Genomic DNA, 144,179 nt, shown 5'->3' with positions numbered 1-144,179 from the left:
GTAATGGAAGAAATTGTATCACTGATGTGGAGAAAGTGGCCATGGTAGTTACTAAGGGCAGGGAGAGGGAAGAAGAGATGTGATGTGGAGGCATTTTTGGGACTTGGAGTTGTCCTAAATAATATTGCAGGAACAGATGCTGAACATTATATACCCTGACGTAACCCACTGAATGGACTGGGGGAGAGTGTAAACTGCAATGCAAACTATAATGCAAAACTATAATCCATGTGGTGCAGCAGTGCTCCAAAATGTATTCACCAAATGTATTCACCAAAATTTACTCACCAAATGAACGTGCCTCATAGATGAAAGAGGTTGTTGATATGGGAGGAGTGAGGTGGGGGTATATGGGAACCTCATATTTGTTAATGTAACATTTTTTGTGATCTATGTATCTTCAAAAAATACAATTAAGAAATACGATGGGGTGGGGGTGGGGATTGGGGTATATGGGAACCTCTTATGTTTTTTAATGTAACGCTTTGTGTAATCTATTAACTTTAAGAAAGATAATTAAAAAACAAAATAAAATAAAATAAAATAAAGGAGGTAAAGAGATTTGGCAACCAAAACAGAAGAAGATGGCCTTTTATTGATTATGGGGTTAGGAGAAATGCTATAAAAGTTATTTTGGGATAGTAGGAAACTGAAATGTATTATATGATAACGTTGAATAAATGTTAAATTCTTGTGTGCTTTAAAAAAACATTAACAATCAAAATGTCTTGGGACTCCATTCCCTTATCTCACTTTCACCTTCCTCACATTAAAATTTTTCCTCTTCAACCCTTGCTAGGGCTCAAGGAAAATGCCTGAAGTCTTCTTGACCAAGGGCTGCAACAGAGGCTGTACCAGCTCTTCTTTCTGGGACCAGACTTAGTTGTGACAATCACTCATATACCCAATTGATGACTGACCACTCCCATCACTGCAGCAAGTGAGACATCTCCCCGGCCTCAACAAACTTGCTACTCTTGGGCTCAGACACTGCTCTCTCCCTGCCACAAATGAAAACTTTTCCTCTGATACATCAAAGCTGGACACATTGAACATTGGCTGTGAATGCAAGGTTGGCTAAGTAGGAGAAAAAGTCCTTTCTACCCAAATTGCAGAAATTCACATTGTGAATGGTGCTGGTGATGGAAATGGAAAGCACTTTGAGTCAAGGTGAGATTATATATTAGACAGTACAAGAAAGCACAGGTCAATGAGACTTCCAGGAAAATGATGGATTAGAGAGACACAGGACTCATTTCCCTCCCAGAAAAATGTCTAGAAGACAGGCAGAAATGGCTTGGGGAGAATGTTCTAGCATTTAAGTCACCAAGGGAATGAATAGACTACTCTGAAGAAAAAGGGACATAAGAAGAGAATCTTAACAGAAAAACTGTGGGTAGAAGCTACAGCTACAGCTGCCAGCACCCTATCCCCTATCCTCTTAGCAGACAGCTTTGAATTCTCTGGCTTTTTGCCAGTGGCTATGGATAGAGAAGCCTGCAGGGATTCACCTTCCCAGGAAATGAGAGGGGGGGGGGGATGAAGCCTAAAGCTGATTCAGCTTTTGGCCAATACATTTGGTCTGCTGTGTCCCACAAGCACTTCCAGGTCAGGATGGGCCACATTATTGTTTGTCTTGGGAGCCAACATGGAACTAAAGAGATATGACCTTCTCAATCACCCTCTCTACTTCTTGGCACTGGTTGTTGAGGATGCAGGGGAGAGTGTAATTATTTCCTGCAGCAAACTAGGCTGTGAAACCCTGATGGAAGTTCAAGGAAGACCTTGAGTGCAGATGGTTGAAGACAACTGTCATCATCAAGTCTGGCTGAGGAGCCTTGTAAGTCACATAGTACCTACAGGAATTTGTTGAATATGTAGGAAGATGAAAGTGACTGTGACATTCAGAACATAGACTGCTGTAACACACAATGAGACATTTAATCATGAGCTGTGCTAGGTTAGACATGCTTATGATTGGTGAGGAAGATAGATTCATGAGTTATGATTCATTGTTAATTCGGCATCAAGGCTAGAAACAGGGGAATATATATACAGGGAGAAAACTAATAAAGGGAGCTTCTTCTTTGAGCATACAACTGCAGGGTATGTGTGTTCTTTCTTCATGTGTCTGAGTCTTGCTGGACAAGACTCTTCCCACCTTTGAACCCCAACAAGTGGCATCCAAACAGGGACCACACAGCAATGAGGACAAGGAGGGACACTGACTGGTCATACATTTTTGGTAAGGGAAGCAGGACAATTCACATCCATGACTCATTGTAATTATGAGAGCACAGTTATCTAAGGAACAGTAAAAATGTGTTAAGGTTTTGCAGCAGCTACTCAAAGCTGCTGGAGCTAAGATAGCACAGGAACAACTTGTGTCTTTTTTCCAGTGTCTTTTTTATTATTGTCCTTGTTTTCCCAATGATGGGAGCCTGGATTTGTGAGACTGGAAAAAGATGGGTGAGAAATTGAACTATCATCATGAAGCAGGAGGACAGATTACTGTTGAGCATTTACACCTCTGGGGCTTAATTAAGTCTGTCCTTGAATCAGGACAATTAGACTCCAACCCTGAACTCTATGAGCCTTCTTTAGTGCCGTCAGCCCCTGAGACCTCTGCTAAAGAAGCACTTCCCAAAACTTATGTACTTGAGCAAGATGTCTCCAAGTATGATCATAATTTTGTTCCCCAAATTCAAAAGTGTATAAAAGAAACCTTAAAGTAGGGGGATATATCAGCCAGTTTGTATCCTGTGATATTAAATCCTCAACAACACCCTGCCCATGAGCCCCTCCCTTATAATGTATTTAAAGAATTAAAAAGGAGTTTGAAAGACCACAGAATGCACTCCCCCTATACAGAGGGACGCCTCAGAGCCTTGGCAAATGTTCATGTTATGATACCAGTATTTGGAAAATGTTAGTCCACACTCTCACTACACCAGCTCAGTACAGCATTTGGTTAACTGAATATCACAATCGAGCTGAACAACAGTACAATCATAATCCTAATTACCAGATTCCTGTTACTCTTGAAGTTCTACTTGGTACAAGCCAATTTGGCATTCCTCAGGCTCAGGCTCAAGCAGATCAGAGGTTGTTTACTTAATGTTCTGAAATCACTCAGAAAGCATGGAAAGCTGTGCCAGAAGGTAAATGCCCTCAGAAATCCTTTGCCTGCATTAGATAGGGTACCCATGAATCTTATATAAATTTTATAAATTGGCTTAAGAAGGCCATTGATTGACAGATAGACAATACTCAGGCTGCTGAGACATTACATATACAGCTAGCTTACAAGAATGCTAATGCTGATTGTCAACAGGTTCTGTTACCTTTCAAATCCACCACAGTTGCCATAAGAGATTATCTGAAGGCTTGTCAAAATGTGGGTACTGGGAAACGGACTTTGGCCCAGTGGTTAGGGCGTCCGTCTACCATATGGGAGGTCCGCGGTTCAAACCCCGGGCCTCCTTGACCCGTGTGGAGCTGGCCATGCGCAGTGTGCTGATGCGCGCAAGGAGTGCCGTGCCACGCAAGGGTGTCCCCCACGTGGGGGAGCCCCACGCGCAAGGAGTGCACCCGTGAGGAAAGCCGCCCAGCGTGAAAAGAAAGTGCAGCCTGCCCAGGAATGGCGCCGCCCACACTTCCCGTACAGCTGACGACAACAGAAGCGGACAAAGAATCAATACGCAGCAAATAGACACCAAGAACAGACAACCAGACAACCAGGGGAGGGGGGGGAATTAAATAAATAAATAAATCTTAAAAAAAAAAAAAATGTGGGTACTGAGGTCCATAAAGCAAAAGTTCTTGCTGCTCTTATTAATGCCAATGTCATTTGATGTAAATGTAGAAAAAGGGGACATGTTTGGAGGAATTGTGTTGTTAAAATTTCTTCTTCCTCTGGTTGCTTTCCCAAAGTCTGTCCCAAATGTAAGAAGGGAAAGCATTGGGCTAACCAATGCAAATGCCAATTTAACAGTCAAGGGCGACCCCTACCAGGAAAGGCCCAGAGGAGCAGGGGTTCCGGTGTTTGGGGAAATGCCCAATGTTCAATCTCTGACCTTAAAGCAAGTACCCAAGGAAGTGCTGGACTTGACCTTTGCTCCACCTAAGAAATAATTTTAAAAGGACAAAATAAGATTGAGTTGATTCCTACAGGTGTCTGAGGCCCTCTACCCAGAAATACCTTTGGTCTTTCGTAGGATGATCCAGTGCTACTCTTAATGGGCTCATTGATCACCCTGGTGTTATTGATAATGATTATTCAGGAGAGATAAAATCATGCTTAGTTCCAAAGTATTTCAAATTGTTCCAAAGGGGCAGCATATCACACAACTTTTGCTACTTACCATGCCTCCTATCAAATCAGACTCTAAATATGCTAACAATATCCATAAATGGAATAATTTCCTGGGTTAGTTGTCATGGGAGCTGATGTATCAGTTACTTCAGAGTCCTTTTGGCTGTCTGCCTGGCCTAAAGAATCCTGCTCCTTTTCTTTGCAAGAAATCGTAGGTTAAGCAGCTACGCAGCATGGTTCTATGCTGTTATAGGTAACTGACCCAGAGGGACAGCAAGGACATTTTCAAACTTTTGTCGTACCCTATCCCTATTAATTTTGGGGGAAGAGACTTACTATCCCAATGGAATGCCGAAATCACCATTCCACATTTTCAATAATGGTCACTGAGTGTTTAATTCCTTTACCTCTTACATGGATCTCTAACAAACCTATATGGGTTGATCAGTGGCCTTTATCAGAGGAGAAACATTATCATGCACATGAACTGGTGAAAGAACAATTAGCCCTTGTTTGTCTAGAGGTGTCCCACAGTCCCTGGAACACTCTTATTTTTGTTATTCCAAAGAAGTCTGGAAAATGGAGACTTATTCATGATCTTAGACAAATTAACAAAATTATTCAACCCATGGGAGACTTACTACCAGGTCTCCCTAACACAGCCTTGAGCTGTGAAAATTGGCCTCTAATTATTGCTGACTTGAAAGATTGTTTCTTTACTATTCCCTTAGCTGTGCAAGATCACCCTCAGTTTGCTTTTTCCTTGCCAGCTATTAACAGTGCTTCCCCCATGCACATGCAAAGATCTCAATGGACTGTGCTTCCTCAAGGTATGGTCAGTAGTACTGCCATTTGTCAGTACCTACTTCATCAAATTTTTTAGCCTGTTCATGAAAAATATCCAGAAGCTATTCTCTATCATTATATGGATGATATTTTACTTGCGACTGATAGCAGAAAAGAGCTTATAAGCCCTTCTACATGAAGTATTTCACGTTATCCAAGTTAATTGTTTACTTATTGCTCAAGAAAAAATTCAGAGATTTGAACCATGTCAGTGTTTAAGCTATATTTTAGCAAACAGAAAAGTGCTGCCATCAGACTTTAACTTAACTTTCCTTCTGAACTTACTTTAAATGATTTACAACAACTTTTTGAAGTCATAAACTGGATAAGACCCATATTAGGTATTCTGACTTATCAACTGCAACATCTGTTTAACACCCTTAAAGGAGACACAAATCTGACTTCCAAACATATGCTAACTGCTGAGCCAAGACTGAATTGGACTTAGTGTCAAAAGCCATCTCACGAAGGTATTTACATTGTCTTAACCCTGATTTCCCAATACATTTTTTTCTTTTTTTAATTTTATTTTTAATTAACTTTCTTCAAAGCTGATGGATCACACAAAATGTTAAATTAAAAACCATAGGAGATTCCCATAAACCCCAATCTCCAACCCCCATTGCCATCAATTTCTAATTGTATATTTTTGAAGATATATAGATCATAAAAATGTTATATTACAAAATATAAGAGGTTCCCATAATCTCTCCCACCCCCACCCCATTCCTCCCACATCAACAACCTCTTTCATCATTGTGGCACATTCATTGCATCTGGTGAATACATTTTGGAGCACTGTTGCACCACATGGATTATAGTTTACATTGTAGTTTACACTCTCCCCCAGTCCATTCAGTGGGTTATGGAAGGATATATAATGTCCAGCCTCTGTCCCTGCAATATTATTTAAGACAACTCCAAGTCCTGAAAATGCCCCCACATCACATTTCTTCTTCTCTCTCCCTGCCCTTAGCAACTACCATGGCCGCTTTCTCCATATCAATGGTACAATTTCTTCCATTAGTAGTCATACTAGCTCTATAGTAGAATATCAGTAAGCCCATTCTAATCCATATTTTATTCCTCCATCCTGTGGGCCCTGGGATGGTGATGTCCACTCCACCTCTAGATCAAGAGGTGGATTAGATCCCACTTGGATGATGGATGCAATTCTCCTGCATGCAGTTGTAGGCACTCTCAGGGCCCTGGTATGGTGGTTGACCATCTTCATCTTCCTGTTAGCTGACCTGGGTAAGTCCAAAGAACTAGAGAGTAGGTTTGCAACTCTGCTGAGGCTCAGGGCCCAACTGGCACATAGACAGTCCAGAGATTCAAGTCTCCTGAGTATACACCAATCCCAGCACCAACCACAGGTTCAGTAAAAGTGACAGAAGAGGCATGTGTGGAAAGGTCACATCTGAGTCCAACTCCATCACACTCAGGAACACAAATTCCAAAGTAGGGCCCACTGACATGGAACTGAACTCTGGAGCCATCTACCATGATCATAGAACCTGTGTGTCTTTGTAGCCCTCAGGAGAACCAGTACCTGGGGTTGTATCTACTTTGGCTATCTCTGGAATCCTGCTGAGGTGTGCATTAGTGTGACCCCTCTGATGACCTCCTGACTCTTTTGATGACACTTAGCCATATAAACTCATTTGCCTTTGCCATTTCCCCCTTTTATTCAAGGTCAAAAAGCAGTTTTTAACACATGATCCTACATCTAGGCTGAGATATTCTGGTGGTCTGAGTTGACACTTTTATTCAAGGTCTTTCTAGTTGCATCACCAGTTAGTGTTTGGTATTAATCCCACAGTGCCAAAGATATTCATCCCTGAGAGTCATGTCCCATGCTGGGGGGGAGGTAATGCATTTATATGCTGAGTTTGGCTTAGAGAGTGGTGACATTTGAGCAATATGGAGGCTATCAGGAGGTAACTCTCAGGCACCCTGCAGCTCTAGACCTAGTTCATATTTCAGGCACAAAGGCTCATAAGCATAGTCATCAGTATCAAGGGCTCATCGTTGGACCATCCTTCTTTGTTGGCCTTTGTCATTGCTCTTGGGGGATTATTGCTGTTCCATTGGAGAATGTGACAGAGCTCCCCTGGCTAGTAACTCAGCACTCCCTCAGTTGTTGTTTGTAACTGTAACTTCTATGAGAGTACCTAGCATATATCTCAACATTTTTATGTGCCATTTATACAAGCCCTGGAGAACTCCCTCCCAACCATGTGCACCCATCAATAACACCCCACACCAGCATTCCTCCCCTGCCATAGTTGAACCTCTCTGTGGTCCAAAACTTCTTCAAAAATGAAGCCAAATATATTGCCAAATTCAATTAATAGGAAAATAAAATAGTGGTGATAGGTTTAAAGATTAGAAATAGAATACATACCAATTTAGAAAAACTAAAATAAAGTAAAAATAAATTGGGGTATTAAAAAATGAAAAATATTATAAAACTCTGTTTTTGACCTTTTACCTTTTATCACTGTAATAGGTGTTGCCTTGTATGTGCAGTGGCAAGGCAACTTCTTTCATTACTTCCTCAGTGTCTACTTCCTTTTATTTTTTCTAATTGTCAGGTATGTTGTTGAAACTGTCATGTTGGGAAAACTCTTTAGAAAATATAATAAGGGAGGATTATTTGTTTAAGGTTCTTAAGGGGGTTATCTGGCACAGGGGCAGGCTTCTAGCTAGTGTGTGAGTGCTCATTTTGTCATAATGTGTTATGTCATTGGGAGAAGACCCATACAATGTATGTGAAGGTGTACCCACATCCTGGAGAGGCCTGATGCTCTCAATCAGAAGGTATTGTGTCTCTTGAGATAATTTGTGGCTCCCAATGAGTTACTGGCAGTCTAATATGTCAAGCCCTTAGCATTGTTGCAAGTATCTATGAATTTGGTCCTTTGAGGAGTGAAGATTGATTGTCAACTGTGGGCCCTGAGGGAAGGGGGAGAGAGGTATAGAATAGATGGAAGCAGGGTAACTAGAGGGCAGTGGAAGTGTTCCACAAGATCATGCAATGATGGATACAAGACATGTTAAATTATACCAAAAATGTATAAAAATCTATAGGCTAAAATGTAAACCATAATGTAAAAGATAAGGTAACTAAAAATTTAGAAAATTTTACAGTTGCTGAGACTAGCTCAATAATAGGTTGGCTCAAATGAAAGGCAACACAGAACTTATGAAATAAAAGGACAGAAAGAGAGATACAAGAGAGGAAATAAAGATGGGATCAGGGGATTCACAGCTTCTGAAACTGAGAACCTTGACCCTAGTTTCCACATTGCATTTATTCAGAACTAACAAACAGCTGCAACATCTATAATAGGTAACTGCAACATCTATAATAGGGAACAGGTGCAACATCTACTATTAAGTAACCTGTCATACCAAGTTCAAATGCAATTTAAACTATTTTCCCACATTTCCCCCTTTTAGTTTTTGCTAAATAATGAATACACCTCAGGTGGTTTCTTGTTGCATTAATGCCCGGAGGGTTTGTAGCATGTATCTGAGGACTACACACAAAACAGACAGGAAAAATAATTAATATACTTCCTAGAAGACCCCCTCCCCAACCCTTAATCTCCAATAAATGTTCTGCTAGATAAAATGCTTTTCTAGTATTTTGAAACATCTTGCTCATGGCTAGGAAGCACTGAAGCATCAGCTGATACCAGAGTCTTGATTAAAAATAACAAGTGCAGGTCATCCTTTCCCAGGGTGGAACTTCAACTGGCCTAACCAGAGACTGCCCTTGTATTGAGCTCATAATCAATGAACTTGATACTATAGATGCCACCTTTCAAACACTGTGTCAATTCCTGAGAAAGTGGCCAGCGTTCCCAAGAAGGACCACAATACTCCCCAGAATGTACCCTATATGTTCTTATTAAAACATGCCCAATGTGCCCACTCTTCTAGTTCTCATCACTGCTCCTGAAATTTGAAATGAAAAATGCTGACCCATAAGGCATTGGTTGACTGATTAACAAAGCTTTCTGCATGATATTTTCACTTTTAGGTTGGAACAATACTTATTAAATTTTTTTCTCAATATATTCAATCCCAGGATTGTTCAAACTTAAAACAAGAGATTTACATATACATTCAACAAGGTACATTTATATATCACTTACAATTCATCAAATCATTTATTTAAGTATATAATATGTTACATTATTAAAGTTCTGATTATTATTCAAGCATTTTATACATAATCCATAACTGTTGTATATTATACAACAACAAACAGTAAGACTTCCAACTAGCAGACATTTAATAAATAAACTTTTATTTCTCATGGGCTTAAGATTCCCAACCAGCAAGGATATATAGGCCAGTACTCAATCAAAAAATGACCTCATTTTCCCCAATTTGTATCATTTGAGGCATAGGCAATGATAAATTATCGTTATTCCCCCATTTTGGGCTGTGGGACAACTGGAAGTTTATTTCATAATTTCAATGCCTTTGTTAGTCCTGCTCTTAGCATCTTCACTGGACCTGAGGCCACAATTCAGTGTTGAATTTAATTTTAGTCCATTGCTGTGAGGACTCATTTTCCGTGCAGAAAATAATAGCTGGCCTGTTACAAGAGTCCCAATGCCCACAGCAGTGAAATCACACCTTGCCCCTTCCAAGAACAGGAGGGGGCTGATGTCATAGTCATTGAAGTGAACATTAAGGGACTCATGGGTGATATCCACAAGCTGTTGGTGAATAACAGGCAGCCAGAACAGCTGGGCTAGGCACCACAAGGTCTGGTACTCATGATGTTCGCCTTTCCAGTGGAGCCACTCTGCTTCTCCTTGGGTCTCAATTATATGGCTCTGGATCTTCATGAAGGCATCTGCCTCACGAGAGGGATGTTACAGGAGTTGGCAGGGACATGACAAACAGTTACCTGTCACTGCCGGCAGGCATCCCAGATGTTCTTCCACAGATCTCTCTCTCATAGAGGGTGGTTCACAACAGTCCATTGTTTCTGTTTTGCTTTTAATATTTGCTATCCACCCCTGCATAGGGATGGCAGTCTTCAGAGTGGCCAGACACTATTGGGTTAAGCCTCTCACTTTCGGCAGGGCTTCCTATACCGCACACAATTGCTTTTTTATATTGTACTTTTTGCCCCCTCTCACAATTGTGACTAAAACCCAAGGAGTACTTGATTAGAATGGTGCCTTTGCTATAAACCCTACCCAGAGCCAATGTTAGTAATGACCACATCCAATTCACAGCCTAACTCAATGTTCTCCTCCCCTCTTTTTTATTTTATTTTGTTTTTTAAAGGAGGACCTGCTGGAGGTCCTACTACTCCCTTGAAGGACCTTTCCCAGTTAACACATCTAAATGAGGGATGAATGATTTTTAGTATTCCAACAATATTACAAACTCCATTAACATGAAAAACATTGTAATTTATCAATTACAGCAAAAAAGTATACTTTTGTCTTACCCAATCAAACAACATTTAAGAATTTAATGGAGCAGCAGGGACTTTGTAGTCTGTCCCAATTGTTTGCCTATTTTAGGCTCTTAAGATACTATTGTCTCTGATGTTACTCTTAATTTTGGAAAAAAAAAGGATTACTGGTTAACATAATGTCATCAGTAGGGTTTCAGCCACAGATTTCTTCTTTGCAGCCAGATTCTTTGCCACCAGGCCAGGGAAGATGGTTGGACTATGAACACAGCCTTGGGGAAGCACTGCGGAAGTTCATTGTTGACTTTTCTACAGGTAGGAAAATGTGGGCCGGTTTTCAGGCTCTGATTTGGAGAAAGCAGGTTTGAACATTATGTTCCTTTAAAAGTGATGACATTTCTTTTTAGAAAACCAAGGAAATGATAAGTTTAAAATACCAGAAGCTATTTTTTTTTTTAAAGATTTATTTTATTTATTTAATTTCCCCCCCTCCCCTGGTTGTCTGTTCTTGGTGTCTATTTGCTGCGTCTTGTTTCTTTGTCCGCTTCTGTTGTCGTCAGCGGCACGGGAAGTGTGGGCGGTGCCATTCCTGGGCAGGCTGCTCTTTCTTTTCACGCTGGGCGGCTTTTCCTCATGGGCGCACTCCTTGCGCGTGGGGCTCCCCCACGCGGGGGACACCCTTGCGTGGCACGGCACTCCTTGCGCGCATCAGCGCTGCACATGGCCAGCTCCACACGGGTCAAGGAGGCCCGGGGTTTGAACCGCGGACCTCCCATATGGTAGATGGACACCCTAACCACTGGGCCAAAGTCCGTTTCCCACCAGAAGCTATTTTGATAAAACAAACTTTCTTTGTATATTGATTATAAAGAGAAAAACTATTAACTGCTACTAAAACAGACTAATGACTTGAGAAACTTTGTCACAAAGACAGAAAAAGAAGAAAATTTTAACTTTGCATACTAAAATGATTTTGGAAACTTTTCCAATCAAACTTTTATAACATACAATTACCCTTAACACGAAACAAACCTGTTAAAATAATAATTCAATTTGGTTAAATGCCACTAAGAACAGTCTTTTAGAAATAAGTTGGCAGGGGAGACTAGTTGCCAACATGTTTTCCTGTTATAAAATTACTTTTTGTTTATCAATTCAGGTTTTGTTTAATAATGACTTCTTGGAATTAGCCATTTTGACACTTTAATTCAAACAATGTTTCCACAAACTTCTTACAATTATTTATAACCAGGCTATAATTATATTTTAAGACAAATTTCACCTTCACAGAACACATTCCCTTACTTAAAGTTACCACAATACCTTCTAAAACTTGCCACATGTATTCAGGTTCCATCCTACATATGTTCATTCTGATTTTATGAAAATCAACCATCTTATTTTAGGACAAAACACACTTTTTTGAACAAACTTATTAAATTTCAGTCAGCACTTCCACAAACATTTTAATTTTAGGCAAGACCTATACTATATGAAGAGACTTACAATTTTTTATTATTGTAGAGATTGTATTAACATTTAAACTTATGTATTAATATAAGCTCTTATTTAATTTTTGGTCATTTGAATAGAGCTCTTTCAGAAATTTTTATTTATTAACTTATATTACCATCTGGAGGTATCAAAATATACACTGACATTGAACAAATAGAAAAACACATAACAATTACATCACACCAACAGAAACATAAAGTTTACAATTTGACTTATAATTCTTTTTTTTTTTTTTTTTTGGTATAGTCGTTTTTAAGCTCCCCATGATTTTTCATCTTAGATTTTACTGCTTTTAAGATTTCTTCTGGAATCCATGTTGTGTGCTTCTGAAGAATGAACTGTCTTCACACTGGGTCCCCCAGCTGATCCAATCTAGGTATAAGCTTCCAGTCATGAAAATATGTGGATTATGAACACAGGACTGAATATGGAAAGAGAAATTGTTAGAAGTGTAAAATGATAAGGAATAATTATTGAAATGTTGATAATGGCTTTTCCATATGCAAATGGACCCTAAACTGAAGGAAACTTTCCATAGTGTTACTTAAGCTGGCTTGTTATACCTAATATTGGAAAAGGTGGGACCATCCCCATCCCATGCCAGATAATGGGGTGCTTTGCCTAATTGTAATAACAGTATTAAAATTATGTTTATTCACCTTCCTTCTCATTGCTTCATGAATAGAACAGGTCTTATCCATACTGCAATTCTGACCTGCATACCCCTTAGAGGACCAGACAGTTACAATTCCATAGGAACCATTAATTAGCAGTACATTACTAGACCCTTGACAATTTTCCCAATGAAGGGGCTCACTTTGTAGGTTCTCTTAAGAATGATATCTACATATGAGTTTGTGTGAAGAATTAAGGCCTGTATTATTTTAATGTTCAATTTAAAACTCAGTCCCTGATATAAGATGTAATTGAACTCTTGAAACATTCCTATGTTTAGGGGTGACTGACAACCATGCTTGATATGTTAACTTTAGACACCCATCAGCAGGGCCAACACATAAAGGTAGCATGGTGAATCCTAGGGTCCTATTAAAATTAGTGCCCTCCTCTTGTAGATGTAATGACAAGAAGGAATCTTCTGGCCCAGGGACCCAGGAAGAATCACTAAAATAAATCAGAGGAGGGGTTTCCATCCAAGATACAGGATGAAGTAAAGGGGGATTAGGAACATATGCCCAATAAATATAATTAGTTTCAGCAGTTGCTACAGGCAAAGCATTTAGTATTGCTATTATTATGGCTAACACAGCTCCCAGCAAGTTGGGAGCATTAAGTGGCAACTCCTCCTTTTCCAACCATTGTTTGGCTTCTTGACTCAGATCTTTAATTTTCCCCAAAGTGGAAGAGGAAGCTGCTCTAGTCTTTGGAGTGGTAACCAGCCATGCAGTTTTCAGCATCAGTCTCTCCATCTGCATGACCTGAGGTTCTGGGTCCCACAGGACCTTTTACCATCTTTTGGTGTTCATGATATGGTTTTATTCAATGAGCTGGCACCCACACAGCATGCTTTCCATCTCTTGGAGAAGTTAACAGCTTCCCCATTGACCATTCATTGGTTAGTGGATCATTCCACCAAATTAAAGATTTTTCAGACAAAGTTTGGGTTTAAGTTTTAGAAATATTTTGGAAATGCCTTTCAGCTGCTGTCCCTTCCAGGGTGGTTCTACAGTTAAGAAAATTGAGTGAATAATGCTCTATGTAACTGCACCTGTGGTATCTCCCTCTCTCCCCCTTTTTGTTTTTGTATCATGAGTTTAAGGGTTTGATTTGTTTTCTCAACAATAGCTTGCCCTTGGGGGATATAAGGAAGTCCTGTAATATGTGAAATACTCCAAGTATCAAGAAATCTTGTAAGGGAGACACTGGTATAAGCAGGAGCATTATCTGTTTTAGAGATTGAAGTAGTCCCATTACAGCAAAGCAAGCTAACAAATGCTGTCTTACATATTAAGCAGTTTCTCCAGTCTGAGCTATAGCCCAAATGAATCCTGAACAAGTACCTACAGAGACATGAACATAACATAATTTTCCAAAGGAGGAGATATGAGTTATATCTATTTGCCACAGTGAGTTAATAGTCAAATTATGGGGATTTATTCCAAGTTCCAATTGCTTTTGATTATTAAGAATTTGACAGAATGGACAAGTTCAAACAATGTCCTTAGCTTGAGTCCATGTTAAAGGAAAATGAGTTCTGAGGCCAGCTGCATTCAAATGAGTTAAATTATGGAAGTGAATAGCTTCTTATAAAACAAAGTGATTTATCAGCAGCATCATTGTCTCACACCAATGGTCCAGGTAAATTTGAATGTGATCAAATGTGAGTGATAAAAAATGGACTTTTTCTGTTCCTAATTACCTGTTGAAGCCTATAAAAAAGTTTATAAAGAAACTGGTTTCAATGGGGTTTGATAAGAGCTGTGTCAGTCAGTTGAGTAACCTGGACAACATACTCTGAATCTGAAAGAATGTTTATGGACTCTGGTATATCCTGCAAAGCAGTAAGCACTGCTATTAATTCAGACGGCAGAGCTGAAAATCCAGGTGTAGGAATTTTCCTAGTTTTATATCCAGTATATGCAACTGCACGATTTACAGACCCACCAGAAAAATATGTACGGGCAGGAAGTATTGTTTAAGACTTAATTATATTAGGTAAAATCCACTGAATGCATTTAATGAATTGCAATATATGATTTTTAAGGTAGTGATTATCTATGTATCCAATATAATCAGCAAAAGCTATCTGCCATTGTAAATGATTTTGTAGACAAGCCTCAACTTCCTTGCATAAAAATGGAAGAATAATATGAGAAAGGTCCTGTCCATGAAGGGCATGAGAGCAATGACGGCCTTTAAGTATAATCTGGGCCATAAGGTCCACATAAGGAGATAACATCTTAACACTATTAAGTAAAAATATCCATTCTACAATATGATTTTGTTGCATAAGAACTCCCATGGGAGGGTGTAAGGAAGGCAAAATAAACAATTGCAGCAGCTGTTCTGGATTCATTCAACTTGGGCACTTTGATTTTTTTTTTCTGTCAGTTTTAATTCTGTTCTGCTTCATATTCTCAAGTGGGTTTATTTACCCCATACCCCCAAAAAATCACTTAATCCATATGTTCAACTTGTTGCCTCTTTGTTCATAAAGGGATGGAATCATTGCATGCAGGTAAGTGGAAAGGAACCTTCATCATTACGCATTCCTTTCACCACCTCCCAGTTCGTTCGAAGCTTTGCTACAGCCTTCTCACAACTTTCAAATAGCTTAAATGATGTCTATGGAAATGTTAAGTTCTCTCTTCCTGCTGATAAATTCCTCCGAACACCTACATACCTTGCCCTTTCTCTCCCTACCATTATTTCCCATTAGCCCCTTCTTCACATTCTTACTGTTTTTGTCAATGGATCTGGAAAAACCAGTAAGGCTTCTCTTACCTGGAAAATGCCTGAAGGCTGCAATCATTTACTTTGCAGGGATATTCATCCACTCAAAAGACTGAACTTGCAGCAGTCATTGCATCCTTACAATATTTTTTTTCACAGCCTCTGAATATTTTTAGCAACTGCTTATACTATGTGGTTCACACTATTTGGAATCGCACTTATTAAACCTTCAGATGACTAAGTTTTACACTGCTTTTTCTTATCCTCCAATCTCTTTTAGATGCTCAAATCCATCCTGTTTATATTACTCACATTACTGGTGTTCCTCATAATCCACAAGACAAGCTATTGTAGAATGTTCACACCATCTTTTAAAAAGATATATTAAAAATCAAAGAAAAGGGGGGAATATGGATCTCCCCCCATGGGATCAGTTACAAAAAGTCTTACATGTGTTAAAGTTTTGAACCATGATGCTCATTCCCATTCTGCCAGTGAAAGGCATTTTTCTAACTCCTCACATCCTCATTCACATCTGCTGGGTTGGTGTAAGGATCCTAACTTGGACCCTGAATGGCAGAGACCCATCTCACTCATTACCTGGGGGCAGGGATATGCTTGTGTTTCTACTTCTACAGGAATTCAGTGGTTACCAGCCTAGAACATGGACCTCTCCAAGAAGGGTCTCCAACCTCCCACGTTCAAACTGAAGATGACCACAACCCCAGATGAGTTGGGCTTTCTCTGCTTGTGAAAACTTTTGAAAAATTGTGAGTCACTTTCTTAGCACCTTAATGGCTGCAATAATTTCCATAGTAGCCATTGCAGCATTGGTCGCCACTACTGTTGCCTTAGCTACTTCAGTTCAAACTGCCAAAGACTTAAACTCTTTTATGGACAATGTGACAAATGAACTGTCAATTCAAACAAATATAGATAGCAAAATTATGTCTAGATTAGGTGCCTTAGAAGCTGCTGTTATGTGGATAGTGTTGTAGAATTTGAGAGAGGTTCAGTTATTTGCGTATAGAGAGGCCAGGACTCAAGAATGATTTTGAAAAGGAAAAATGGTTTACTGATGGCCGGCCAGACTTGGGAGCTTTCTGTTTTAATCCCGAGCCTCGAACAAGACTTTTGAGTTTTTTTAATACAGAGAGGAAAGGTTAAATGGTCCCTTTGTTTCAGTTCTCAATAGGCTTGAATTAGCATATATATCTTCCACATCTTAGGTAAGCTTTTAGCATGGACTTCATACATTCTAGATAAGCTTTTAGCATATTTTGTTTTCATTTCCCTTGAATACTTAAAGTTTATAGACCTTGCTTTGTTAAACTGTTTCCTGGGCCTGGAGTCATTGCCATGGTCACCAAGGGCAGAACTGCAGCCTCTTACCATCTCACACCCACAAGTCAGACAGCTTAGGTCATCTCTGAAGAGACAAAGAGCCTCCCACCCATAGCCCACATCATTTCCCCCCATTGTCAAAGTTTAACTTGCTAAGCTTTAGCATAATTATTGTTGGAGCTATGAGGTGGGTGGCTGTTTGTTGTTTTGACTGATTATTTATCAGTCTTTAGTGCAGCATCCAGGACTGTTTTTAGAAGTTTAGAAGTTTTTATTCTGGACAGCAGAATCCTGGAGCAGGGGCCCACTGCAGTCATCTTGGGGCCACCAGCACTCACGTGGATTTCCAGTCAGGTTCCAGATCCATCTATTAATTTTATTTTACCCTTAAAGAGTTTACACCTTTAATCTAAAAGGGGTGCTGAAAGGAGATAATCTCTTTTTTGTAACTGCTTCCTGCTGGCCATGGGCTCTAGTCATTGCCTAACGAGGTATAAAACTCTTATTTTATTTTAACTGGAGGAAGATGGATCTGGCATTTTGTATGAAGTTGGATGAAGTTTTCATATGGTTAATAAGATGTTCACTCTGAAAGAAACAAACTTAATTAAAATTTTGGAATACCCATTTTTAAAAGAGGACATTGGATTACAGAGGTAGACAAGGTTAGGTTCTTATAAAGATGGCACTCCTTTTAAAAAGCTGGTGGGAACAGTATACATATACTTTTTCTAAGTTATTTATCTTTAGAGAGAAATTGCAATACATACTTAGCTTTGTTTGAAGACACATTTCAAGCTGTTTAATGATTGGCACTCATGTGCTCTGTCAGATGCTCCTGATGAAATAGCACCCCTTGGGCAATTGGTTTCACTCAGAATTAGTACAACAAGTTGGAAATTTTCTTAGTTTTTAGCTGTGGGAGTGACCAGAACTACAGAATAAAAGTTTTTTACATTTTGGTTATAATTGTAAAATTTCTAGTAATTTTGACTTGTTCAATAGGTGACTCATTATTAGCAAGCAAGCCTCATTTTTGCTACACAGTAGAGTAGAATACAGTAAGTTGACTAAGCTTGACTGAGACCACCACCTTATTCTATAGACATGTTTATTAACTGTTTAGGAAAATGAATTTACTAGGAATTTAACATGTCTAATACACTTCTGCACTTGATCCAAAATAGAAAAGATAACGTAATAATTATTAGGCATATATTTAGTACAGGATAAGAGTACAGCACTTAATATTAATTAATGTATTACTTAATGCAAAGGATTTAGAGTTGTAATTAATAGTTTTAAGTTTCAGGTTTGTAATACTTTACATGTTATCTCTCCATGAGAGCAGGTCATAATGCCAATTGTGTTTAAGTTTTACTTACAGTATCCTGGTATCGTGGCTCCACTTAGCATGCTCTTCATGCAGTGAGCAAGTTGCAGCATCATTAACCCTAGAGAGATTTTTCAGTATTCTACTAGCCTGGTGCATAGTGCTCTCTGGAACTATGGAACTCTGCCAGTCTGGAGGCAATATCCATTGTACACTTGGCTGTACCGAGTCATCACTGGCTGCTGTAAGAGCTTGAAACTGCAATATAGTTTCCATTGACCTCAGGAGCAGAACCAGAGGCTGATATAGCAAATATATTTAATGGAGGGGTCAGTGACCAGCCTAGCCAATAACTCACATGGAGAGGCAACCTGCAATGCATTCAATGCCTGGTTTGAATGCACAAAAGAGTTTGACAATGTTAAAGTTTATTCCTTGTTTTTATATATATTTTAAACAATTTAATGCAACACATATATTAAATGACTGTTTACTTACATAATTTTACTATGAAGATAACAGTAGGTACTTTAGTAATAGAGGGAAAAATTATTTTTCATTGTTAAAATGAAAACAGAAGATTCCCAATAGAATCAAGATAGCTTTTTATTACCATTTTCTTAAATATGTACCTTTCAGTGGCCTTCAGACAGGTTTTATTATCATGAAGTTATTTTTTGCAACCAATACCAATCTAAGTTTTTAGTTAACAATGACTTCTAGAACTAGAACTATTTAAATGTTTTCAGTTTGGAAGATGTTTTACAAACTCTTTATAATTGACTATACCCACATTGACTAGCCACTTCATGTTTAAATAAACTTATTAAATTACAATTATCAACCAAAGAAATTTGCTCCATTTATTTAAGAGAGCATATCTACAATCTTTTTCCTTTAGCCTAATTTCACCAATGTGAACTTACAATTTCCATTACTTTAAAGATTTCGTACATATAATGTTAATTTAGTTTATAAATTAACTATGGGAGATTACACTCAAGTTAAATAAAATTGAAACCATTATAGTTTATGCAAGGAATGTTCTCTTTTTTCTTTTCAGGAAGCTAAAAGCTTCTTTTCTTTGTTTAAGTTATGAAAATGAATAATTTAAAAGCATACTGACTACCAGGTTTTAAAACACATTACACAATTACTTAATTTGTTTAATTATAACCCAGGAAAGATCTTTCTATAGTTTTTATGGATTTTTTCTTTACTTACTGAAATTTGTTAATAGAGCCACTAATTACCTTTATTTTGTTGGAAAGAAATCTTCTGGAAGATAAAAGGCTCACCAGATTGTGGAGAAGAAAAGAATTTATTCTCAATCTTGCAAGAAGGGGTGCAGAACCAGATATGGCTGGTGCCCCGAACAAAGAAAAATGACACAATTTATACCCTCAAGCCTAGCACGCAAGCTCTTCCTCTGTTTCTCTATAGATTGGATACTTCAGAAGTTAGAGCTTATCTGAGATCTAACTTTTCCACACAAAAGTTTGTGATTTAAATGTTTCCTCTATCACATTCCAACCATTTTGGTTTTTACCTGCTCCCCTTTGTCAAATAAGGAATGGAATTTAGTGCTGAATTGGTATTGACATAGCTCTTTCTTGGGCATCCTTTTATTGCCTATAGTGATGTGGGCTATGGGTAGGAGGCTCTTTGTCTCCTCAGAGATAACCTAAACTATTTCTGACTTGTGAGTGTGGGATGATAAAAGGCTGCAGTCCCATGGCAAGGACTCCAGTCCCAGGAAACAGTTTAACAATGCAAGTTATATAAATTTTAAGTATTCAGGGGAAATGCAAACCAAATATGCTAAAAGCTTATCTAGAATGCCTGGGGTCCTTGCTAAAAGTTTAATCTAAGACGTGGAAGATATATATGCTAATTCAAGCCTATTGAGAACTGAAACAAAAGGACCATTTGGCCTTTCCTCTCTGTATAAAAAGGACTCAAAAATCTTGTTCAGGGCTGGGGATTGAAACAGAAAACTCCCGAGTCCCGAGTCCCGCCAGCCATCAATAAACCATTTTTCCTTCTCAAAATCATTCCTGAGTCCCAGCCTCTCTATATGCAAATAATTGAACCTCTCTCAAATTCTACATTTTTGGCAACTCTGGTGGGACAGCAAATGAAGGACAGAGAAGGTAGCATTTTGCTGTCCCTTCCAAATCCCTGAGGAAGCCAGGAGGACTCGGGTGAGCCCAAAATCTGGGTGCCCCTGGATTAAATTAAATCCAGAAAAGATGTGGGCTCCACCAGAATCTTCCTGACAAAAATCGAGGGCTATGGAAGGTCTGAAGAGAAAGATTCTGGGAATGAAAAAGAACTCTGAACATGGAAGAAGGTAAGACTCCACGGGTGAGCACAGTCTGGAAAGCCCTAGCTCTAATTGCTAGGAAGGGGAGGCTGATCACCTCCTGAGAGAACCCTAGTAGCCCCAGAAAAGAGGGGGGAAGCCATTCTCTCTAGGCCTGGGAAAAGGAGAAAAAAACGGGGAAAAGCCCTGGTGTTTTAGGTTTGTCTCACTGCACGTTAAAAGCTGGTACTGGTCTCACATCCACTGAAGGAGTGGAGTCTTGATTTTAATAGGAAGGGCTATTTATAGGTTCGAGTCCTAATGTCCTGGAGAAAAACCGGGAAAAAGCCCTGGTGTTTTGGGTTTGTCTAACTGCATGTTAGAATCTGGTACTAATCTTATAATCCACTAAAGGAGTGGAGGCTTGATTTTAATAGGAAGGTCTGTTTATAGGTTCGAGTCCTAACGCCCTGGAAATTGGTCTGGATTTTTAAAAAAACAAAACTTGGTTACAGGAAAATGGATCGGCTTTTCTAGTGGAGCTTGGTCTGGGTGTAAAGTTAAACAGTGAAAAAAGTCTAGCTGAAATCTTTTGTTATGGTGCTAAATTGTGAATGAATTCGCTTTATACCAAATGTTAAGTATTCTGAGGTTTGTGATGGCTGTGGGGGCAGCCATGCTGAAAATATATATATAGAACTTGTGGGTCAGATTAGTGACCTTTGTGCTTCTGTGTCAGCTCAATGCTAGTGTTGGAGTTGTGTGGTTATGTAAAGTAGAATTCTGTTGAGCTGGAGCCCTCCCTTGCCATTGGCAATGGGGTGAAATGATTATGGGGCAAAACTGAGGAGTCTGGATGTTTCCGGAGTCCAGATGTTTGTGCATGCTCTGCTGTCTGGTCTCTGGTCTGCCCCTTTGCCAGGGCTTGGAGGCCATCTGTGTCCGTGCCATGCACCCAAGTTTGTTGGGGCTGCCCCAGTCAGAGTGGCTTGGTCCCCAGGAGAGTTGCTGAATTTGAGTAGGTTCTGTCTGCCCATTTTGGATGAAAGCTGGAAAGGGGGGAGGGGCTTGCCCCTTTCCAGTGAGTCCACACCTTCTATTCATAAGCCACATTCCTGTTTGATTATTGTGCACCTGACTACCTGGAAGGGGGGGAGTGAAGGAGGTGAAAAGCAGAATCAGAATAAATGCAGTAAAGTTCCCTCCATAGGGTGTCAAAGCCAAAATACCTTTGCATTCTGCCCAGGTTCTTAGAAGGTATTGTAGTAACTTTAAGTAAGAGAATGTGTTCTGTGAAAGTAAAATTTGTCTTAAAGGTATAAATAATTATAAAAGTTTAACAAAGCATTGTTTAAATTAAGGTATCTAAATGGCTAATTGCAGAAAGTCATTACTAAACAAAAACTGAATTGATAATAATAATAAAAAGTAATTTTATAACAAGAAAATTTGTCGGCAGTCAGCCTTGCCTGCCAACTTGATTCCAAAAAACTGTTTCTGGTATTACATGCTACTAAGTATTTAAAGTGAAGAAAAGTTCATTATTTTTACAAGCTTGTTTAGTATTAATGGCAATTATATGTTGTAAGAAGTTTGCCTGGTAACTTAGTATGTGGGATATATGGAATGTGTTTTTATTATTAAGGAAACAGAAGATGATTTTGTCCTAAGATAAAATGACTGATTATTGGAAAGAGTAGAGTGTGGGACAAAACCTGAATGAATACTAAAAGTGCAGAAGGTTTGTGGGAGGAAAATTTTATGATTAAAATTGAGTAAGATCAGTATACAAAGAAAATCTGTTTTATCAAAATAGCTTCTTGTGCTTTAACCTCATCATTTCCTCAGTGTTTGAAGAAAGGGTCTTATATCTTTTAAAAGAACATTATGTTCCAGAAATGAAATCCTGAAAAGTAGCTTTTTATTTCAAACTAACTGCAAGAGATTTATTCTTTTACCTTAAAAGGAAAATTAAAGTAATGGTTAAGATCATTTAGTATGTTATAAGTTGAATAAAGTGTTTAAAGGTATTATAAAATTAACAGGTTTTTAAAAAATTAATAAACTGTAACTAAGTTAAAATCATTTATAAATACATTTACATTATAAAACAGTGGAAAGATAATAACTGAAATTATAGCTGAGTGAATTTAGCCTGAAACTATTAAGTGTAAATTCTAAACTAACCTTTCCTTTGTTTATGGTTACTTCAAGCCTAACCTCACCCCTTGCCTTTGCCTGTTTTTTTTCATATTAGCTTCTGCCCCTACAGGCCAGAGAAGAGCTGGGATATCACTGTCTCCTGTCCTGGTATTAGTAACCCTCTCTCTCATGAATTCAAGTGTAAACTAAATAAATTGCTGCCTGATGGAATAAGGTTAAATGACCACTGGAGTTTTATTATCTCCAAAATCAAAAAGGGGGGTGGTGGAGGAGAAGCCTCCTGCCTTGGCGGTCAGTGTTCCTAAGAGTGGCAATTCATGAGAGAAACCAGTCTGTCTCCCTAGGGCTTCAAATAGCCTCGGTAAATATATATAAGATTAATCTTGTTGCTTATCCAAAATCCGCTAAATTCAAAGTAAAATATAAAGTTCTGAAACAAAAAAATAGTGATAAAGCATTGAGAACATTTTAGTTACAGTCCATTAATTAAGAAAGAAAATTCTTGTGTAAAACTGCATGGTCATAGTGTAAAACTGCACAGTCATAGTGCAAATTAAGAAAAGTTTCAGGAGTCTTTGAAGTGTTTTGCAGTCACACTTGTTTTGTAAAAATTAGAAGTTTTAAAGTAACTAAAGTTATGTTTTTGTGTCAAACTATTCATATCTGCCTATTTGATCAAATTGTTGAGGTTAAATATGCAGTTATATAAGTAATATATATTTCTGGACCCCAAATTAAGCTAAACAGTATATAAAATAATGCAAATTATAAGTAACATCAATGAGTTGTGTTTCTGTGTCTAACTCTTTGTGTCTGCCCATTTGCTCAGTGTATGTCTTCATACATCAGGATATTAATATCAAATTAACAAATGAAAATTCTTAAAAGAGCTCTATTCAAATTGTTAAAAAATTAAATATGCAGTTATATATGCAAATAAATATTCTTAAAACCCAAATTAAACTAAGCAGGATGAAAAAGTCATATAGAAATCTGATTGTAGAAACAATTGGGAAAAGCCATCCTCTTTGCAAGAGCTTTAAAGGCAAGACTAGGTGTGGCAGATTAAATTTATCTACTAGGCTAGGGAATTAAGAATCAGTTAAATTTATCTACTAGGCTAGGGAATTAAGAATCAGTTTGCCCGGTAATTTCCCAGTTTAAACCTTTTGTCAGCCATAAAATGTAAAACAAACAAAGATTAGGTTAGTTTTCACATAAAAAAAAGTTGATTGGTGTAACCTGGTGGCCTGCTGCCTCAGTCTCCCACTCCCAGGTTGGACAGCAGTGGAGGAGACCAGCTTAGGCCAGTCCTATGGGCAGTGAAAGGATGCCCAAGAAGGAGCTAGGTTGGTGCCATTTCAGCACTAAATTCTATTCCTTATTTAACAAAGGGGAGCAGGTAAAAACTAAAATAGTTAGAATGTGATAGTGGAAGCAGTTAAATCATAAACTTTTGCATGGGAAAGTTAGATCTTAGAAAAGCTCTAACTTCTGAAGTATCCAATCTATAGAGAAACAGAGGAAGAGCTTGCGTGCTAGGCTTAAAGGTATAAATTGTGTCATTTTTCTTTGTTCGCATCTGGCTCTGCAGCCCTTCTTGCAAGATTGAGAATAAATTATTTTCTTCTCTACAACCTGGTGAGCCTTATTTTCTTCCAGAAGATTTCTTTCCAACAAAATAAAGGTAATTAGTGGCTCCATTAACAAATTTCAGTAAGTAAAGAAAAGTCCGTAAAAACTATGGAGAGATCTTTCCTGGGTTATGATTAAACAAATTAAGTAATTGTGTAATGTGTTTTAAAACCTGGTAGTCAGTATGCTTTTAAATTTTTCATTTTCATAACTTAAACAAAGAAGTTTTTAGCTTCCTGTAAGGAAAAAAAAGAACATTCCTTGCATAAACTATAATGGTTTCAATTTTATTTAACTTGAGTGTAATCTCCCATAGTTAATTTATAAACTAAATTAACATTATATGTATGAAATCTTTAAAGTAATGGAAATTGTAAGTTCACATTGGTGAAATTAGGCTAAAGGAAAAAGATTGTAGATATGCTCTCTTAAATAAATGGAGTACATTTCTTTGGTTGGTAATTGTAATTTAATAAGTTTATTGAAACATGAGATGGCTAGTCAATGTGGGTGTAGTCAGTTATAAAGAGTTTGTAAAAACATCTTCCAAACTGAAAACATTTAAATAGTTCTACTTCTAGAAGTCATTGTTAACTAAAAACTTAGATTGGTATTGGTAGCAAAAATAACTTCGAGATAATTAAACCTGTCTGAAGGCCATCGCAAGGTACATATTTACGTAAATGGTAATAAAAAATTGTCTTGATTCTATTGGAAATATTCTGTTTTCATTTTAACAATGAAAAATCTTTTTTTTTCCTCTATTACTGAAGTAAAGTACGTACTGTTATCTTCATGGTAAAATTGTGTAAGTAAACAGTCATTTGATATATGATGTGTTACATTAAATTGTTTAAAATATATATATAAAAACAAGGAATAAACTTTAACATTATCAAACTCTTGTGCATTCAAACCAGGCCTTGTATACATTGCATTTTGCCTCTCCATGTGAGTTATTGGCTAGGCTGGTCACTGACCCCTCCATTAAAATATTTGCTAAATCAGCCTCTGGTTCTGCTCCTAAAGTCGATGGAAGCTACAATGCAGTTTCAAGCTCCTGCAGCAGCCAATGATGACTCAGTACAAATGGACATCACCTCCAGACTGGCACTGTTCCATAGTGCCAGAGAGCACTATGCACCAGGCTAGTAGAATACTGGAAAATCTGTGTAGGATCAACGATGCTGCCACTTGCTCACTGCATGAAGAACATGCTAAGTGGAGCCATGATACCAGGATACTGTAAGTAAAACTTAAACACAGTTGGCATTATGGCCTGCTCTCATGGAGAGATAACATGTAAAGTATTACAAACCTGAAACTTAAACTAATACTTGCAACTCTGAACCCTTATGCATTAATACATTAGTTAATGTTAAGTTCTGTACTCTTATCCTGTACTAAATATATGCCTAATAATTATAACGTTATCTTTTCTATTTTGGATCAAGTGCGAGAGTATATTGGACATGTTAAATTCCTAGTAAATTCATTTTCTAAACAGTTAATAAACATTTCTATATTATAAGGTGGCAGTCTCAGCCAGGCTCAGTCAACTTACTATATTCTGCTGTACTCTACTGTGTAGCAAAGGCGAGGCTTGCTTGCTGATGGTGAGTTACCAATTGAAGTCAAAATTGTTAGAAATTGTACAATTATAAAACCCAGGTGTAAAAAACCTTTATTCTGTAGTTCTGATCCCTCCCACAGCTTGAAAACTTAAGAGAATTTCCAACTTAGTGTTCTAATCCTGAATGAATCCAGTTGCCCAGGGAGTGCCAGTTCACCAGGAGCATCCGATGGAGCGAATGAGTGCCAATCATTGAACAGCTTGGAATGTGTCTTCAGACAAAGCTAAGTGTCTGTTGCAATTTCTCTTTAAAGATAAATAACTTAAAAAAGAATATATACTGTTCCAACCAGCTTTTAAGGAGTGCCATCTTTATAGGCACCTAACCTTGTCTACCTCTGTAATCCAATGTCCTCTTTTAAAAATGGGTATTCCAAAATTTTAATTAAGTTTGTTTCTTTCAGAGTGAACATCTTATTAACCATATGAAAATTTCATCCAACTTCATACAGAATGCCAGATCCATCTTCCTCCAGTTAAAATAAGAAGTTTACACCTTGTTAGGCAATGACTACAACCCATGGCCAGCAGAAAGCAGTTCCAGAAAAGAAATCATCTCCCTTCAGCATCCCTTTTAGATTAAAGGTGTAAATTCCTTAAGGGTAAAACAAAATTAATAGATGGATCTGGAACCTGACTGGAAATCCACGTGAGCGCCAGTGGCCCCAGGATGTCTGCAGGGGGCCCCTGCCCCAGGATTCTGCTGTCCAAAATAAAAACTTCTAAACTTCTAAAAACAGTCCTGGATGCTACACTAAAGATTGATGGATCAACCTCATAGCTGCAACAATAATTATGCCAAAGTTTAGCAAGTTAAACTTTGGCAAAAGGGGGAAATGATGTGGGCTATGGGTGGGAGGCTCTTTGTCTCTTCAGAGATAACCTAAACTATTTGTGACTTGTGAGTGTGGGATGATAAAAGGCTGCAGTCCCATGACAAAGACTCCAGTCCCAGGAAACAGTTTAACAAAGCAAGGTCTATAAACTTTAAGTATTCAAGAGAAATGCAAACCAAGTATGCTAAAAGCTTATCTAGAATGCCTGGGGTCCATGCTAAAAGCTAACCTAAGATGTGGAAGATATATATGCTAATTCAAGCCTATTGAGAACTGAAACAAAAGGACCATTTGGCCTTTCCTCTCTGTATAAAAAGGACTCAAAAATCTTGTTCAGGGCTGGGGATTGAAACAGAAAGCTCCCGAGTCCCGAGTCCCGCCAGCCATCAATAAACCATTTTTCCTTCTCAAAATCATTCCTGAGTCCTGGCCTATCTATACACAAATAATTGAACCTCTCTCAAATTCTACAACAATAGGACTGGCTTAAGCTGGTTTCCTTTGTTGCTGTTTAACCCAGGAGTGGGAGACTGAGGCAGTGGCCTGCCAGGTTACATTAATCAATATTTTCTTTCTTTATGTGAAAACTAAACTAATTTTTGTTTTTTACATTTTATGGCTGACAAAAGGTTTAAACTGGGAAATTACAGGGGAAACTGATTCTTAATTCCTTAGCCTAGTAGATAGGTTTAATCTGCCACACCTAGTCTTGCCTTCAAAGCTCTTGCAAAGAGGAGGTCCTTTCCCAATAGTTTTTATAATCAGATTTTTATATGACCTTTTCATCCTGCTTAGTCAAATTTGGGCTCCAAGAATATTTATTCACATATGTAACTGTATATTTAATTTTTAATAATTTGAATAGAGCTTTTTTAGGAATTTCCTCTTGTTAATTTGATATTATTATCCTGATGTATGAAGACATACATTGAGCAAATGGGCAGACACAAAGAGTTAGACACAGAAACACAACTCATTGATGTTACTTATAATTTGCATTACTTTATATACTGTTTAGCTTAATTTGGGTTTCAGAAATATATATCACTTTATAACTGCATATTTAACCTCAACAATTTGATCAAATAGGCAGACATGAATAGTTTGACACAAAAACATAAGTTTAGTTACTTTAAACTTCTAATTTTTACAAAACAAGTGTGACTGCAAAACATTCAAAGACTCCTGAAACTTTTCTTAATTTGCACTATGACTGTGCAGTTTTACACTATGACCATGCAGTTTTACACAAGAATTTTCTTTCTTAATTAATGGACTGTAACCAAAATGTTCTCATTGCTTTAGCACAAATTTTTGTTTCAGAACTTTATATTTTACTTTGAATTTAGCAGAATTTTGGATAAGCAACAAGATTAATTTTATGTATATTTACTGAGGCTAATTGAAGCCCTAGGGAGACAGACTGGTTTCTCTCATGAATTGCCACTCTTAGGAACACTGACAGTCAAGGCAGGAGACTTCTCCCCCACTCCCTTTTTTTCCCCCCCCCCAGTTTTTGGAGATAATAAAACTCCAGTGGTCGTTTAACCTTATTCCATCAGGCAGCAATTTATTTAGTTTATGCTTGAATTCATGAGAGAAGGGGTTACTAATACCAGGACAAGAGACAGTGATGTCCCAGCTCTTCTCTGAACTGTAGGGGCAGAAGCTATTATGAAATAACCATAGGCAAAGGCAAGGGGTGAGGTTAGGCTTGAAGTAACCATAAGCAAAGAAAAGGTTACCTGAGAATTTACACTTAAACAATAGTTTCAGGCTAAGTTCACCCAGTAATTTCAGTTATTATCTTTCCACTGTTTTATAATATAAATGCATTTATAAATTATCTTCACTCAATTACAGTTTTTATTAATATTTTTAACCTTAAGGTGAATTGGATACCTTTATTAATTAAGCTAAAAGAATTTTATTGATAACAATTCTTTGAAGTCTTGCCTTTTCTTAGTAATTGAGCAAATTCTGATCTGCAAGTAATGCATTTAATTCACCAGCAAGAGAGTACTGACATTTAAAGATTTATTTTAAACTACTTTTTTACGGTGAATTCTTAGGTACCAGCAACTGACAAAAGCCAAACATAGATTTTAAAGTGGCGTTTCATTCCTTTTTTTTTTTTTTTTTTGTCTTCCTCTGTAGTTTCACAACCCTGAATTTCCCAGCCAGACCATTGAAAAGGCTATCAATTGATTAGCGGTCTATTGTTTCAAGCCATAGCCTCTTTTTTTAGTTCTACAGTTTTTTAGTTTTTACAGTTCTAAAACATTCCAAAGTATTTCTACAGTCTTACAGAGAGAGAGATTTTGGCCTTGACACCCTAGGGAGGGAATTTTACTGCATTTATTCTGATTCTGCTTTTCACCGCCTTCACTTCCCTCCCTTCCAGGCCGTCAGGTGCACAACAATCAAATAGGAATGTGGCTTGTGAATAGAAGGTGTGGACTCACTGGAAAGGGGCAAGCCACTCTCCCCTTTCCAGCTTTCAGCCAAAATGGGCAGAAAGAACCTACTCAAATTCAGCAACTCTCCCAGGGAACAAGCCACCCTGACTGGGGCAGCCCCAACAAACTTGGGTATGTAGTACTGTTGTAGAATTTGAGAGAGGCTCAATTATTTGTGTATAGAGAGGCCAGGACTCAGGAATGATTTTGAGAAGGAAAAATGGTTTATTGACAGCCGGCCGGACTTGGGAGCTTCTGTTTGAATCCCAAGCCCTGAACAAGATTTTCAAACATCTTTTATACAGAGAAGAAAGGCCAAATGGTCCCTTTGTTTCAGTTTTCAATAGGCTTCAATTAGCATATATATATTCCACATCTTAGGTAAGCTTTTAGCATGGACGCCAGATATTCTAGATAAGCTTTTAGCATATTTACTTTTTGCATTTCCCCTAAATACTTAAAGTTCATAGCCCTTGCATTGTTAAACTGTTTCCCGGGACTGGAGCCTTTTGCCATTGTTCCTAAGGGCAGGACTGCAGCCTCTTACCGTTCCACACCCACAGCCTTCAGCTTAGGTTATCTCTGAAGAGACAAAGAGCCTTCCACCCATAGCCCACATCATTCCCCCCCTTTTGCCAAAGTTTAACTTGCTAAGCTTTGGCATAATTATTGTTGGAGCTATGAGGTGGATGGCTGTTTGTTGTTTTGATTGATTATTTATTAGTCTTTAGTACAGCATCCAGGACTGTTTTTAGAAGTTTAGAACTTTTCATTCTAGACAGCAGAATCTTGGGCAGGGGCCTCCTGCAGTTATTCTGCTGCCACTGGCACTCACGTGGATTTCCAGTCAGGTTCCAGATCCATCTATTACTTTTATTTTACTCTTAAAGAGTTTACACCTTTAATTTAAAAGGGGTGCTGAAGGGAGACGATCTCTTTTTTGTAACTGCTTCCTGCTGGCCATGGGCTGTAGTCATTGCCTAATAAGGTGTAAAACTCTTAATTTATTCTAACTGGAGGAAGATGGATCTGGCATTCTGTACGAAGTTGGATGAAGTTTTTATATGGTTAATAAGATGTTCACTCTGAAAGAAACAAACTTAATTAAAAATTTGGAATACCCGTTTTTAAAAGAGGACACATTGGATTACAGAGGTAGACAAGGTTAGATGCCTATAAAGATGGCACTCCTTAAAAGCTGGTGGGAACAGCATATATATTCTTTTTTAAGTTATCCATCTTTAGAGATAAATTTCAACAGACACTTAGCTTTGTCTGAAGGCACATTCCAAGCTCTTCAATGATTGACACTCATTCACTCTGTCAGATGCTCCTGGTGAACTGACACTCCTTGGGCAACTGGCTTCACTCAGGATTAGAACACTAATTTGGAAATACTCTTAGTTTTCACCTGTGGGAGTGATCAGAACTACAGAATAAAGATTTTTACACCTTGGTTTTCATTGTACAATTTCTAGCAATTTTGACTTGTTCAATAGGTGACTCACCATCAGCAAGCAAGCCTCACTTTTGCTACACAGCAGAGTACAGCAGAATATAGAAGTTGACTGAGACTGGCTGAGACTGCCACCTTATTCTATAGACATGTTATTAACTGTTTAGAAAATGATTTTACCAGGAATTTAACATGTCTAATATACTTCTGCACTTGATCCAAAATAGAAAAGATAACATTACAATTATTAGGCATATATTTAGTACAGGATAAAAGTACAGCATTTAATATTAACTAATGTATTACTTAATGCATAAGGATTCAGAGTTGCAATTATTAGTTTTGAGTTTCAGGTTTGTAATACCTTACATGTTATCTCTCCATGAGAGCAGGCCATAATGCCAATTGTGTTTAAGTTTTACTTACAGTATCCTGGTATCATGGCTCCACTTAGCATGTTCTTCAACGCAGTGAGCAAGTTGCAGCATCCTTCATCTTAGAGAGATTTCCAGTATTCTACTAGCCTTGTGCATAGTGCTCTCTGGCACTATGGAATAGTGCCAGTCTGGAGGTGATATTCATTGTACACTTGGTTGTACCGAGTCATTATTGGCGGCTGCAGGAGCTTGAAACTGCAACGTAGGTTCCATTGACTTCAGGAGCAGAACCAGAGGCTGATATAGCAAATATTTTAATTGAGGGGTCAGTGACTAGCCTAGCCAATAACTCACATGGAGAGGCCACCTGTAATGTATACAAGGCCTGGTTCGAATGCACAAGAGTTTGACAATGTTAAAGTTTATTCCTTGTTTTTATATATATTTTAAACAACTTAATGCAACACATATATTAAATGACTGTTTACTTACACAATTTTACTATGAAGATAACAGTAGGTACTTTAGTAATAAAGGAAAAATATTATTTTTCATTGTTAGAATGAAACAAGAATATTTCCAATAGAATCAAGACAACTTTTTATTACTATTTACTTATATGTGTACTTTGCAGTGGCCTTCAGACAGGTTTATTATCATGAAGTTATTTCTGCTACCAATACCAATCTAAGATTTTTAGTTAACAATGACTTCTAAAACTAGAACTATTTAAACATTTTCAGTTTGGAAGATGTTTTACAAACTCTTTATAATTGACTATAACCACATTGACTAGCCACCTCATGTTTAAATAAACTTACTAAATTACAATTACCAATGAAAGAAATTCACTCTTTATTTAAGAGAGCATATCTACAATCTTTTTCTTTTAGCCTAATTTCACTAATGTGAACTTACAATTTTCATTACTCTAAAGATTTCATACATAATGTTAATTTAGTTTATAAATTAACTATGGGAGATTACACTCAAGTTAAATAAAATTGAAACCATAATAGTTTATGCAAGGAATGTTCTCTTTTTTCCTTACAGGAAGCTAAAAACTTCTTTTCTTTAAGTTATGAAAATTATTAATTTAAAAGCATACTGACTACTAGGTTTTAAAACACATTACATAATTATTTAATTTTTTTAAAATCATAACCCAGGAAAGATCTTTCCATAGTTTTTGTGGACTTTCCTTTACTTACTGAAATTTGTTAATAGAGCCACTAATTACCTTTATTTTGTTGGAAAGAAATCTTCTGGAAGAAAATAAGGCTCACCAGATTGAGGAGAAGAAAATAATTTATTCTCAATCTTGCAAGAAGGGGCGCAGAGCCAGATATGGCTGGTGTCCCAAACAAAGAAAAATGACACAATTTATACTCCTAAGCCTAGCATGCAAGCTCTTCCTGTTTTTCCATAGATTGGATACTTCAGAAGTTACAGCTTATCTGAGATTTAACTTTCCCAAGCAAAAGTTTGATTTAACTGCTTCCTCTATCACATTCCAACCATTTTAGTTTTTACCTGCTCCCCTTTGTCAAATAAGGAATAGAATTTAGTGCTGAAATGGCATCGACTTAGTCCTTCTTGGGCATCCTTCTACTGCCCATAGGACTGGCCTAAACTGGTCTCCTCCACTGCTGTCCAACCCGGGAGTGGGAGACTGAGGCAGCAGGCCACCAGGTTACACCAATCAATAATTTTTTTTTACGTGAAAATTAACCTAATCTTTGTTTTTTTTTTGCATTTTATGGCTGACAAAAGGTTTAAACTGGGAACTTATGGGGCAAACTGATTCTTAATTCCCTAGCCCTAGTAGATAGGTTTAATCTGCCACACCTAGTCTTGCCTTTAAAGCTCTTGCAAAGAGGAGGCCCTTTCTCAATTGTTTCTATAATCAAATTTCTATGACTTTTTTATCCTGCTTAGTTTAATTTGGGCTTTAAGAATATTTATTTACATATATAACTGCATATTTAATTAACAATTTGAATAGAGCTCTTTTAAGAATTTTCATTTGTTAATTTGATATTATTATCCTGATGTATGAAGACATACACTGAGCAAACGGGCAGACACAAAGAGTTAGACACAGAAACAAAACTCATTGATATTATTTATAATTTGCATTATTTTATATACTGTTTAGCTTAATTAATTAGGGGTCCAGAAATACATATTACTTATATAACTGCATATTTAACCTTAACAATTTGAGCAAATAGGCAGATATAGTTTGAGACAAAAACATAACTTTAATTACTTTAAACTTCTAATCTTTACAAAACAAGTGTGACTGCAAACATTTCAAAGACTCTTGAAACTCTTTTTAATTTGCACTGTGACCATGCAGTTTACCACAAGAATTTTCCTTCTTACTTAATGGACTGTAATAACCAAAATGTTCTCAATGCCTTAGCACCTTTTTGTTTTAGAACTTTATATTTTACCTTGAAATTAGCAGAATTTTGGATAAGCAACAAGATTAATTTTATATATATTTATTGAGGCTATTTGAAGCCTCAGGGAGACAGACTGCTTTCTCTCATGAATTGCCACTCTTAGGAACACTGACTGTCAAGGCAGGAGACTTCTCTCCCTCCATCCCCCTTTTGATTTTGGAGATAAAACTCCAGTGGTCATTTAACCTTATTCCATCAGGCAGCCATTTATTTAGGTTACACTTGAATTCATGAGAGAAAGGGTTACTAATACCAGGAGAGGAGACAGTGATGTCCCAGCTCTTCTCTGGCCTATAGAGGCAGAAGCTATTATGAAATAACCATAGGCAAAGGCAAGGGGTGAGGTTAGACTTGAAGTAACCATAAACTAAGGAAAGGTAAAGTTTAGAGTTTACACTTAATAATTTCAAGCTAAATTCACCCAGCTATAATTTCAGTTATTACCTTTCCACTGTTTTATAACATAAATGCATTTATAAATGATTTTAACTTAGTTACAGTTTTTATTAATTTTTTTTAAAAACCTATTAATTTTATAACACCTTTAAATACCTTTCATTCGACTTATAACATATTAAATGAACTTAACCATTACTTTAATTTTTCTTTTAAAGTAAAAGAATAAATCTCTTGCAGTTAGTTTGAAATAAAAAGCTACTTTTCAGGATTTGATTTCTAGAACATAAATTTTCTTTTAAAAGAGGTAAGACTCTTCTTTAAACACTGACGAAATGATGAGGTTAAAGCACAAGAAGCTATTTTGTAAAGATTTTCTTTGTATATTGATCTTACTCAATTTTAATTATAAAAATTTTCCTTCCACAAACCTTCTACACTTTCAGTATTCATTCAGGTTCTGTCCCACACTCTACTCTTTCCAATAATCAATCATTTTATCTTAGGACAAAATTATCTTCTGTTTCCTTAACAATAAAAATACACTCCATATATCCCACATACTAAGTTACCAGGCAAACTTCTTACAACATATAATTGCCATTAATACTAAACAAGTTTGTTAAAATAATGAACTTTTCTTCACTTTAAATACTTAGCAGCATGTAATACCAGAAACAGTTTTTTTGGAAGCAAGTTGGTAGGGGAGATTGGCTGCCGAATAAGTTTGTTATAAAATTGCCTTTTATTATTATTATCATCAATTCAGTTTTTGTTAAATAATGACCTTCTGCAATTAGCCATTTAAATACCTTAATTTAAACAATGCTTTGTAAAACTTTTGTAATTATTTATACCCTTAAGACAAATTTTACCTTCACAGAACACATTCTCTTACTTAAAGTTACTACAATACCTTCTAAGAACCTGGGCAGAATGCAAAGGTATTTTGGCTTTGACACCCTAGGGAGGGAACTTCACTGCATTTTATTCTGATTCTGCTTTTTACCCCCTTCACTTCCCCCCCTTCCAGGCAGTCGGGTGCACAACAAACAGGAATGCGGCTTATGAATAGAAGGGTGGACTCACTGGAAAGGGTCAAGCCACTCCCCCCTTTCCAGCTTTCAGCCAAAATGGGCAGACAGAACCTACTCAAATTTGGCAACTCTCCCAGGAACCCAGCCACCCTGACTGGAACATTCCCAACAAACTTGGGTGCTTGGCACGGACACAGATGGCCTCCAAGCCCCGGCAAAGGGCCAGACCAGAGACAAGACAGCAGAGCATGCACAAACATCTAGACTCCGCAAACATCCAGACTCCTCAACTTTTGCCCCAGAATCATTTCACCCCCTTGCCAATGGCAAGGGAGGGCTCCAGTTCAGCTGTAATTCTACTTTACATAAGGACACAACTCCAACACTAGCATTGAGCTGACACAGACAGAAGCACAAAGGTCACTAATTTGACCCACAAGTTTATATATTTATTTTCACTATGGCTGCCCCCACAGCCATCACAAACCTCAGAACACTTAATATTTGGTATAAAGCGAATTCATTCACAAATTAGCACCATAACAAAAGATTTCAACTAGACTTTTCCACTGTTTAAACTTTACACCCAGACCAAGCTCCACCAGAAAAGCCGATCCATTTTCCTGTAACCAAGTTTTGTTTTCCTTAATCTAGACCAATTTCCAGGACATTAGGACTTGAACCTATAAATAGCTCTTCCTATTAAAATCGAGACTACACTCCTTTAGTGGATATAAGACCAGTACCAGATTCTAACATGCAGTTAGACAAACCCAAAACACCAGGGCTTTTTCCCGGTTTTTCTCCTTTTCCCAAGCCTAGAGAGAATGGCTTCCCCCCAGCCTTTTGGGGCTACTAGGGTTCTCTCGGGAGGTGATCAGCCTCCCCTTCCTAGCAATTAAAGCTAGGGCTTTCCAGACTGTGCTCACCCAGGGAGTCTTACCTTCTTCCAAGTTCAGAGTTCTTTTTCGTTCCCAGAATCTTTCTCTTCAGACCTTCCATTGCCCTCGATTTTTGTCAGGAAGATTCTGGTGGAGCCCACATCTTTTCTGGATTAAATTTAATCCAGGGGCGCCCAGTTTTGGGGTTCACCTGAGTCCTCCCAGCTTCCTCGGGGATTTGGAAGGGGCAGCAAAATGCTACCGTCTCTGGCCTTCCTTTGTTATCCCACCAGAGTCGCCAAAAATGTTGTAGAATTTGAGAGAGGCTCAATTATTTGTGTATAGAGAGGCCAGGACTCAGGAATGATTTTGAGAAGGAAAAATGGTTTATTGATGGCCGGCCAGACTCGGGAACTTCTGTTTGAATCCCGAGCCCCGAACAAGATTTTCAAACGTCTTTTATACAGAGAGGAAAGGCCAAATGGTCCCTTTGTTTCAGTTCTCAATAGGCTTCAATTAGCATATATATCTTCCACATCTTAGGTAAGCTTTTAGCATGGACTCCAGATATTCTAGATAAGCTTTTAGCATATTTACTTTTTGCATTTCCCCTAAATACTTAAAGTTTATAGCCCTTGCATTGTTAAACTGTTTCCCGGGACTGGAGCCTGTTGCCATTGTTCCTAAGGACAGGACTGCAGCCTCTTACCATTCCATACCCACAGCCTTCAGCTTAGGTTATCTCTGAAGAGACAAAGAGCCTTCCACCCATAGCCCACATCAGTACGAACACAGATGGTCTCCAAGCCCTGGCAAAGGGGCAGACCAGAGACAAGACAGCAGAGCATGCACAAACATCTAGACTCCACAAACATCCAGACTCCTCAGTTTTGCCCCATAATCATTTCACCCCATTGCCAATGGCAAGGGAGGATTCCAGCTCAGTTAAATTTCACTACTTTACATAACCATACAACCCAAACACTAGCATTGAGCTGACACAGACAGAAGCACAAAGGTCACTAATCTGACCCACAAGTTCTATATATTTTTTTTCAGCATGGCTGCCCCCACAGCCATCACAAACCTTAGAACACTTAACATTTGGTATAAAGTGAATTCATTCACAATTTAGCACCATAAAAAAAGATTTCAGCTAGACCTTTTTCACTGTTTAACTTTACACCTAGACCAAGCTTCACTAGAAAAGCTGATCCACTTTTCTGTAACCAAGTTTTTAAAAAAATCCAGACCAATTTCCAGGACATTAGGACTTGAACCTATAAACAACCCTTCCTATTATATCCTTTAGTGGATATAAGACCAGTACCAGATTCTAACATGCAGTTAGACAAACCCAAAACACCAGGGCTTTTTCCTGGTTTTTCTCCTTTTTCCAGACCTAGAGAGAATGGCTTCCCCCCAATTTTCTGGGGCTACTAGGGTTCTCTTGGGAGGTGATCAGCCTTCCTTTCCTAGCTATTAAAGCTAGAGCTTTCCAGACTGTGCTCACCTGGGGAGTCTTACCTTCTTCCATGTTTGGAGTTCTTTTTTGTTCCCAGAATCCTTCTCTTCAGACCTTCCATTGCCCTCAATTTTTGTCGGGAAGATTCTGGTGGAGCCCACATCTTTTCTGGATTAAATTTAATCCAGGGGCACCCAGATTTGGGGTTCACCTGAGTCCTCCTGGCTTCCTGGGGGATTTTGAAGGGGCAGCAAAATGCTACCATCTCTGGCCTTCATTTGCAGTTCCTTTGTGGTCACCAAAAATGTTGTAGAATTTGAGAGAGGTTCAGTTATTTGTGTATAGAGAGGCCAGGACTCAAGAATGATTTTGAAAAGGAAAAATGGTTTATTGATGGCTGGCCAGACTTGGGAGCTTTCTGTTTCAATCCCAAGCCTCGAACAAGACTTTCGAGTTTTTTTAATACAGAGAGGAAAGGTTAAATGGTCCCTTTGTTTCAGTTCTCAATAGGCTTGAATTAGCATATATATCTTCCACATCTTAGGTAAGCTTTTAGCATGGACTTCATACATTCTAGATAAGCTTTTAGCATACTTGGTTTGCATTTCCCTTGAATACTTAAAGTTTATAGACCTTGCATTGTTAAACTGGTTCCTGGGACTGGAGTCATTGCTATGGTTACCTAGGGCAGGACTGCAGCCTCTTACCGTCTCATACCTACAAGTCAGACAGCTTAGGTCATCTCTGAAGAGACAAAGAGCCTCCCACCCATAGCCCACATCAATAGGACAACACCAAGAAGCTTTAACTGTGTGAGTTAAGTTGTCATGTGATTATAACTTTTCTCATATTTGTGTAACCCTCCTTTTGCAAGATTTATGGAATGAAATCTGGCAGACTGTCCAGCATAACCTTAATACTGCTTTCTCCCATAATGTGTTGCAAATAGCATCTGACAGCATAAAAAAAGATCATCATGACCAAGTGGAACTTATTCCTAGAATGCAAGGTTATGGTTCAAAATTTAAAAATTAATTAATATAATACACTACATTAACAAATTGAAGGAAAAAAAACACATGATCACCTCAATCAATGCATAAAACACATTAGACAAAATCCAGCATCCTTTCTTAATAAAAACCCTTTGAAAGATAGGAATAGAAGGAAAATTCCTCAATATGATAAAAAGCATATATGAAAAAATCACAGCCAACATCATACTCAATGGGGAAAGTTGAAAGCTTTCCCTCTAAGATTAGGACCAACGCAAGGATGCCCACTGCTACCATTGTTATTCAACATTGTACTAGAAGTTGTAGCAAAAAGAATTAGACAAGAAAAAAGAAAGGCATCCAAATAGGAAAAGAGGAAGTAACACTCTCATTGTTTGCAGATGACATGTTCCTACATTTAGAAAATTCTGAAATGTCTACAACAAAGATACTTGAGGTAATAAATGAATTCAGCAGAGGGGCAGGATAACAGATCTCCCAAAAAATCCATGATGTTTCTCTACACTAGTATTGAACAATCTGAGGAGGAAATCAGGGGGGAAAATTCCACTTATAACAGCAATAAAAAGACTCTAATACCTAGGAATCAATTTAAACAAGGAATTATAAGACCTATATGCAGAAAACTACAAAACAATACTAAAAGAAATCAGTGAAGATCTAAACAAATGGAAAGACATTCCATGTTCATGGATTGGAAGACTAAAAAGTGTGAAGATGTCAATCCTACCAAAAGAGATTTATAAGAACCAGCAATATGGCAGCGGAGTAAGGAGCTCCTAGAGTCAACTCCCGCTACAGGGCAGTTAGCAAACAACCAGAGCTCTCTGGAGCTAGCTGAAGCACCTGTTTGGTGGCTCCAGGAGACCAGAAGAGCATCCTGCATCTTGTAACATCCTTGAAAGAGTGGAAGGAGGAGAATGCCCATCTGCAGAGAAGACTAGTAAGTAGAGCTCTCCACACTCTGGAGGCCAGTGCCCATCCTCCACTGGAAGCACAAGCTGCCTCAGGAGCTGTTCTGCACTGGAATTGAAAGTTCCACTTTCCCAAATGGGGGAGGAAGAGATGGTTGGGCACCAATTTCAGCTACTGATAAGTAAATTCAGTGGGCTACAGTATAATCCTAAGAACAGCTAAAGTTTGAACCTGTCCAAGTCAGAAAGAGGTCAGGAGCTGCCATCTTAACTCTGCACCTGGCACAAGGGGAAGCAGGGTGGACTGAAAACAGTGCTGGTGGGGACTGGCTTCTTTCCATCCAGATCAGATTGCAGCTCTGGCCTAGGCTCCAGTGCCACCTCCAGCAGGGATGAAGCTGTGGGAACCTGCACCACTCTCTCCAGGAAATTACTGGCCAAGCCACAGAGGCTGGTGATTATCCTACTCTGACAGCATGAGCCACCCGAGGAGCTAATTGGTGGCTGGAATTGGAAGATCCATTTCCCAGACAGGGGAAGAGGAGATGATTGGCTGCCAATTTCAGCTACTGATTGGTAGACTTGCCTGGCTAAGATATAACCCTGGGAACAGCTGGGGTGTAAACCAGCCCAACTCAGGAAAAGATCAGTAGCTACCATTTTGACTCCATCCCCAGCCTGAGGGGAAGCCAGGTTGACTGAAATTCTCAGTATCTGCAGGAAGCAGTTTCTTTCATGCAGATCAGCCTGTAGCCCTAGCCTAGGCTTCAGCCCCACCCCTGGAATGGAAGAGGCTAAGGAAACCTGCAGCAGCCTATACAGGTAACTTTGGCTGGCATGGACTGAAAATCAGAAGTCTACCAGGCAACTGCAGTCATCTTGAACCTGCACTGCATAGATTGCTGCCCACATCTGCAGCTCCATCCCCACCCCAGGCAGGGGAAAAGGAATGTGAAGCTTCATCAGTCTCTCTGGGCAACTACATTCTAGGCCAGCACTTGGATTATTCCACACAACTGTGACTGTCCCTACCCCTGGCAAAGGAGAAAGTTGGGAGAAGCGTCATTGGTCCCTGGTGCAATGAGGGCAGCTTGAGTTTCCACAGCTTACAGCACCAATTACATGCTTGGCTTCTACTGCACAACCAGCAAGGGAGAAAGGATAGGAAGCCCTAAACTAAAGAGAAAAACTCCACCCAGAAAAAATACTCTAGTAAGCCAGATGTGAAGACACCAACAAAAAATTACAATCCACATCAAGAAACAGGAAGCTATGGCCCAGTTAAAGGAACAAGCAAAGCTTCCAGATGATGTAAAGGAGTTGCAGCAACTAATCATAGATGTTCAAACAAATCTCCTTAATAAATTCAATGAGATGGCCAAAGATATTAAGGATATTAAGAAGACATTGGGGAGGCGGACTTGGCCCAATGGATAGAATGTCCGCCTACCACATGGGAGGTCTGTGATTCAAATCCCGGGCCTCCTTGACCCATGTGGAGCTGGCCCATGTGCAGTGCTGATGCGCGCTAGGAGTTCCATGTCACACAGGGGTGTCCCCCATGTAGGGGAGCCCCACGTGCAAGGAGTGCGCCCTGTAAGGAGAGCCACCCAGTGCGAAAGAAAGTGCAGTCTGCCCAAGAATGGTACCACACACAGGGAGAGCTGACACAACAAGATGACGCATAAAAAGAAACACAGATTCCTGGTGCTGCTGATAACGATAGAAGCAGTCACAGAAGAACACATAGCGAATGGACACAGAGAGCAGACAACTGGAGGGAGGGGAGAGAAAGAAATAAAATAAATAAATCTTAAAAAAAAAAAAAGAGAGAAGACTTTGGATGAGCACAAAGAAGAATTTGAAAGCACACAAAGAAAAATAGCAAATCTTATGGGAATGAAAGATGCAATAAATGAAATTTAAAAAAACATTGGAATCATATAATAGCAGATTTGAGGAGGCAGAAGAAAGGATTGGTGAGCATGAAGAAATGGCCACTGAAAGTGAACATACAAAAGAACAGATGAAGAAAAGAATGGAAAAAATGAACAGGGTCTCAGGGAACCTAATGACAGCAAAAGACATGCAAACATGTATGTCATGGGTGTCCCAGAAGGAGAAGAGAAAGGAAAAGGGGAAGAAGGAATATTTGAAGAAATAATGGTAGAAAATTTCCCAACCCTAGTGAAGGACATAAATATCCCTGTCCAAGAAGCACGACACACTCCTATCTGAAAAAATCCAAATAGACCAACTCCAAGACACATACTCATCAGAATATCAAATGCCAAAGAAAAGAGAGAATTCTGAGAGCAGGAAGAGAAAAGCAATGCATAATATATAAGGGATACACAATAAGATTAAGTGCTGATTTCTCACCAGAAACTATGGAGGCAAGAAGACAGTGGTCTGATATATTTAAGATATTAAAAGAGAAAAGCTTCCAGCCAAGAATCTTTTATCCAGCAAAACTGTCTTTCAAAAATGAGGGTTAAGTTAGAATATTCACAGATAAACAGAAACTGAGAGAATTTCTAAGCAAGAGACCAGATTTTCAGGAAATACTAAAGGGTATGCTAGAGCCTAAAAAGAAAAGACTGGAGAGAGGGGCCTGGAAGGGTCTAGAAATGAAGATTATATCAATAAAAGTAACTAAAAGTGTCAAAAGAGTGGTGAAAATAAAATATGACAGATAAAATTCAAAGAGTCATGAATAAACTTAACCAATGATGTAAAGCACTTGTATTCAGAAAACTGCAACTCAATATTAAATCAAAAAGCCCTAAATAACTGGAAGAACATTCCATTTTCATGGATTGGAAGACTAAATATCATTAAGATGTCAATTCTACTCAAACTGATATACAAATTTAATACAATCCTGATAAAAATTCCACCAGCATTAAAGAAAAAATTGAAAACACAATCATTACATTTATTTGGAGGGTTAAGAAGACCTAAATAGCCAGAAACATCATAGAAAGAAAATGTGAACCCTCATCTCCAGACTTTAAATCATAATACCTACCTATAGTGGTAAAAACAGCATGGTACTGGCCTAAAGACAGATACAATAGACCAATGGAACCAAATTTATGGTTCAGAAACAGACCCTCACAGGTAAGGTCAAGTGATTTTTGACTAGCCTGTCAAACACACAGCTCAGACAGAAGAATCCATTCAATAAATGGTGCTGAAAGAATTGGATATGCATAGCTGAAAGAAGGAAAGAGGACTCCTATCTCACACCTTATCCAAAAATTAACTCAAAATGGATTTTAAAAAACTAAAAATAAAAGCAAGAACCATAAAACTTCTAGAAGAAATTATTGGAAAATATCTTCAAGACCTAGTGGTAGGTGGTGGATTCTTAAAGGTGGTAGGTGGTGAATTCTTAAAGTCCTCAGAGGGGGACTGAGTGGACTGCTGATGTTTAATGTATGTATAAGTTTTAATTAACTTTACTCTAAAAGTGTGGACATGTATAGAGTGGATGGTAACACACAGTGAGTAAAAGCTAGTTTATAAATGGGGATGTGACTGAAAATGGTAGTCTAGTTAGTAAAAGCCAATTGACAGAATGCTAGAGAATAATCTAAGAACTGGATAGCATAGTAAACCAAGAGGTGGATGAGAATTATGATTGATGGTACAGATGCAAGAGTGTCCTTTGTTAGCTAGAGCAAATGTATATCACGACGGCAGGGTGTTGGGAATGTGGAGAAGCATGGGGAAAAATACAGCTGGAGTGACCTATGGACTGTGGTTAGTTGTAATAATTTAATATTCTTGCATCTATGTGAAATATGTACTGTGTTGATACTGAGGCAGTATGGAAAATGTGAGCCAAATGTACGCTATGGACATGGTAACAATCAGATTATATTATCTGTAGCAAATGACACACCGCATTGTGGTGTTGATGGAGGGGTGTTGTTTGGGAATTCTGCACATGTGCATGATTGTTTTATAAGTTTGCAACTTCTGTCATAAAAAATATATTTAAAAAATAATAATAGTGTGGGTTGGAGGAAAAACACACCAAATGTAAGATAAGGACTATGATTAGTAGTAAGATTTTGACAATATTCTGTCATAATTTATAACAAACATCTCATGACAATGCAAGGTGTTGGTGGAAGGTTCATGTATTGGATCCCTGTATGATGTTATGCATGTTTGCTTTGTAAGTTCACAACTTTTACTATACACTTAATTGTTTATGTATGTTCATATATAAATGATATAAAGATAATAATAATAGGATGGTTGGTGGAAAAATATTCTGTTTAGTAGTAATATTTTGACATGCTCTTTAATCATTAGTTAAAAAGATTTAACAACAATGCAAGTTATTGGTGGTAGGGTGAGTTATAAGAGTCCTGTATGATGTTATATATGTTTGTTTTGTAAGTTCACAACTATTATTATACCCTTATTGTTTATGCATGTTCATGTATGACTGATATACTTCAATAAATAAAATAAATAAATAAAGGGATTTATAGATTCAATGCAATACCAATCAAAATTCCAACTGTCTACTTTACAGAAATAGAAAAGGCAATTACCAAATTCATTTAGAAGGGAAAGTCCACCCAAATAGCCAAAAGCATTCTAAAGAGCAACATGGGAGGAATTTCACTGTCTAACTTTGAAACATTCAAAGCTACAGTGGTCAAAACAACATGATATTGGCTTAAAGATACATACACCAATGAGTAGGACTTGAGAGTCCAGAAATAAACCTTCACTTCTATGGCTAACTGGTTTTTGACAAAACCACCAAGTCCAAGTTGACAGGACAAAATCGTCCCATCAACAAATGGTGCAGGAAGAATTGGATATCCTTAACCAAAAAATGAAAGAAGACTCCTATCTTACTCCCTATAAAATAATTGACTCAAAATGGATCAAAGACTAAATGTAAAAGCCAGGACCATAAAACTAATAGAAGAAAATGTAGGGAGACATCTTAAAGATGTTGTGGTAGGTTGTGGTTTCTTGGACATTACACCTGAAGCACAGGAACAAAAGAAAAAATAGATAAATGGGATCTCCTCAAAATTAAATACTTTTGCACCTCACAGGACTATATCATAAGGGTGAAAATGCAGCTGACTCAACAGGAGAAAATACTTGGAAATCATATGTCTGATAAAGGTTTAAAATCCATAATATATAAAGAGATGTTACAACCCAACAATAAAAGACAACAACCAGATTTAAAATAGGGCAAAAGACTTGAATAGACATTTGCCTGAAGAAGAAATACAAATGGCGAAAAAAAAGAAAAAAGAAAATATTTTCAATGTCACTAGCAATTAGGGAAATGCAAATCAAAATTACAAATGTGATTTCATTTCACACCTATCAGAATGGCCACTATTAAAAAGGCAGAGATCTACTAATGTTGGCAAGGATGTGGAGAGAGAGGAAAATTTATTCACTGTTGGGAATGTAGAATGGTATAGCCACTGTGGAGGTCCTAAAGAAGTTGAATATAGATTTGCCACATCACCTGGCAATACCACTACTGGGTATAAACCCAGAAGAACTGAGAGCAGTGACACAAATAGACATCTGCACACACTGATGTTCATAGTGGTGTTATTCATGACTGTCAAAAGTCAGTAAAACACCATGTGAAATATGAATATGGGTAAAATTGAATATATAAAACCATTTTCCTTTGAACGTGAACAAATGTATGTTAATACTATGAAATGTTAATATCAGAAAAAAAACACATTATGCTAAATGTAGGAAACCAAACATAAAGTACTACATATTATATGATTTCATTTATATAAAATGTAAATATAAATCAATTTATAAAGATGATGTTAGACTAGTGGTTATGTAGGACTGGGGAAGGACTTCTAAGGGCTGTGGAGTTTTTATTTTTGGAGTAATGAAATTGTTCTAAAATTTTTTGTGTTGATGAATTCACAGCATTGTAATTATACTAAAGTCATAAACTATATACTTTGGATAGATAGTGTGATATGTGAATATATCTCAATAACTGATTAAATAAATAAATAATTGTACAAGAATAGCCAGAAATTACAGTGATGGAAAGCAAGGGAAACAGTTTGAAAGGAAGAAATTTTTTGGTCTGTTTTTTGTTTATTATTATTATTGAAATAATAAAAATGCTCTAATAATGATTGAAGTGATGAATGCACAAATATGTTATAATACCAAATACCACTGATTGATTGATTGTTCACTTTAGATGAATTGTATGTTTTCATTAATATGTATCAGTGAAATTGATTTACTTGAAAAAAAGAAAGGAAAAGACAGAAGAAAGAGTCTTGGATGAGAGTATAGAAGGCAAGACTGGTAGAAAGGTCAACAAAAGAGTAAAAAGGCAGACAAAAATAAGATATGACATATGAAAGCCAAAGAATAAAATGGTGATAGTAAACAATGCATTTATAGTAATATCATTGAATGTGAATTGATTGAACTCCCAATCAAATGATATAGGCTAACAAAATGGATGAAAAAAATGTGAGCCATCCATATGCTGCTTACAAGACACTCATTTTAGACACAGGGATACAAATCAGCTGAAAGTGAAAGGTTGGAAAAAGATACTCCACACAAACAGTAGCCAAAAAAAGAGCAGGAGTAGCTGTGCTAATACTGTACAAAATAGACTTTAAATGCAAAAAAATTAAAAGATACAGAAAGTCATTATATATTAATAAAATGGACAATCCACCAGGGGGAAATAATAGTCATAAAATATATGCACATAACCACGGTGTCCCAAAATACATGAAGCCAACTCTGGCAAAACTGAAGGGGGAAACAGACATCTCTACAATAATAGTGGGAGACTTTGACACACCCCTTACATCATTAGATAGAACAACTAGACAGAAGATCAACAAGGAAAGAAATTGCCCAATTTGATAAGTGAGCTAGACAAAACAGACATATAGAGAATGTTGTACCCCAAATCGGTAGTTAATACATTCTTCTCAAGTGCTCATGGATCTTTCTTCAGGACAGAACACATGTTAGGTCACAATTTTTTTAAACACAATAAGTTTAAAAAAGTTGAAATTATACAAAGCACCTTCTCAGATTTTAATGGAATGAAACTGGAATTCAATAATTATTGAGAGAGGGGGATATTCACCAATTTGTGGAGACTAAACAACATACTCTGAAACAATCAATGGACCAAAGAAGAAATTTTAAGAGAAAATAGTAAATATATTGAGATGAATGAAAATGAGAACAAGATTTATCAAAATTTCCAGGATACAGTGAAGGTAGTCTTCAGAGGGAAATTTATAGACCTACATGCCTATATTAAAAAAGATGAAATAGCTAAAATCAAAGATCTAACTAAACAACTGGAGAAACAAGAGAAAGAACAGAAAATCAATTCCAAAACAAGCTGAAGGAAAAAAAAACAACAAAAATTAGAGCAAAAATAAATGAAATTGAAAACAAGAAACAATAGAGAAAATCAACAAAACCAAAAGCTGGTTCTTTGAGAAGATCAATAAAATTGGCAAACCCTTAACTAGCCTAATAAAAAAAATAGAAGATGCAAATAAATAAAATCAGAAATGAATGGGGGAAAGTTATGACTGACCCCATAGAAATCAAAAAGATAATAAGAGGATATTATGAGAAACTGTATGCCAACAAACTAAACAATCTAGATGAAATATGCAAATTCCTAGAAATACACACAAAAAAACTTACATTGACTCTACAAGAAATACAAGAGCTCAAAGAAAGTACAGAGCCACAGGTATCTCTGTGTATAAGGGAGTTTACAAGGCCCCCTCCTAAAGGCTGTTCATGGATTCAGAGCTTTGAAAATTGCTGTCTCTAAAGCCTGACTCACTGTACTAGTGCCATTGTTTACCAGGGTGGGTTATACCTTGGATTCAGATGACAAATTAGAAATACAAACAAAACGGCTCTACCTTCAGATCCTAACTTGCGAAAGGGTTGGAATGTTGGGATTATCCCTCTGCCAATAAATCAACTGCTACTTGAATCTAAATATAAAATGGGAGTACAGGGAATTGAATTGTATCTGCAAAATAGTGCAGAACTGAGGGATGAATTTCAAGGAAGTTCCTTCAAGTGAGGGTGACCCAGTTTCATCCCATACCATAACCTGCCTGGGAATAGAGTAGAGATTACCCAGCCCTGGTTCTTCCCAGTGCAGCGAAGAAGGCCGTAAAGGAAATGTCTGAAGGCATATAGTAATTCACATGCACCCTCTGACTAATTAGGAAGCGCAGAAGACAGGGACAATACCCAATTCTTTGGGGACTGGAAATGGGTGTCTCATGGCTGCTTTCCCCCTTGCTCCCTTTTCTACTCATAACAAAGATCTTGGATGTGGAAAGAGGTGAGCAATATTCTAATTCTAATAAATTTGCTCCTGGACAAAACTATTTCCCAGCCCACACCTTTTTCCAGGAGGAACTGTGGGGCACTTATCCAGGCTTCACCCAGCAGCCACACCAGAATCATCAAAGATGATACACATCTCAGTAAAAGGCTAGAGAAGCAACTTCTGTACTGACATCATTCCACAGCGACACATAAAGACTGATCAGGGTAAAAGTGTGGTAGGGAAAACAAAAAACTCATTGTGTCTAGATTTACAATCTTCTCTCAGCTCCCCAGTCTAGACAAAGCAATTCACCATCATCAATTTAGTACCATGACCCTTTTTTTACCCTCACTAAGATAAAGATCAGGAACAGTATGGGCAGATCTTGGCAAGAAAAACAGTCAAGTGTAGAAAATGGACCACCCTCTCCAGGTAGCTGGAAACACTGAATTTATATGTCTTGTGAATGTCTAATCATGAAGAAGGCCAGAATTGGAAGGGAGTGGTTCAGGCAACAAAAAGAGATTAGGGATGGGATGACAGAAATGAGAAGAAAATCCTTCTAAACTAGAAAACTGACTGCTCCTGGAATTATAAATCCTAGTAAATAAGAGTGGACAGGCAATGGATATCTTTGAATTCAATAGATTTTCAATTAATGTAGAAAACAAGTCTCCTTTCTTTGAGAATCTGAAAAGTCAAAAAAAAAACAAAAAAAAAATGGTAATCTATTGACAAAAAAGTAAGAATGCATTTGAAAAATGGATTCAAACAAAAATGAACCTAGCCGTTGGCCCATAATTTATGAAGCTTGTCTTATATTTAGTGTGAATGTTATAACATATAAATGACTGAAACTTTTTCATGAGGTGGATGTGATGGGAAAAAAAGACCCTGTAAAGGAATCCAATGTCTAGTACTGAAAATGGAAAGGAAGAATCTAAGAAAGCAATGGCTCTCACACTGAAAACAAAAGGTTTACTTGAATGTAAACACAAAATGCTGAGTTTAGTAATAGCTTACATCTATGAGGTGAATGAGTCCCAAGTACTTCTATACAGAAACAGCAGAATTTAATGGAACTATTTCAATAAATGTTAATGAGGCAGAAATAAATAGGGACCTGAGAAGGAGAGACAGAAAACCCCAAGCACCAATTCTCAAAACACAAACATCCATAAAGCAGCTGCATTATTGGAATGCAACTTGTAACATTTTTTTAACTTTTTTATTGAAATATATCATTCATACATAAACATACATAAACAATAAATATATAATAGTTGTGAACTTAAAAAACATATAACATCATACAAATATATATAACATCTCACCCTACTACCAATAACTTGCATTGTTTTTAAATCTTTTTAACTAATGATTAAATAACATTGTCAAAATATTACTACTAAACAAAGTATTTTCCCTTAATCAATCCGATTATTACTATCTTTATATCACTTATATATGAGCATACATAAACAAATAAATGTATAGCAAAAGTTGTGAACTTACTTGTAACATTTTCACACAGCAGAAAGAAGGAAAAATAGGAAGCACCCCACCACCCACCTGCTTGCATAAATACCGCAGTCAGTAAACATGCAGCAAAGCTCATAGACAATGGCCCAGAGGCCAATCACCACTGGTCAGTACACCCTACAGAGATCATGGAAAGCAACCAAAAGCCAAATAACATGCCCTAGAAACCAAACCACCCAATAAGGTTCTCCCGCTTTATCTTAAATACACCAATCAGCACAGACCCTAACTGCTTATGATAACCAATAAAACCAGAAAGTCCTAGAGAGAAGGCATGCCTCTTCCTTAAGCATACCCACACTCATGTCCTTGAGAGTATTCTTTCCCCTTATTAAATTTTTTTTAAGATTTATTTATTTCTCTCCCCTCCCCCCCGACCCTGGTTGTCTGTTCTCTGTGTCTATTTGCTGCGTCTTCTTCTTTTGTCTGCTTCTGTTGTTGTCAGCAGCACAGGAATCTATGTCTCTTTTTGTTGCGTCATCTTGTTGTGTCAACTCTCCGTGTGGGTGGCACCGTTCTTAGGCAAGCTAAACTTTCTTTCGCGCTGGGCGGCTCTTCTAATGGGGTGCACTCCTTACGCTTGGAGCTCCCCTACATGGGGGATACCCCTGCGTGGCACAGCACCCCTTGCGTGCATCAGCACTGTGCAAGGGCCAGCTCCACACAGGTCAAGGAGGCCCAGGGTTTGAACCGCAGACCTCCCATGTGGTAGACGGACGCCTAACTGCTGGGCCAAGTCCATTTCCCTCCCCTTATTAAATTATTTTCTAACTTTCTTATAACTCTGGTGTGTCTCTGAACCCTTTCTTACGATGTGACCAGGTACCTGGAAATTGACTCTGGCAACATTTCCACCATTGAAAAAATGACCCATTAAGTGAGAGCTGCAGCAGAAGTGAAAGCTGAAGATGTGGTTAACTTGTCATGTGAGGATAAACACAGGAGACAAATATCTTTTTGTAGATATGTACTTTGGGGAAAGTCAGGAACTTGCAAATATATATTCTTAAATTATAAATAGTCAAGGTACTAGTGAGGTTGTCCAACCAAAGTTTACCATTGACTAAAAGTTAGCTGGAGAATTTTAAGAACTGTTTTTCCTTGCTTAATGTGAATTTAATCGCAGGAAGAATATCAACTAATTTCATTGCCTCATACGTATTTTTTTTTAATTTTCCTATATTGAAAGGCTGAAGAGACTCAGGTGGACAAGATTATGCAGAATAAACATTCAACAAAGACAACGGGTATCTATATTCAGTGAAAAAGAAGCAGGCCCTGGGAAGAGAGGAACCCTAAGCCCAGAGAGAAGCAAGGTCTAGGAAGAGAGGAACCCAGGAAGCCTGAATCCTGGCAGACATCAGCAGTCATCGTGCCCTAACATGTGGAAACAGACTTTAGTAAGAGAAGGAACCTATGCTTTATGGCCTGGTATCTTTAAGCTCCTACCCCAAATAAATACCCTTCATAAAAGCCAACAGGCTTCTGGTATTTTGTATCACCACCCCTTTGGCTGACTATTACACTTGCAAATACCTTGATTTTGGACTTTCACCCTCCAAAACTGAGACAATAAATTCCTATTCTTTAAACCAACCAGTCTGCAGTATTTGTTATAGCAGCCCTGGAAAACTGCCATAGCACATAAAGACACTGAAAGAGAAATGAGTTTCTAGGTTAAAAGCATGTAAGGACTAACTCCTCTTTGGGGTCATGCAGCAGGCTTCATTAATAAACTGGGTTTGTTCCACCATTAAGAAAATCCCCACAGAACTGAGGAGTAATAATGAGAACTCACTGCTGGTATATTGGTAGGAAAGCAGGAAAGAGAAAGGGAAGGAATGGAGGAAGGGAGAGAGGGAGGAAAGAGAAAGATAAAACAAATTTGCATAATGCCAAGTAAAATAAATTTAAGTAATAAATTTATTTTAATAACTTCATAGATATTTTAGTCATATATTTTAGATACATTAAAGTCTAAATGAAATAAAACCCACTGAAAAATGGAGAACATAAAATTCACAGAAAATGAAATATTAATGCAAGCTGAAACATCTGAAAAGGTACTCATCCCTTTCATAAAAAAGAAAAATGCAAATTAAAATTACACAGAAATAACATTTCTCATTTATTAAATTGACATAAATTCGAAAGTTTAACAATATACCACTGGGGAAGCTGGAGATAAACCAGCACACTCTTACCTTGCTGGTGAGTGTGCAGAATGCTTTGTCATATAAGGAGTGCAATTTTGTCATAGCTACCATAAATATATATGCATTTTCTCTTTGACCCTGTAGTCCTACTTCTGGGACTTTATCTGATAGATATTCCTGCACATGTACAAGATGACTTTTGTCAAAATTATTCAGTGCAGCATTGTGTGTAATAGAAAATATTAGATACTATCCAAATATTAATCAGCAGGGACTGATGGAATATATTGCAAAACAAAGAAGCTCTTTATGTCTAGATTCGGAATGAGGCCCAGGAAATACTAATAAAAGTAATATGAAGAACTGAGAATATAATATGATAATATATTACCTATAGATGTAAGAAAGAGATGGGAGTCAGAGGCTAATAAATACATCCATGCTTAAATTAATATCACAGGAATATTGGAAAGATACTAAGAAATTAATAAAAGTTGTGACCAATATGGAGTTGGGGTGGGATGGAGATTGGATGGAATACATAGGAATAGAGATGGAAATGAGGTTTTTCAAAATATTAATTACTAACTTGTATGAATGAATAAAATAAAGTCTAAAAGAGTCTCTTAAATTCTTCAGTTAGGGCTTACTGTAGTTTAAGAGGTAAAATATAGGCTATAAGGAATGAAATTATTCAAGTCCTTTCATCTTTAAGTGAAAAGATGAATGAATTTTAAAGAAGTTATAAATCTTTATATCAAATGCAAAAGTTTGGGCCCTCTTTGCACTTGTGCATAATCTGATTTTGATCAGATTATCAAAAGATCCCTTAATCCAAAACAAGAGTAGTCACCAATTTGAGGATAAAACTATCTAGACTTATTCTTTCTGAATATCATGGTCCTGTATGACTTGGTAATTATGAATGTGAGTTCTGGAATCAAAAGACCTGTAATTGCCATTCAATTTCACTGCTTCCAGTTGTTCATCCCTGAGCAATTCACCCAAATCTTCTGAGCCTTGTTTTTACTGTGGCAAAAGAAAATATTTCAGATGCTTTTTGCAAAGTGCTTAGCAAAATGTCAGGCACGTAATAAGTGCTCAAAAATATTGCCCTTTGTAATTAATGAACTCAACAGTAGCTGCTATGATTACTTAACTACATTTGTACAGTGTTAGCTTATGCATTGAGTTTTGATACGTGGAGATTGAGGTGCCTGAGGGACACTTAAGGAGAGGTAACCAGCAGAGAGCTGGATTTAAAGGCCTGGGATGCTAGAAAAAGCTTTCAAGTGTTCTGTGTTAAGGTTTTCTTTTGGCTATACTCACTCCCTTGATATTCTCATCTAGTTTCATGGCTCTTAAAACCATCTAGATGTAGATAACTTCCAAATACATATGTCCTCTCCCTTAAATTCAGTCTCTAAATACCTTGTCAAAAAATATTCTTGGATGTTTTATAGGCATCTCAAAATTAACATGTCTGAAAACAAACTTCTGATCTCCTCCTCTTCACCTGACTTACCTACAGCCTTCCATGTCTTAATTAATAGTAATTCCATTTCTGTCATCCCTGATTCTTCTCCTCTTCCAGCCCACATCCAATCCATTCACCAATGCCACTATGTCTACTTCAAAATATATGCATAATTCAATTATTGTTTTATTACCTCCATTCCTACTTCTCTGGCCCAACTCATTAATATCGCTCTCACTAAAATTATTTTGACAGTCTCCTTCCTGGGTTCTATGCCTCCACCCTTCCCTTAGAGGAGTAGAATGAATTTGCAGTGCAACAACCAGAGTGATCCTTTAAGAAAAGAAATCCGGCCAGTTTATTTACCTGCTCAGGATCTCAAAGGCTTCCATCTCATCTGGAATACACCAAAAGCCATTTTAATAGCCATGACCTGGAACTCCACCCCTTTATTTCTTTAACATTATTTGAAATTTTTCTTCCCTTGATGTGTTACTTCTCAACCTCGCTAATCTCCTTCTTGTTCCTCCAACATATACTCAAAACAGCCCTATTTTCTATCTGGAATTCCCTTCTGATATCTGCCTCACTTTTTCACTTCTTTCGAATTTTTGCTCAAGTGACATTTTCTCATTTAGTTGTTTCCAAGCAAACCTAAATTGCACCCTGTGATTTTTAATATCATGTGGCAACCTGGCTAGGTAATGGCATCCTGTTGTTTGATTAAGCAAACTCTTGAGGATATTTCATAGATGGATATGCATCTTTACAGTCAGTTGATTGCATCTATTGCTGATTGTATCCACAATCAACACAGGAGAGTACCCTCTGCAAAGAGAGAAGTCTCCTCAACCAATCATTTGGAGGTCTTAAAGCCAGAACTAAGGATTTTCAGAAGTCAGAAAGAAGAATTTCTATCTCTACTTCTCCTGAGAAATTCAACTTCACCTTCATCAGAGTTTCCAACTTGCATCCTACCCCTCAGAAATCAGACTTGCCTATCCCCACGGCTACATGAGTCATTTCCTATAATATATCTATTAACTAATATTTACATAGATAATGATGATGATGATGATGATGATGATGATGTGTGTATTTCCTGCTAGTTCTCCTTCTCTGGAGAACCCTGACTGATACACATCTCCCATACTTTCCCTATCTTCCTTTCCTGCTTTTTTGTGTACAAATGTTTCACCACTTTCCATACTATTTACTTAGTTTGTTTTATATATTAGTATATTAATTTATATATTCTTGGATACCCTCTTCTTTAATAAAAGCTCTGCATGTTAACCAAAGGGATGCTGAAACAAAATACCAGAAATATTTAGGCTTTTATAAAGGGTATTTACTTGGGGGTAGAAGCTTATAATTACCAGGCCATAAAGCATAAAGCATACAATCACCAAAGTATGTTGCCATGTGGTAGAGCAAGATGGTTGCTGATGTCTGCAAACGTTCAGGTTTCCTCTTCCGCTTGCTTAAGCTCCATGGTTCCAGCTTCTTCCAATATCTTGTCTCTCTCCTGGGGCTCATTTCTCTCCAGGCTCAGCTGCTCTGCTCTCTCCACAAGGCCAGCTATGAACTAACCAGCAAACAGCTCGTCTCCCTTCTCGGGGCCTCTCCCATGTCTAAGGGAGCCTTCTCTCTTTCCTCATTTATCTTCTTCTCTGTGTATTTACTTCCTGGGGTTCCAGCATCAAAACTGCAATTTTCTTTTCTGCCATGTGTTTTCTCTGTGAGTTCCCCCCTTCCAAGGGGGCAGGGACTCTGCATCCTACTGATGTGACCCAATCAAAGCCATAATCATAATTTAATCAAGTAAAAGTGAAACATCTGAACTTAATACAATTTAATATGCCCAGAGGAACAGACATATTTACAAACAATCCAATATCTATTTTTGAAATTCACAAACATTATCAAACTTCTACAGGTTCTATGAGACTGGATATTTTTGTCTGCATTTTATTTCTTCTCTCACCCACCATTACTTTATTCCTAGTGCCTAGAACAGTGCCTGGTACATAGTAGGTTCTCAGTAAATATTTGTGGTTTTTTTCATTTATATTTTTTATTGCTTTAAGTAATTTCTCTTAAATCACTCCCTCTCCCTTGGAATTTGCAATAAATCTCCCTGGGGTAGGTTAAGAGACTTTGAAATCCACAACCAGATGATCCCTCTAAGTCACTATTTATCTCATGTCCCAGGAGCAAAAGGCTCTTGTAGCATGCGCACCTCAGAGAGACCACCTCAACTAAATAGAGAACATTCTGAGAAGTAGATAGTGGGGAGAGTAGTATTCATAGTTATTTTTCCAGAGATCCTCGCTAGGATGACTTTGTAAGATGCTAATCAAATCCAAGTAGAAATTCTGGCCACTCCCTTTAAATTCCCTGACTAGCCAGAATTTTCATTGCTTCTCCTCTTCTTCAACTCTGTACACTCAATATAAACTAGTTTGGAAAGAGAAGTGATAAAGCAGGGGGGTACATAGACAGTGCTCTCTTAGGCCTAGCAGTGGAAACAGTCTTAGGGCTAGTTTGCTACAGACACTTAGTGATACTGATCCTATCTACAGACTGAATGAAGACATGTCCCAAGAGCCCTCCCAGTGTCTGCACCTTTCCTTCTAACCCATGTTATCATCAGGCAGGCCTGGCATACAACACCTTCCTAGCTTAGTCCCATAGCTCTCACAGGGGTCTCACCACTGAACTTTTCACGCTTGTCCTAAAGCATTGTTTCCTCTTGCTGGAAATGAAGACCTTGAGGTTTAACTTAATAAGATAGAGAAGTGCTACCTTAAACAAAAGCACTGGGAAAAGAAAGCCTTAAATAAGACTAAGATCCATTTATTTTCTCTTTTCCTTCTTTCTCTCCTATCTCCTTTTGTATTATCTTACAAATATAAACCACTGTCTTTTAGTCCCACTCCCTACTTTAAATCATGATCCCTTCTATTCTTACTCCCAAGATTGAGTTATTATTGCCCCAAGGAAGGAAGGAGATTCCAGCCTAGAACACGAAGGTCATTGATCTGCTTTGAAGTTCAAACTTGGCTCTTTAGACCCCTAGCAGAACAAAGGTCTTTAGAAGGATTTCTCAATAATAAATTCTTTCTTTAACACAAGAGAGAGGGAGAGAGAGAAAAAATGTTAATGACTTAATTGAATTTTACCCCTTAGCCAAGGTAGGGAAGACTGAGAGTCACAAAGAGAGAATTTAAAGCTCATCCCTTTAAACTGGGAGATGATGAGAAGGGAAATAGATAGCAGAAGTAGGGTGCAGGAAGTAACTTTGTATATTCTGATGCCATTTTTCCAGGGCCTAAATCTTCCAGGGAAGAGAGGTGTGGAGGATGGAGAAAGACATTTATGACTTTGGGAAAAAACGTCTCAAATATGCCCCTTATCCCAGCGCTGGGTTAATGCCCAGGGCACAGAGCCTAGGACAGGTGTTGGGAGGTGGGATCGGAGAGGAGGGGTCTAGAGATAAGGAAGTTAGCTGCAAATAAGACTGAGGAGATTGTCAGAGGAGACCCTGCCTTAGGGGTGAAGTAGTTCGGAAGCTGTGGGCTAGAAAGGAGGACCCAACCATTTTAAGCGACAAAATGGGAGTCAAAGCCAGACTTCAGGTTTTCCAAAGAACCAGCAGGCCCAGAGTGGGACCTTGAAAGGAGGAAAAATCTCAGTGTCCTGTCCAAGCTAAGAGAGAAGTGAGCAGGAGATCACCAGCCAAGAAAGCCAGCTGTGTGAGACACTACTGTTTGTGGATAGTTCTGGTTTCTGGGCTTCTAGGTTCTAGACTTACGTCATATAAAAGAATTTAGGGGCATGCCATACAGTAGGCAAGGTAGTAAAGAGCTCATTAAGAAACAAGAAAAATTTCATAGCCAAGTGGTCTGTCAGCCATGTTGTCTGCCAGGCCACCCACCATCCCACTTTCACTATAGTAACCTTCCTCAACTCCCTCCTCAGAGAGTTTATACCCTTATTCTTCAGGGACGTGCTGAAGGGTGGTGGTCAATCCTCTGTAGTTACTTCCTGCTGGATAGGGGGAGTAGGACCTACCTGACAAGGTGTAAAATCCTCTGGCTATTCTATTGTGGTTGAGGGAAAATGGGCCTGACTTCCTGGTTGGAAATGGATGAAATTCCCACATGGCTAATATGGTGCTGATTCTGTAAGAAATAAACTTAATCGGAATTTTGAAGATACACGGTCCTATTAAAAGGATAAAGAAGATGGTGGTAGGTGGGCCCAAAAAGGGGGTCAGTCATGACATAGTGAACTATGAGAGTGAGAAAGGTCAAGTGTCTTCAGAGGCTGCATCCTCCCAAAGTTGATGGGAAACAGCATTCTCCTTTTATGCAGTTGGTTAACTCTAGGGAGAGATTGTGGTAGTACCTGCTGGGTTTGGGTACAAACTGCTAAACCCAGTTCCCATGGTAGTTGTATGCCTAAGGCAGCTAGGAGAGGTATGAAGAGAGGCACTGCCCTGGACATGAAGTCACAAAGACAGTATAGGCAACAAGACAAACAAATGGCAAGAAAAATAAAGGCAGTACTTAAGAGAGCCATTCTTTTGGCACCTTCATTAACTACTTAGAAGATGAATTAAATTTACATGTTCAATATCCCTCTGCATATGATCTAGAATAGAAGAGATATCATATTCATCAGGTATATAGGTACAGTACTTAATACTACTTAATGAACTAATTAATGCATAAGTTTCTCTTTAAACTGCAATTAATAGATCTAAGTTCCAGGTTTGCCATACCATACATGTTATCTTTCCATAAGAGCAGGCCATAAGGCCAACTGTGTTGGTTTAGGTTCTATTCACATTACTCTGGTAATTATTGTTCCACTTGGTATGCCCTTCATACAACCAGCATGTTGCAGCACCATTGATCCTAAAGAGGGACTAAGAAGGTAAGGCTCCAGTGATTCACCAGCCTAGTGCATAGTGCCTTTCAGATCTATGAAACAGAGCCAGTCTGGAGAATATGTCCATTGTACATCCAGCCATTTGAGCCATTGCTGGCTACTACAGGAGCCTGAAACTTCAATATACTCTCCATCCTCTTCAGGAGCATGTTCAGAGATGTAGTAGATATTTTTATTGTTTTAGGGGTCAGTGGCAAACCTAGCCCATAACACAAATGGAGAAGAACCATGCAGTGTACTGAAGGCTTGGTTTGAATGCACAGGAGAGTTTGATGATACAGAAGTCTATCCCTTTTAATTTTTATATACTTTCTAAATACTTCCAATGAAATGGGTAACATATCAAATGACTTAACTTTTTTAGTACTTTGCTTTTTACTTCTACACCTTTACCACAATGACATTAAGTAACAGGTATTTTACTTTAGCAGTATAGAAAAAACTACTTTCTCCATTATTTTATGAAAATCTAAAATTCCGAAAGGAATCTTTCTTTACCATAACTTTAATATGCAAACTGAAATGGCCACTGACAGTTTTCCCAGCTAGGAGGCTAGTTTTTGTTATTAATATCAATTTAGGTTTCTAATTAATAATGGCTTCCTGGAATTAGCCATTTAAGTACTTCACATTAGACAATGCTTTTATAAACTTATTATAATTAACCATAACCACATAGAATAGTTACTTTACCTTTAAATAAGCTCATTAAATTACACTTGGCAACCAATGAAATTTACCTTTATCTTAGTTTCATTAAACATGAACTTACAATTTTCATCAACTTAAAAATTTAATACATACAGTGATGAAAGATATAATGTCTAAAATTGTTTTTTTATTATTTAAATTTAAAATTTTTATTTTATTTTATGTATTATTTTTAAAACAATATTATTTCATTCTCTTATTATTTTTATTTGGTTATTTTCTTGACTTCACCTTTTGAGAGGTTTTGGATCACAGAAGATGTGATCACAGGGTATTGTCATGGTGAGGTGAGTAGACATGCACACAATAACTGAAAGAATATTAATTCCCATTTTGGGTGCTTTGCTACATTCTCTAATGGGACAGTGAGAATCCCGTGAGCACAGAGGAGGTACCTAATGAAGGAGGACAGACCGTTGTGCTGGGCCCTTGGTATTGATGACTGTACTTATGAACTTTTTTTTTTTAATTAAAACTTAGCCTAGTATTATATTTTGCATAAGAGTTAGCTCCTGAGGGCCTCCTTGTTGCTCAAATATGGCCAAATATATGATGAGCAGGTTGAACTGTAAAATTAGAATTCTGTATTTTAAGTCCTTTTGATATATTTTTACCTTAGTTTCTTAATAAAAATTAACACAAAAAATAAAATCAATAATTAAGGCAAAAAAAGATTAACTATAGGAAAAAATTAAATACAATTTATTTGTACATCTAAGTGTAATGGAAGTGAAAATCCCCCCTGCCACATTTGTAGTTTGCAATCCAACCCCAATTGCCTGGATTTCTCATGGAGTTCCTGATGGAGCCGTCATCTGGGTCTATTTTGCCAGGCTAGCCTCTCCAACCCTGAAACCTGACATACTATCCCACCCATAACTCACTTATTCACTCATTCTCTCATTCATTCATTCCTCTTTCTTGCAAACATTACAATAAATGGGTGCAGCTGAGGCATGGCAAGAAGAGTCAACTTGCAGATGGAAGCGCTGGTTCCAGGCCCCAGAACCACTAAATACTACCAGCTCTGTGACTGTGGTCAACTCTTTAACCTCCCTGAGTGTATTTCCTTATCTGTAAAGTGTGGATAACATAACTGTCCTCAAACTACTGGCATTTGTATTTAATAAATATGTAAGATAATGGCACATTTCAAAGTGCTTCATAAATTTAAGGTAATAAACTTATGGATACAAAGAAATAACATCAATTGATTACTCACCATATCCTACCAAAGGGTGCAAATCTAAACAAGAAACATTCCTACCTCTGGTTCAACTGGTTTGCCTTCTTGGTCCTGCTCTAGCTTGTCAGAATCTATTAATTTCATGCTGGGAAAGAAGATTTAGACTGAAGAAAATCATAAGGTATGGCTCCAGTCTCTTATCCTAAAATGAGTAACTTGTTTGTCTGCAATTCCCTGATCTGTGAAGACAGCATGTACATGAAAGATTATGTTTTCATTTACCAGGCAGACAAAAACATAACACATACACAGGAGGATGGAAATAAAGCTTGCAGTGAGTTTGTGCCTTTCCAAACTCCCATCTTGGACTCTGTTATGATCTAAAGTGCAAAGCAAAATCTTTAGAGATTGCCTTATATAATGTTTTTAATATTGTTTATATGTCAACCTGTATATTAATCAGCCAAGGGGTACTGATGCAAAGTACCAGAAATTAGTTAGCTTTTATAAAGGCATTTATTGGGGGTAAAAGCTAACAGTTACAAGGTCCTAAAGAGTCCAACTCAAGGTTGCTTTCTCACCAAAGTCAGTTGCCAGGTGTTGAAATAAGATGGTTGCTGATCTCTGTGAGGGTTTGGGTCCCCTTTCTAGCTTTATCTCTCATGGCTTCCTATATCAGTCTCAGCTGTGTTCCCAAAATCAGCTGTGAGCTATCAGGTAAAAGATCCATCTCTCCTGGAAGATTTAGCTGTTTGAAACTTCTTCCTGTCACATGGCAGGAAGGATTAAAATGACAAAATTCTCTCCTCTAGCATTCATGAAGCTCTCTTTCTTCCTCTTGAGTGAGTGTCCATTTATATCAGCCCACCAAAGGGCAGAGACTCTCCACAGTCATGCCTTACTGATGTGGTTCAATCAAAGCCCTAAACTTAATTTAATCAAAGATCTATCAGCTGAATCAAATGCATCAAAGGGGATCATACCCAGAGGAACAGATAAATTTACTAACATAATCTCTTTTTTGGGGATTCGTAAGTAACCTTAAACTGCCACAACCAGCTTGTTTACTTCATTAATCTCAGTCTATATCTATCCAGTGAAGACATGCAGTAATCAACCAAATAATGAACATCTGGAAAATTACTGATGAAGAGTGTGGAATTAGCCACACAGGCTGCTAACATTAGGCAAAGTGGTTGGAAAAAACTTTATCTCTCTACCTCATTTTGCCAAAAAAGTACATGTCTATATAATTATTATTACATGAATTTTAAATTAAGCATGCAGATAGGCTTCCCATAGACCCAAAAGTGTTTGGTCATGGGAAAAGGGAATTCTAAGGAAGTAATGAGTTAGTGTTTACCTTACACTACTCACACACATTGTTTTTAAGGATTTTACTCCCTTACTCTAAATATTTATCTATAAAACCAGAAAAACAGGGTTAAAAAAATCTATTTGGTTTCCATCCCCAAGGTGAAATCAAGTTCAAAGATACTACTTTTCTTAAGTAAAAAAAAAAAAGGAAAACCCTGAGACTTTTCAGAAGGAGGAGATAATTAAGCTCCTTCTCTCTATAAAATATGCAAACTAATTACAAGCAATTATCTGAAGTCAAGGTACAAGCACCTGCAGGCCTGCTTTCACTGGAGCTCATGTCATAAGATGGCACAGTTCTTGGGGCTCCATTATGGAACAAAGTCAGGGTGAGAGTGTAAGGAGACTTGAGACTGGGTTAATATTAGAGGTCTACTCAAATATGAAAGGTCAGCTCAGGAGGCAAGAATGTAGCCTTACTTGTAAAAAGTCTTTTAAATTTCTTTAATTCTTACTCCAAATGGTATCCATCTGAGTTAAGTACTACTGTGCAGTTTAAACAAATATATTCTTACAAAATGGTAACTTAGATACTGAAGTGGGCACAAAATGACTAATAGGGCCTGGTGCATGATACGTAACCAAAGATAGAAGTAACTAAAAATATTGAGCCTCTTCTATGTATTTTGCATTGGGTACAGACATTCATTCATTCATTCAATGAAAAAAATATATCTTAATTTCTGGTGGCTCTTTATATGTTAAAGAAATTAAAACTTCTTCTAGCATATGACAAGCAATTTTTTCTCAATTTGTGTTTTTGTTGTCATTATTTTTGTGTTTTGTGTTTTTTTTTTTGACATACTAGAACCAGAGACTGAACCCAAGACCTTGTATGCAGGAGGCCGGCACTCAACACTGAGCCACATCGGCTCACCTGAGTTGGCTCCCTCATATGTCTGCTTGTTGTTTGCTTGTTTTGTTTCGCTCATTGTCTGCCTGTTGTTTTCGCTCATTATCTGCTTGTCTGTCTTGGGAGGCACCAGGAACTGAACCTGGGACTGTTTGTGTGGGAGGCAGGTGCTCAACTTCTTGAGCCACATCTGCTCCCTGCTCCTTTGTTTTTGCTCATTGTCTGGCCATTGTTTGCTCATTGTCTGCTTGTTGTTTTTGCTTGTTGTCTGCTCATTGTCTGCTTTTTTTTGCTTGTTTTTTTCTTTAGGATGAACTGGGAACCAAACCTGAGACCTCCCATGTGGGAGGCAGACACTTAACTGCTTAAGCCACATCTGTTCCCATGTCATTTGTCTTTTGAATTTACTTACGGATGTTATTTTTGCTGTGTAGGAAACTTTATTTTGATTTTTATAATGTTTTGGTTCTTTAACATGGTCCAATTTATCGATTGGTAGAATTTTTGATTCATAGTTAAAAAGAGTATCTCCAAGACTATGAAAAAATTTTTGCTTTCTTCCAGCAGCATTTTGGTTTTATTTTTACATTTATATCATTCCACCATTTGGAGTTTATCTTTCTGTACAGTGATGAGGTATGGATCTAACCTCTACGAGCTGGGATTTACATCTGCCCTATGCTCTGTGGCTATACCTAAAGACGAGTAGTAACCTGAAAAAAATATATATCCAAACTCTAAAAAGCATACCTAACCTACTCAAAATTATTTGAGTAGGCACAGTCACAACTTTCCCCAAAGTTCTTTTTTGTTTTCAAAGAATATTCCTTTATTTAGCTTAGCCAGAGTAGACATAAATTTGCTAATGAAATTATTACTTATCAAACACTGCACACATTAACCCCTGAAATTTAATATATATATGATATTATTTACCGTAAAGACTATTGAACTGGTAGAATACTGGTGACACACTCAAATTTGATATCTCAGATATCTGTTGTAACTTTTACATTGCTAGGAAGTAGGTGATCCAATCTGGATAAGACAGAAAAGATCCTGGGTGAATCCAGGTAAGAATTCTCAGTTGCTTGATTTCAGATGAAACAGTTGTATTCCCATAGTGAGATTTAGAAATTGACTTATTTTTTCTAGGTGCATAGATATTATTGAGAAATGACAATAAATCTTTTGAATGCTTTTTCCCATACAAGATTTCTAACTCTCAACGTGACAAGCATTCCAAAAAATCAATTATATATACAGTAAATTTCAAGATAATTTTAAAAATTAGAAAAGTATTCTTTTATTTTATTAAAAAATAATAAAGCATGGGATTAATTTATATGTGTTATATATTTCAGACTTTTAGGTTGGGTTTGTATGATGTCTTTTCCATGAACATGTTTGCAAAACTCCAGCTTTACCTTGAACAGAAGGCTAGTTATCTATTACATTCCACTAACTCAAAACCAATAAGTCTGAAAACCAACAACAAAGATTAAAATTTTGGGAAAAGAATACTAAGTGATGTTATCTTTAAACTATGTCAGTCAAAAAATTCTGGTGCCACATTTGTAATTATCCAATACCAATCAAGGTTTTTGACAAGCTGTTTTGGAACTCCTCCAGCCTGTTCTAAAGGACAGGAGCCCAAATGACTGAGGGTATAAAAGAGGTCTATAAAGAAGGGACTGAGCAACTGTTCCAGGCATTCTTCCTTCATGTAAAATGTAGGCATGTAACGGTGTCCTTGAGAAATACTTCACTCTCTGTCAGAAGACCTGTTCTTAGTTCTAAGTTGGATCCTTCCTAGCTGTGAGATTTGGACAAACTACTTCTTTCCCCTGGGCTTTAGTCACTTACATCAACTCTAGCGAGAGGAGTTTGGATCCTTCTTTCTTTGATGTTTTTAATCTTAGTAAGTTATTTATGTTCTGCAGTGGTCCAGCCAGGACTTGAAACCAGGGATATGCCCCCTATTTTGTTGATATCTAGGTACGGTGATAACAGTATGTCCGAACCAGCGGGGGCAGATTCCAGGGGCCTGTGGGAAGAAGTGGGGGCAGGGGACGAGAAAGAATGGAGGCAAGACAGGATTCTGATCAAGCCTCGTTTATTGGGGGTAAAACACGGGGATATATAGAGAGGGAAGGGAACATGTACATAGGTGATAGGCTGGTTTTGCGGGTGGCAGATGTCCAAGGAGGGGATTAGCTGAAAGTTCGTGCCAGGTCTGCAGAGTTTCGTGCCTTGCACATGCGTATAGCTGTGGTCACCTGAGTTGCAGCGGGAAGGGGAGAACAAAGAAGCAGGGAGGAAGAAGAATAAGGAAATGACAGGGCAGATTTGTGAACTCCGCCATGTTGTGAGATCCACCATGTTGTGAGATCCGCCATGTTGTGAGAGACTGTAAATAGGTCTCACAGCGGGTGGCTCCCTACAGGTCCCCCTTTTCTGTTTAATATATTATGAATTGAAGAGAGGAACAGCCAGCGATGGCTCATGATAGAGCAGGGCTTATTTTCAGTAGTGGCATGCGGCTGAAAGGTGCTCCCGTGCTGAAAGGGGGGCTGTGCCTGTCTTAGGTCGGGGCTGCACCCGGTAAGCGATTCGTCTTACCCGGTATGCGATCAATCTTACCTGTCATTGGGAATCATGGCAGCAAAAGGCCACGTCCCTGTCTTAGGTTGACTGATGGGTCAGCCCAGTTGCCCATCATTGGCTAACCAGTCCAGCACCTCAGCAACAGATGGCTTGCAATTACAGCAAGCTATAACCGGGAGCCCTCATAGACCGCGTATGACAAGCATGATGTACTGAGATTGGTGGGTGTGGCCACACCCGCCCCGGTCTTGTCAATCCAGGGTGCCCATTGCTCATTCAAGCCGCTGGATCTTTGCCGAAGCCGTTCAGTGATATATATTAAACAGAGAAGGTTAAGCCATGGTAAGGGAGGTGGTGACTGTAAAGGGAAAACAGGCAAAGAAATGTTATTAGGGTACAGAATAGCAAATGAGACAACATAAGAAATTTGCATTTTCAAAGGTTGGTTGTTCATTCTTTGACATTCTTCGGTCCGGATAGGTGGGTACTGACGAACAGCGGCAAGATACATCACATGGGCCGAGATTTGCTTCATCCTTTCTTGGAGAAATTTAAGGAGGCAAGGCGAAAATGCACAGATTAATATGAGAGTGATTAGGGGGCTGAGGAGGGGACCTAGCCACGTTGAGAGAGGGGAAATGAGCCAGGCAGATGAGGAAGTTGATTGGGAGGGCATTATTCCTTCCCGCAATTCTCACAATTTCTTAACATTTTGCTCAACAATACCAGATTCATTCACGTAGTAGCAGCATTCCTCCTGAAGGAAAAGGCAGGTTCCCTCTTTTTCAGCTGTGAGTAAATCAAGGGCCCTGCGGTTTTGTAAGGCTACCTGGGTGAGGGATGTTAGTTGCCACTGCAGAGAGTCAAGAGACTGCGCACTGGATTCTAGGCTAATTTGTCGTTGTTGTTTAAAGTATTGCAAGTGATGAGGCCATGACCAAGAGCACCACCTGCTGTGGCAGCTGCAGCGACTGAACCTGTGAGGCTAATTTTTTATCAATATAGAGAGGAAGGCGGCTCTCTTTGACACAGATGAGGATAGTAAAATTTTTAGTTTGCCTTCTCCATAGTATGTTAGTTGCGGGGTAGTGGCTACTAGGATGCAAGGCCTCATTTTTATAGAATAGAATAGAGCATTTTTGGGTTATAGTTAATTTTCCAACCACAAACATATAAGGATCTCTTACACCTGCCTGAAGATGACAAATTTGATTTAAATGCAGATATTGACCATTCTTACTATTATTCCCAATCCATTCTATAGTAGGAGCTATTCCTAGAAAAACTTTCCATATAGCCTACATACAAAGTTATTAAGCAAACCTTTTATAACATAATACCATGAACACTAAACAAGCTTGTTAAAATAATGAACTTTTCTATAAATACTTAGTAGCATGCAATATCAGAAACAGCCTCCTAAAAGCAAGTTGTCAAGGGAGGCTGGCTGCAGCCAAATTTCCCTGTTATAAAATTACCTTTTATTATTATTATCATTATTAATTCAGGTTTGTTTAAACACTTTAATTTAAACAATGCTTTATAAAACTTCTTATAATTATTTATAACCATATAGACTATAATTATATCATTTTAAGACAAATTTTACCTTTATAGAACACATTTCTTTACTTACAGTTACCACAATACTTTCTATAACTTGCCACAATCATTTAAGTTCCAAGAGTTTATGAAAATTAGCCATCCTACTTTAGGACAAAACACCTTTTTGCAAAGACTTATTAAATTTCAGTTAGCATTTTCACAAACTTTTAACTTTTTTAATATTCATTTAAGTTTTACATCCTTCATATTATCCTGTGAAGAAAAATAAGTTATTCATTTCAATCTAGGCAAGAACCATTTTTTATGAAAAGGCATAGTAATTTTTTAATCAAGACTTACAATTTTTATCATTGTAGATATCTTATTAACATTTAAACTTATGTATTAATATAATAAACTTAAGTATTAATATAAGCACTTATTTAACTTTTGGCCATTCAAATAGAGCTCTTTTTTTTACTAATTTATATTACCATCCGGAGGTATCACAATATACAGTGACATTGAATGAACAGACAGACAAACACAAAACAATTACAACACATTAACAGAAACATACAATTTATTTACAATCGACTCATAATTCTTTACTTTCTTGGTATAGCTGCTTTTAAATCCTCTGTTATATAGCACATCTTAGATTGTACCTTTCAAGATTTCTTCTGGAATTCATGTTGCCTGTAATATGCAAGCTTGTGCTTGGACACATTTTTATTAGTTGTCAGCAATTAGTTAAAATAACTTGAGCAGCAGTTAGGCAGACCATTAGCACACATTTTTGGATTTTTTTAATTACTGTAAGACTATACTGAGACTTGAAGTTCTGGAGATAATTATTGATTTAAAACTGAAAATTTCTTTTAGACCTTGATAAAAATTTGGTACTAATTTTATTACCTTGGTTAAGTAAGCCCAATTAGAATTAGCATGGAAACAAAACAAAACACAAATGTTGCCATGTTTTTCTCTCTTTCCAGTGGCTTAACTATATTAGAGGGAGCCGGAAGAGTTGTGAAAGGATTTGGAAGAGTTGTGAAAGGATTTCAGGGCCTGTGGCTGGCCCTGCCTCCCATTTCCCTGATGGGGAGGGAGAGGGTGACCCTGCATGTTGGTTTGGGACTGACAGCAACCTTTTTACTGCGGCTGTAAAAGCTTTTGCCAAGCATTGTTGATAGGCAGGGCTAATTTCAGAACAAAGCCTGATGTAACCAGACAAGTTCTCCTTCTTTCTATAAGGTCTGTGGCTTGATAAGCCGCATTTGCATTTACAAAGGCAATTTGCTTTACATATCGCCAAACAGTCTTCCTGCAGCCGCACACAATCTGCCTACAAAATCTGAAAAAGGCTCCTCCAGCCCGTTTAATATTGGTGAGGGAGGAGGCAGGGCGTTCTTTTGTGGGCAACCTTTTCCAAGCCTTAAGGGCAGCAGTTTGAATTTGAGCAAATAGGCCAGGGTCATACCTACATTGATTTGTATTATCTCTATAATCATTTGACCCTGTAAGCATATCAATACTCCACCCATTGCCGGCCTGAGCATTACGCCTGGCTGTATCCGCACAGAACTCAGCGTACTCGGATTTCCATAATAGGTACTCTCCCACACTGAGAGCAGAGCGAGCAAGAGTACGCCAGTCATGAGGTGTGAGCCAGGCATCGGCAATGTGCTCCAAGATGGTAATAGTATATGGAGCAGTGGGCCCATAGGTGGAGGCAGCGGTTTTAAGCTCTTTTAAAGATTTAAAGGGGAAAGTGAAATGCACATGAAGTACCTTCACCTCACCATCTGTCTCATTGTTTTGCCCCTTGGTTTGCCTCTCGGTGACCGGTTATGCAAAAAAAAAGGAGGGGTTTTTTAATCACCGCAGGGGATGCATGCCTGGGTGGCCTTGGTAAGCAGGCGCAGGTGGGTGGGAAGTCGATAAAAGGATTGTGGTTAACTGCCTTTCTGCATTTATGGTGTTATAATTCTTTTAGCTGCTGTAGCTCCTTTATGAGTTGTAAATGCTCCCTTCCTGTGGAAACTAGGGATAAACTTCTTTTAGGAAGGCAAAGAATTTAGAGAGTTCTTTAACATTTACCTTTACTCCTCTCATCCTAAACGGGGCCTGCAGGCTGGACTGGAAAAGGGAACTATCACTAGAGGATGCCTGCCCCATTATAGCCGATCACTCACCGAGACAGTCTTCAGAAGATAGGCAGTCTTTTGAAGGTCTCCACCACCCAAGCTAATGGCTTGGGTCTCTTCCACCCAAGCTGATGGCTTGGGTCTCTTCTGCCCAAGCTGATGGCTTGGGTCTCTTCAGCCCCAGCTGATGGCTTGGGGTACCTGGCCAGGCTTTTCAGCATCGGCTAGAACTTCATCCCCGGGCCCCGTCAACGTCGGGTGCCACTTGTCCGAACCGGCGGGGGCAGATTCCAGGGGCCTGTGGGAAGAAGTGGGGGCAGGGGATGAGAAAGAATGGAGGCAAGACAGGATTCTGATCAAGACTCGTTTATTGGGGGTAAAACACGGGGATATATAGAGAGGGAAGGGAATGTGTACATAGGTGATAGGCTGGTTTTGCGGGTGGCAGATGTCCAAGGAGGGGATTGGCTGAAAGTTCATGCCGGGTCTGCAGAGTTTCGCGCCTTGCGCATGCGTATTGCTGTGGTCACCTGAGTTGCAGCGGGAAGGGGAGAACAAAGAAGCAGGGAGGAAGAAGAATAAGGAAATGACAGGGCAGATTTGTGAACTCCGCCATGTTGTGAGATCCGCCATGTTGTGAGATCCGCCATGTTGTGAGAGACTGTAAATAGGTCTCACAGCGGGTGGTTCCCTACAACAGTAGAAGAATAAACATTTGCCACACACCAGACACTGTTCTAAGAAAGCACATTTCATGTATTAATATATTTAGCCTTCACAATAACCATATGAAGGCAATACTACTGTTATTCTCATTTTATGGATGATGAAGCTGAGATACAGAAAGGCTGATTGCCCAAGGTATACGTCTAATAAATGATAAAGTCCAGAATAAATCCTGCTTCATGCTCTTAACCATTAGGCTACACTGCCTCTCCCAAATTGCCTCTAGTATAAAACTGATAAGAGCTCTTAAGCAATAAACAAAAATTATTCCTTTCAAAACTTGTATGTCACATGCCTTATTTCTGCTTCAACCCCTCCCTCTTCATTCCCTCTGTACCCCTGTTCTTCAGACCAAGCCATTCTCTGAAACAGGCCTCTTAGCTTGAGTAGCATCAGATTTGCCTCTAGCATGTCTCCCTGCTCCTGTAATGGAGGAAGAAGCTCCACTTCTCAACTTACCACCTGGGAAGCTATGATAAGTTCTGGTCACTGCGGCATCCCACTCAGCCAGCACAGTAAGCACACAACATCATACTGTGAAGTATCTCAGTATCCAAAAGAGACAAGGATTGAGGGAATTTAGGAAACTGGAACAGTATGGCGGGTCTCTCTTAAGGAAGCTGTTTGCTCCCTTTGTCTCACATTTCAGTTCCATCTCCTCTCTGTTGGAGGCCTATAGTTCTCATTTATTCTCCATTTACTCATTCATTTCTCTCATTCTTGATAAACATCAAGAGGACTAAAAGAAATAAATAACTATGTCAGAAAATTTCAGGTAAGTCATAAAAAATTAAAAATGGTAATAGAGTAGAAAGTGACGGTGGGTATTTAGTTAAGATTACCAGTGAAGCTGGAATTATAAGGCCTGAAAATTGGGGGTGGAAGACTCTTTAAGGAAAAGAGAATGAATTTATATGATTACAAAATTAAATATGTTTGAATATGTAGAATGAGAAAAGAAATCACAATGAATTAAAATTTCCAAAAGATGGCAAGTATCACAAACAGCACCAAATTCTGAACAAATAGCATATTTGTATAACATTCTGATACACTTCTATTATAGAGAACTTTTCTGGCTGAATATTCTTTGATTACCTCTGACAGGATGATGGTTTTATACTCTTTTTCTACAGAGAGAGTAGGAAGATATTTTACCAGGGTACATTTGGGAGGACTTTTAGGGTGAGGAGCAAGTATTTGGGAAGATCAGAGCTGGCACCAAGAGATGAATATATTCTATAGCAACCAACATTTAAAAGTGTGTGGTAGCTCTCTAAGCCAAACTCAGCATGTAAATGATCACCCTCCCCCCAGCATGGGACATGACTCCTGTGGATGAGCCTCCCTGGAATGGAAGGATGATAGCCAAGCACCAGCTGGTGATGCAATTACAAATAGACCTTGAATAAAAGGGGGAAATGATAAAGACAAATGAGTTTATATGGCTAAGAGACTTCAAAATGAGTAAGGAGGTCATCAGAGAGGTCGTGTTTATGCAAATCTCAAGCAAGATCTCAGGGACAGCCAAAGTAGATACAACCCCACGTAGTGGTGCTCTTGAGGGCTATGGACACACTCAGGCCTTACAATCATGACAGATGGCTCTAGAGTTTGGTGCCTTGCCAGTGGGCCCTACTTTGTAATTTGTGCTCCTGAGTGTGATGGAGCTGGACTTAGATGTGACCTCTCTACACATGCCTCTTCTGTTAATTTTACTGAACCTGTGGTTGGCGCTACGGTTGGTGTATGCTCAGGAGACTTGAATCTCTGGGCTGTGTATGTGCCAGCTGGGCCCTGAACCTCAAAAGAGTTGCAAAGCTTACTCTCTGGTTCACTGGACTTACCTAGATCAGCTAACAGGGAGGTGATATGGTCAACAACCCCACCAGGGAATTGAGAGAGCTGCAAGCATGAGAATTCCATCCATCAGCCATGTGGGATCTAAGTCTCCTTTTGATTTAGAGGTGGAATGGACATTGCCATCTCAGGGTCCTCAGGATGGAGGAATAAAATATGGGTTAGAGTAGATTTACTGGTATTCCACTACAGAGTTATTGTGATTCTAGCAACAGAAGAAATTATGTCATTGATATGGAGACAGTGGCCATGGGAGTTGCTGAAGGCAGGGAGAAGGAAAAAGAGGTGTGATATTGGGGTATTTTCAGAATGTGGCATTGTCCTGAACAATATTGCAGGGACAGATGCAAGACATTATATATCCTGTCATAACCCCATGAATGGACTTGGAGAGAGTGTAAAGTACAATATAAACTATAATCCATGCTGTATAGCAATGTTCCAAAATGTACTCATCAAATGCAATGACTATACCACACTAATGAAAGAAGTTGTCAATGTAGGAGGAATGGGCAGTGTGGGGAGTGGGGCACATGGGAACTTCTTATATTTTTTATTGTAACTTTTTTGTGTGATTTATGTATCTTTTTTAAAAAAATTTTAAAGACAATACAAAAAACAAAGCATGTGGTAAAAGAGGAATTATATGAAAGTACTATGAACCTTTAAATATATCCTATTAAATCCAAGCTAAATGTATCTCCAACTCAACATCCCCTAAGCCAGATTCCAAAAGTAATCATAGACTTTCAAAGGCCACCCAACATAAGGGGAAGTATAATAGAGGGAGGAGTGAAAGAAAAAAGAGAGTGGTCATAAGCAATTGTATTTACAACTTTGCAAAAACATCTGATCATGTGAGTACAATACTGGCATCCTGCGCAGGACTTGAAAGAAGCTAATGCAAGTAAGGGCGATTCACAGTATATCTATTTCTTAAGACTCTTGGGGGATGTATATAATTAGAGGGCTGAATGATGAGAAAGGAGTAAATTATGTAAAATATGGACAGAGGTGCAAGGCAGGAACAAATTTGAGATGTTTAAGGCATTGAAATAAAGCCATTGTATCTAGAACATAATTTTCACTAGCAGTTCCACCTTTCTAAGGCACCCTATCTAAAAATTCAGGAGCATACAAGTGTTAGGGAATTCAGTGTAAAACTTCTGCTGAAGAAACATGTATAACTATGATGAGTTTAAAGGAGAGTCCAAGATCATCTAAGAGTCCACAAAGAACATTAAGATCATCTAATATTCCATATGCTCACTGGATTTCTAAAGAATGCCTCCTGGCACCCCAGAGATTGGGGGCAGAGAGTTTATATAGAAGCTGAGCAAGCACTATTCAAGCTTCCAGTCTAGCCTCACCTCTCTATTTTCCATGTATCTGTTTCATATCATGGGATCCTCATAAAGATTTGTTTGAACCAAGGGTCCCATTGCTGGGAATAGTTGAAAACCCTTTGAGCCCCAACCCTATCATTTGATCTGGGAGAAAACTGAATCCCAGAGAGGGAAAATGGCTTTCCCAAAGCCATAAATAGTGGCAGAGTTAGTAAAATAATTCCAACTTCATATGTCCCTTTCCAGGGCTCTTTCCAGTATGCCATATTATGCCACATTATGCCCACCCCTCCAATAAATGTTTTTTCATATATTTGATATTCTTTAAAGTAACAGGATCATTGGAAAATGATTTTGATAAATGTATATTTTCAACACATCTTAGGAGACAAGATAGAGATCTATAGAACTTTCCCAGAGTAATACATTATCCATCTGCCCCAGGGAAAACTACTCTAGAGTAGAATGGGAAAATCTCTGGGTCTTAGTTAGCCAGTGACTCATTTGTTTACTCAGTATACAGGTTGTTGTGGGTTTGAGAAATATGGAAAATGCCCTCAAACCTTCATGGTCTAGTGGAAGAAAGAGACAACAATAAAAACAGCAAATGCAAATAAGGAAATGTTGATTCAATTAGTCTGAACTGGTGTTCCAGAGTCTGCATATTTCAAAAGCTCTCCAGTTTATTCTGTTGAAGGACCAGGTTGTTAGAGTTTTGCAAATCCTCATGCCCTGTGGCTCACTCATCTCTCACTTCTGAGTTAGTCCATTTATTGCATTACATGAGTCCTTTAGGTAACAATAATTCTTCTTTCATTCAGCCCCTACTTGTTAAGAATGAAAATATATGTAAAGGGCAGCATAAATTAATTCCTTGCTATGCCTTTAAATTTCCTAATAGGAAAGCAGTAACTATCTTCTTTCAATGAACAAAAATGCAATACTTTCTTTAGAGTCAGAAGTTTCATGGTTCCATCTCCTCACAATGTTAGCCAAAACCTCCCCTATTTATGAAGTCACAAATTCCACAAGATGAGAGAATAAGCCTTACTCCACCTGCTGGATCTGTATTCTCATTTGGGCCTCAGCCCTTGACCTTTGTGCAGATTTAATAAGCTCACTAAATGTCAGAACTTACTTCACATGTCTCCTGGCTTCTGCAATATCAACTTCATCAACAAGAATTTATTGCAAACATGTTATGGGTTCCACTCCAAACCATATGTGTGTGGACTATTAAGATAAGGACTATTAAGATAAATAAGGATCTGCTTTCTAAAAATGTTTGAATAAATGTGCTGAGGGAAGTAAGAGATGAACAATAGAAGAATTAGCCCTGATAAACATTTATCAAACATCTACTATAGCAAAGGCCTGGGAAAGTCATCAAGAACAAAATCTTAACTGGGAGGTTGGAAGCCTTGAAGGAAAAGCATGAGACTTGTTGTCAGAAAGCTTGTGTTTGTGTGTTTATGGTAACAGAATGTGTGGATTTATACAGGTGTCTTCACTAAGAGTATAGAATATTTGAGAAACCTAAAGGGAATGAGCCTGGGAGAGCCTAGATTTCAAGCCCCTCATTTAGCAGATGAAACTCAGAGAGAATGAAGAGAGTAATGATGCTAAACCGTATGATTTGGTTAATTACTTTTATTTGGATTTGCACTGTTATCATTTACCTGGAGTTACACATAGAGTATATCACAGATCCAGACCTTACCCAAGGGTTCTAAGTCAGTGACTTTTAAATAAAAGTACTTCCTGAACATAAGAATATTTAGTCATAGAGCCAAATAAATCTAGGTTCAAATGTCAATTCCATAATGGAGCAGAAGAACCATGTGTAGGAAAATTATGAATGGGTTTAACTCTCATACATTGGGAATATGGGTTATCATATATTCCAAGGTTAGGCCCACCAATGGAATGCCAATTTCCTGGTTTTGTCTTTTCTGCCTACAGCGCCTAGATGTCTTGAGCCCTCGGGAGCACCCCTGCTTGGATGGTAGGGTGGTAGCCGATTAACATGGAAGTAAGTGAGAGGTTAGGAAATGGTGACATTATACCTGAAGACTAGTCCTTCAAGAAGTTGGCAAGTGGTAAGGAAGGGAAAGGAAAATGGCTTAAGAATATAGAATGAAACTTTTTCCAAAAGTCTTGAGATTGCATGAAGATAAAGAAAAAAGAACCCAAGGTCAGAGTGATTCTGAGAATGTTCTATTGGAAGCTGGACAGATGCTAGAAAACTGAATATGTTCTAGACAATATTTTTCCACTTGCTATCCATCCCTATGTGGAAGAAGCCCCTGAACTTGAGGCCCTCTGGAAGATAGATTAAGCTAGAGCAAAAAACAGAAGGCAGCGACCTAATCTAGTGACATGTTCCCAGTGTTAGCTTTGCAGGCCAAATCATTCATTTAAGAAAGTCTGTTCTGGGGCCTTTTGTTTATTCAAAACTTAGCTTAAGGTCCATCTCCACAATAAATGCCTTGAATTCCCAAAGAGAATTTTGTACACTTTTTTCTGTGATCATATAACATCCTATATGTGCTTCTCCCACTTGTTAAACCAAGATATCTGAGAATTAGTATTTTCTTTTATCCTTTTTGGTATTCCCAAGTACACAGTTTATAGAAGAAGATTGGTAAATATTTGTTAAATAAGTAAACATATGAATATTAAATCAACACAATTCTCCCTTCAAGCTTTTAAAAAGAATCTCTGAAAAGCATATTCCATCACTACTGAGGGAATTATCTTCACCAGTTTGGAATTAATATGGCTAATGAGGGAACAAAATAAGGACTCTTATAGCCTAATAAAGTTAGTGACAAATCCTATTCTACCCAAACACACCTGTCCTGAATATTTAACACAATCCATACCAAATAACTATGATGAAGTTAGGAGAGCACCTTGGATTTAAATTCCAGGTAAGGGATCAAATCTCCTATCAGTCCCTTGCTAAATAAGTGACCCAGAACAAGTTACTTAACCTCTCGGGACCTTCCATTTCCTCATCTGTGGTATGGGAACAAAAAATACCTGTCACACCTCATCCTTCAAGACACAGTTCAGGTCTTACCCCCTCTGAACAGCATTCCCTGACCATTTCTCCCTGAAAATGTATGAGACTTCCAGGACAATGGCAGACTAAAAAGACACAGGAGTCTCTTCTCTCCCAGAAAAATAGCTAATGGACAGGCAGAAGTGGTCTGGAAAATTTTTTTCTAAGGTTTAGGACACCCAGGAAAGTCTGGACACTGCCCAGAGGAGAGAGGAACAAAGGAAAAGAATTGTAATGGCAAAACTCTTCCCTCCCCAAGTCCCTAGGAGTGAGTCTGAAACCCATTACTGGATCCAGGGCCCAGATTTTAGCTGCTAACAGAGACAATCCTAAAGAATCAGAACAGGTTGATTCTAGAATTAAAGAACAGTAGTAACACATAGCCTCGCACCAATAAATGCTACAAAAGAGAGAGAAATAGAGCATCTGAGTAAACTCACCACCCTAATTAAATGCCTAGACATCAGCAAAAAATTACAAGCCATACTAAGAAAATGGAAGAAATGGCCCAGAAGAGATGCAGGATTTGAGACAACTAATCAGTGAGATGCACACAAATTACCAAAACCAAATTAATGAACTGAAAGACTATACAGCTAAAGAGTAAAGGACATCAAGAAGACCCTGAAGATGCTTCCCTCATTTCCTTCTTGGAGTTTTATTGTTATTGCCTTTATATTTATGTCCTTGATCCATTTTGAACTAATTTTTGTATAAGGTGTGAGATAGGGGTCCTTCTTTCTCTCTTTTGGATACAAATATCCAGTTCTCCTACCACCATTTGTTGACTAGACTGTTCTGGCTCAGTGGAGTGGGTTTAAGAACCTTACCAAAAATCACATTACTGTCAATGTAATGGTCAATTTCTGAGTTCTCAGTTTGGTTCTGTTGGTCAATCTGTCCATCCTTATGCCAGTACCATTCTATTTTTTGCCACTGTAGCTAAGTAATATGCTTTAAAGTCTGGAAGTGATAGTCCTCCAACTTTGTTCTTTTTTAAGACATTTTTGGCTATTCGGGGCCCCAAGGCCTTCCAAATAAATTTGATTATTGGTTTTCCAATTTCTGCAAAAAGAAACCGTTGGGATTTTTATTGTGATTGCATTGAATCTGTAAATCAGTTTGAGTAGAATTGACATCTTACAATATTTAGTCTTCCAGTCCCTGTATATGGAATCTCCTTCCATTTATTTAATTCTACCTCAGTTTCTTTTAGCAATGTTTTGTAGCTTTCTGAATACAGGTCCTTTTTGTCCTTGATAAGTTTATTCCTATATATTTTATCATTTTCATTGCCATTATAAATGGATTCTTTTCTGATTTCCGCCTCAGACTGCATATGAGTAGTGTATAGAAATGGTATTGATTTTTGCATATTAACCTTGTATCCTGCCATTTTGCTGAACTCATCCATTAATTCTAGGAGCTTTGTTGTGGATTACTATGCAGCAGTAAGAAAAAATGAAGTCAAGAAACATATGAAAACATGGATGAACCTGGAGGGCATTATGTTGAGTAAAGCAAGCCAGATATGAAAGGACAAATATTACATGATTGCCCTATTATGAACTAAATTTATTAGGTGAAAAATAAATATATTATGTGAAATATGACTATGAGTAAAACTGCCTATGTAAGACTATTTTTCTTTGAAGCCGAACAAATGTAGGTTAATACTATAAAATGTTAATATCAGACAAAAAATTTTATTTGAAGGAAAGCAAACATAGAGTAAATACATATTATATTATTCCATTTATATAAAATGTAAATATAAATCAATGTATAAAGATGAAATTCTATTAGTGGTTATGTGGGGCTGGGAAAGGAATACTAAGGGATGTGGAGATTTTCTTTTTGGAGCAATGAAATTGTTCTAAAATTTTTTGTGGTGATGAATGCAGAACATTGTGATTATACTAAAAGCCGTTGATTACACACTTTGGATAGATCGTATTGGATATGAATGTATTTTCATAAAGCTGATTAATAAACAAATAACTGCAAAAATAACCAAAAATAGCAGCTGTGTATAGTTTGTTTTTTGTTTATTATTATTAGCAGCTACTGAAATAATGAAAATGCTCCAATAATGATTGAAGTGATGAATGTACAACTATGTGATTATACCAAAGGCCATTGGTTGTATACTTTGGATGAATTGTATGCTTTATCAATATGTATCAATAAAATTTATTCTTTTTTTTAAAACCTACCTTTCTATTGTGAAGAAGAAATAAAATAACACCTGTGAAGTAAATATCCAAATAATACGAACTCCATAAATATTAGCTGAATTTATTTGTCATCTTAAGTGTTTAGTCCAGGATATATCCAGGATATAAAATTAAAAGAGGGTGCTGAAATAATGGCAGGAGGCCAGTTTAAAATCTTCCTCAATGTCTTTGAATTCTTTGTCTCTTTGAAGACCTTAAAGATTCCAGATAAGATAGAATATCATGCTCTCCCACTTTTTACATTGTGATTTTTTTTAAATCACTGTGATGAAAGTAACATGTACTGGTAAAATTTTCCAACAGTAAAATATTAATAAGACAGAAAGTGAAAAGTAAAAGGTGTCCCTCTAAAGACACTCAAGACCTACTCATAGTTTATTTTATATTCTTCCAAAATTATTGTGTATTTCTGGAGTCATCTTGATTAACATACTGTAGGAAATGTTGCTCAGGAGATATCTTCCTACATACTGAACAGATAATCCTTCTTTATTTCCTTAAGATCTGCTCTGGTTCAAGAACGCATGCAGTGTCAAGAGAAACGGACTCACAAGCATCCCATCAGTGCCTACTAGAAACTCAGCAACATTCCAAGCCCTGGAGAAGGGTATAGTCATTAGAAAAAGAACCTGTCAGCACAGTGTAAATTCTGGACAGTAATCCCGAAGAAGGTAATAGAAATCAAAAACTTTAGAAAGGTAAAAATTCACCCTTTTTTGACTTTGTCATTATTAATATTTTAGTGAGATAAACAATGGTGAAAATTCTCAAAGGCAATTTGATAAAGTGTGTCAAGAACTTTAAAAACAGTCACACCCTTTGACTCAGCATTATTCACTCAAGGCATTTCTCCCACAGAAGTAATGGAGACAAATACTTACCTAAAATGACTTTCCTTACTGCATTATTAATGAAGGAAACATTTTGGGAATCATCTAACCAATAGTAGGGACTTTGCTAAATAAAGGATGGTACTTCCCTACTGTGGAAAATTATGAAGCTATTTAAAATTGTACTTTTCAAAGAATAATTTATAAGAGGAAGTTAAGGGGAAAGACATTAGGTGGATAAAGGCAGGATAAAAACAACACATATGATTTAATTTGCCTACTTTTATTAAAAGATATAAGTGTGTGTACATATTTATGTTTGTCTGTTAGTGTTAGTGTATACATATATGCACATACATAAATACATGCATATATATGTATATATACCTAAAACGAAATTGACATCTCCATTTTCCATGTGATGGAATTAAAGGAAATTTAAATTTTCTTCTTCTTTATATTTTCTACAGTCATAGGGATATACACAGAGGAGTAAAGGACCCTACCTTCAAACAGAGTTAGATACCTGGTAGAAGAGATACAGTTTACACATAAATTAACAGAAATATGAAAGAGAGTATGAGAACCATGACATCTGCTGTCACAGTCTATTTTTCTAGTAATAATTCCACATATTTTCCTTTGAGGACCTACCTGAATGTGATTCCAAAGAGCTAACCTCATCAGGGGACTTATGGTTCTTTGGGCTTAGTTATGAGCAAAGTCCACAATCCAGCTGGCTAACAAGCATCTCTTCCTCTGTCCACAGAATGAGAGTCAATTTGGGTCCCCTTTTTTTAATTGGTGAAGAGGTGTTCTTTCTGTGCACTTGAACTTCAAACCTCTAGCAATCACCAAGAAATAAATACATCTGGGAGTAAAGCCAAAAGGGAGGAGAACATGGAGTTGAGTATTCAGAAAGAGAAACAAGGATCAACTCTTGAAACAATATTTTTGCCCCTTAGATCCAGCCATGCAAGACATTTGTAGTCCTGGACTTTGCAATTGAATAAAGACAATGAATTCTCTTTTTACTTCATTATGTGAGCCAGTAAATTCCAACTTTTCTTGAAACAGATTGATTTGAGTATTGTCTTTCCACTCACGGAGTTGTTACTGAAATATCTAGCATCTCCCAAGTGTATGGCACCAGTTATTGACTCATGGGAAGAAGAGGTCACTTCCAGCTTAAGTGGCTGGATAAAGCTTTCCAGAGAAGAAGCCATTTGAGCTGGCTCTTTAAGGAGTAAAAGGGAGGGCAAGCATAAGAACTAGAAGCAAGCTGGGTTTTCAGGAGTAGTAAAGTATAAGATAGTTCATCCATAAGATACTTTTACTGAAGCAGAGAGTTTGTGTTGGGGAGAAGTAAGAAATAGAATAGGGCAAATAATGGATTAAGGAATTATCCTATGAACAATTAAAGTTCAATTAATTGAAAGTTTTTAATAAAGGCTGTGACCAGTTGATTTCAGAAAAAATAATTTAATTAGAGAGTTTTACTTAATAAAAGTGTAAAATGGAAATTTCTCGTTGGCACAATCACAATATCTCCTTCACCTCTCTCTTCCCCTACCAATCTCTTCCCAAGGAAATCCACAGCTAATTTCCCGGCCTTCAGTCTTCTACTCTCTGATTTCTCCTCCACACTTTTTCTTAGATGGACCTTTTAAAAATATATCTAATTTGACACTTAAAAAGTCATAATCTTCCCTGATATACATGCTGTAACATGGACGATTCTCAAAATAATTATGCTTAGTGAAAGAAGTATGACCACAGAAAGAGAGAGATATGAGATAGTGGGTGTGAGAGATATTATGATTTCAGCTTTTATATTTAGGTCATATGTCTATTCTGAGTTGGTTTTTGTATATGATATGACATAAGGGTCCAATTTCATTCTTTTTATTTTTTTGCTGTTAATTCTTCCTTGACTGGTGAAATTCACCAGTGAAGCCATTTGGTCCTGGACTTTTCTTTGTTAGGAGACTTTAGACTACTGATTCAATCTCTTCATTTGTTCTTTGTCTTCTGAGCTTTTCCATTTCTTCTGTGTCAATTTAGATAATTCATGTGTTTTTAGAAAGTCATCCCTTTTACCTAGGATATCAAATTTTCTGGTCTATGCCCTTATTATCTCTTGATTCCACTTTTTCCAGATCTCTAAGCTGTTTTTATACCTCATTATTCTAAATTCCCTGAAAGTTTCACTCTGTACTTCCAGCCTAAGTGAACATACTTCTCTATTGCAACTTTTCTGTAAGTTTGAATTAAAAAAAAAAAAGTTGAGTAATAATGTGAACCAAGTTATTTTGTTCCTAAATGACTGAAAACTAAAGACTTCAAATCCTTCTGGAAATAAAATAATTCCTATTTTTTTAAACCAAGAGATGTTACCATTTATCAACCAAACTCACCCAATTACCTACAATGATTCTTTTAAACTTAATTAGCTCTTTCACACATCCTACAATTCTTTTAAATTTAATTAGCTCTTTTACACATACACCTTCATATTCCATTTCATCAGAACATGAATCTTGTCACCCTTAATTTTTATAAAAATTATATTATTTAGTAACTACAAGATGTATAGTATGTATCTTAAATAGTAAATTTTTTAATATATTTATTTATTTTTAGAAATATATAGATCACACAAAATGTTACATTAAAAAATATAGGAGGGAAGCAGACTTGGCCCAATGGATAGGGTATCCGCCTACCACATGGGAGGTCTGTAGTTCAAACCCCAGGCCTCCTTGACCTGTGTGGAGCTGGTCCATATGCAGTGCTGATGTGTGCAAGGAGTGCTATGCCACACAGGGGTGTCCCCACGTAGGGGAGCCCCAAGCTCAAGGAGTGCACCCCATAAGGGGAGCCGCCTAGTGTGAAAGGAAGTGCAGCCTGCCCCAGAATGGTGCCACACACACACAGAGCTGACACAACAAGATGACACAACAAAAAAAGAAACACAGATTGCCGGTGCCGCTGATAAGGATAGAAGCGGTCACAGAACACACAAGCAAATGGACACAGAGAGCAAACAACTGGGGGGGGGGGTGGAGAAGGGGAGAGAAATAAATAAAATAAACAAATAAATCTTAAAAAAAAAATATATATATATATATATGTAGGAGATTCCCAAATGCCCTATTCTCCACACCCCCCACTTCCCACATCAACAACTTCTTTCATTAGTGTGGTACATTCGTTGCAATTGATGAATACATTTTGGAGCACTCCTACAGGGCATGGATTACAGTTTATGTTGTAGTTTACATGCTCTCCAAACCCATTCAGTGGGTTATGGCAGAATATATAATGGCCTGAATCTGTCCCTGCAATATCTATCAAGACAACTCCAAGTCCTGAAAATGTCCACATATCATACCTCTTTTTCCCTCTCCCTGCCTTCAGCAACTCCTGTGGCCACTGTCTTCACATCAATGACATCATTTCTTCCATTGCTAGCGTCGCAATAATTCTATAGTAGAATACCAGTAAATCACTCTAATCCGTATTTTATTCCTCCATCCTGAGTACCCTGGGATGGAGATGCCTACTCCACCTCTCAATTGAGTGTGGATAGGACTTTCATGCCCGCAGCTGTAGACTCTCTTGGTTCCTTGGTGTGGTGGTTGTCCATCTTCACCCCCCTGTCAGCTGACCTGGGTGAGTCCAACGAACTGGAGATTAGGTGCTGCAACACCGCTGAGGCTCAGGGCCCAGCTGGCACATGGACAGCCCAGAGAATCAAGTCTCCTGGGCATACACCAACCCCAGCACCAACCACGAGTTCAGTAAAAGTGACAGAAGAGGCATGTGTAGAGAAGTCACATCTGAGTCCAACTCCATCACTCTCAAAGGCACAAATTCCAAAGTAGGGACCATTGGCAAGGCACTGAACTCCAGAGCCATCTGGAATGACCGTAGGACCTGGGTGTCTCTGTGGCCCTCAGGAGTACCACTACATGAGGTTGTATCTACTTTGGCTGTCTTGAAAACCTGCTAACTAGTAAATTTTAATGCTATGCTCAAGGTTAATGTAATAGGAGATGGAAATAAGATAAAAAAAATTCTACAATTAAAAATAAAAAATTAATTCTAAAAATTTCCAAAATCCTCCACAGTCTCCCCTACTAACACACCATATGACTCACTATAATAGATTGCTACCTTCAGACTCAAAAACCTATCTAGATCTTGCCTCTGGGAGAGTCGACTACAAGACAGTCAGTTTAATTTTCCTTCTTCACTCTGAAACACATACACATACACCCACACATATACACACAGAGACTTAGGAGAAGTACCATCCAGATCTTGAGAAGCACAAATGTTAGTCTTCTCTTTATCTGAAGAGACACGGAGAAAATAGATACTTATTCTCTAAAAAGGCCACAGAAATAACAAAGAAAGGGGAGAAGGAAGAACAGAGGGAGAAGGAGGAAAAGAGAGAAATAGGGCTAAAGAAGAATGAACAGATAGGCAGAAAAGGAGGGAAGGAAAGGGAGAGAAGTAGAAGATAAGGAAAAAGATCAAGACATCAATTGTGGGAAGAAGGTGTTATTTGTTTCAATAAATCACCTAGTTAAAATAATATTTGTCCACAAATTTGAACCAATGCATCTGAACAGTGTGAAGGAAGGGTGATAAAGACCTCTAAAATGTGTCTTCTGTGACCTGGAGGCCAAATAATATTACAGTATGCTCATAAAGCTGGGGAATATGGACCAAGGACTGCATGAAGCCACAGTAAACCATCGTCACTGAGCAGGAGGCAAAATGGCCATGAAATTTGAAAGTAAAAGTGCATTTACCAGCCACTTGATGCATGACCCCAGAGCATGCATTTATTTATTCAAATCTTAAAGAATCTAAAGAGGGAGATTTCAAGAGGCCACTTCCATCTCCATCACTTCTAAGCTGTCTAACTCCTGGCACAACATTGCATCCCTCTGAGTCTGATTTCCCCTCTCTGGCAAATGAAATTCATAACACATATCACACACCACTCTTGTGAGAATTAAGAAGCAAGTAAAAATGATGGATGCCTGGCAAATGCTTGACAAATATCTCTTCTTTTTGCTTTTTCTCTCTACAAATGGAGTACCTGGAAGACAAAGGTCACCAGCAAGGTTGAGTTGAAACTAGGTTCCATCTTCCTGGCCATTCATGAGTTTATTCACTTATTTAACAACTTTTTTTTAAACAATTTTACATGACTTTTATTTAATAAAACCACATATTTACAATTCAAAAAGTCCTAGGTTTGATATACTTTACTAAATAAAATTAAAGGTTAACTGTACAAGCAATTAGAACATGATATGTAGCAAGTATTACCAGGATTCTTCTATTAGCAAACTATTTAAAATAGTCAAAAACTGAGCAGTTAAAAAGTTCCTTTTAAAGTGAGTGTTATATTGGGCTTCAAATTTCAGGGAGTTCTGGATCACAGAGTGTTTCAACAATGGCAATGGAGGGATACTGGTATGGGATACCAATGACAGGTGATATATGGCTGACAGGGAGCTGTACAGAACATATGTCCAGGGTGCATGGTAATGTTTGGATATACTCATAGTGGCAACAATTAAAAACCACAGCAGGGGAGGTACTGGGTTCCTGGCCAGTGGTGCTCTGTTGTGGTCCCTAGGGGAGCAGCGACAGTCTCCCAGGTACAGCGGCGGGGACCGGGAGGGAGTGAGGGTTCAACAGTGAGCCCCTGATGCTAATGACTATGCTTGTGAGCTGATAAGCCTAAAATAAGAACAAGGCCTAGAGCAACATTGTGCCTGGGAATTTCCTCCTGTCAGCCTTCATGTTACTCAAATGTGGCCAGTCTCGAAGCCAAACTCAGCATGTAAATGCAATGCCTTCCCCCTAGCGTGGGACATGACACCCGGGGATGAGCCTCCCTGGCACCGAGGGACCACTATCAACTACCAACTGATGATGCAACTGGAAAATGACCTTATACGGAAGGTTCAATGTGGATCAGCAGAATATCCCTGTCTACATAAAATAACATGACTTTAAAATGCTGTTTGACCTAAAGTAAGCGGGAAATGGAAAAGAGAAATGAGTTTATATGGCTACGAGTTTCTAAAAAAGAGTCTGGAGGCTGGCAGAAGGACTGCCCTCATGCACAACTGAGCAGAGTCAGAGAGACAGATAAAGCAGATACAACCCCCAGATATCGGTTCCTTCGAGGGCTAAAGAGACCCATGGGAATTATGGTCATGGCCGATGGGGTTAACTACCAGGTCAGATGGCCCCTTTTTGGAACTGGTGTTTATGTGTGATGAATCTGGACTCAGATGGGATCTTCCTTCATAAGACTTTCATGCTAATGTGCTGGAGGTGCAGTTAATGTTGGGGTTTAAGATATATTTAGGGGATTTGAATCTCTGGACTGACAATGTGATAGCCAGGTCCTGAGCCTCAACAGACTCCAGCACCTACAATATGATGTATTGGACTTACCACACTCAGCTAAGATGGAGTTGAAGAAGGACAACCACCACACCATGGAGCCTAGAGTGATTACAACTGAAAGTGGGAGGATTGCATCCAACATCCATGTGGAATCTGAGCCTCCTCTTGACATAGAGGTGCAATGGACACAACCAATCCGATGTCCACATAGAAGAGGTGGCATTGGATTGGGAAAAGTGGACATGGTGGCTGATGGGTATGGGGAAAGGCAGGAAGAGATGAGAGGTGGAGGCATCTTTGGGACATGGAGCTGCCCTGGATGGTGCTTCAGAGGCAATCACCGGACATTGTAAATCCTCACAGGGCCCACTGGATGGAATGGAGGAGAGTATGGGCCATGATGTGGACCATTGACTATGAGGTGCAGAGGTGCCCAAAGATGTACTTACCAAATCCAATGGATGTGTCATGATGATGGGAACAAGTGTTGCTGGGGGGGGGGGGGGGGGAGAGGTGGGGTGGGGGGGTGGGGTTGAATGGGACCTCACATATATATTTTTAATGTAATATTATTACAAAATCAATTAAAAAAAATAAATAAATAAAGTGAGTGTTGTTTCTACAGGGGATTCCAGGGACTGGTGGAAGACACAGCTCTCTGCCATCAAGGGCAAGCTGCACAAAGGTCCCCAATCTGAAGTCCTCGGTTCTGAAAAATCAGTGGCATGTGACGTGGGGAACGCAGGTTTCCACCTGTCTCCGCTTACGTGACCCCAGGGACAAGAGCAGCCTGGCTGTGCTCTCCAGCAGCCCCATGGAAAGGTCACAGGCCCCAGGCAGGCACCCCGCAGGGGACACGTCACCCTGACTAGCCCTCTTGCGGGCCCTGAGGCCATGGAACCCTTTTTCTGAACTAAAGCCTGGTAAGTATTCCAGCTTGGCCCAGGATCCTGTTTCAAAAGTCAACGCATAAATGGTGCTAGCGAAGAAATGTAAGTCAAACTGCTTGACTAAAAACGTTAAGAGCTGGGTTTTGGATGCGTGTAAAATCCCGCCAATCATCCTGAACGGCACAGAGCCCCTTGCTGCGTCACTTTCTGTCTCGACTTAAGCAACATCTTTATGTACAGTAAGAAAATACATACATCCTCCAAGAACAGAAAGTCTACGTCACGGCACAGGGGTCAGCGCACCTGGGAGGAGGGCAGCACGCGCGGGCTGTCCACACCCCACCACGCCTGCCCCAGCCCGGGCCACGTCACCATCTCGCCGTTGGGGTGGCGCAAGCCGGGGGGCCCCACACCTCCAGGGGAAGCCGGAAGCCTGCGCCAAGAGGCCAGGTGGGCCGGAGCTCAGGGGCCCAGGAGCAGGCCAGAGGTTGGCTCTGCAGCGCCCTGGAGCACTCAGGGCAGGAAGGGAAAGGCTGCTTCTGAGAAAACGCCACGGGGGTCAGAGGCAGGGTGAGGGTGGGAGGACACCCCACTGCGACTTGCTGCTGCACCTGGAGGTGTCGCTTAGGGCGTGGCAGGTACAGAAATCCTAGAGAAGACCTCCGCAGTCAGGCTTTCGAGGCCCTGACCCAGTGTCCCCATTCCCGGTTCCACGCTCAAGAGTCTAAAAACTAGACCCAAGCTGTGGACAAGTCCCTGGGGGGCAGGGAAGGCCTGCCCCGAGCGCCCCTGGGTGACCTGCGCTGCCCTCTGCCCGTGTCTCCCTAGCACCGCCAAAGGCCAGGACGCCAGCCGCTCCTGGGACCTGTTTGCACGGTCGCCCGCCTGTCCTTCTGGCTGAACTGGGCAAAGCCTGGCCCTGTCTTTGAATCTAGATAATCAAAGTTCTTAATACAAAGTTCTCAAAATAAGGAAAAAGCTACAGCAAAAATTTCCTAATGGAATGGGAGAAAACCCAGCAAAAAGGGGGGAGGGCTGAGGATTGAGAATTCTGACGGGCCTGCCCAGGACTCTCAGGCTTGTGTTGCTTTACTCAGTAGTAAGATGGTTTTTGAAGCAATATTTTAAAGCTAAGTGCATGAGAAGGGATTCACTGGCACTTAGGACTGGTCCGAATGTTCCGGTAGAAAGACAGAGGGGCATCCTGGGCTGTGCCTCCGGTACCCCGGCCTCCGCGGAGAAGAGCAGGGTGTGAGAAGGGGGGCCTGACCGTCTCCCTCATCGCTGCTCCGTCAACGCAGGGGAGCGAGCGCCAGGAGAGCAGGGGTCCGCTGGCGCCCACTGGGCAGCCTGACAAGGTGATTCCACTGCAGCAGGGCGGCTGTGCAGCCACCGCGGGGCAGGGCCTTCCCTGGAGCCCCGGAGCACCTTCAGCCGCTTTCCTACGAGCCATTTTCTGTAAACGCAATCTTTGGTGGATGGCTTTTAAAACACGACTTCAGCTCCAGAAAGATGACGTGGGTGACTAAATCATCGCTCCCTTTCTTAGATGAGCCCACAACATCTCTGAGGTCCCCCAAGGAACACTTCTCATGCATCTTGGCTAAGAAAGATCGTAATGGACTTCCCAGGAGTTGACATAAAAGCATTACAATTAATTAGCTTCTGCTGAGACAAAGGGTGAACTAGCCGGCGTCCTCCTCTACCGCCGTGCAGAGCGTGCAGTGGTTGACTCTCGCAGTCCCAGCTCCTGGTGCCACTGGGCTTCTTAAGGCTATGCCTGGGGATAATTCTTTAGAAGTTTTGTTTTAAGGCCAACTCCAATGCCAGGAATCACACATGAAAGCAACCCCTGCTCTTCTCAGTTGCCGGCACGTCAGTCTGAAACAACTGGTGCCGCGTGGATGCCACCGTAGAGCCGCGCGAGCGTGGCCGGCGGCCTCAGTGCCTGAGGGACGGGCTGCCCTTCTCCAGCAAAGAATTCCTCCGAAGGCAGGTCCTTGGGCAGCTTGGTCAGGAACTGGGCGACGTGGATGAAGTCCATCTTGGTCAGAATGTCCTCAAACAGCCTCAGGATCCCCAGGGCCGTGCGGAAGAGAAACTCCTCCCCGTCCCGGCAGAACACGTCCCATATCCAACAGGCCAGGTCGAGGGGCAGGGACTTACTGTACAAGGTGAAGAGCCAATCAATTAGGTAGATGTCTGGAGTTAAGTTGTTTTTCTTGAAATGAGCAAATAATTTCGGCAAGTTTTCTTCAAAGAATACCTTAAATGCAGCAAAATAAGTCAACATAAGGCCATGGTCCACTCGGAAAAACACCATTTGACATGGTTTATTCAAAAGATTAGAAAAAGCAATAAAGGCAAATAAAGGCATCTGCAGTATCTAAGTTCAAAATCAACACTGCTGCTGTAAAGGACATGCCCTGAACATAGCCCACATCCTGTCGGTAACAAGTATAAGCGCCCAAAATACTGTGCAACATGTCATGATACGGACCACCCTGCTGGAAAATGCAGAGATTAGGAAATGTTCTAGAAATGTCCAGTTTAATAAGTTCAAGACTGGCTTCTCTGTCTGCTGCTGAAAAACTGGCATCTTCATTCTCCACGTCGGAGCCTCCGTGCTCAGGAACCGCCACCTCTCCTTGGCTCGGGCAAGGCAGATGTCAAAGAGCTTGTGGGTGATGTTTAGCTCGTTGCCGATGGCCAACCTCCAGACTTTGCCTCTCACACTTGGAGGGATACCCTGCCACCACAAATCTCGAACTTTTCTTGAAGACCACATCGTTTCCCAGTTAGGTAAAATCTCATTGTTCCAAATAAGGACAGCGTTCCCAATGCTTTCTTCTAATCTGCATCTTTCCTCCAGCTGCTTTTTCCTCCACTGGGCTTCTTCGAGTTCTCCTCTCTTGGCCTGCACCACCATCTCCTCATACTGCTGCCTGTGTTTCTGAGCCTCTTCCGCTGGTTTCGCTGGGAGATTGGCGGGTCTGTCTTCTAGGATGAGTGCAGTGGTGGAAAGTGGCTCAAAATCAAGATTCTTCCTCACATTCTGCTTGGGAGAGGGCAGCTTGTTAGGTCGTCCAGCCTTGTCTTCACATTCCATGAACGGGGCCTAAGTGGCGCGCAGCCGGTGGCCCCATGCCCGGGCGCAGCAGCAGGCCTCCTTGGGCGCGCGGCAGAGCCGCCTATTTAACAACTGTTTAGTGAGGACCTATCCTATGCCAGACACTATGAATAGAATGGTGAACAAAACAAGCACATTTCCTGCTCTCCTGGTGTTGCAGCAAAGCCAGGATTTCTGAACCACAGAAAAACTCAAAACAAGCACTCCAGAGAGATGGATGAACAATTGTATTACATGCAAGCTCAGAGGAGAGTCAATCTCCAAATTCTGAGCCCCGTTTTTCAGTTTTCAAAGGTTTATATAGGATTTATATGGGATCAGCATGGCTTTTGCTCATTGGCTAACGTGCTGCTAGGTGAAATCTTGCAAGGGAGGTTACAGAAGCAGAATGCAGGTGCAAGGTTGTGGGCTGATTTACAGAAGCAGGGCAGGGGGGAGAAGTCACTCATTTGATATCTTTCTACTAGATCATGTTTTCACAGGTTGATTTACAGAAACAGGGGGCAGGAGTTATTCATTTGCTATTCTCCTGCAAGGCCATGCCCTCACAGGCCAATCCACAGAAGCAGGGGCAGGAATGACTTGTTAGATATTTTTGCAAGGTTATGTTTTTATTTCTCCACACTGGACCTGGAAATTAATCCCTTTCTCTTTCCTCCAGCTCTTCTCATCTCTCATCGATCAGTCGAAATTGGAATCCCAGATGTGCATGTTTCATTTTTTCAGGAACAGGTCTTCATTTCTTTGTTCTGGTCATGAGTTAAGCAGCAGCTGAGACAACAAAAGTCAATGCTTCAAGATGTGTTCATCAGTTGTAGCAAATGTACAACACTAATGAAGGATGTTGTTGATGTGGGAAAAGGTGGGAGGGCTAGGGAGTGGGGCACATGGGAATCTCCCATATTTTTTATGTAACATTTATACAATCTAAGTTTCTTTAAAAAAAAAAAAAACGTTTAAGTTTATTACAAAAACAAAGTCAATGATTCTTTGAGTCTGGGAGAAAATGAGGCCATGTTACCTAGCAGAGCAATCCCTGCCACTGGAATTCTGTCTGTGGCAGGACTAAGGCCAGGCACTTGCAGGCGGACAGGGGACCATTTGAAGGCTGGGAGTGTCTGTGGGTAAAGTAGCAGTTCCTGAATGTCTGCATGAGACAAATGAGCCGCTTTCAAAGCAAAGGCAGCAGTAGCTATTTGGATGTTTTTCAAACAAACTTTGTTGAAATGACAGAGAAGCACTTCAAAGCCCTGTGGAAAATGGGTGTGCAGTTTATAGCCAGGGCATGTCCCAAATAAATGACTATCTGGAAAGCAGATTGGCAAGTGATAATAATAGCTACAATTAGATGCATTTAATGTTAAACCTCAAGGAGCTTAAAGCACTTTATAGACAGATAGGTAGATAGAGTCTAATTACAGTGAGTCAAGAGAAGGGTTGAAACTCCTAATAGAGCAACATTCTATATTGTTCTGTAACTAAGGCAAATAAAGACACTACAAGAAAAGAAAATTACAGACCAATCTCTCTAATGAACATAAATGCAAAAATTCTTAACAAAATATTTGTAAATATACTGCAACATCATATCATAAGACGTATACAACATGACCAAGTGGGATTTTTTCATGATGTGCAAGGGTAGTTCAATATAAGAAAATCAATCAATATAATGCACCACATTAACAAATTGAAGGGGGGAAAAATACACGTGATCACCACAATCAATGAAAAAAAGGCATTCGACAAAATCCAGCATCTTTTCTTAATAAAAACACTTTGAAAGATAGGAATGGAAGGGAAATTCCTCAATATGATAAAAGGCATATATGAAAAAGCACAGCCAACATTATACTCAATGGGGAAAAGTTGCAATCATTCCCTCTAAGATTGGAAACAAGACAAGGATGTCTACTCTACTGTCACCATTGTTACTCAAAATTGTGTTAGAAGTTCTAACAAGAGCAATTATACAAGGGGAAAAAAGGCATCCAAATAGGAAAAGAGGAAGTAAAACTCTTTCTATTTGAGTATGATATGATCCTATATTTTAAAAATTCTGAAATGTCTATTACAAAGCTACTGGAGTTAATAAGTTCAGCAAAGTGGCAGGATACAAGGTCAACACGCAAAAATCAGTAATGTTTCTGTATAGTAGTACTGAAAAATCTAAGAAGGAAATCAAGAGAAAATCTCCACTTGCAATAGCAACAATAAGGCTCAAATACTTAAGAATCAATTTAACCTAAGATGTACAGGACATATATGCAAAAAGCTACAAAACAATGCAAAAAGAAATCAATGAAGACCTAAACAAATGGAAAGACAGTCCATGTTCATGGTTGGGTAGACTAAATAACACGAAGATGTCAATCCTACCCAGACTGATTTATAGATTCAATACAATACCAATCAAAATTCCAATAGCCTCCTTTACAGAAATAGAAAAGGCAATTACTAAATTCATTTGGAAGGAAAAATGTACTTGAATAGCCAAAAGCATTCTAAAAAAGAACAAAGACATGAGAGGAATTTATCTGGCTGAACTTGAAACATATTATAAAGCTACAGTAGACAAAACAGTATGATACTGGTGTAAAGATAAACACATTGATCAGTGGAATAGAATTGAGAGTCTTCAGAAATATTCCCTTTCCTCTATGGCCAGCTGGTTTTTGACAAAACTACCAAGTCCATGTTGACAGGACCAAACAGTCTCTTCAACAAATGGTGCTAGGAGAACTGGATCTCCATAACCAAAAGAAGGAAAAGAAGACTCATATCTCACTCCCTGTAGCAGTTTGATATTATTGATGAATTCCAAAAGGAAATATTGGATTATATTTATAAACTGATCTTTTCCTCTGGGCATATTGATCATATCGGACTCATAGGTTTACTTGACTACATAATAAACCTCTTGTGCCAGTTGGACATTGAGTCCCCACCCTTTGGTGGGTGGAGACTCACAGATAAAAGGCATGGCAAAGGACAAACTGGAGGTTTCTGATGTTGGAGTTTTGATGTTGGAGTTTGATGCTGAAGACTTAAGATGGAGCCCTGGGAAGTAAGCTCACAGAGGAAAGAGAAGTCAGCCCCAGGAAGAAAGGAATCTTGAACCCAGAGAGAAGCAAGACCCTGGAAGGGAGGAATCCAGGAAGCCTTAACCCTCACAGCCATCAGCAGCCATCGGCAGCCATCTTGCTCCAACAAGTAAAAATAGACTTTGGTGGGGGAAGTAACTTATATTTTATGGCCTGGTATCTGTAGGCTCCTACCCCAAATAAATACCGTTTGTGAAAAATAACCAATTCCTGGTATTTTGCATCAGCACCCCTTTGGCTGACTAATACACTCCCAAATATCAACCCAAATTGGATCAAATACCTAAGGATAAAAGCCAGGACCATGGAACTCTTAGAAGAATATAGGGAAACATCTTAAAGACATTGTGGTAAGTGGTGGTTTCATGGGCTTTATACTCAAAGCATGCACAACAAAAGAAAAAATAGATAAATGGGACCTCCTCCAAATTAAATACTTTTGTACATCACAGGACTTTGTCAAAAGGGTGAAAAGGCAGCTGACTCAATGGGAGAAAATGTTTAGAAATCACATAATCAATAAGGGTTTAATATCCATGATAAATAGGAAGATGTTACAACCCAACAATAAAAAGACAAACTTCCCAATTAAAAAATGGACAAAAGCCTTGAGTAGACATTTGTCCAAAGAAGAAATACAAATGGCCAAAAGACACATGAAAAAAATATTCATTGTCACCAACAATTAGTAAAACGCAAATCAAAACTACAATGCAATTTCATTTCACACCTATCAGAATGGCAACTATTAAAAAGACAGAGAAGTACAAGGGCTGGAGAGGATGTGGAGAGATAGGAAAACAGGAACACTTACACACTGTTGGTGGGAATGTAGAATGGTACAAACAGCCACTGTGGAGGACTGTTTTACAGTTCCTAAAGAAGTTAAATATAGATTTGCCATGTGACCCAGCAATACCACTAATGGGTATATACCCAAAAGAACTGAGAGCAGTGACATGAATAGACATCTGCACACCAATGTTCACAGCGACATTATTCACAATTGCCAATAGCTGGAAACAACCTGGGTGTCCATCAACTGATGAATGGATAAACAAGTTGCGATGTATTCACATGATGGAATATTATGGCACTATAAGAAGAAATAAAGTCAGAAACCATATGATGACACGAATGAAACTAGGATATATGTTGAGTGAAGCAGGCCATACACAAAAGGACAGATATTATATGACTGTGCTACTATGAACTAAATATAGTATGTCATCTTATGGAGTTACTAACTAGAATATGGGTCACCAGAAAATAGAAAGAGGTTAGAGAATCAAAAGCTAGTGGTTAACTTGTGCAGAATTGGTAAAAAGGATGTGTGTTAATCTTTGGAAATGAATAGAAAAGTTGGAAGCCCAACGTAATGTTTGTAACTAGAAGTACATGGGTGTGAAAGTGGTTTAAAGGGAAAGTCTAAGGTCATGTATATTGCTAAAAGGAAAGCTAAAAATTTAATATGGAACTATAAAGCATAGTAGAACTACATGTGAAGTATGAATATGAGTAAAATTGCACATATAATACTGTTTCTCTTTGAAGCTGAACAAATATATGTTAATACTACAAAATATTAATATCAAACAAAAAAAAAGTAACACCACTATGCTAAGTGAAAGAACCAGTCACAAAGTGCTACATATTGGGTGATTCCATTTATACTACAATGTAAACTATAATCATGTGGTGCAGCAGTGCTCCAAAATGTATTCACCAAACACAATGAATGTGCCACACTGATGAAAGAGGTTGTTGATGTGGGAGGAGTGGGGGAGGTGAGGTATGGGGTATGTGGAACCTCTTACCTTTTTTAATATAACATTTTTTGTGATCTATGTATCTTCAAAAAATATAGTAAAAAATAAATTCTCATAAAATATATAAAAATATAAGTCAATTTATTAAAGATAAAATTAGATAATTATTATATAGGACTGGAGGATGACTGCTAAGGAGTGTAGAGTTTTTCTTTTTGGAGTAATGAAATTGTATAAAATCTTTTGTGGTGACGAATGCACAACATTGTGATTATACTAAAAGTTGTTGATTATAAATTTTGGATAGATCATATATGTGACTATATCTCAATAAAACTGCTTAATAAATAAATAATGTGCAATAATAGCCAGAAATAACAGCTATGTACAGCAGAGAAAATATAGATAGATTGAGAGGTGAAGAATTTTCTTGCTTATTTATGTTTTTTGTTTATTATTATTATCAAAATAATGAAGATGTTTATTACTTTATTGAAATGAGAATGATTGAAGTGATGAAATGTGCAACTATGTGATTATACCAAATACCACTGATTGCACACTTTGATGAATTGTATACTTTATTCATACATATCAATAAAATTGATTTGTTTGGGAACAAATGTGGTTCAAGTGGTTGAGCACCTGCTTCCCACATGGGAAGTCCCAGGTTGAGTCCCCAGTGCCTCCTAAAAACAAAGTCAAACAACAAGCAAACAAATGAAAAAAAACAATTCAGGGAAGCCAGTGTGGGTCAGTGGTGGGGTGCCAGTTTCCCACACACAAGGTTCTGGTTCAATCCCTGACCCCAATACCTCAAAATGAATATTTTTTTTATTTGTTTAAAAAAACAAATCTCTTTGTACATAAATCTTGGACTGAATTATTGATGATTTAGTTAGGTTACATTCTCAAATATGAGAATGTGCTTCTTCTAATATTTCATGCTGCCTCTTTCATAAAAATTAAGACCTTTCCCTCCACCACCACCCAAGAATCTCTTATTCTGCCTTGTTTCTAAACCACAGAGTCAAGTTCTTGTTATATGTGTCTAGACTCTAGGTGAGGGAATTTAAAAAAGAAGAAAGAACATAGAATCTAGAATCAGGAAATTCAGAATTCAGGCAACGACTTCTCATTCCCAGGATGATTCTAGCAAATTATACCTGAGGTCTTCAAGCTTGTTTTCTCTTGGAAATTGGGACACTAACAGCACCTCCTTCATAAGACTGATGCAAGAACTAAATGAGATAAAGTGTATGTGATAAGGGATCTGTAAACCATAGAGTGTTTTAGCAAACATCAACTGCTATTATCTTTAGGCATGATTACAGATTTAGACATTTTTAGTAGGGAACTGAAAAAAAATACTAGTTTGGGTGGATTTACTCTTTTGGTAAAATGAAACCCAAATATTTCTTTTAAAACAATTTAAAAGCCCCAGGGAGAAACAACAGCTGTCAAAAAGACCATTTCCCAAGTCAGCCAAGCACTCATGACATCCTGGAGACTTTGAAAGCTTTTGCTCACATGTTGCATGAAAAAATCTAACTGTCTCCTTTCACGGGCATGTCAGAAAGCTAATGAACCCAACCCAGCAAAATGCAGTGTAGAAGAATCAGCCAATCAAAGCTCAGTCCCTCCTCCCCAGGGGCAGGCAGCAACATCCAGCCAGTCAATTGGTTCCAGCTCTTAATTAAGGGACACGTAAAGATGAACTAGGATGTTGCTACTGAGCCCAGTCTTCAGGGAGAGGAGACTTAGAGAGAGAAAAGTGGCAAGGCAGAAAAGATTCAGGAGAGAGAGGTGAATAAAAAGGGAGGAAAAAAAAGGCATTTTAGGATTAGAGATTTCAGGCATCAACCAGAAACCCTAGGGATTCAATGAAGATGAAGTTTGAAGAAAAGTATGTGAGCAATGGGAACCTCATAGAAAAGAGTCAGCAGCACCTAGCAGAGAAGCATCACACAAATGAGAAACAAATAGCAAATGGGGAAGCTAAAGCCTATGTAAAACAGGAGGCAAATGGGAAGCTTGACATACCGAGGAAATGCCTCAACACTTACACCTGGCAGGAGATCAAGAGGCACAATGAGAAAACCGACAAGTGGCTGGTGATTAATCGCAAGGTCTACAATGTCACCAGGTGGGCCGACAAGCATCCAGGTGGGCAGCAGGTCCTCAACCACTATGCTGGGGAAGATGCCACGGTAAGACATTCCAAAGCTCTGCCTTCTCTTCCAGCTTTGGGTGGCTGAGAGCTTGGCTCTCTTCCCAAAATCATTCAGGTAGGTGTCTGGGCTCCACAATCATTCATCTCCTCCAAAACCAATCTTTTGGGATTCCTATCCACTGAGAAGAAAATAAAACCCCAAGCTCTAGCTATTATGTGTACCAGCTTGGAGATAGTCTCAGATGCTGACAGTGAATACTATGTGTACTTTGTCTTTTGTATTGTTTTTGTTTTGTTTCAAGAGGGGGGGTCACTTTCTTATAAGAAGAAAGTTACAGATAGGTGAGTAAAATCAGGGGGAAAAAGTCTGTATCCATGTAGAAATTTCTCAGATTCTCATATTTGGAGTATCAAAAATAAAAAAGAAAGTGACTGATCAATGAACATCAAAATGTTGTTTAAGAAAATGATGAAAGCTTAAAATTACATATTCTTTTAGAGTTTGCAAAACTCTTTTTTGTATCCTATAGCTCACTCAGTCTTCTCAAGGTGATGCACATGATACAATTATTTTTTTTATGAAAGAAGAAACTAAAATTAGAAAGTTTAACTGACCAGCCCAAGATCACCCAGCAGCAGATATGGGATTTCAGAACTTACTAACTTTCAGTCTTTCTACTTTGCTTCACTCCTCCTTCATCATCCACTCCTCACTGAAATTGCTAAGGGAAAAAAGCTTTAGTGTATATAGGGTACACATGGTTCCTAAATACCATAGACATGTTCAAAGGCAGCATCTCTTTTGAACTTCACCATGCAAAAAGTTAATTTATCCCCATATTACAAATGAGAATATTGGTGTTCAAAGAGGTAAATAAAATAGCACACAGCCAGCAAATTTTGAATTCAGATTGATTTGACTTGATAAAGCCTTTGTACCTGGATCCTTAAAAATACAATGCTTCCATTTAATATTAGATAGGGAGGTCTCCCAAACCCTTAATCCATTTAGAAATCCCATTAAAAATATTCTAGAAGGAATTTCTTTTAGACTTGGTTTGGAATTTATTCTTCTTATTGTACAGGTGAAGGAATAGACAGTCAGAGGAGTTAAAAAACTGCCCAAGATCAGAAAATTAATGTATGCTGGAATAGAAATTTAAATCTTTTTTTTTTTTAACTGTGCTGTTCCTGTTGTTCTCACAGTTTAGCAGGTAATTTCTCCAACTGATCTCAAAGCACAGGACTGAAAACATCATTTCATTAAGCATCAGTCTGTAGTTTGTACCTCCCTAATCAGAATGGGATTTTCAAGTACCTGGCAAATTGGTAAAGTAGACACAATTTTGTCTCTTGATAATTTGAACATCCTTTCCCCCAATTTCTCATTCCCCTTCCCTAACTGTATCCTTTCTTCTTCAACTATCTGCCTATCTTGATTCTTTAGTCACATGCATGCCTTTTTAATATGCCATCCTTTACCCAACTACCTCTGCCAGGTATGATTTTTTAAAACAAAGTTCAGATTTTCCTTAGGTAAATAAGCCTGAGCTTGTAGCATTTGCAAGAAGATCCGTCCTGTGTAGGAATCCAGAGAGCTAAAGGTGGAAGAAGCAGAGAAGGTAAAATTTGGGTGAGAATAACAGGAGAAAGATTGATGAAAAAATACTGCAGGTCTCTATGTAGCCATCACCCTCACCCCCAAACACAGAAAAAATATGGACAATGCTTTTCAAAGAAAATTCACGGAATTAACTCAGAGGATGTGTTCACAAGCCTGAAGACCTTCAACCACCTCAAAAAATTCCCTATAGTTTGATTCAGTTTGATTCATCCCAGCCAATAAGTCTAATTTATCCTGCATCCAACTCTAGCCCATGAGGAGGAATTTATTTATAAAACAGAAACAATCCAAACCTTGGGGGAAAATAACTATGCAACCTTAGGATTCATATATATCAAGAAGAAAATTCAGAGCACGGTTAGCCATGTACCTTCGACTTTAGGAAAACAAACCCCAAAATGCTCAAAGAAAAGATTCTCCAAAGGAAAATGCCTCATGAAGAATGGGAGGGCTGCTCAGAGTCCTGGGAGTGTGAGCTTTGGAACCAGTTACAGCAACCTGGGAAAGTTACTGAAAGGCCCTGAGCCTCAGTTTCATAAATGGAAAGGGGATTATCCATCTCATTGGTTTATGCTGAATGCTAAGAGGCACTAATGCTGAGAAAGTATTTAGCACAATGCCAGGCAGGTGATAAAGGTTCACTACATTGTAGCTGTCATTACTTATATAACCAGCATTGTTTCCTCAGAGATATGATGATTGCCTTCCACTCACCACCAGCTTAGAAATTCTGATCATATTTGGTGTAAATCATTGGAAACAGAAGTGTATGTGGTGGAGAAACCTCACACTCACTAGTGAAGGAGCACAGGACATAAAGTCAGAGGGCCTGAGATCTATGCTGACTCTCCAACATAAGGGCTATTTGGGAATTGTGCCTGAGAATCAAGGGTAGACCAAAATACAGCCTAGAACCCATACCTGCACTGCCAGGAAGGGGTGTCTTTTTCTTACTTACAAAGAAGCCCCTCTCTGGGCCTTAATCCTCTTTCTTAAATGTGAATAATACCCTATACAATCTGTATTACAGGAACATTAATTCATTCATTCATGGAGTCAGACATTCTAGAACCTTTGCTGGGAACCCAATCTAATGGTTAATAGTAGTTTTTTAATGAGACAGTTCTGCTTTGCATCTGGGCTCCACCACTTAAGAAGGGTGTCTTAAGAAGGTTGCTTAAGCCCTTGGAGCTTCAGCGCTCTGATCTAGAAAATCAGCATGACAATACCTTCATCTCTACATTGCTGAGAAGTCAGGGGAGATAAAATATATAAAGTGCTCCATATGGTGTTTGGCACAAACTAAATATTCAGCCCTGGCTGTATTTTATTATTATTTAGATTTTCCAAGATGGGTTATAATTTCCCCAAAAAACTTTACTAAGAAAAATAAATCCAGAAAACATAAGCAGCACATAATCTCTTATCATTGCACACTTTAGCATGTGGATTCTATGACTGTTTGCAAACCATATGATTTTAAAACTAATGGCACACTGCTAGTAACTAGAGTCAGACCCAGGAAGGGCTCACCTGGGAAAAGTCAGAAACAACCCATAAATCCAACAATAAGAATTGATTTTAAAAATAACAGTATATCCATATAATAGACTATTTTGTAATCATTAAAATGAGGGTTACATAATATTTTGATGATTGGAAAATTCATAGGAATAAATAGTAGGCTAGAAGTTTTGTAAAAGGCAACAGTATGTTCTGCACTCCACAAAAAAAAAAAAAAAAAAGTGCATCTTGTCATGCATGTACAGAGGTAGAATGTCCAGAACAAAGAAAGCAGTTTTATTGTTCTGTGTGCTGGCCAAGCCCTCTCCTTATCTCTGGACACTGCACTCTAAGAGGGACGCTAAGAAACTGATGTTCTTTCTCATGAGAGTCACAGGGAACATGACAGGAAATAAAAGCCAAAAACTTAGGGGGAATAGAGCAGAGCCTGTTTCAACTATTTGGAAGCCTACTATTAGACTTAAACATTAGACTTATGTGTATTTCCGAAAGAGGAGTATCTCAAGTGGTTTGGGATGAGCACAGCCAACAGAGGCAAGGTTGTGATGGAGAGCAGAGAGGATATGTACAGAGGTGGAGTGCAGATATGATTAATGTTGTGAATAAGCATATAGCAAGAACAGGCTTCCCAGCTTACCCAGTTCCTGTGCTTAGAACAACATTGGCAAATAGTACATGCTCAATTAATGTCATTTATTATCATGGTGTGATTATAAGAAGAGGAGAAGTCAGAGGAAAATCAGAAGGATCAGGTGATGGGCAGGGGAAGAGAAGAGGAAGAAGAGGTGTGAAAGGACCTTGAGTGCTGAACTAAGGAGTTGCTTTTTACCTTCATGTATGTCTTTATCTCCTTCCATTATACAGAATGACACTTCTCTGCACAACACCTCTTCACCCTCATTATCAAACAGAAATCATCCCAGATTTATAAGCAGTTAGTGAATAGAAAGTATTAATCAATAATTGCATCTTTTCTGGATTGTCAAAATTCCATAAGTGATCTATTTCTGAGTGATGGTCAAGTTTAAAAATAGGTAGAGAAGTAGGGAGAGAAGGGTGTTAAAGTGCTAACAGATGAGAATGGGCCATGAAGAAGAATGAACTTGCTTATAAACAAGAAAGACCAGGAGTTACAGGAAGACAATTGCATTAGTCCAAGTACTTCAATAAGGCATGGACAGCAGGAATGGAGAAAAGGTGGTGGATGTGAAAGCTATATAGGGAGACATAATTTATAAGGGAGGATGAATGAATGGATGAGTAAGCAAGATGAAGTCTACAATGACTTATGGATACCTAGTTTAGGCAATTAGGTGGGTGGTGATATCCTTTACAGGATATGGAAAGCAGGAAATGAGCAGGTTGGCAAGGGAGAGCAGAGAGAGTTTTGGGCCTGGAGCTTAGCTGAAAGTATCATAGAAAATTAAGTCAGAATATGGTAGGGCTTTCTAATACTGAAAGTTCTCAAACAATGGAATGAGTTGTAGTGGAAAAATAAATTTCTGATTATCCTGGTGGTGAAGGAAAATCTAGGTAACTTCTCTGCTCCAAAACAGCTTTCCCCCAGGAGGGCAAAGACTGCTCTCTAACCCCAAACCAGTCTGTTTTCAAGTCACCCTCCATCTGAAATATGAGGACACTGTAGTTTTAGTCAATGCCTCAGTGCAGATGAGATCTGAGAAAGGAACAGAAGAGGAATTACACAAAGATGTGGGAGTGGGGGCCTTCATTGGTGATTCAGTATAGAATATTCTGGTGAGCTCTTCATGGTGAGTAAATCTGGGTCTGTACTATAGTATCCTGTTTTGTGACCACTTACACACTTGACCACTGGTGTTTTTCTTTCCTGAATTTACATTTCTTAGTAAAACTCTTTTGGGAAGTTTTGACCCATCACAGATGAACTAAGAAATAATAGACAATCACTACCATTTATGAATTTTTGATTCCAAAACATAAGCTCTTAACCCTGAGACTAGGTCCTTGATAAAGATTTTAGAATGACTGAATAAATGAATGAATGAGTTGTTGGATGAATGAGTCCATGAGGTAGATTGGGTATTATTATTATGCACATTTAAAGGAAAGCCTGAGAATTGGAAAGATTAACTAATTTGCCCAAAATGACAAAAGCTAGGCCACAACTACATCACAGTGTACCTTAATGTGAGTTAGGAAAAGAAACACTCTTTGGGTAATTGCAACCCAAAGGGTCTAGCTTGGCAAACAGCACTGGCTGGATTTCAGCCCATACACACATACACACCCCTTGGCCAGGTGTTTTTGTGCAGGGCACAACCTATATACAGCTTTTAAGTTGTAAATGAATAATTTTATGTCAGGCCTTCTGACTTTATGTCTTGGTGTCCTTCTACCTAAGGATCATGATGCTTTTAGAGCAAAGCATGTCTCTCCATCCTCCAGTAAAACACAACAACAAAAAAAGGGATTTCCAAGCTATTTGAAAAAAGCTAAGTAAGAATCACATCTTTCTGATTTTTTGACAAGCTATAAGATAAATTTATGAATAGGTTAGGGAGTAGATATGATTATCTAAGGAAGTCAAAAGTCTAAAAGATGAAAAAAAATTTTAAATATTTTCAGAAAGGCTAAACAATGGAAATGAGAGCTTATAGAATAAGTAAAAGGTCAGGAACTGGAAATGTCTTGTTTTAGGCCTACACCCTCTGAGCTCAATGCTTTGGTACCCCAACTCCCAGTTATAGAAATGTGATATTCATCCTTTTATTCTTGTTTTCCTTTATTCATCAGGCATCTATTGATCACATGCTATATTCCAGGCATAGTGATACACATTAGATAAACACAGATTAATACTTCCTGGTCCAAGTTTCAAAAACCTCTTAGACCATTATGATGAAAAGCTCTATGAACAAAATGTCATGGGAGTCCAGGAGAGATCATGAGCAACTTTCCAAAGTGAGTTAAGAAAGCTGACATGAAGAGACTATTTAACCTGGATCTTGAAGGATAAGGAGAAGTTTTTTGTAAGGAAAGGGGGGTAGGTGGTCAAGGCAGAGGGAACTATGTGTGCAAAGCTTCAGAATCATAGAGGGGCATGGAGTTTATTGACAGGGGAGCAGTCTAGTGGAGAAGATAGTGTATGAAGGGTATTGGTGGAAGCTAAGTCTGGAAAGTTAAGTTGGTGCTAAACTAACCTAAGACCAGGACTAAAACCTAAGTGATAAGGAGAAACCATTACTCACTACCCAGATGATACATACTGATTTTAGTCTCATCCGAAAATAATCTGGCATTGTCCTTTTCTTGAGAGACAGTTCAGAAAGAGAATTAGACATTTAGGCAGGGATAGACCTTACAGCCTCTTGACTTTGGAGTCACGTAGCTCAAATTTCAAGGTCATGACTCTACTAACTGTCATGTAGGGCAAGGCATTTCTTCCCTTGGTGACTTTATCTGCACAATAACAGTGATGAAACTTCACAGAATAAAGGTGATGATTATGGGTTGGTCCACAAAATAACTTACATATGATACATTCAATAAATACTGGCATCATCCTCTTTTATCCTCTCTCCTTTCTTTAGCAAGACCATACTTGCTCAAGAATGTTGATAAAAAAACTGTTTTCACAGGTGTTTCAAAAAGAGGATTACAAAACTTACTCACTGAGTAGACTCTATTAGGAAAGTCTTTTAAAGAGTCAAAATATTCTAAAACTACCCAAACTCCTTTGCTGTACTGCATATCAATGCAATGAAAAAGGTCCATAAAGTGGGCCAGTGCCTACTACTTTTGAAAATTCTGCAGCTCTTCAATATGTCACAGTATTAACCTGTAAATGTTGTTGGGAATCGAAGAAACAATGAACCCAGAAGAATATTATTGTTGGCACACTGTTCCAGGACTCTGGATGACTGCCCAGAGTGAAATGAAATTACAAAGCTCATGTTTTCCTTATACCTTGATCTTTGTCCACTAAATTGTTTCCATTTTAACCTCCTAAAACCAAGGAGATTATGATTTTTCAGTTTGGATCACCCTGAGATACTTTAATCTTCTTCTTAATCACTATTTTCCTGTTTAGAGGAACTAAGCTTTAGAATCATAGAAAACAACCATTTAAAAATACCTTTGAAATAATCTAGTTTACATTTCCCAAGGAAGTCAGAGGAAATACACAGAAGCAGAATGAACAGTAGAGGCTGGACTGGTTCTCAGGTACAAGGGTCTTTCTACATCATTGAATCAAGGTCATATGAGTCTACATGGGTTGATATTGCCCCCTCAAATGTAACCTTATCACTATATAAATACTTTCTTATAAGTAAGCTTATATGTGGTCCTTGGATAGACCTAAAGTTGCTTCAAGATTTGAAGAAGGAGAATTCATTATATTCACTTGAAGAGTTCAGTGCTTACTTCATATTGGGCATTGGGATGTAGGAAGAAAAGCTCCAAATTGTTGTATGCAAGAGGAGATAAGTACTGGATTCTTATTAACAGTTGTGTAAATGTAAGAAAGATAGCTAATATTTTTGAGAATTTGCTGTATACTAATTGGTGTTCTAATTAATTCAGTTAAACCTTATAATAACTTTATGAATTTAGTGGCTATTATCATACTACCATGCTAAGGAAGAGAAAATTGTCAGACAGACAGATCAGGAGAGTTTCCCATGATTAGATAGCTAGTAAGTGGCAAAGTCAGGATTTGAATGTATAGAAAGTCTGTCTCCAGGCTCCATTTCATAACCAGAACCTCTCTGGAGCAATATGGGCATATATTCAAATAACAATATTGGTTGCATTTCTTTATTTTAATCAATTACCATCAGGAAATCTAGCATCTCCCTCTTGGAAAAGGCTTCTTCCCCAAAAACTGTTTAAATCCCTGGAAGGAAATATGTCTTACTTTCAAAAATAAGCATGATATAGGAACTGTCATCATTTCTCAAAATCACTTGGAATTGCTATTAAAGGTGAACCTTGGATGGAAAAATATAGTTAGTCATCTCTGTTTTCTACTTGGTTGTAATAAGTTACTGCTCAGGCCATGATAGCAATGTAACTCCCTCATTGCCAAAGTTAACCAAGCATACCCAAAGCTCAAGGGTCAAGCTTCCACATTCTCTCATGCCTTTGTCTTTCTGTTGTCACCAACTTGCCTTTCTCTAGAAATAATTTAATTCAAGGGTCTCATTCTCCGGAACTAACTCAAGAACCAAGAGGATACCTTAGATGGGGAAACCTGATTTGCATAGCCAGTCTTGGTCACTGCATGCCTCAGATAGTAGAGTGAGCACCTTCCACACCACACCTATTGCTAGACTTGAATGATTTATCATGGCCTGTAAACTCAACCTAACTATATCTTGTGATGCTTAATAAAAATTGAAAAAAACAGTGATCCAATGCTAGCAGATAACCTGGTTGTATTGGACTTGCCTGGTAAAGCAATATCTGGTACGTGGACCTCCATTAGGAGGTTTTCACAAAGGGTTTCCAAGGGTAATTTTTATCAATCAACTGGAAACGTCTACCTGGAGTTAAAAGCAAATCCTCTCTAATGGAGCCCAAGCTGGTTGCCAGGATGAAGCACAGGATGAGGTAAGAAAGAAGACTAATCTGTGGATATGCATGTCTCTTTCTAAGCCTCTAACTGGTCTCTCTGATTTACAGGATGCTTTCAGGGCCATGCACCTGAATCTTGATGTTGTGCAGGTGTACCTTAAGCCACTGCTTATCGGAGAGCTTGCCCCAAGTGAGCCTAGCCAGGAGAGAAACAAAAACGTGAGTGAGACCTCAGGACACTAGGGTGTGTGTGAAGGGATGAGGACAAGGCAGGCATATTTCAAGATCAATTTATTATTCTGTATGACAAACTAACCATCATCCCTGGATGGGACTGAAGTAGGGTAAATGAATAGATTCTGCATATTTCAAAAAATGTTTCATGCTCCTTAAACTTCTGTGAACTCTTAAATCTCTGTGAAAGAAAGAAATAGAATTCTTGGCTCTGTACCAAACAGTAATCCCGTGACTCTAAGCACCTATTTTGGTCCAGACAATTTGCATATATACCTTTTCCTTGACTGCTTGTAAATATTTGTTTAATGTCTATGTTTCCTGATAAACCATGGTAGCTGTCTATCTTGCTTGCCCCTGTTTCCTCAGAACCTTCCCAGCATCAGACAAGTAGTAGGAACTCCATAAGTATCTGCTAAATGAAAGATGCCAATATGTCTTAACTACAGCCCTTTTTGCATTTGGGGAAATTATAGATGAGAGAATAACTTACCTTTTGAAGTTTCCACACCTGGTAAGCCAAAGGTCTGGGATGCCAAATTACTTCTCTCTGACCCCAAAGCCCTATGGTAATCAAAGGAAAGTTGACATTCTTTCTTTCTCTAATGCTTTGACTCCATGAAATACTGTCTTTTCAAGGTCAGGGTCGCTGTCAGACAGAAAATTGCCTGGATGGTTTCACACAAAACTTAAAGGGACTGAACTTATTGAGCAATTCATTTTTCATACCAGCTGACATTTGTAGGTTTCTGAAGTATTTTCAAATAATTTGTACAAAATGCTCATCCATGTACCACTGTCAGGCAGATAGGGTAAAAATTGTATTCCCTTTTTAAGAAACGAGGAAATAGTTGTGCAGGGGGAGCAGTTTGAAACTGGGAAACAGAACCAGATGAGTGCAGAACTAACACTTCAGCTCACTGCTTAGGCCCACATGCATCTGCATAAGGCGTGCTGGGCATCATCGCGCTGAGCTCTGAGCTTGGACAGCCTGGACTCAACTCCCAGCCCAGCTGTTCAAGCTGGATGAGTTTAGCCTGGCTCTGTTATCATTCTGTGGCTCAGTTTCTCTATCTGCAAAATAGAAGTAATAATATTACCAGCACCATTAGAGTTACTGGGAAGATTATTGAAAGAGTGAAAGGTATTTCAAGTGCTTAGAACACTGTATGGTGCCTAGAAAATGCCCAATAAGTTTTAAATATTGTTATTATCATGAACTCAAAAGGGGCACTAGTAATTTACAGACTTCCAGATATGTCCTAATCATTTGGGGCAGGTGGCTCTAGGTTAAAAGATGATGCAAAAATGAATAGCTTTTCCTAAAATGTGTATGTAGGGAAAGGAAAGCACTACTAATGACTAATGGCTGAGAGCTATAAGATAATCATTATCATAAAGAGTATTCGTCTCTGGGAATAAAGATCCATCATAAATTTTTTTAGTATGTCTATGTAGATATTCACATATATATATATATATAGTATTTGAGCAATGACTGAGTGTCAGAAGGCATAACTTTAAGTTCAGGGTCTGACACTGACTTGCTGTTTATTTGAGACCAGTCACCCTCTAGTCTGAGCCTTGGTGACCACTACTCTGTACAATAAATGGAATGGAAAATATGACCAGGCTGGAAGGTATCCTAGAGATGTCCAATTAAATTTCCCTATGGTCGCAGAACTCCAAGACTGATGGGGTTTGAGAGATAAACACATCTAGGCTTTTCCCAGTCTTTCCCAGATCCTTTAAACCTTCCATCAGTGAAATCTAAAATGCAATTTTTGGCTTTATTATCATAGCTCTTTTTAAAAAATCTCTTTCCTTTCTTATATCTGTATAACTCTGTTCTATCACATAGCCTGCTTACTTTCTCAACTGTTTTATTTTCAAACCCATTGTAATATTAAACCAAAAGATTGATGTGGCAAGCTTATAAACCAGTGCTAACAGTATACATGAACACACACACTCACACACAGCATACATACACAGGACCACTCCTACGAGCACACACTATAACACCAATTGTGAACCTGTCTTTTTCCTGGGATCCACTACCCAGCTCCCAGGAAATTCATCCTTAGAGCTAATCTTAGTGAGTTCTGTTGTTCTATGTTCACTATCATCTCTGAAATAGCCTTTTCAACACATTAGCAGCTGATGACTTGGAAGGCACTTTGTAAACTGCACCAGTAACTATGGTAACACAGATCTATATAGATAATTAAGTTCCCCAAAGCATAACTGGAATCCAATCAACTCCTGAATAATACTGTGGTTTAGAAGTAAACTCCAGGGCTTGTGTACCTCTCTACTGACACTACCACTCCCTTCCCCGATCAAGAAAAAAATTCAGAGTTCCATAACAGCAGTTCAAAGACAGTTTACAAATGTTTGCTCATCTCTCTCTTCTTCAGGAAAAAAAAAATGTATTACTTTCCTTAAAGATTCTGTTACTTTGTTCATTGTACTCTGGTTTTAATTATGGTCAATTGATCCAATAATTTTGGAGGGAGAGGCATCTGATTAAGTGACATTTTCACAGATAGGATTTATATAAACTATATAAATTTTGCACTCTAAACTAATAGTACTAACCTCATTACTTTGTGAGAATTACTAAAACACTTACCTAAATCACTTAGCAGAGTGTCTAACATATAGTAAGAACTCAATTTACATTGGCTATTTTATTATTAATAGGTTGGTTTGTGTTCTCTTTCCCCTGAAGATACTGATTCCTCTCCTGGATGTTTATTTCACAGTCCGAGTTGGTAGAAGATTTCCAAGAACTGAGAAGGTCATTAGAGGCTATGAACATGTTCAAGGCCAACGTGGGATACTTTTTACTTCACCTGGCCCAGATCTTGATTTTGGAAGCCCTGGCTTGGCTAACACTGTGGCATTTTGGCAGCAGCTGGACTGTTACAATATTCATTTCCTTTCTTCTGACAATTTCTCAAGTAAGGAGACATACCAAACCCAGGCAGTAGTCTTGGGAAAAGGTTCATAAATTCTTCTTTCTTCTATTTGGATCGTGTCAGGTGCTGCCTGACACTTCTTGTCAAGCTACTAACCTCTGTACCACTTACTAGCAAGTTACCAAACCTCACTGGTCTCCAGTTCTTTCATCTATATAATGATGATAGTAATTTCCTTATGGAATTATTTTGAGGAGAACTAAACACGCTAAAGCATAAAATACCTACACAATGACTAGCACATGGTACATGATCAATAAATGATAGTTGCTACTATTAGCCCCATTTTCCACTCAAGTTCAGTCATTGATGATTTATCCTCACTTATGCACCACTCTTCCTTATCCTTCATTCATTAACCAACTAATATTTATCAATGCATCAGACCATGAATTCTTCAAGGGCAGAGACTACATCCTACTATATGAGAATAAGAAAATATAGATTCCACCATGACTGACAGTACAGCAACCAGCACAAAGCTACATTTGATCAATCTTTATTGAACAAAATAAATAATTTGATCTTCGATGAGCACAACACACTGTGCTGTGGATGAAAGAAAAATTAACGCACATGACCCCTGCCCTTGGGAAAAGTTTCATTCAATGGAAGAGAGGGTCATTCAAATAACTAAGTATACTACCCAACAGAATGGTATCAATGCCAAGTAAAACAATAAGCCTTTGGAGCAGAAAGAGGCATTTAATTATGATTAGAACAATTGGAGAAGGCTGGATAGAGAATGAGCAGCGATGTGTATCTAAATTGTAGAAGTTTGTACGTTGATTTTTTTTGTTCAAGAGACAGCCAGCTTTATTCCTTGAAGAGTGACTTTTGGAAACAAGAAGGGAAGAAACATTTATTGGTTGCTTAGCATAAGCAGGACATCTTACATATATTTAAGTTGCACAGCAGTCCTATGAGACAGTTATCATCCCCATGTATCAGTTGCAGAACTGAGACTCAGAACTACTGGGTAACATGCCAAGAGTCAAGTATGGGGAGATTTTGACAGTGACCAGGAGAGCTTTCTAGGCTGAGAGAACCACCTGTGCTAAAGCACAAAGGTGGAAAAGAACATGACAGGTATGAGGACTAGAAAGGAAACCTTGGCCTGAGCTCAAACAAGTTCTCTTATTATTCTCAAATGGGCTCCTGAATTTCCTGAGGTACTCATTTACTGATTTCTTGGCTTCCCAACTTCTGTAACAGTGAGTTTTTCTCTTCTAGGCTCAAAGTGCATTTTTGCAACATGACTCGGGACACCTTTCCATATTTAAGAAATCCAAGTGGAACCACCTAATGCAAAAATTTGTGCTGGGTCATCTCAAGGTACAGGGTGTTCAGGGAGAATGATGGGAATTTCTTGAACATCATTCCTTAGGGCAGTGGTTTCTTACTGATATGAGTGCCTTTTTATTGTACACTCACATCAGTAAGAAAATGTTAGTATGTAAGTATACTAACAATGTAGATAACTTATATATCATCATATGTCATATAATATTATAAATATACACTAAATAGAGAAAAATGTTTCTTTTTCTAAGAAGTTCTAATAATTTTTCCTTACCCCAATAGATTATTTTGTCCAATTCCTTACCTCCTACTGCCCCAAGGTATCATCTCTTAGGAGAAGAGTTGTGCCTTTAAAAATGAAGATGTGCAGTGTAAAATCCTGAATGGAATAGACTTAGAAGGGATCTGGACACTTGCTTCTGGGAATCTAGGGGAATTCATCAGACCTGATTAGTCCTTGGAAAGTGGGGCCATGAAGAAATAAAGGAAAGGATGCAGGGGAACAGATAAGAGTTAAAAAGAAAGAGAAAAATGTACAAGGAAGACCAGATGGCTCTGTTCAAGAGTCAAGGGTTGTGAAACCCAGACTGCTGGGGAAAGCAGGTGGTGATGATGGCAGCTCATCTTACACCTCCTAAAATAAGCTCCAGGTGGACTCAGGAATACTGTTCTATGCATGCAGCATCTAGAAGAGTGCCTGGCACATGGTAGAGCCTCAATAAGTATTTGTTGAATAAATAAATGAATGAGGGAGGTTTTAGAAAACACTATCCCATGCACCACCACAAAGCAGTGCCTAGAAGAGTACCTGGCATCTAGGAGGCCTTCAATAAGCATTTTGTGAAGGAATGGCTGTCTTTAAGAGCCTCCTGGACTGCTTTTATTTATTTATTTATTTTTTAAGATTTATTTATTTATTTAATTTCCCCCCCTCCTCTGGTTGTCTGTTCTCTGTGTCTATTTGCTGTGTCTTGTTTCTTTGTCCGCTTCTGTTGTCGTCAGCCGCACGGGAAGTGTAGGCGGCGCCATTCCTGGGCAGGCTGCACTTTCTTTCGCACTGGGCGACTCTCCTTACGGGTGCACTCCTTGCTCGTGGGGCTCCCCTACGCTGGGGACACCCCTACGTGGGGGACACCCCTGCGTGGCGCCACACTCCTTGCGTGCATCAGCACTGCGCATGGGCCAGCTCCACACCAGTCAAGGAGGCCCAGGGTTTGAACCACGGACCTCCCATGTGGTAGCCAGAAGCCCTAACCACTGGGCCAAGTCCGTTTCCCTCCTGGGCTGCTTTTAAAACACAGTGGAACATAGGGCATCTTTAGGACATTGGAATTGTTCTGCAAAATATTGTAATGGCAGATAGGCCATTATACATTTTTTCAAAACCTATAAAGCTCTACATATAAAGTGTAAACCATAACGTAAACTATAGATCTTGGCCAGTAGCAATGGTTCAATATTGGCTCAATTGGAAAAAATGTACCACACTAATGTAAGATGTTATTAATAGGGGAAAATGTGGGAAGGGGAAAGGGTGGGTTATATGGCACTCCCCTATACTTTCACTGTAACTTTTCTGTAATCTAAAATTTCTCTAAAAATAAAGTTTACATATATATAAAAAAATATATATATATATATGGTGATACCTAGGCACCATCTCTAAAGGTTATAATTTAAGTCATCTATGACAGGGTCTAGATGTTCAGCATGGTTGTGAAAGCCTCCCAGATGATCCTAACTGAAGCCAGAGTTGGAAATCACTGCCTTAATAAAAGATCTGGCTTCAGTGGGAGCTCAATCCTAGTTAGCCAAGTCACGTGGAACAAGATACTTAATATCTGGGAACTGGAATGTCTTCAACTGTAAACTGAAAGTAGATGATGACCTCAATTTCACAGGGCTGTGGTCAGCATTATATGTGGTATTCACGCATCATGCTTAACATAAGCCCCTGACATGGGAAATAATAGTTGTTAGCTATTATTAACTTAGAAGCAGACTTTTCAGATATGAAAATGAGGGTGCAAACTCATTTAGAAAAATGTTAAATCATCATGGTATTAAGATAAGGGACTAGACCATAAATTAGAACATCACTGAGTTGGAAGTTCCATGGAGTCACCTAATCTTATCTACCTTCTTCTCAGTTGAACAACCAGAGGCTTAAGTAGATTAAATAACATAGACTTGGATTCATATTAGAAATATGTTTATCCTCCAAAATGATTAGAATTTATAATACACAGTCATTCTATGGGAAGTTTCATTTAACTAGAAAATTCCTGTAGACACACTATTCCACCCTTGAGCCATGAGTGTTAGATAGATAAGGTGTTTCTGGATTCACTGAGAAATCTTCACCACAGAATAAAAGCAAACACAATTTCTGATGTCCTTGTGAGGCTCAGGGAGTGGCCTACTCCATGTTCCCTCTCCTGTTTTGAGGAGTCAGAAACAATGGAAAGGTGAGTCTCATCTGCCCTGGAGGAAATTGGCAGTTGATTTGGTGCCAGTTTGTGCATTATTGCAGATCAGCTCCAACCTTGTTGGTACTTTTTAAAAATTTGTCCTTTTCCATTGGTTCAAATCTGTATGCAGTTATATGAATTGTCTTCTGAAACAATTTCGCACAAGTTGAAATGAATATAACCTCGACGACTTGCAAACAGAGTGAGGAAATGAGAAATGGTTCTAAAAACAAATCAAGCATATTCTGCCTTTTTGCAGGCAAAACCAGTGATTTATGAGCAAAATGAATATAAGATTCAATTATGTGCAGAAAAGAAAATTACCTGTGAGGAGGAAAGGTACACTGGAAGTAGGTGACAAAGAAAATTAGAATGTAAACAGCCATATCCCCACCATATACTTGCATCATAATTTAGAAATTTTAAAACTTGATTTCAGGTCAATTGACCCTTTCCTCAGAAAAGGCACAGATATTCAGATTCTTTGAAGTTTTCATTCACAAGCTAAGCAAAAGCATGTACATATGTTCTCGTCTTATATATTTGCATAATATAATGTTTGCATAATATTGTAAAATGAACCCTTCTGAAAACTAAACCATGAAATGTGTGCATATATTCTGTACTTGAATGCAATATAAAAATCAAAATGGACCCCTGTAGCATATTTTTTTTACAAACCACTGCAGTATGCACATTTTGAAAATTATAAAAATCAAGGGTTCTTAAAGGGATAATGAGGCAGAATAATTGAAATTAGTACCTTAGAAAATCTGGCCCATTCTGTTTCCATGATTATACTCTAAAACATTTTGGGGGGAAGGAGTGTCAAGCCCATTATTTCCTGTAATCCTGTCAGCAACTAATCCATTCTACAGATGAGGAATTTTTTTTCAAAGATTTATTTATTTATTTATTTATTTCTCTCCCCCTCCTCCCCCACCCCGGTTGTCTGTTCTCTGTGTCTGTTTGCTGAGTCTTCTTTGTCTGCTTCTGTTGTTGTCAGCGGTACGGGAACCTGTGTTTCTTTTTGTTGTGTCATCTTGTTGTGTCAGTTCTCTGTGTGTGCGGCTCCATTCCTGGGCAGGCTGCATTTTCTTTTGCACTGGGCGGCTCTCCTTACAGGGCGCACTCCTTGCATGGGGCTCCCCTATGTGGGGGACACCTCTGCATGGCACAGCACTCCTTGCACACATCAGCACAGCGCATGGGCCAGCTCCACATGGGTCAAGGAGGCCCAGGGTTTGAACCGTGGACCTCCCATGTAGTAGACGGATGCCCTAACCACTGGGCCAAGTCTGCTGCCCAGATGAGGAATTTATCCAAGGTCATGCACCTAGTAGATGGCCATGTGACAAGTGGAGTATTTAAACTCAAGTCAATTTCAGTCCAAAGCCTGGTTTCTTTATGGTACATCAAGAAAGGGCCTGACTTGGAAATGAGGTATGACTTAAGGTGTTTCTTGTGTAGAACTTGGAGCAGGGCAGCCTATTTTGCATGGAGCTGATAATTCTCCCATCGCTATGGAATACTCTCTCTCTGTCTCTGGTAGGAGCAGCTTCCAGAGAGAGGAGACAAGGTTGGGGCCACCACAAATCATAGCTATGATTACCTGGTGGGTGACCACTGCTCTAAGCTCCAGGGCTCCAAGCTGTTACTATCTGATCCCTGATGTAGATGAATCAAGACCTGTCCCCCATACTGCAACTGCAACAGGTAGTTGGAAGGGTACTGTCACCTGGTGAAAGAGGCCAAAATTTTGGCTCTCAGAGGGTTTAATAGAAAGAGAGAATCATTGCTCACACACTGTCCCTGTTTGTCTACTGTACCCATGAGATTGCATGTTCTAGAAGTATGGAAATCCAATTTTATCATATTTAGTTTTGTATTCCCAGTGCCTAGCTTTTACTTTAAAGTAAGTGGTGGGAGAGCAGATGTAGCTCTAGTGGTTGAGTGCCTGCTTCCTGTGTATGATGTCCTGTATTCAATCCTAGGTCTCTCCTAAAAACAACAACAACAATAACAAAAACCACAGTGAATGGGTTATTAAATGAATGGATGAACAAAATGAAGGAGTGAGTGGTGGTATGTCATTTGATGGGAGTGTATGGTTCCCAGAAAAAGGAAAAGAAATTGATGAGTATAGTTGAGTTTCAGGTATCATGAGACATCCCAAAGGAAATGTTTGGAAAATGAATATCATACAGGCATGATATTCAGGAGAAAGAGCTGGCCGGGAAAAAGAGATTCCACTGTAAGAGTGTTAGAGGTGATAAGAGAATTCTCCTCCTGATGGGGCTGGGGTCAGTTTGCTCAGAGGAGAACCTGCAAAGAAAACTAAGGATTAGAGATTTCCAAAAACACCCATCCCCTTCTACCAGAGAAGTATAGTGTCTAGACCAGTGTGGTCCAACAGAAAAATAATGTAAATCATGCTAAAAATGGCATATACCATTTTAAATGTTCTAACAGTCACAGTTTTTGAAAGTAAATACGTGACCCAATATACCCAAAATATTATCATTTCAACATGTAATCCATATAAAGGATTATTAGTGAGATGTTTTACATTCCTTTCTTTGTACTGAGTCTTCAAAATCTGGTATGCGTTTCATTCACATTTACAGGCCATCTTAATTTGACTAGCCCCCTTTCAAGTGCTCTATAATCTCATGTGGCTAGTGGCTGTCATATTGAACAGCACAAGTCTGCAATATGTATAGACTAGTTATGGACAGATCCAAATGCACAGTAGAAAACTAACATTACTGCTTATTCTTCCAAACTGATTAACAAAGTAGAGAAAGGAGGGAAAAAATAAGTATTTCCTATGCGCCAACATTATGCATACAGTATATTATATCTCCTCAAAACCTCCCATTGAGGTAAATTCTATCATTTTACTGCTTTTACTTGAGAAGGAAATGAGTCTCAAAATGGTGGGGAATTTGCCTAAACCATGCAGCCAGTATTTGTGCAGCCAATATATGAAACTAGGTTGATGTGCCTCCAAATCCTTTGCCCCGTTTAAACCCGCAGACTTTCACTGAGAGAGAGAGAGAATCACAAACAACCTACTAAAAAATGATTCAAGTCTGGCACCAGCTAAAAGGTTTCTATTCCCATTTATTTTTATATGAGAGCATCGAAGCCTTGACATGCAGTGATCTGAGCCAAGTCTCCCTCTTGAGATCACTTCAAAACCCATGATTCTTTGAAATAGTCATTGAAATAGGATATCTGGGGCCACTTCTATCCCCAGAACTAATTAAAGTCTCAGAGCCAAGGTTCTTTTGTTTGTAAAATAAGAATAATAATTTCTGCCCACCTACCTTCAGAGTTTTGTGTTTTGTTTTGTTTTGTTTCTCAATGAGGATCAAATAAAAGGTTGGGAAATACTTGATTTTAACACATTTTCATGATTTTCATCAACAGGAATTGTATTAGCCTGACACTGTCTTCCTGAGCCAGGGAATTACTTGTTTATAGGTTACAAGAGTCTCTGACTGACAAATCATTCTGATCTGGCAGTGAGGGCAAGTTCAAAAAACTCATTTGACTTTAGGCATGTGACACCGCCCGCTGTCCGCTGTGTGTGGTGGCAGGCATGCATGCAGAAAACTGACAAGGAGGGGCAGTTCAGGAAAGAAGTCTTTAAGCTAATGAACCATCTCTTCTCCTCAGGGTCTTTCAGCAAACTGGTGGAACTACCGACACTTCCAACATCACGTAAAAACAAACATCTACCCCAAAGACCCAGATATTGACGTGGGCCCCCTTTTCCTGATTGGAGATTCACAACCTGTCAAGGTATGTTTAGATTCCTTGGCACTAGAGAAATGCAAAATGGTTCCTGGAAGGCTTCCAGACTGTCTTGGAAACATCAGGCTGGAAATTCCAGAAATACCAGATTCAAGCACATCTGAGACCATCTCTAAACTAGCAGGTCTTGGATATAGATTTGAAATAACTCAAACTTCAGACTCAAAGGAGATTTGGAGTGTATGACTCTGCCATCTTAAAGTCATCCAGTCCAGCTTCCATGGGAGAAAATATAACCCATATTGCTCTGCTTGAGCAACCCTGGTGACATACGAGACCATGCCCAGTGACTGCTCACTTCCTCTTATGCAACACAAGCCAATGTCAGAAAGCAGAACTACGTTATTGGAGTTGGACAACTCTCCCATATTTAACAGGGACATGGATACACATTTATCCAGAGAAGACAGGTCATTAGATTTAATAAGCACTAGATCATAAACATCTAAATATCTAGTCTCCCCAACAATTCTAATCGAGTTAGGTAAGAGACTATGATGCTATTTTCTGTGCTCCTTTGGCTTCATGTATACATGAACCAGAGCTCAACTGCCTTGTAAGACAGCTACAATGCCCACCTCTAATTTGGACTTCTTAGACAACAGACAAATGAGGAGAGAAAGTCATATCTGAAGTTTCTCAATTATTGGTTCCTTAAACTTCAACTCTAAACCATCATGTAAAGGACAATTTGATTTACCAAGTTTTTTCCTGAGAGAGTTTTCCTTCAACAAAGAAGGTATAGGAATATCCAGAGAAAAGTATCTCTTTTTTCTAAGTGGGAAATGCTGGATCCTACATGTTGGGTGATTAGGAAGATGATGATCTCTCCATCAAGAAGAAAATAGATGTTTTATAATAGAGTGTAGTTTTGTCAGTTGCTGCCTGGGCCTTGTGGTATATAAACCAAAAATTACTCCATTCATTGAAAACAGATTCTCCCATTGTTGGGAAACTTATCCTCTTCTCCAGCTGAATTAGAAAACAAAGTCTGTTGCCTAGATTAAAAAAAAGTAAAATCCTTGGCTATGATCACAAATTTGTTGCTTTTGACAATGATTCCACAACAAGTAGGGCATCCCTGATGTTTGTAAATGCCTATGCTCATCTCCAGAATTATAGTATGTTGATTTCTCCCATTGCCCACCCTGAGCAAGGGAGGTTTTGTATAACTGAAGTTTATGAAGAAGCATAACCCTCTCCAGGAGTGCCATCTTTAGAGCTATATTCAATACACATGCTGCATCTTCATCAGTGGAGGAGGCCACACCTTCAAATTTTGCAGCTGCTCTTGGGACATGTCCCCAGAACCTCAGGGTTCTATGTAAGATAGTTCCGAGGATGCTGTGCAAGAGATCATTTAAAGTCACTTAAACTCCAATGATTGTTGAGTTGTTCCACATCAAAAAAATAGTATATGAGAATTTGTATTTTATGCATGGTTTTCCTGTAAACCCACAACTTCTCTAATTAAAAAATAAAAAAGCAAGCCCTGAACATTTCTTTTCTTCCTGCTTTACTGCCAGTATCTCCACCACTTTCTTCAAACATTCATTCCTCTAACAAGTATTGATTGAATCTTCTCCTTTGTGCTGAGACTCAAAATCAGTCCTTCATCTAGGTTTGCCAATTTCCAAGCATTTCCTACCTAGTCCCTCTTCCATATTTCTCATTATTTAAATATATGGTAGCTTGGGGTTAAGTCCAAGGATTAAATAGCTGTTGTTACTTCATCACCATGAGATTTATTTTATTTTTGACAAGAAAAGAAGAAGGACAGACCCTACCAATCAGATAAGAAAGGAAATCTACATGTTGGAGGGAAGATTACAAGCGTATGGGGAAAGCAAGAGTCAAACAACCTCCATAGTGTTGTAACTGAGTGAACATGCAGCAAAAATAGAGAGCAGATGTAAATTACCATGCACATTTTTGAGTGTCTGCTAAGTCCTGGAGATATAGCCCTTACTTCAACACCTCTTCTCAAGAGGTTTTCTGTCGTTAATTCTGAGCACAAATTAAATTAACTAATGGGACCCTCTAGGAAATGAATCAAACTCCAAGCAATGAGATTGTATATGTATAATATCATCATGTCTTAGAATTATTAAATCACAGTAAGAGACCCATAATGAGAACAGAAAGGAGGAAAGAGGGGATAGATAAGAGGGACCATACCTATATCTTTTATCACATGACCATTCAATAAGTATCTATTAGATAAATAAACAGAGATGGAACCTGAACTTCAAACAATTTTAAACATACCATTGAAGAAGAGCTAGAAAAACTCATCAGAAATGTTCCATTTCAGGCAGGACTCCTCTCTACATCAGGAGAAAAAAAATTTCCAAGTGACTCCCATAAAAAAAAAAAGATTACAACCCCCAATGGTTAAACAATTTATGCAAGAATTGCCCACACTTAATTAAAACAAAAACAAAATGCCAAAATATTTTCTTTCAACCCAGTTCTGGATATACTAGTGGCTCAAGTTTGTTTAGCTAATAAATGTTGATCAAGTGGCTCCTTTCATAGAGATTTTACACACACACACACACACATGCATGCACATGTGTCCTTGAGTATAATGACAAGAAATGTTGTCTCTTATTTTAGTTTTATTCTTTCTCCATTCAGTATGGTAAGAAGAAAATCAAATATATCAACTATGAAAAGCAGCACTTATACTTTTACCTAGGTAAGTGTCCTCAGAACCATCTTCTTCATCATCCCATTTCCTTAAGGCAAGTCATTGTCAAGCCAGAAGGCATGACTGGAATCTTCTCATGAAGAGACCAATCCATATCTTATGGTTACTGAAAAAGGGGAACTTGTCTTGCCTCAGAATGACTGGCATAAAAAACTAAAAAGGCAAGTAGAGAAGTGAATGGGCATTTTTAACAGGAATCTTATCACTCTGGGTATCAGGCAGGGAAGGAGATGCTCCAAAAGGGTCAGAAAACAGGATGCCAAACAAAGGAAAGACTGGACACTGCCCAAGAGGAAAGTAAGCATGGCATTTGGGTGGGGAAGAAAGAGGTTGGAAAAGAAGGCCAAAATATTTATAGTGTGATATCAGATAAAACAGATGCCTAGGAATAAAAGTCACCTACAGATTGTCTGAGTGGAAGAAAGCTGTTTCTTCCCATGGCCACTATATAGCTTTAGTAGATAGTTTGGTGGACAGAGACCTATATATATATCAGATATTTATGAACATGAGCCCAAGCTTGAAAGAAAATACTGTGTATCTGAGTAGTTCTGATAACAATAAAAGAACATTGTAAATGAACAGGCCTTATTCATAACCAAAATTATGACAAAGAAAGATACCAAGAAGCCCCAAACTCTGCTTATCCAAAACATGCTTGTGCATTTGGGAAATAAACTAAATTCAGGGAGGAACCCAAATAGGTCGTGTATATCAGCAAACAAAGAATGATTTAACCCAAAATGTCAATAGTGCTAAGGTTCAGAAACTCTGCTGTAGATGATCTAACTAGCCCAAGTGTGACCACCAGTGCCACCTATAGCCTGCTTGATGAGGATGGCCTGGGGGCCCATTTTTTAAGAGGTGGAGACTTACCATCACTGATGCCCCTTCTACTACTGGAATTCAAAAGCCCCCATCTTACACCAGTCGCTGACCCCTTCTCTCAAACGATCAAAGTGGTGTGAGGACATTGGTGCCCCATTTTGTAAGGTAGCTGATCCCTAACTTATCTAGATGTGTGTTCACATATGAAAAGGCTGGTAAAATTTCTTCCCTGAACCCTCCTCAGTCATGTCTTTACCTCCCTGTCTGGAAGCGCTGCAACATGCCTTTTGCTCATGAGGAAAGAATGAATCATATAGATTCACTGCTGAATGCCTGCCTCACAGACCATGCTGACACCAAGAGCTGTTTCACTGTGTCCTTTCCTTTGAATGCCAGTTTAGCATCTCAGGTGCAGTAGAGATTCATTTGTTTTCAGGCAGCCTTGCTGGTCCTGGGGGGAAATGCAGGTAACAACTTGCTGGCCAGGATATGAGTGCAACTTGTTTATTTCTGTCACCCCACTATATTAGGACAGGACCCAACCCCAAGAATTATGAGGGATGAGGGATACTAATGCCCTTGAAAGTTCACAGTAGAAGCTCTTTGGCTCTAACTCCATTAGAAACATCTTAAATCGTCAAAGGTTCCCTAGCCCCTAGAGGGAGTTTGAACCTGAGGTTATAAGCACTGTGCATCTTTTCTGGATCAGACTAAAATTCTGGTTCAGCCTCAGAGACTCAAAGAACCCACTGGAGTTCAGTTTAGGGCTCTGGAATCTTCCCTGGCATACTTTCTCAGGGTAACGTTCCAGGTTGGCATGGAAAGGAAACAGACTACTGTTGGCTTCATTGAGGTCTCATTTATCCACTCTCTTTTTCTGTTCTTTTTCAGTTGGACTCCCCTTTCTTATGCCCGTATATTTCAACCTGCAATCCATGCAAGTTATGTATCTTCGAAAGTATTGGGCAGTGAGTAACTGGTCTCATTCTCTAAAACCAAAACCAGGTAGAAGAGGGGAAATGAAAATGCTTGACAGCTTCCAAATGTAGCTTCCCTGAGTAGTAGGATCTAAGATTTGGCCAGGACATGAAGGGATTCCAACTCAATGAAGGAGAAATATAACTGTGTTCATAGCATCTAACTGTCAAGTGTTTTTCTCTGTAGGACATCGCCTGGGTCAGCAGCTTTTATATCCGCTATTTCATCACATTTGGCCCTTTCTATGGAATCTTTGGAACCATGTTGCTCATATATTTGGTCAAGTAAGAAAGCAAGAATATTCTCTTATTCTCATAGCCCAGATTACCCTTTACTTTCCTCATCATAGTTGTTTGTGATTAGCAAAATATTATGACACCACACTTCATTCCCTGGAACTGAGGCTTTTCTAAGTAAATGTAAAAAGAAATAATTGAGAAAACTGGGACTTTTATTTTCTCCAATGTCCCCTCCCCTCTTCTCTACTTAAAAAAAGGGTTTTTGATCTGGGTTAATCAAGAACAATCTTGTGATTATAGTGGGATACTTAAAACTGTCTTAGAATGGCTCTGCAATGAAGTGACAAAGTGGTGCTACATCCCAGATGACATGAATCCCAATATATTATGAATGGGTAAACTAAAAGCTGAAGAGAAAGAGAGAAACCTGATTAGTGAAAAATCTCCTAGCTCTCACCATGGACTGGCGAATTGTTCTTAAGCCATAGATTATCCAAATGAATACGGATTTAGAGATAGCCAAGTGCACTGTTTCTAAAACTTTAAAGTACTAAAATGTAAATTTCAATTAAATTAGACTGAAGGGAGCCTGAGGTTCTGTTCTTCTAACAAATTCCTAGGTTCTGCCAATGCTCTGGGTAAAGGGACCACTCTTTGAATACCAAGACTCTAAGACTCTTTTTTAAAGTAGTTTGTTAAACTTCTTATTGCCCCTTCAAATCAGTGGGACATACTAAAGGCAAGAGGGAAGCTGGACCATGTGACTTTAGGACCTTCAATGCTTGGGGACAACTTCAGAAGCATCTCTTATAAGATGATCCTACAAACATAAGCCTCCTACCCTGTCCTAGGCCTCTCAGTCATCAGATCTGAGACAATGCAATAAGTAAAGATGATGTAGAAGAGTTGTGCCAAGTTTAAGAACAAGACAGTCTTTGGAAGAAGTATTTGCCCAATCTCTATTTGTTTTCACTTGCTTGACTCTCAATTGCAGCATTCCAGCTGATCCCCATGTCCTTTAAAATACTAAACCAGTTGGATATCCTGCCAGAGATAATGGGAGGATAGGGATTTTGTTGTTTTCGTGGTTTTTTTAAGTTCTTTTGTGACTAGAGATTTTCCCAAAATCAAAATGACTTCAGGCTAAGTGGCTAAGCCACTTCATCTTTCCTATTTTTCCTCCCCCACGGTGTTACATTATTATCCTAACTCCTAAATAATAGAAAGTACAGTGATAGTTACTATGTTCCAGGTGCTTTGCTAAAGGCTTTACATGTATTATCTTATCTGACACAATCCTCACACAACCTTATAATGTAGGTAGTCTAATCTTCATTTTTCTGATAAAGTAAATGAAACTCAGAGATTAAATAATTTCCCCAAGTGCCAGTGCCAGTCAGAACTTGAATGCAGGTCTATCTGATGGCAAAAAAAAACAGCCTTCGAACTACTTTACATATGCTCTTAATTTCCCCTGGTATCTTTTGATCCTTGTACCAGGGTTATAGCAAACTTTGGAGGCACTATTGCTGTAAATTTTGTGGTAGGGCAGACTGCAAAGTTGATTGTTTAGTGCTGCAATAGATCTCCAAGGAAATAAACAAATAACCTGCGTTTTTACTGGAGTACTGCAATAGACTCCAAGGAGATAAACAGATGACCTGCATTTTGCTAGAAACTGAGTCCCTTTCATGATCTCTAGTTCTCAGCCAGTTCTGCCAGAGGTGAATCACTTGATGCCAAAGAGTCATCACTTTCTCATTTTATTCTCTGAAAGGTTTCTTGAAAGTCCCTGGATTGCATATGTTACTCAGATGAGCCACATACCAATGAAAATGAGCGAAGAGGAGAACCGGGACTGGCTCAGCACTCAGGTAATGATGGAGTTCCTGTGGAAAGATTCTTCAAAGCATGCTATTTACAGAGTTACTGAAAATAAAGTAGCTCACACTTATCGAATGCTTGCCAGGGACTAGGTCCTGTAACTTCATGAGGTATGCACTATGATGATTTCCCACTGTCTAAATGATAAAATTGAGGTATGAAGAGGTTGAGTCATTTATGCCAGGTCACACAACTGCTAAGTGGTAGAGGCAAGTTGATTTCAGAGTCTTTACTCTAAACCAGGGAGTCAGCAAACTAGAGTCCAGGGGCCAAACCCAGTCTGTCACCTGTTTCTGTAAATAAAGTTTTATTGGAACACAATAAAACTTATTATCCATGGCTGCTTTCATGCTACAACAGCAGAGTCAAGTTGCTGTAACAGAGACCTGAAATATTTATTATCTGGCATTTTACAGAAATGGTATCCTAATCCCTGTTCAAAACCCCACAGTTTGATCAACCTCTAGATTTATAGCATTCCATCAAGTGAATTACAGCATAAGTTTGTCTAGAAGGACGCTCATATTTGTTTCATAGGATTGAAAAGAGAGAGAGGCCCAAGACGGAACATGACCTGCTCTCCAAGCATGCCATTAATGCTGAGCAAAGTTGTGACCATTCCAAAACACCCCATGTGCTAGGTGAATGCCCCTTACACTGAGCCATTGACAGAGAAATCCAGGTCATTATCCTTATTCCTTCTCCAAGCTCACACTTACAATTCAGTGGACTGTCTAGAGGGCATAGAGCAGTACTGCTGTAGCTTTTTGGTCTCAGGACCACTTTACACTCCAAAATTATTGAGAACCACAAAGAGCTTTTATTTACATAGGTTTTTTATTTACATAGGCTAACGCTATTCACTGTATTTAAATTAAAACTGAAAAATTTAAAAAATATTTATCCATTTTAAAATAGCAAGATAAAATCAATACCTATTAACATCATCAGAGTGATGATGTCATCACATGTTCCATAGCCTGTGGAAAGTTCCACTGTATAAGCATGAGAGCTGAGAATATAAAGGGCAAATAATACATTAGAAGTATTATGGAATTAGTTTTGACTCTGTGGATTACCTGATAAGGGTCCTGGGAAACCCCAAGATTGTTTGAACTACACTTTGAGAAACACTGGCTCCTCAAAAATAACATTCAAAATAGCAACAACCCCAGCTAGAATTAACTTGGAAGTGCATTGAATAAGGTGATGTTCATGAGCATTCTTAACCATTTTTGTATGATGACCCCCTTGGCAATTGGGAAAACTCTGTGAACTCATTCTCAAGATACTGTTTTTATTAATACATAAATTAAAATATGTAAGATTACAAAGGAAGCCACTTACATTAAAATATACTTCTATCCACAAAGCCCTTGTTAGAATCCTTGAATGTTTTCCCCTTCATTTAGAAGTCTTTCAAGTCCACCCTATGGGACTCACCCCTATAATCCCATTTCCATCTACCAAATCCTGCTAAACACCCAGTCCTCACCCACAACATATTAGTCTTCCATATCCAATGTCTGCCAGTAGCTTAATCCCCTCAACTCCTCCATACTCTTTTCTAGGTCTTGATTTGTACATACTTCTTAGCAAAATGTCTTATAGCCCTTAATCTCCTTGAGACCTGGGGCTTTGTATCCTTTATGACCCCATAGTGTCTTACACAAAGTGCATGCTCAATAAGCATTTGTCAAATGACTGATAGAATAAAAAAATTAACGTTTTATTTGCTGGATACTTGAGCTCATTTATATCTAATGTAAGACTTTTTCTTTGCAGGTCTTGGCCACCTGTAATATTGAACAGTCCTTTTTCAATGACTGGTTCACTGGGCATCTGAACTTTCAAATTGAACATCAGTGAGTAATAGAAACAGTCCTATGATAGAAGCAAGAGCAGTCACTTGTATTAGGTCCCCATAAAGACCAGAGCAGAGACCCTTGGGTCTCAGAGGGAAAAAAAATTAGGCAGAATTCTTCAAAGGCTGCCATCTTTCTAGAAGGCTCAATGGTAAAGTAAGGAGGCCTGACAATTATTAAGTCAATGGAATAAAATATTGAAAATTACTAGTGATTCAGTTTCTAAGTTTCTAAGGGCTTAGAAATTGGTGACTGTTCTCTTTGCATTTGGTTTGTTGGTGAAACCCAAAAAAAGCATACCAGTTGGGGGTAACCAAGTGGTGTTGAAACTTAATTAAAATTTAATTTAAATATTTATTCCTTTAGAGCTGAGGTTACAAAATAAACAATGAAATCCAGCCTCTGATTCAATTTCCAAATGGTCTAGAAATACTTCATTAATGGGTTAGTTAAGTGAACATGTCTTAAATAAAAAGAAAATGAAAGAGAAACTTCGAGAGTCAATCTCTCCAGAATATTTAGGGGAGGCCTTTTCTGTGTCCTCTTTGCATAGCCATTTCTGGGATAGTCAGGGGCAAAAAAAGATCTTATTCAAGGATTTTTTTGCCCTTCCTCTCATGTTAGTTCTTAAAAGCCTCAGCATAACAAGAAGGAATTTTTATTGGTATTTTATCAAAGACAAGGTTAAAACACAAGACAGTCACCAGGCTGATTAGTGGAAAACCTTGGATAAGAGCTTACATCTCCTCACTTCTTATTGCCACCTTAGGACTTCTCCCTATATACGTGACTAGAACTTATTGAATACACCTCTATTCATGTGGCAGGGGTTGCATGATTAAAGAGAGAAAGCTCTTCATCTCTCCTGGGTATTTCAAAATAATAGATAACCTTATAGCCTTTATTAGATCTGGCCAAAATTAAACACATTTAATGGGGCTAGTATTTATTCTGTTAACATTTGCCACCCGCAAAGCTCTCAGAGGTGTTACATGATAAGATGATAATGTTTGGACCAGGGTTTTCAAACAGTTCAGGAAAAAATATATTGTGCAATATCAAGGTCAGATCTGTGTTATTGACATGATTTTATTTTGTAATAGGGAAAGAAAATGCCTTTCTCTTTAGGTCTAAGTTTTGTTTTTTTTAATCTCCCTTGTCTATTTCCTTAGCCTGTTTCCCACAATGCCACGACATAATTATCACAAGGTGGCGCCTCTGGTGAGATCACTGTGTGAGAAACACGGATTGCAGTACGTGAATAAACCCATATTGAAGGCGTTTGGAGATATCCCCAGGTAATAACATCTTCTCTCTCAGCTCATACCTCTCATTTCCCTTCACTGCTGGTCCCCAGATTATTCCCTGGCTTTTGAAGCATTCATCCAACAGTCTTATTAAAGGGGCACCAATATCCCCTGCATGTACACAATGCTCAGTGGAGAATAATATCAACAACAACAATGATGACAACAATACCACTTACCTACTTCCTTGTAGGCACTTCTTAGGGAAACTGCCTTACTGCCTTTCTATATTTTAAACTTTTTGAAAACAGGGTGGTGAGTTATTTACTATTGTCTTTCCCATAAGACCTCACACGTGCTTTATAAGTGGTGGAAGGGACTCTCAATTCATCTGCTCCATGGTTGCAAACTTAGATGCTTAGATGTCTGTAGGGTCTGCTGGGACTTCAATGTGTGAACCCAGTCTTGGGTGACCTACCAAGACTTGTGGGGATACAGGAACTGAAAATTTATCCTCTTCTCTATCAGTCAGCCAAAGGGAGTTTAAGTTACAAGATCCTAAAGAGCTGAACTCAAGGTATCATAAGAGGTACTTTCTCTCCAAAGTCAGCTGCCACGTGTTGAAGCAAGATGGCAGGAGATCTCTACCTGATTGCTCCTTCCTTCTTCCTCTTAAGGCATGGGTCCAGCTTCTTCTCATCTCAACTGCAGGCTGGCATAGGGCTTGTTTCATTCTGGGCCTTCTCAGCTGCTCAGATGTTCTGTTCTCTTCAGCTGCAAATTATCAGGAACTGGCTCATCTCTCCCTAGCTGTTTGAACTTTCTCCTTTCTGTCACATGGCAAAGTTCTCTCCTCTGGCATCTATGGAGCTCTTTCTCTTCCTGTTGTCTTCTTGAGTGAGTATCTATTTATATCAGCCCACAAAGAGGGTGAGGACTCAATCTGAGTCATGTCCTTCTGACTTGGTTGAATCAAAGCCCTAATCTTAACAGGTAATTTAATCAAGACATGTCAGCTGAATCTAATGCATTCAAAGGGTATCACACCCAGAGGAATAGATTAGGAATAGATTACAAATATAATCTCTCTTTTGGGGATTATAAATAATTGCAAACTGCCACACTCCTTCTTTAGGTATTCACATACAATTTCCTGAAGTACATTGAGTCCATCAAATTAACAGTCAGTGATGGACACATTTTGTTTCCAAGTGAAGAAATTAGAATTTCTAAAAGATTTCTATTGCTTTTAGAATTGGGGAAAAAAGAAAAGAAATGAATGAGGCCTAGTGTTCCAACTTCAGACTTACCAAGTCTGCCTTTCTCGTTCTGTATCCTCCAGGCATTTGACCTCCCTTCCCTTCTACCAAACTCCCTACGCCTGGCCATTTCATTTCCTTTGCCACTTCTGCCTCGAATATTCTTCCAAATCACCACCTTCCCCCACATCACTTTTTCAATTCCCATTCATTCTTCAAGGCTTGTGTTAGTAATCTGTTCTCCCTGTCAGTCTTTCCTGACTCCAAGACTGTGTCTGTCATGTGTGTTTGAAGAACCTGGTTCTCTTTATTCATGACTTAATATCATAATAGTGATTAGATAATATATTGGGTAATAAATTGTTTCACATTTGTCTCTCCAAGTGGACAGGCTCCACATCTGTCTCATTCATGGTTGCATTCCCAAAGTATAGAACAATATCTTTCATACTATAAAATAGCAAGTGTAGATAGATATAGGATGGGATGATATACTGTATATGCATTATCTTATAGAGTTCAGAGAAGCATTTTCTTTTATATAGGAGAAAAAGCTAACGGTGATGGTTTAGAGTACAGAAGAGAACAAAATGGAAAAAAAAATCAATATCATTCTTAATGGAAAGGTGAATTTACCTGCTAAAAACAGTTCAATGTGTTTGACTTCTCTGCTCAGAGTCAGGGAAGACATTTATCAGATACAGCTAAAAATGACAATGTTGTTTGAATCAGGTATAGGAGCAATGTTCTCTGGAGAAGCCCCTTTTAATTTCAAATCTCAAGTCTTGATGAATTTGTTTACTCCCTCTACAGGGCCTTGAAGAAATCTGCAGCTCTCTGGATGGACGCTTATTATAAGACATGACACAGAACATCATCCTCGACACTCATATAATTGCATCTCTGAAGGGACTTGGTGAAGGTGAAAGAGCTCTTATCTGCTCAACTTCCAGTGTCATTGGCATATCTGAGTGTACCAGGGGTGCCCATCCCAAAGAAACATAACCCTTCCTGTAGGTCTTCTCTAAGAAACAGAGGGAGCACTGATGACAAAAGAGAAATGAGAGTCCAGTGGTTTTATTTCTATCAGTAGGGTCTTGAAATTATTCCTACCAAGAGATATCATCTGGATCACCTCTGCCAAGAGGGCATAAATATTCGAGTCCAGTAAAATTTTTCTGATGAAATGGACATATGAAGAGGTGGGTCAAAAAAGGAACATCTGATGGGGTACACTGGAAAATAGTGAATTAAAGAATCATGTAATTAAGAAGCACTTGTTGAGCACATCTTTTTGCTAATTTCTCTTTAACTGTGTGAAATTTTTGTCATAAAAATTGAATATAATGAACATTAAAATCTCTTTAAATATTTCATATTCACTTTGGGTTTTCATTATTATAACTGCATAGTGTATATATAAAGTTTGGTTCCAAGGGGAGAAATTAAAATTTCTATAAAATCTCTTATAGGAATGTCCAGCATCCAGTACCAATAGCAACTGATGAAGCAAGTTAAGGATCTATATTTAAAAGGTGTTCTGCCCCCAAGGATGAGATTTGGCTTCCTACTCCCTACCCACCAGAGCAGAACAACTATACCTCATTACTGGATGGCCCTGATGAAAAAAAGAACTTTATTTTCTATATGTAGACCCCAGGCTATGTCAAGGCATTATTCTACCTTGGCACCAAAGTAAACATCTTAGAATGAGAGCATTCTCACTAGCACCAACACTAGCAAGATTAGAGGACGCTCTCAATACCATACTGAAGTCTAGTGCCTGTGGTTTTTCTCATCTATTCATAAGGGATATGGTTCAAGCTTACCTCAGTCTGCAGAGAATGAAATCAAAACAGAATAGTCTTCTGTCCCCAGGTTCCAGCAAGTCAACACTGTTGCTTTATCTCAGTTGGCTGAAATACTACCAGTAAGCATTCATGCCTTTACTTCAAACTGTCTGCAAAATACTGGTTTTTTGTCTGTTTCTCAGTTAAATCCCCAGTGAAGGACAATGCATTAAATAACTCATAGCTCCTGAGGAATTAGTCATGGCTGTCAAAACTAAGAAGACAAGAATTGGTTGCCTGGGAGAAAGGGGCCTTGAAAGGGCAATAGTGTCAAATAGGGAAGAGTTGGGCAAGGGATGAAAAGAATGAGAAGTTCTGTTGACTTTGTGATTAAGATGAGCCCCAAATGGATGTGACAAGAGCCCAGATTCCTCCTGCTGGTAGATCTAGCAATGATCTCCTCTGCATGAAATCAGGATTGGAAATAGGAGTGTGATGCTCTTTCTTGCCTGGTCCTTCTCCCAGATAATGCTCAAGAACTTTTTATTCTCCTGGTCACAAGGAATAGCAATCATATCTCTACTTGGACAAACTTACTACCTCACAGGCATTCCTACTTCAGTGTCAAAACCAACCTTTGTAGTTCCCCAAATGGAGTTGGTTACTATCCAACTTTCACTTAAACAGATAATGTAGAGAAGACATGTAAAATAAGTTCTTAAAAGATTAGGTAAGAACCAAAATTTATTCCTTCCATCAACATTTTTTTAGGAGGTACCAGGGATTGAACCTGAGACCTAATGTGTGTGAAGCAGGTCCTCAACCACTGAGCTATATCCACTTCACACTTTAGCAAACATTTAATGATGAACAGCTTAATGGGTCTTTGGTCAATAAAATCATCATTTTCCTGAATTCAATATCTCAAATGATTTTTCTCTCTCCACTATGGTGACTGATATTTGCACTTGGTGACCCAAGTGACTGTATTTCTATTGCCTGTCCAATTAGCTTCCCAGAGGAGGATAACCAATGCCTCCTGCTTTCACAACTCCCTGGACCACCAAGCACTGAGTTCAAAGTTAGATTATTAATCCCATAGGTCATTTCATTTCTGTCCTTCATGCTCTCTTGGCCTCTGCTCTATGGCCATATGAATGAAGGTGATCTAACCAACTAGGCTCACACCTGTTTAAACTAAATGAGATGACGATTCCTGAAAACTCTGTTGTGCTGAGGTGTTCCTAAACTCTGAGCAGGCTGTTTCAGGGGCTTGCAGGGCAGACGGTGTCCGGATGTCAATTTGGTGAGACAGTGACAGAAGAGATTCTTGCAAGAGGTGGAATTTTGGGTTTCTGCCACGGAGGTCAGAAGTTGTAGGTGGAACCCCTTCCCCTAGGGCTGGCGGCCCAGCTGCAGCAATCCCTGACATCTTTGTTGTGCTATGGTGTTCCCAAACCCTGAGCAGGCTGTTTCGGGGACATGCAAGGCAAGAGGTGTTTGGATGTCGATTTGGTGAGAGAATGGCAGAAGAGATTCTTGTGAGAGGTGGAATTTTGGGTTTCTGACATGGAGGTCAGAAGTTGTGGGTGGGACCCCTACCCCTAGGGCTGGCGGCCCGGCAGTGATGATCCCTGAAAACTTTGTTGTGCTGCGGTGTTCTCAAACCCCATGTTAACCTGATGCATGGTTCCCAGGTCTGTATGCCCTAAATCCTGGTAGCCCACGTTCCAGAGACTCATACACCTTGAGTCTGCAGTATAATGGATTTCCCATTCCCGAATCCACCAAGCCCTGAAGTCCATCTGAGGTCCTTGATTACCCTAATACTCCACATTTTTTGTTGTTGTTTTTTCTCCTTGAGCTTGGAGGAGTGTACCAGCTGACTTGGGGAAAGTCTGGGAAGAAAGGACAGGCGAATCTGCTGAGGAAGTCCATTTTACCTAAACGTCCTGGAATAGGAAACTTGGTCTGGGAGAAAGTGGAGTCAGAAAATCAATTAGACCACCCTAGCACATCTAAGGGGGAAGGATTGTAGGAGGTGCTATTCATGCTTCCAATAGCATGTTTGGAGTTTCTGGTTGGTGTAGGTGCTCTCACACCGGAAATAAAGAGTCATAATCTTCTCTGTTGAGTTGGTTCGACAAGGACCCACTTGAATTTCCTATCGGACTTCTCAGGCAGCATTCCTGCTGCCCTGGGAGACAGAGAATTGAGGAAGGCAGAAAGGGAGAAGATCAGATCCCAAAGGGTTTTATTTATTTACAAAGAGGATTCCTAGCTTGGTCTTTTCTCCTGTTTTATTCCCCAAGGTCCTTTTTCATTTATTTAGTTTTTTCTCTTTCTTCCTTGTTCCTCCCCTTTTCTTTGCCCCCTTCTTCTCTTCTCTTTTTTTTTCTTCTCATTTCCTTCTTTTTTATATTATTTTCTTTATATAAAAGGTGCTCAGGGAGTGCTTCACATTTACTGTGTTTTCTCATCCTCCATTTCCTCTTTTCTGTGTATTGATTGTGGCCACTTACACTATCCCCTATCCCCCACATTTTTCTATCCTCCATCATTTACTGTTTCTCTTACATTCCACCTCCCTTTCTTTGGCCCCCAAATTGTCTAACTTTTTATTTCTAATACCTTTGTTCTGTTATCTGTCTTTTATCCACTCTTGATATTATTGTCTTTCTTTTCTCTTTCCCTCTCTCATGAAAACACTGACCTTTTAATTCATACTATATTCCTCCCCATATTCAGTTGAATGTCTCATCATAGGTACTCTACTTATTGCTATAACTCTACACAACTTACATGAGTCTAATAACCATTCTCCTATATCTCACATTGTTGCTCTGTTAACATTTATTACCAATACTACTTTATACATTTTCTTTTCTTACTCATTTTGCTTTCCCTGGCCCTAATATTCTCCTCAAAGTGAACTTAGCCAGCAACAAGAAAATAGAGTAAGAAGAACTAAGTGACAAAGAGAAGACATAACACTTACGCACAAACAACAACTAATTAATTCCCAAGACTAGACAAAGAAGCCAAGAAACTGATTAACCCATCAAGATAAAATGATGACCAGATAGCAACAAAAATCTACAAACCAAACCAATAATCAGGAAAACATGGCCAAATCCAATGAACAAACTAAAAACCAGGAAGAGGAGCAGAACATCAGACAAGTAATTAAAGATCTCAAAACATACATTAGAAACTAAATTAATGAAATAAAGGAAGAGATTAACAATATGAAGAAAACACTTGGAGAGAATACAGAAGAAATTGCAGACATATGCAAAAAGATAACAGATATAATGGTGATGAACACCACAGTTCAAGAAATCAAAATTACACTCTCAGCAAATAGCAGCAGATTAGAAGAGGCAGAGGAGAAAATTAGTGACGTGGAAGACAGTACATTTGAAATCAAACAGATAGTAGAACTGATCCATAAAAAGATAGAAAAAATTCAGCTGGGACTTAGGGGCCTGAATGACACTGCAAAACACACAAATATACATATTATAGGCATCCCAGAAGGAGAAGAGAAAGAAAAGGGGACAGAAGGCATGTTGAAGGAAATAATGACTGAAAACTTCCCAAATTTACTGAAGGAGATGGATGTACATATCCAGGAAGCACAATGCACCCCAAACACCATAAACCCCAACAGGCCTACCACAAAATATATACCTGTCAAATTATCCAATGCTCAAGACAAAGAAAAAATTCAAATAAACAAGAGAAAAGAGAACCATCACATACTAGGGAGGCTCCATAAGATTAAGTGCTGATTTCTCATCTGAAACCATGGAAGCAAGAACGGAGTGGTATGATATAGGCAAGGTAATAAAAGAAAAAAATTTCCAACCAAGAATACTCTACCCAGCTAAGCTAGCATTCAAAAATGATGGAGAGTTCAAAATTCACAGATAAACAGAAATTAAAAGAGTATTCCAACAAGAACCCTGCCCCTCAAGAAATACTAAAGGGAGTTCTGCAGGAAGAAAGAAAAAAAACAGAAGAGGCAGAATTGGAGGAGAGTGTAAGAGCAGCAAAAAAGACAAAAAGAGAAGGGAAAAAAACAAACAAAATATGACAAACACAAGTCCAAACAAAATATGGCTAACATAAATAATTCCTTGAAAGTAATAACACTGAATGTCAATGGATTAAACTCACCTGTCAAAAGATTCAGACTGGAAGATTGGATAAGAAAATATGACCCATCTATATGCTATCTACAAGAAACACATCTTAGACCCAGGGATTCAAGAAGGCTGAAAGTGAATGGCTGGAAAACAATCTTACAAGCAAATAATAACCAAAAAAAGGCAGGAGTAGCTATATTAATATCAGACTAAATAGACTTTAAATTTGAAACAATTGTGAGAGACAAAGATGAATACTACATATTAGTGAAAGGAATAACCTTTCAAGAAGAATGAACAATCATAAATATTTATGCTCCTAACAAGGGTGCCTCCAAATATATGAGGCAAACACTGGAAAAACTAAGTGAAAGAATAGATGACTCTACAATTATAGTGGGGGACTTTAATACACCACTATCAACTTTGGACAGAACATCTCAAAAGAGAATCAATAAAGAAACAAAACTTTGAACAGTATAGTAGAGGAGCTGTACCTAATAGACATATACAGATCATGACACTCGAATACAGCAGGATATACATTTTTCTCAAGTGCGCATGAATCATTCTCCAAGACAGACCATATGCTAGGCCACAAAGAAAGTCTCAATGAATTCAGAAAGATCAAAATCATATAGAATAATATCTCTGACCACAGTGGAGTGAAGCTGGAAATCTACAAAGGCCAGAGGCCCAGATTTAACACCAAGATATGGAAATTAAACAGCACACTCTTAGAAAAACAGTGAGTCAAAGAGGAAATCTCAAAAGAAATTAATAACTATCTTGAAACTAAAGAAAATGATAACACAACATACCAAAACTTATGGGATGCAGCAAAAGCAGTACTGACAGAGAAATTTATAGCCATAAATTCATACATCAAAAAAGAAGAAAGAGCAAAAATTGAAGTACTAAGTGCACATTTGGAGGAATTAGTAAAAAACAACAAAGTAACCCCACAGGAAGAAGAAAGAAAGAAATAACAAAGATAAGAGCAGAGCTAAATGAAATAGAAAATAAGAAACACTTGAAAAGATAAACAAAACCAAGAGCTGGTTCTTTGAGAAGATCAATAAAATTGACAAGCCCTTAGCTAGACTAACAGAAAAAAAGACAGAAGATGTAAATACACAAAAGAATAAATGAAAAAGGAGATATCACCACTGACCCCACAGAAATAAAGACTATCATGAGAGGATACTCTGAAAAACTATATTCCAACAAAAATGACAATTCAGAGGGAATGGACACATTCCTAGGAACACATAAGCAGCCTATATTGATGAAAGAAGAAATTGATGATCTCAACAAACGAATCACAAGTGAAGTGATAGAATCAGTCATTAAAAACCTCCCAACTAAGAAGAGCCCCGGGCCAGAGGGCTTCACAGGTGAATTCTACAAAATATTCTGGAAAGAACCAAAGCCAATCTTGCTGAATCTCTTCCAGAAAATTGAAACAGAAGGAACATTACCTAATTCATTCTATCATGCCAACATTACCCTAGTACCAAAGCCAAACAAAGACACCACAAGAAAGGAAAATTACAGACTAATTTCTCTAATGAACCTAGATGCAAAAGTCCTCAACAAAATACTTGCTAACCGTATTCAACAACACATTAAACAAATTATACACCATGACCAAGTGGGATTCAACTGGGTATTCAAGGATGGTTCAACATAATAGAAGCAATCAATGTAATACACTATATAAACAGATTGAAGGAAAAAAGTCACATGATTATGTCTATAGATGCAGAAAATGCATTTGACAAAATACAGCACCCTTTCTTGATAAAAACACTGCAAAAGATTGGAATACCAGGAAATTTTCTGAACATGATAAAGAGCACATATGAAAAACCCACAGCCAATATCGTTATAATGGTGAAATCCTAAAATCTTTCCCTCTAAGATCAGGAACAAGACAAGGATGCCCCCTATCACCTCTTCTATTTAACAGTGTCTTAGCAGTACTTGCTCGAGCACTGAGGCAAGAACCAGATATAAAAGGCATTCAAATTGGAAAGGAAGAAGTCAAAATTTCATTATTTGCAGATGACATGATCCTATATATAGAAAACCCTGAGAGGTCTACAAAAAAGTCCTAGAACTCATAAATGAGTTTAGTAAAGTCGCAGGTTATAAGATCAATGCACAAAAATCAGAAGCATTTCTGTACACCAATAATGAGCAAGCTCAGGAGGAAATCAAGAAACAAATACCATTTACAATAGTAAATTTTAAAAAATCAAATACCTAGGAATAAATTTAACCAAAAATGTAAAAAAACTTATACACAGAAAACTACACAAAACTGTTCAAGGAAATCAAAGAAGACCTAAATAAATGGAAGAATATTCCCCGTTAATGGATAGGAAGACTAAATATTACTAAGATATCTATCCTACCAAAACTAATCTACACATTCAATGCAATCCCAATAAAAATCAACACAGCATTCTTTATTGAAATAGAAAAACTAGCTATGAAATTTATTTGGAAAGGAAAGGGGCATCGAATAGCCAAAGACATATTGAAAAAGAAAAACAAAATTGGAAGAATCACACTACCTGACTTCAAAACATTCTACAAAGCTACAGTAGTGAAAACAGCATGGTATGGGCACAAGAAAAGACACATAGACCAATGGAACCAAATTGAGAGTTCTGGTATAGATCCTCATGTATATAGTCATATAATATTAGATAAAGCCACCAAACCCTTTCAACTGGGAGAGAATGGCCTCTTCAAGGAATGGTGCCTGGAGAACTGAATATCCATATATAAAAGAATGAAAGAGGATTATCAACTCACACCTTATACAAAAATGAACTCAAGATGTATCAAAGACCTAAACGTAAGAGCCAAGACCATAAAGACTTTGGAAAGTAGTGTAGGGAAGCATCTAAAGGACCTTGTAATAGGAAATGGCTTCATGAACTTCACACCACAAGCACGAGCAGCAAAAGAACAAATAGATAAATGGGACTTCCTCAAAATTAGAGCCTTCCGCACCTCAAAAGAGTTTGTCAAGAAAGCAAAAAGAGAGCCCACACAATGGGAGAAAATATTTGGTAACCATATATCTGATAGGAGACTTATAATCTGCATATATAAACTCCTATATATCAAAAATAAAAAGACAAAAATCCATTTAAAAAATGGGGAAAAGATTTAAACAGACACTTCTCCAAAGAAGAAATGCAAATGGCTAAAAAGCACATGAAAAAAAAATGTTCCAAATCCCTAGCCACTAGGAAAATGCAAATTAAAACTACAATGAGATACCATATTACTTCCATAAGATTGGCAGCTATGAAAATAACAGAAGACTACAAATGCTGGAGAGGATGTGGAGGAATGGGAACACTCATCCACTGCTGGTGGGAATGCAGAAGGATCCGGCCATTCTGGAGGACAGTTTGGCAGTTTCTCAAAAAACTAGCTATAGATTTGCCATATGACCCAGCAATTCCACTGCTGGGTATATACCAGTAGAACTGAAAACAAGGACACAAACCAATATATGCACACCAATGTTCATAGCAGCAATGTTCACTATTGCCAAAAGTTGGAATCAACCCAAATGCCCATCAATAGATGAATGGATAAATAAAATGTCATATTACATAAATGGAATACTACTCAGCTTTAAGAACGAATACTCTACAAACACATGTAATAACATGGATGAATCTTCAGAAACTTATGTTGGGTGAAGCAACCCAGGCATTGAAGGACAAATACTACATGATTTCAATGACATGAAATAAGTAAACCAAGCTGCCTCAGAGAGCTAGAGACTAGATGATAGGCATAAAGGAAATTGGGGGGTAGAAGAAGGATGTAAGATGACACCTACATGGGTGAAATCTATGATAAGCTGGAGGTAAGTATTTGTACAAGGAAGGGATAAAATGGAGGCATAGCGTAACCCTTGGGTAGGGCTTTGTGAGCTTGAGGGGGGCTAGGGATGGGAGAATGGGTAATATTGCCCAAGAAACTTGGGGGAGGATGGGGCAACATACGAACATAGGAGATTGTCAGGTATTTGGTTGAGAGTATAATGCTGAGAAAACTTTTTCAAAAATATCGTAAGGAAGGTTACCTGTTTAAGATGCTTAAAGGGGAGAATCTGAGGCAGGACAGGCTCCTAGGGAGTGTGTGAGTGCTCATTTTGCCATGGTGGATTATATCATTGGATAGAGACCCATATAATGAGAGTGAAGGTATACCCACATCCTGAAGAGAACTGATGTTCTCAAATAGAGGGAATTGTATCTCTCGAGAGAAATGGTGGCTCCCAATGCATTAGGGCAGTTGAGCATGTCAAGCCCTCAAGACTGTTGCAAGTATCTCTGAACATGGCCCTTCAAGCAATGAAGATTGACTGCCACTGTGGGCCCTGAGGGGATGGGGAAAGAGGTATTGAATAGATGGAACCAATGTAGCTCTGTGAGCAATAGAAATGTTCCACAGGATTACACGAAGATGGATATAAGACATGTTAAATTACACCAAAAAATATACAGCAGCTGATAGGCTAAAATGTAAATCATAATGTAAAACATAAGGTAACTTAAAATTTAGAAAATTATATAGTTTAAAATATAAACCACAATGTAAACCCAAATGTTACCTTGTTTGAAAGCTATTATCTCAATATCTGTACATCAGTTCCAATAAATATAGTATGAACATGTAAAAAGAAAATTGCTGTGGAAGGGAAAAGGGTTTATGTTGGATATGTGGGAGTACTATATATTGTATATATGAATTACTGTGATCTAAAACTTTTGTGAAGATAAGCTTAATCATTAGGAAAAAAGAAAAAAGAAAAAGAAAGGACATAGACCCTGAGGAAAAGTCAGAAGAAGTTGCCTTGCCAATTTGCATACAGGGCAACACTTATTGCAGTGATGGAAGGCAAAACATCAAAAACAAAACTTTTGCATTTTTAAATTTTTTGATACCCCAATTTATTTTTACCTTAATTTTTCTAAACTAATATGTATTCTATATCTAACCTTTAAACTCATCACTATATTCCATTTTACTATTAATGGAACCTGGCAATATATTGGGCTTCATTTTTGAAGAAGTTTTGGATCACAGAGAGGTTCAACAATGGCAGGGGAGTAATACTGATGTGGGATATTATTGACAGGGGACACATGGTTGGCAGGGAATTCTCCAGGGCATATATCCAGGGTACATAAAAATGTTTGGATATTTTCATAGTGGTTACAATTAAAAACAACAAGTGAGGGAGTGCTGAGTTCCTAGCCAGGAGAGCTTTATCACAGTACCTAAAGGAACAGCAACAGTCCCCCAAGTGCAACAGCAAAGACCAATAAAGAAGGAAGGTCCAACAATGAGCCCTTGATAGAAATGACTATGCTTGTAAGCCTGTGCACCTGAAATAAGAACAAGGTCTAGAGCTGCAGGGTACCTAAGAGTTACCTCCTGAGAGCCTCTGTGTTGCTCAGATGTAGCCAGTCTCAAAGCCAAACTCAGCATGTAAATGTGTTGCCTTCGCCTCAGCATGGGACATGATGTTGAACTCAAAAACCCGCTGGGGTGAGGACGACGGAGATAAACACACTCCGGAGACCGGTTCAGGATACGAATCTACTTTATTGCACAAGATCAGCGGCTTGTATAGAATGAATAGCGAGGTGTCAGTTAGCTATTGGCGCTAGCGCAGTGTAGCTTATGTGTAATTTTTTAATTGGACAGTATGCTAACAAACAGAGGCAGGAGGGTGGCACTTGATCGCTTCTGCTCTCTGCCAGTGTGCCATCTTTAGGGTCTGCCCTAAAGTGTGTACGCCTGAGAGTTTGCTCATCTGGTGGTGCACAGCACGGCAAGGCTGAAGGTTTCAGTAGCTCTACCACATGTCCCCCTCTGTTATTAATTAGAGCCAAATGTACTAATTTTAGTCCTTCTGTTCTTTGGGATAAAGCATGAAGTTTTGGTTGATACATTGACAGATAATACATGTAATAACCATAAAAATTCCTACTATAAGCCATGGCAGAAGGTTGGTAAGTGATAGGAGGGACCGAACGCGTTCTAACATTGCAGCTAGTAAAGATGTGTCTACTCTAGAGGCTCGGGTGTTGTTAATAGATAAGATTTGGGATGTTAATAATTGGGTGAGGTTGAGGAACTGTTGGTTCCAGGGGCCAAGTAGGTGTGTTTTGAGTCACTGCCAAGCAAGCAAAACATTAGTTACAGGAATTGGGGTAACGCATATGGATGGGAACCGCTGGTTACAATGGTAATGAGTAAGTTGCCAAAGCATATATGTTTCATATATGTTTTAAAGAGCTGTTCAGTGATTGTAGGTTCATTGAGATATGGCAAGCCAAGGGTACGTCACCAGCATGTGCAGCTGGGAACTGTGCAGCTACCGTGTCCACAGGCATAAGAAGAGGCGAGTATTGTACTTCAGTCCAAAGGTGCTGATCATGAGCAGAGTTCGCTGTGAGGATCAAGCAGATGAGGAGGAAGAGGGTTTCTGGTGTTGCAGGGGCAGGTGCCATACATTGGGCTTCTGCACATAATGATTTGATGTCTCCCATGTGATGCAATGCGTGGGATGGGCAGGAGTACGGCATTGACAGCAGCGTCTCACAGGGCTGCCTCTTTCATGCCTTTCTTCCAGGGACAGGTTATTTATGTTGCTTGTGAGTTGAGTGCTCGTCTGGGGGTTATTTTTGGTGGTGGAGGATTGGTCATCTTGTTTTTCAGTGGGCACAGCAAGCTGTATCAATTTGCTGGGGACCCAGATGGTCTGGTCTGTGTTTTCTGGAAAGACATAAGCAAACCCTCGCCCCTGTGTTAGTATGGGATGCGGCCCATTCCATTGTTGAGTTAGGGGGTCTTTCCAGCACACCAAGGGCACTGGTGTGGGTATAGAGCGGAGGCCTCCCCAGTGCTGGTTGGCAGGAGAGAGACCTTCAGAATTGAAAGAAAAGTAATTTAGTGCAATTAGGGCTTTTGTTATGATGTTCTGGGGTATATCTCTGGGGTTCTCCCCCTTCTGTTTTAATTATTTGTTGTTTCAGGGTGGCATGGACGTGTTCGACGACAGCTTGATGGGTTGTGTGGGAGGCCTGTAGAGTGTTTGACCCGCTATTTAGAACAGAGGGATTAGAAGGACCGGGAGGTATAACAGGGCCTGTTGTTTGTTTTTAAGGCCCATGGCACCCCCATTTGTAGAATGACTTGTAACAAGGCAGAAGTAGCATGACAGGTATGCTCACTAGAGAGAGAGGTGGCAAACATAAATTTAGAATATGTGTTAATAATTACATGGACATTTTTAGTGTTCTAAAAGAGGGGATGTGGGTGACGTCCATTTGCTATAAGCTGTTAGGACATAAAACTCCCTTGGGTTGACCCTTTGGGGTTGTAGTGGTTCTAGTGGTAATAGGGGACCACATCGCATGCAGGTGCGAGTTAGATGTTTGCATTGTTGATGAGAGAGTGAGGCAAAAAACCGCTTGAGTGCATGTGCAGATATGTGGAATTTGGCATGTAGGGTACGTGCCTGGTTGATTGTGGATGTAGTGAGGATTAACTGAATGGATTTATCTGCTTGTTGGTTCCCTCATGCTAGAGGGCCAGGCAAACCACTATGTGCTTTAATGTGTTGTATGTACCATGGTTGTGCTTTCTTTTCAAGGATAGCCTTGGTTTGGGTTAACAGGTTATCTAGTTGGGTTTTTCTTGAGCGGAAGACTGCATGTGGAAGGCTACATAGGGTTTGTACCGCATAAGCACTGTGGGAGAAGATATTTATAGGGATATTTTGACAATGATATAGCGCAAGGAAGAGTGCATATAGTTTTCCGAATTGTACCAAGCCATCATGGGGGTGTTTTATAATGCAATTTATTTGTTTTTGTTGTTTTATGAGTACTACACTGAATGACTTATTGGCATCTGTAAAGACAAGGGTTTCATTTGGGATGGCTTGGACTGCAGATAAGTGTTTTTATGGAAACTGGACGGCAATTGTTTGGGGATGGAGAGAAGTTTGTGAGCAGGCAGATGATTATATATTTGCTCAGAAAACCCAGCTACAAGCATTTGTGTTTCGAGGTTGGATTGGAGGAGGTGGGTAACATGCTCTCCAGAAAAGGGCAGGATTAGTTTGTTAGGTTTTTGGCCATAAATGACTTTTGCTGTGTGACATAACTTTCTTTCCAGTAGGCAGATGGCCGTTACTTGGGGTGTGATTTTGTTTAGACTGTTGAAAGAAAGGTGAACTTAATATAGGGGCTTGTTTTGATATAGAATTCTAGTGGGTGTTTTTGGGGTTGCTAATACTATGGTAAGGATAGGTTTATGAGGATTAAGTTTGGCTAGTTTTGTGTTTTGCATTGGGGAATTGATATATTTTATAGTTTTTAGTTTTAGAAGTGAGGACATGATGACTCATGGGATTGGCGTTTCCCTTTAAAAGGGAAAATAGGGGGCTAATTTATGTGATGATAGGGATAGATGTGGTTTGATTTAGTTTATGTTCTTGCAGATTTTTTGCAGTTTATTTAATGTGCAGTTTTGTGGTATTGTGAGAGATGGTGACAAGGGTTTGATGCCCGTATTGATAAGATATTTTAGAAAGCTGAAGGGAGATTTAGTTTGCACTTTTTGGGGGGCAATTTACAGTCTTAACTGTTTTAGATTATGGAGTAATACTTTAAAACAGTTTGTTGGATGATTTTGATTAGGGTGTGTTATGAGAATGTTATTCATGTAGTGGACCATTTGGCAGTAAGTTTGCAATGGTAATGTGGCATTGCTTATGAAATTTTGACATATATGGGACTGTTTTTCATGCCTTGGGGGAGGACTTTTCATTGGTATTGTTCAGCTGGCAGAGCATGGTTAATTGCCAGAACTGTGAAGACAAAATATGGGCGGTTTTGTTTATGCAATGGGATGGAAAAGAAACAATGTTTTTATGTTTATTATAAAAATATAATTATTTTCGTGTATAGCTGAGGAATGAGGAAGACTCAGTGGTGGTAAGCTCATTTTTTCTATATGAGTTGACGGCTTGTAAGTCATTAAGAAAGCGCCATTTGTTCGTTGATTTTGGTTTTGGTTTTGGTTTTTATCAAATACAGGGGTATTCTGGGGGCTGGTAGTGGGCTTTATGTGCTCAAGTTTAGCTGTTGTTGGACGAGGAATTTTTTACTTTGATATTGAGAGCATTGGGCAGAAATTACATTGCGTTAACACTTGCTGCCGGCTTCTGCGATGTTTTGTTTTAATTAAACAGTTGGATTTTTTTGGTTTGTACTAGTTTTAAGTTGGCTGCTAGGTACCTGCTGAAGCCAGGCGCTGTGTGGAACTGCAGCCCGGGGGCAGACCCGGCACAGGGGGTGGTGGCCCGCGCCGTCGCTGCTTCCGGGAACGGAGGGAGGGGCCAGGCGGCGGGCGGGGAAGGAGGATTCCCCCCGCGCCCCGCGCGCACGCCCCCTCTGGGCCAAACCGTGAGCGCCTGTGGCCACTCCGGCGCCCGCCGGGCTCTACGGAGAGGCCGGGATACCCGCTGCTGCCGGGGCGATCTGCGGGAGGAGCCCGGCGCACGTTTAGAGTAGCTGCCGCCACCGTCGCCGCCGCCACCGCCAGCCGCCCCACCTGCAACCCCGGGGAGGAGAGGAGGGCGCCGCAGCGCGCAGGGCGGGGGATCCGGAGGGGGTCAGCAGCACTGCCAGGGCGCAGTTTGCAGACATTATATCAGGGATAGGGGCTGGTTCGTTTACCGGAGCCCCCGTAAGGCAAGCATGAATAGTTAGGAGTGCAGGGATAAGGCCGAGAGGGAACGTTTTGTTTTCATGAACCTCTGCAGTGCACATGTGCTTTAACAGTTTAGCCCAGGTTTGAGGGTTTCATGGAGTCGTGGTAGAGAGCTAGGGATTAAATTTTACAATAATATTCCAACATCGATGGAACTCCTTTTTGGACACTTTTATGCGTCTGCTCGCCAGGAGAGCATGGAGCGCCCTAGCTTGGAGGGTCTGTGCAGAGGAAGGCAGATTACCCATGGTGAGGATCACTCACCCGATTTGGACGCATAGCGTCCACGCGGCAGGTCCCTGTTCAGGCGCCACTTGTTGAACTAGAAAACCCGCTGGGGTGAGGACGATGGAGATAAACACACTCTGGAGACCAGTTCAGAACACGAATCTACTTTATTGTGCAAGATCAGCAGGTTATACAGAATGAATAGCGAGGTGTCAGTTAGCTATTGGCGCTAGCACAGTGTAGCTTTGTGTAATTTTTTAATTGGACAGTATGCTAACAGACGGAGGCAGGAGGGTGGCGCTTGATCACTTCCACTCTGCCGGTGCACCATCTTTAGGGTGTGCCCTAAAGCGTGTACACCTCAGAGTTTGCTCATCTGGTGGTGCGCAGCACGGCAAGGCTGAAGGTTTCAGCAGCTCTACCCACATGACTGCTGGGGATGAGCCTCCCTGGCACCGAGGGATTACTATTAAGTACCAGCTGATAATTTAACTAGAAAATGACCTTGAATAAAAGGGTCAACTCGGACCAGCAGAATATCTCAGTCTACATATAATACCAGGAGTTAAAAATGCTTTTTGACCTTAATAAAAGGGGGAAATGGAAAGAACAAATGAGTTTATATGGCTATGAGTCTCCAAAAAGAGCCGGAGGTTATCAGAGGGGTTGCCCTTATGTACACCTCAGCAGAGTCCCAGAGACAGATAAAAGTAGATGCAACCCCAGGTATTGGTTCTTCTGAGGGCTACAGAGACCCACAAGTTCTATGGTTATGGAAAATGTAGTTCAGTGCCATGTCAGTTGGCCCTACTTTGGAGTTTGTGTTTCTGTATGATGGAGCTGGACTCAGATGTGATCTTTGTCCACAAGCCTCTCCTGTTACTTTTAACAGATCTGTAGTTGGCGCTGGGGTTTAGTGTATACCCAGGGCATCTGAATCTCTGGACTGACCATGTGATAGCCAGGCCCTGAGCATCAATAGACTTGCAACTCCTACACTCTGGTTTATTGCACTTACCCACTCAGCTAAAATGGAGGTGAAGAAAGTCAGCCACCACACCAGAGAGCCAAGAGTGCCTACAACTGAAAGCAGGAGAATTGCATCCAGTATCCATGTAGAATCTAAGCCCCCTCCTGACATAGATGTGGAGTGGACACAACTGTTCTAAGGTCCACAGGATGGAGGAATAGAGTATGGATTAGAATGGACTTACTGATATTCTATACATGAACTATTGTGATTAGTAATTGAAGAAAATGTGGCATTGGTGTGGAGAAAGTGGCCATGGTGGCTGCTGGGGGTAGGGAGTGGGAGGAAGAGATGTAATGTAGGGGCATATTTGGGGGTTGGATTTGTCCTCGGTGATGCTGCAGGGACAGTTACCAGACATTGTATGTCCTTCCATGGCCCACTGGGTGGACCTGTGGAAGAGTGTGGGCTATGGTGTGTACCAATGACCATGAGGCGCAGTGGTGCTCAGAGATGTATTCACCAAGTGCAATGAATGTCTCATGATGATGGAGGTGGTTGTTGTTATGGGGGAAGGAGTGGGATGAGGGGGAGTGGGGGGGTATATGGGGACCTCATATTTTTTAAAGTAACATTAAAGAAAAAAAGACAAAAATAAAAAATAAAAATAAATAAATTAATTTTTTTTAAAACCCTCAAAAAAATTAACTTCATTTTATAGATGAAATCACATAAGCTGAGGGAGGCCAAGCAGTTTTCCTGATGCCACACGTAGGAACTGAGTTATGGGATAAAGTGTTAGACCTACCCTGTCCTTCACAGTCACTGCTCATTAATGATCAAAGTAAAGGGAGAAGTAAGTGGCATCTGTAAGTTATGCATTTGGCATTT

General features: G+C 38.9%; 1 protein-coding gene and 1 pseudogene across 2 annotated transcripts; one reads left to right on the top strand and one right to left on the bottom strand.

Annotated features, from left to right (window-relative positions):
• Window positions 1-87,488: 87,488 nt before the first annotated feature.
• On the bottom strand, window positions 87,489-88,743 carry LOC101420470 (TBC1 domain family member 14 pseudogene; annotated as a pseudogene).
• Window positions 88,744-95,364: 6,621 nt separating this feature from the next.
• LOC101420909 (fatty acid desaturase 2-like protein FADS2B) lies at window positions 95,365-127,692 on the top strand. 2 transcript variants are annotated; one of them, XM_004471069.4, is made up of 12 exons: window positions 95,365-95,825; window positions 104,601-104,711; window positions 107,495-107,692; window positions 108,944-109,045; window positions 115,168-115,293; window positions 117,946-118,006; window positions 119,738-119,814; window positions 120,011-120,108; window positions 121,841-121,937; window positions 123,733-123,812; window positions 124,985-125,110; window positions 127,132-127,692. In XM_004471069.4, exons 1-12 carry the CDS (start codon window positions 95,499-95,501, stop codon window positions 127,181-127,183), a joined length of 1,455 nt encoding a protein of 484 aa, XP_004471126.2. In that variant the 5' UTR covers window positions 95,365-95,498; the 3' UTR covers window positions 127,184-127,692. The 2 variants fall into 2 exon arrangements, with proteins under 2 accessions (XP_004471126.2, XP_023448202.1); XM_023592434.3 differs by lacking the exon at window positions 108,944-109,045.
• Window positions 127,693-144,179: the final 16,487 nt, after the last annotated feature.

Source organism: Dasypus novemcinctus, chromosome 10 (genome assembly GCF_030445035.2).
Source record: "Dasypus novemcinctus isolate mDasNov1 chromosome 10, mDasNov1.1.hap2, whole genome shotgun sequence".
Classification (NCBI taxonomy): Eukaryota; Metazoa; Chordata; class Mammalia; order Cingulata; family Dasypodidae; genus Dasypus; species Dasypus novemcinctus.
Note: the sequence above shows the minus strand (reverse complement) of the source record. Positions and strands in the feature narration are given on the sequence as shown.

Coding starts and splice junctions, on each gene's coding strand:
- LOC101420909 (XM_004471069.4), top strand. CDS start 95,499: ATGAAGATGAAGTTTGAAGAAAAGTATGTGAGCAATGGGAACCTCATA. Junction 115,294..117,945: donor GAGATTCACAACCTGTCAAG/GTATGTTTAGAT, acceptor TTCTCCATTCAG/TATGGTAAGAAGAAAATCAA. Junction 118,007..119,737: donor GCACTTATACTTTTACCTAG/GTAAGTGTCCTC, acceptor GTTCTTTTTCAG/TTGGACTCCCCTTTCTTATG.